The sequence below is a fragment of the Juglans microcarpa x Juglans regia genome, chromosome 2S (assembly GCF_004785595.1).
Source record: "Juglans microcarpa x Juglans regia isolate MS1-56 chromosome 2S, Jm3101_v1.0, whole genome shotgun sequence".
Lineage (NCBI taxonomy): Eukaryota > Viridiplantae > Streptophyta > Magnoliopsida > Fagales > Juglandaceae > Juglans > Juglans microcarpa x Juglans regia.
In genome coordinates, this window is record NC_054597.1 from 31,855,644 (window position 1) to 31,989,991 (window position 134,348).

The 134,348-nt window shown below is 35.6% G+C and overlaps 13 protein-coding genes and 1 pseudogene across 14 annotated transcripts; 4 read left to right on the top strand and 10 right to left on the bottom strand.

Annotated features, from left to right (window-relative positions):
* Window positions 1–1,467: 1,467 nt before the first annotated feature.
* Window positions 1,468–5,148, top strand: LOC121253573 (protein FAR1-RELATED SEQUENCE 5-like). Its single transcript, XM_041153572.1, has 9 exons — window positions 1,468–1,530; window positions 1,624–1,743; window positions 1,842–1,940; window positions 2,046–2,198; window positions 2,297–2,473; window positions 2,563–2,628; window positions 2,677–4,779; window positions 4,868–5,017; window positions 5,104–5,148. Exons 1-9 carry the CDS (start codon window positions 1,468–1,470, stop codon window positions 5,146–5,148), a joined length of 2,976 nt encoding a protein of 991 aa, XP_041009506.1.
* A 3,974-nt stretch (window positions 5,149–9,122) lies between these two features.
* LOC121252508 (E3 ubiquitin-protein ligase CHFR) lies at window positions 9,123–32,524 on the top strand. Its single transcript, XM_041152200.1, has 15 exons — window positions 9,123–9,399; window positions 14,685–14,835; window positions 15,465–15,562; window positions 15,925–15,986; window positions 16,093–16,184; window positions 16,365–16,488; window positions 20,629–20,715; window positions 23,081–23,174; window positions 23,565–23,672; window positions 24,044–24,144; window positions 24,906–24,971; window positions 25,063–25,150; window positions 25,731–25,791; window positions 31,653–31,716; window positions 32,254–32,524. The coding sequence occupies exons 1-15, from the start codon at window positions 9,339–9,341 to the stop codon at window positions 32,383–32,385; spliced, it is 1,389 nt and encodes a 462-aa protein (XP_041008134.1). The 5' UTR covers window positions 9,123–9,338; the 3' UTR covers window positions 32,386–32,524.
* LOC121252509 lies at window positions 12,618–28,026 on the bottom strand. Its single transcript, XM_041152201.1, has 2 exons — window positions 28,017–28,026; window positions 12,618–13,871 (listed from the first exon to the last, which is right to left on the bottom strand). Exon 2 carries the CDS (start codon window positions 13,209–13,211, stop codon window positions 12,630–12,632), a length of 582 nt encoding a protein of 193 aa, XP_041008135.1. The 5' UTR covers window positions 13,212–13,871; window positions 28,017–28,026; the 3' UTR covers window positions 12,618–12,629.
* A 6,515-nt stretch (window positions 32,525–39,039) lies between the features above and the next one.
* On the bottom strand, window positions 39,040–40,776 carry LOC121251390 (myb-related protein 308-like). The gene is made up of 3 exons (XM_041150645.1): window positions 40,453–40,776; window positions 40,224–40,353; window positions 39,040–39,905 (listed from the first exon to the last, which is right to left on the bottom strand). The coding sequence occupies exons 1-3, from the start codon at window positions 40,583–40,585 to the stop codon at window positions 39,293–39,295; spliced, it is 876 nt and encodes a 291-aa protein (XP_041006579.1). The 5' UTR covers window positions 40,586–40,776; the 3' UTR covers window positions 39,040–39,292.
* Window positions 40,777–48,915: 8,139 nt separating this feature from the next.
* On the bottom strand, window positions 48,916–49,654 carry LOC121251428 (defensin-like protein 1). Its single transcript, XM_041150687.1, has 2 exons — window positions 49,491–49,654; window positions 48,916–49,319 (listed from the first exon to the last, which is right to left on the bottom strand). Exons 1-2 carry the CDS (start codon window positions 49,543–49,545, stop codon window positions 49,150–49,152), a joined length of 225 nt encoding a protein of 74 aa, XP_041006621.1. The 5' UTR covers window positions 49,546–49,654; the 3' UTR covers window positions 48,916–49,149.
* A 3,114-nt stretch (window positions 49,655–52,768) lies between these two features.
* LOC121252470 (defensin-like protein 1) lies at window positions 52,769–61,231 on the bottom strand. 2 transcript variants are annotated; one of them, XM_041152137.1, is made up of 3 exons: window positions 61,175–61,231; window positions 53,344–53,422; window positions 52,769–53,226 (listed from the first exon to the last, which is right to left on the bottom strand). In XM_041152137.1, exons 2-3 carry the CDS (start codon window positions 53,405–53,407, stop codon window positions 53,057–53,059), a joined length of 234 nt encoding a protein of 77 aa, XP_041008071.1. In that variant the 5' UTR covers window positions 53,408–53,422; window positions 61,175–61,231; the 3' UTR covers window positions 52,769–53,056. The 2 variants fall into 2 exon arrangements, with proteins under 2 accessions (XP_041008071.1, XP_041008070.1); XM_041152136.1 differs by lacking the exon at window positions 61,175–61,231 and having other exon boundaries at window positions 53,344–53,503.
* A 1,746-nt stretch (window positions 61,232–62,977) lies between these two features.
* Window positions 62,978–63,773, bottom strand: LOC121252469 (defensin-like protein). The gene is made up of 2 exons (XM_041152134.1): window positions 63,595–63,773; window positions 62,978–63,477 (listed from the first exon to the last, which is right to left on the bottom strand). Exons 1-2 carry the CDS (start codon window positions 63,746–63,748, stop codon window positions 63,308–63,310), a joined length of 324 nt encoding a protein of 107 aa, XP_041008068.1. The 5' UTR covers window positions 63,749–63,773; the 3' UTR covers window positions 62,978–63,307.
* A 6,658-nt stretch (window positions 63,774–70,431) lies between these two features.
* On the bottom strand, window positions 70,432–73,585 carry LOC121252464 (patellin-3-like). The gene is made up of 4 exons (XM_041152128.1): window positions 72,029–73,585; window positions 71,813–71,937; window positions 71,573–71,708; window positions 70,432–70,909 (listed from the first exon to the last, which is right to left on the bottom strand). Exons 1-4 carry the CDS (start codon window positions 73,355–73,357, stop codon window positions 70,655–70,657), a joined length of 1,845 nt encoding a protein of 614 aa, XP_041008062.1. The 5' UTR covers window positions 73,358–73,585; the 3' UTR covers window positions 70,432–70,654.
* A 5,993-nt stretch (window positions 73,586–79,578) lies between these two features.
* LOC121252589 (serine/threonine-protein kinase SAPK7-like) lies at window positions 79,579–85,466 on the top strand. The gene is made up of 9 exons (XM_041152303.1): window positions 79,579–80,062; window positions 80,516–80,590; window positions 80,680–80,781; window positions 80,871–80,924; window positions 81,047–81,139; window positions 81,226–81,318; window positions 82,907–83,011; window positions 83,113–83,211; window positions 84,877–85,466. Exons 1-9 carry the CDS (start codon window positions 79,943–79,945, stop codon window positions 85,207–85,209), a joined length of 1,074 nt encoding a protein of 357 aa, XP_041008237.1. The 5' UTR covers window positions 79,579–79,942; the 3' UTR covers window positions 85,210–85,466.
* A 3,974-nt stretch (window positions 85,467–89,440) lies between these two features.
* On the top strand, window positions 89,441–90,271 carry LOC121253574 (uncharacterized mitochondrial protein AtMg00810-like). Its single transcript, XM_041153573.1, has 4 exons — window positions 89,441–89,533; window positions 89,639–89,710; window positions 89,825–89,926; window positions 89,990–90,271. Exons 1-4 carry the CDS (start codon window positions 89,441–89,443, stop codon window positions 90,269–90,271), a joined length of 549 nt encoding a protein of 182 aa, XP_041009507.1.
* Window positions 90,272–91,487: 1,216 nt separating this feature from the next.
* Window positions 91,488–94,847, bottom strand: LOC121251961 (probable glycosyltransferase At5g03795). The gene is made up of 4 exons (XM_041151386.1): window positions 94,354–94,847; window positions 94,037–94,266; window positions 92,331–92,679; window positions 91,488–92,195 (listed from the first exon to the last, which is right to left on the bottom strand). The coding sequence occupies exons 1-4, from the start codon at window positions 94,687–94,689 to the stop codon at window positions 91,530–91,532; spliced, it is 1,581 nt and encodes a 526-aa protein (XP_041007320.1). The 5' UTR covers window positions 94,690–94,847; the 3' UTR covers window positions 91,488–91,529.
* A 6,393-nt stretch (window positions 94,848–101,240) lies between these two features.
* On the bottom strand, window positions 101,241–111,122 carry LOC121251960 (ferrochelatase-2, chloroplastic-like). The gene is given in 12 exon segments (XM_041151385.1): window positions 101,241–101,855; window positions 103,200–103,312; window positions 103,315–103,400; window positions 103,612–103,712; window positions 105,092–105,244; window positions 105,504–105,630; window positions 105,725–105,828; window positions 106,713–106,814; window positions 107,652–107,795; window positions 108,709–109,036; window positions 110,651–110,835; window positions 110,917–111,122. Coding segments are annotated over 11 exon segments (1,593 nt in total). The 5' UTR covers window positions 110,761–110,835; window positions 110,917–111,122; the 3' UTR covers window positions 101,241–101,630.
* A 7,886-nt stretch (window positions 111,123–119,008) lies between these two features.
* LOC121253340 lies at window positions 119,009–120,787 on the bottom strand (annotated as a pseudogene).
* A 1,398-nt stretch (window positions 120,788–122,185) lies between these two features.
* On the bottom strand, window positions 122,186–131,355 carry LOC121252920 (DDT domain-containing protein DDB_G0282237-like). Its single transcript, XM_041152769.1, is given in 14 exon segments — window positions 122,186–122,632; window positions 125,229–125,317; window positions 125,435–125,493; window positions 125,496–125,595; window positions 125,709–125,874; window positions 125,962–126,196; window positions 126,199–126,330; window positions 126,333–126,420; window positions 126,589–126,935; window positions 127,153–127,222; window positions 127,330–127,772; window positions 129,543–129,715; window positions 129,879–130,043; window positions 131,187–131,355. Coding segments are annotated over 13 exon segments (2,166 nt in total). The 5' UTR covers window positions 129,992–130,043; window positions 131,187–131,355; the 3' UTR covers window positions 122,186–122,481.
* Window positions 131,356–134,348: the final 2,993 nt, after the last annotated feature.

Consider the following 134,348-nt stretch of genomic DNA (forward strand, 5'->3'; position numbering starts at 1 on the left):
TTACCACGTCAGCAATTAAATATTAAAAAAAAAAAAACAAAAGCAGGACAGAACAAGCGGGAGAAGTAAAACGAAGAAGATACAGAAGCCATTTTCGAAGAGGACAAGTGGGAGAACTGAAACGAAGATAGAGAAGCTGATTTACGAAGAGAACAAGCGGGAGAAACTGAGAAAAAAAGTAGAGAAGCCGAGATTTCACCGTCAAAGTAAGAATCCCTTCTTCTGATTTTTTTTCATCTTGCTGTGAAATCTCTTTTATTGGAGACGTTGAGCTCCAGACGACCCGTGTGGGTGAATCCAAACTCGTCGAAGGGAATAATACTGGGAAATTTTAGTGTGCTTTGTTTTTCAAAAACTGGAAAATTTCCATTCATGAAATTTTTAGTACATTGTTTTTAGTGAATCCAAACCCGTGTGTAGTTAGTGAATTTTTTTTGATAAAGTTAGTATGCTTTGTGTAGTATCTTACATCTAGATATTTCCATTCATGAAATTTTTAGTACATCCATTGTTTTTAGTGAATCCAAACCCGTGTGTATTGTTTTTCAAAAGCTGGAATTTTTTTTTGATAAAGTTAGTGTGCTTTGTATAGTATCTTACATCTAGATATTTCTATTCATGAAATTTTTAGTACATCCATTGTTTTTAGTGAATCCAAACCCGCGTGCATTGTTTTTCAAAAACTGAATTTTTTTTTTTTTAACTTCATACTTGAGCTTGAACTGGCATAGGCTTGATCTTGAAGCTTGTCCTTTCTTTTAATGAAGTTTTTCTACAGTCTATTATAAAAGGAAATGGGAGCAGAACTTATGCCTCAGGTTTACTAGCTAGTTCAATTACCACCCCTACTTAACACCAAGAACTAGCAATTTGCTTCAATTTAGCATGCATAGTTGCTAATAAGAAATAAAGGCCGGGAGTAAAAACAACTGCAACAATACATGCAATGAAATAAATGTTAAATATTTTAATATGAACATTAATAATTGAATTTTTTTTTTGATAAAGTTAGTGTGCTTTGTATAGTATCTTGCATCTAGATATTTCTATTCGTGAAATTTTTAGTACATCCATTGTTTCTAGTGAATCCAAACACGTGTGCATTGTTTTTCAAAAACTGGAAAAATTTTTTTTGATAAAGTTAGTGTGCTTTGTGTAGTATCCTTTGTGTAGTATCTTACATCTAGACATTTCTATTCATGAAATTTTTAGTACATTTGAAGTATTTGACATTTGACACTATCATTGTCTGTTCTTTAAACATAATGGGATGATTATTATTTAAACATAATGGGATGATCAATAATATCCGTTGACCAATGGTATCATTTGTCATAAAAAAAATCCGTAGTATCTATACATGTAAGCTTGGCTGGTTTTTTAAAAATTCCCAACTTGATTGTGTATATATGTTGCTGCAGTATTTACGTAAAAAGTAAGATCCACTTGGTTTCATTGTTGAGGTAAATGGAGAAAGAAAAAGAAGATGCATCCCGCATAATCGCTCCTATCACAAATCCATCAACGCAGGTATTGTAAACCTCTTTCAACAGTTGGCGTGTGTTTAATTTATGTGTAGTCATTGGTAATACGGTTGATTAACATTATGTTGCTATATGTTAGGACATATCAAGACCACTGCATCCAAATTACATGCCAAGTTACTACGGTCCAGTGCCTCATGCGTGGTTACCACCTTTTGTGCCTCCTCCAAGTGTTAGCCCATATCCATGGAGCAACCAGGTAATTGTTGGATGGTAAAGTAGTTCATGGACTTTATGTTATGAACTTGAATATTTGGTCTAATTATTTATTTTTAATTATTTTTGGGAGAACTGCAGCAAGACCCATGGAGCTCTACTGTCGCTGCCACGTCAAGTGCCGCCATACCAATGATGGGACCTCCTCCAACTGCGTACCCATATCAATGGAGCAACCAGGTGATAATGTCTTTGAATATTTCGTCTACTTATTCGTCTTTAATTTTCGGAACTTGAATATTTCGTCTAATTATTTATCTTTAATTTTTTTATGAAAAACTGCAGCAACACCCATGGAACACTACCTCAGCTGCCACGTCAAGTACTGCTACCTTGAGTAGTTCCGCTCCCGCGTCAAGTACTGCTGCCTTGTATAGTTCCGTCATACTAATGATGGGACCTCCTCCAATTGCATACCCATATCAATGGAGCAATGAGGTGATCATTTTTTCGTATATGTATTTATTGTAGTTAATGTTAGACTTGAATATTGGGCTAACTATTTATGTTTACATTTTTTTTTTGGAAAACTATAGCAATACCCATGGATCTCTACTTCCGCTCCCATGTCTAGCTCCGCAAGTAGTGTTAGCTCTAGTGTAGCTGTCAGTTCTAGTGTACAAACCAGCGCTAGTGTCGCTGCTAGCTCTTGTTCGGCTTTACCAACATTTATTCCTCCAACTTCTACCAACCCATTTCCATGTGGTAGTGAGGTGATGTCTTGGATTCTCCACATTCACTGTATTTTGACCTTATCCATAACATATTTTAACATATAATACTTTTTTCTCCTATTTTACAGGAAAATAAAGTGCAGCAAAGTGACTCTGTTGAAGAAATTAGTGAGGCTACATTAGACTCGATAGAAGTTTAGGCGCAATCTACTGCCTCTTTGGGTAATACGGTTGATACCAAGGAGGCTGGCACTGATGGGGGTGATATCACTGAGGAGCCAAAGCCAGGAATGCGCTTTGAGTCGGAGGATGAGTTAATGAATTACTATAAACATTACGGAAATCAATGTGATTTTCCGGTAATGACACAAAGGAGTAAAAGAGAGAAGGATGAGACTGTGAAATATGTCACTGTGGGATGTGCTCGAGGTGGCAAGGCACGAAATAGGGCATCAAACGTCTCCAAGCCTCGGCCAACAAGCAAAACAGACTGTAAGGCAAAGATGAATGTCATGTTAAAGGATGGGAAGTTGTGTGTCACATCCGTATTGAACACACACAATCATGTGCTCAGTCCAAAAAAATCCAGGTTCTTCAGATGCAACAGAGAAGTTAATGAGTCTGTTAGGAGAGTGTTGGATACAAATGATGAGGCTGGCATACGGATTAATAAGAGTTTTCATGCTCTTGTCACTGAGGCGGGTGGGTTTGAGAACGTACCATTTGGAGAAAAAGATTGTCGTAACTACATTGACAAGGCACGACACCTGCCCCTTGGTAAAGGTGGTGCTCAAGCATTGTTTGAGTATTTTATAAGGATGCAATACAAGAATAATGGCTTTTTCAGCCTCATGGAATTGGACGATGATGACAGACTGAAAAATGTGTTTTGGGCGGATGCCCGTAGTAGAGGGGCCTACAACTACTTTGGAGATGTGGTAACATTCGATACCACATACCTGAAAAATAGGTATGGAATGCCATTTGCACCTTTTGTGGGTGTAAATCATCATGGACAGTCAATCCTGTTGGGTACAGACCTTATTTCAAGTGAGGATACAGAATCGTTTGTTTGGTTATTTAAAGCTTGGCTTGATTGCATGGATGGAAAAACACCTAATACTATTATTACAGATCAAGATCGTGTAATGAAAAATGCCATCGCCATTGTTTTTCCCAACACGCGGCATAGATATTGCTTGTGGCACATATTGCGAAAGGTTCCTGAGAAACTTGGTTCCCATGGTCAATACAAATGTGGCCTGAAAAGTAAGTTGCTATATTGTGTATATGACTCTCTTACAATTGAGGAGTTTGAGAATTCTTGGAAAAGCCTCATTGATACTTTCAACTTGCATGAAAATGCATGGTTGCAAAGCTTATATGCGGAAAGAGAGTTTTGGGTGCCGATATATTTAAAGAACTCGTTTTGGGCTGGAATGAGTACAACTCAACGTAGTGAGAGCATGAATGCTTTCTTCGATGGCTACATGCATGCCAGAACAAATCTTAAAGAATTTGTTGATCAGTTCGACAATGCTCTCAAGAAAAAAGTTGAGAATGAAAACCAAGCTGACTTCAATTCATTTAACTTCATCATTCATTGCATATCACACTTGGCTCTTGAGAAGAAGTTTCAAGATGTATACACAAATACAAAATTTAAGGAGGTTCAACAAAAGATAATGGGAATGATATATTGTCATTGTCGTTTCGAGAAAATGGAGGGAGTAATCGCAATTTACTCGGTCGATGATCAAGTAAAGGCTAAAGATTTCATCAAGGAGGTTACGTATACTCTTTACTTTAATGAGGCCAAGTGTGAGGCGAAGTGTGTTTGTGGGTTGTTTGAGATGCGAGGGATAATATGTAGACATATTCTTGCCATCTTTTCAGCTAAGAAAGTCCGTGAGTTACCAGAGAAGTACATATTAGACCGGTGGCGGAAAGACATAAAACGGGCTTATACTATTATTTCGACCAGTTATGACGCTGTTGATCAGAGACCCGAAACTGTTAGGTATAAACGTATTTTGAGAACTTTCAATGAGGTAATAACTAATGCAGTTTCGTGCGATGGGCATACTGAGGAAATGATTTCAAAATTTTTTGTAATGAATGAGGTTTGGCGCATATCGAAGCCCTCCAACACATATTCCAATGTTGGAGGAAGTACCGTGAATGCATTCACAGAAGGAAGTTTGAAGAAGGTGCTAAGTCTCCATGTTGTCAGAGGCAAGGGAAGACCCCCGTGTAAGAGGAGGATGTCCATGATGGAGGAAAGAGTGAAGAAAATTAAAACTAAGACTACGAATAAGAGAAAAGATCAGGGAAAAAGCAGATTGGTGAGATGCTTACTTTTTTTATGTTGTCAGACTGTTTGATAATATACTATTACTTCTACTTACTCAAGAACTTTAATTATTTTTACAGCCTCAGAGGCGTAGATTGGACATCAAACCATTGGAAAACAATGAAAACCAACTCGGTCTATCGGAAATGAGGATGCAAGAAAATGTAGAAACTCCCATAATGGTCAATGAAGAAAGTGGACAACATCCAGTGATGGGGACACAAGAAAGTGTACAATTACCACTTGAGGTCATTTTATTGTATAGTTCATGGTTTTTATTATGTGGGTCTTAATTTGTTTGCTATTATGTTCACAGATACAACTAGGAATGGATGGAACGCAGCCAGATACGGCAGATTGAATGCAGCCCAACAGTTTCTTGTAGCAAGATTTTAGAGATCCATTATGTTTACAACTGTTGTGTGTTGATGGAATTTGGGTTGTTTGTGGGTTTGTTGGCATGTGTGTTAGGGGTGATTTTGTAGGAATTTGGGTGTTGGTGTTGATATGCTGGAGTATGTTATGTATTAGTGGTAAAAGTGTACCTTTTGTATATGTGGCTTAGTATTTGAGGCCACGCAGTGAGTATTTTGTATCAAAGTACGCTATATATGTAAATTTGAGTTTCAATCCAAGTACTCAATTTATGTGGTTTTGATTGAATGTAAATGTTTGTTTGGTTATGAGTTGAGATTATACTATGTTTCATATTGCCTCTTATATCCACGTGGAAAAAAGTAACTCAATAAACCTGTAGTTTAGTCCTGTCAAATATTCTGACAAAATGATCAGATTGGTAAGTTATTTTCACGCATATATATACTTTTTTAATAAGCAGTGACACGTTCAGACAAAATGAAGTCTTAGGAATGAAGATTTTATACAAATCATAATAACGTCTCAAATCCATAATTTTAAAGTCTCGACTTACAAACGCTAAGTTTCTATAAAATACAAATACAAACTCATCAACGCAGTGAGAGTATCAAATATAAGTAAATAACTATGGCTATTAGCCAAAGTACAATAAATAGTTTGCGTACATGCAGCATGTCAACTTCTTGAGATCGAAACTGGGCGTGATCGTTATGGAGTGTCAACTCCCTCTTCCCGAACTCTACTTCTCTCTTTTTAAGTTCTTCATCTTTCCTTAATACTTCTGCTTCTCTCTTTTTAAGTTCTTCCTCTTTCCTTAATACTTCTGCTTCTCTCTTTACAAGGGCTTGCTCGTTGTATTCACTACTATCTGACCACTTGAAAAAGTTGCAGTGTGGTAACCCCTGATTATAAATAAATAATTGTTTGACGTCAAAATTTTTGAATAAAACAGTAATATGAAAAAATAAACTTGCAGCTACTATTAATTGCGTCTACCTCTTTGTTGTAGAGTGGACACCCAAAGAATGCTCGCCCCAGATTTCTTCTAGTATTTGCTATTCTAAGTACAACTTGATTCCCACAGCTGCACATTGGGACGTTACTCAATGCATGATTAAGCAACGATGTTAAAGCAACTGATGACGACATTCTAAATCTGTATCAAATATAGAGACATAACGTCAGTGACTGTGTGCTTGGTGTGATTGCTTCAGTTATCAGCATATTCACTCTGCACTCATATGGGCTATACTTTCAAATTTTTCCTTCATAAGTAAATCTAACATATGGAGTAATAAACTGAAATAAGGGGTAAAGAATGAACTCGGAGGTTGAACTCAAGGCCACTGTTTTTGTAAAACTGTGGAGATATTTTTCAGTTTTTGCTTCTTTGGGTAATATTTATGGAACCAATAGTGATATTGTTGTGCAAGGCACTAAAGGCCAATCTTAATAGCCTCAAGTTTCAGTGGCAGTGGCAGCGACACAACATTGCTGGAGGTCGACCACTAGTCAGCTGTCAAGGCAAACACAACAGACCATTTCATAAAAATGGACTCAAAGAAACATGAATCTCATAAAAATGATGAGTTCTTAAGGTTTTGAGGAATTATTAGGTGCATGTGCTTCTTCTAATAACATGTCAAAGTTCCAAACTTTCTAAATGGGTAAACATTTTATTTGATAATGGGTGCCATGATCTAATTGAGTCCCAAAAAGCAACATGCATGCAAGCAAGCAAGCAAGATGGTTGAATTATAATGAGAATCAAGGAGACAAAAATGCAATCCAGTTTGAAACCCATATTATATATGCATGTGATGCATCTTTTGCCTCTATTACCAACCCTAAACCAGTGCAGGCTGGTTTTATGTCCCAAGAGAATTGGTTCATGTGCATTAATGACAATTCTTTAAAGAAAATATATGTAGAAGAGGTAACATTAGAACTCTGCACTCAGGCCATGTTTTATGGACTTGTGGTGCAACTAAGGATGTGGCATAGCAAAAAAAATCAAGAACTTGAAAAAAGCAACAAAGCCAAACGTGGAGCTTACCATGAATGTAGCATGTCTTGAATGTAGCATATTCAGCTATGAAAAGTTCCAAACCATTTTATAGTCAACAGTTTTCACACCCATTAATAATTTCATCATTAATTTTTCAGTATGGTTCCCAACTTATATCTAATGGATTTAGAAAAATCTCATCATCCTCAATAAATGTTTTCCCACACCCCTACTCTAAAGGACCCATTGACCCACACCTTTTCTCCATCATTAATTACCACCAACAGCACAAAGCCTCTCTCTATTCCTACTCTGAAGGAATGTTGATATATGAATGTGGATCATATATCAACATTCCCCACTTAAAAGTAATAAGGATCCATAACTTCGTGCATAAATTATATTTCAGTTCAAAGTTGAGTAATACAGATCCAAACTATGAAAAAAAATGTGCAGGGAAAGATGCCAAAATCTCATGATATATGAAGTACCCAAACGATATTAAAATGATAAGAACATTATTTTAATATCACTCATCATAAACAAAGATGTAGAAAATAACAAAAAAGACATAGAAAGCATAGTAGGTGGACTTTTTTCAAGATCAAACAGAAGGGCACCAAAGAAGTTGTCATGCTTAAGAACTTGTCAGAATAACTATTAACTAGGTAGAGAATAGTAGGAAAAGTTGAATTTATGATTCTATCCATATATACTATTCATTTCAAACATGTCTACTATTCATTTATAGATTAGAACTACTTGTTCAATTAATCATCATCATGAAAATAAAAAATGTATTGAAAATCAAACTAGGATGCTTCTTCTACTCATCACAAAGTCCAAAAGTTTCGAACTAAATTTTCAATACATCATCCAATGTCAAGATGAAGCTACATCATAAAATATCTTCACATGTACAGCAGTTTTTTTTGGTAAGTACTAAATAATTTATTGATGAGAATAATAGGCATAGACAATGTGTATCATGTACACAGGACATAAACAAGATAGAAGTCAATTAATCCTAGAATAACCAATACTAGCGTTGGGGCAAGCAACATGACAATAAGCTTTCTATCACACATTCTAATAATGAACACAAGAGGAAGGGGGAAAAGGCCTGGAAAAGGAAAACCAGGCTCTCCAGGGACAGGAACCTTTTCCAGACCCAAGTTGATGATGGCCTTGGTTCCTTCAGCCAAAGTTCTGCAGCCTTCAAGCCTCTTCAAAGCCACATTAATGTACAATGTCAAATAGATGATGAATTTTCTTCCTCGGCGTCACACGACTCTCTTAAGGTTAGGTTTAGGTTTAGGTTTGGGAGAGAATTCGGGCAGGGGAGAGATTCTTGGAAGGAGAAATATAGAGAAACAAAGAACAAATAGAGAAACCAAGAGAAAGGAAGAGAAACGAACCTGCAAATCGAGTGAATCCGCTGCAGATCGAATGAAGCTGGGGAGAAACGAAGGAGTAGAGAGCTCTTGGGAGGGAGAACAAAATTTGATCAAAAGTGTAAAATGGTGCATTTTTTGGATCGAAGGCTGGCATATCAGTGGACTCAAAACGCACCGTTTAATTTATTACAAAACGGTGCGTTTTGAGTCCATGTAGGCAGTCGTCCGCGGGGAGGCTTGGTTCATGCCTCCCTTTAGCATTTTTCTTCAGATAATAGCTTTCAAAGATAGGAAACATAGCTTTCAAAATGGAATCTTCTAACTGTTTTTATTCTATTTTAGTTAAAGGACAAAACAGGTGTGTAACGGATCAATAACACAGCAACGCCCCATTCTTTGTAAAACGACAGCGTATCACCACTTCCTTTAAACGTAGCACTTCATTAGTCATCAAAACGCAGCACTCGAATTCTTATGGAAATGACGCCGTAGCTCCCTGGTTCAACGACACCGTATCCAGTTTCAGCCCATCTACTTCATTTGCAAGACACGAACTCAAGTACTCAACACACTACATGTTTGTTCCTCCTCAATGTTTGTTCTCGATGAACCCTTCCCTTCACGATCTGCCCAGACCACCTTCCACCATTTCCTTCCGATCTGAGCCCATAACAGTCCCACCATTCGTCTTCGCTTTGACTCGGACAAACGCCTGAGACAGCAAGAAATCTTTTCACGACTGATTGATCAAAAGATCGACGGATAATAATGGAAGTGGGAGAGAGCTCAGGCGCAAGGCTCTCTGAAGAGGAAATCTGGGCCAAGCTTGGTATTTTCATTTGTCTATTTTTACTCTTTTGGTTCCTTTTTCCCCTACGACGTTTCTTTGTTGTGCAGTACATGCATGAATCGAAAAATCACCATTGATTACATTCAAGAAAAAAGAGTACATTCTTCTACTGGGGGTTTTCCACACATTTTAGCCGTATAGGCCTTTATATTCTTTCGTACCACCGCTCCATTTTATTGCTTGGTTGGAATATATTCAGGTTCAAACGTTATGCATTAATGGGTTGAAGTTGGGTCGCAGTTGGTTTGAGTCTTTCTTGGGTTTGGTTTAATAAGGATCATTAGTAAATCAGGATAGTCCAAAGAGTCATTTGTTGAAACCATCCAATGTGCTGTTCAGTCATCAAAGATGTTATCAATTAGCCAGTCAATGAGTGCATTAAGGGCAGTTTGGATACTTAAAATATCTCATTATATCTATTAATAACAGCGAAATTGTTTGAGTTAATATATTTAACCAGGTTTCGAAAAAGGTGAGAGAAAAAATTGAATTAAAGTATTATAAAATTAAAAAAATTGTTTGAATATAATTTTTTTTTTAGATTTAAAAAAATAGCATTCTTTTTTTGTATTTTGTTTTGGAGTGTGGGCAAATTATAATGATTAGATAAAAAAGTTGAATATTTGAAATTGAAAAATATTTTGTGTTTCAGTGATGTTTGGGAAATAAATATTTGAGAATACTTGAGAAGAGTGGTGTTGCCAAACGGACCCGTCAGACTTGTTTGAGGAATGAGATAAGATAAGATAAGAAATCTGTGAATAAAAGTGAAATGGTTTGTGAATAGTAATGAAATTGTTTGAGTTAAGATGTTTTATTGGGTTTTGGAAAATAGAGGAAAAAAGTTGAATAAAAATATTATATAAAATTAAAATATTGTCAGAATATAATTTTTTAATATTATTTTTATTTTGAAATTTTTTGATATTGTTTTTTGTGCTTTGTTTGGAAGTTTGGAAAAAATGTAATGATTATATGAAAAAGTTGAAAGTTTAAAATTGAAAAGTATTTGTGCTTGAGTGATGTTTGGAAAAGAAATTATGAGATGACATGAGATGAGATGGTTTGTGTTCCCAAACGAGACTTAAGAGTCCTATGAATACTAAAAAGATTTTGTTCCATCTGTCATAAGTCTACTGATGCAGTCTGCATATTTTAGTAATAGTCCTGGACGATTGAAGCCTCTTTAAAGGATTTGTTTGATTGTATTTTGGATTAAAGAGTGGAATTATTTGTTTTCTTCAAGAAATTTTTTAATGCGACTGTAAAAACTCAACTTTAAATCTTTCAACAATCAGACAACTCTAACCCTTTCTAATCTGTTTTCAGCCATTTACAATGCTAATCACATGGTTGATACTATAAAAGAATCACTCTCTACAAATTCAAATTTTCAACTAGTGATTTCTCTTTCTCTTGTATTTATTTTTTAATGAATGGTAATAAAGGTTCAAGGTGCACTGAGGCATTGCTGATGTTTCTTAACATCTAGGAGAAAAAGTTGAAAAAAGTCATAAATCTGGAAGAATTAAAGTGCATGTTCTGTAGGTGTGAAAATAAATTTAGTTCAAATAAAAAATTGGGATACAATAAAGTATCTAGCATGCAATATTGATTTCTTATTTTTTATTTTTTTTTATAAGTAATAGATAAATTTTATAAATAAGAATGGAATAGGCATAGCCTGTGTACACAGGAGGTATACTGAAATCAAATAGCTTCTGAACATAAATACCATTTCTTTGGTTTTGACTACATGATGTTGTATTGAGCCACTCAAATATGGGTCTGGTATTCATAATCAGAGAGGCATTCATATGCATTTAGCAATTGAAGAATACATGTTACTGAAAGGTGAAGAACACATTGGGTTTTTCTTTTAAGGGTTAATAAAAAGGCTCAAGCGTATGGTAGACCACCTTGAAATCATAAGAACTAGCCAATTCAGTTTGAGAACATTATACACAAATGAAATACTGAAAATATGGTTACTTTTTGGCACTGCAAGATCAACAACAAGTGTGTTTTTGCTCTTAAGTTCAGCAATGAAGGCTCTTTGTCTGGGCCGTTAAAGCGCAACATGTGTGTTTTGTTGGTTTGCTCTGGAAAGTGTTCCTTAGGCATCTTTTGATATTGGGTCAGTGGTGACATGTTTTCCGGTTGTCTGATTGGATTGCTGTGACATTATTTATTTGTTTAGAAGCTTCTATTTTGCATTCTGTAATATACTTTGCGTGTGGTATGAAAAATGGACCCAAAACTTGATCTCAATGGTTTTCATTTGTTTTCATTATGTACAAAACGTGAATGCATGATACAATAGGTGTTTATACATGTGAAAGGATATCAATATATTACAGCAGGTACGTATAGGCATAGTACAACAAGAGGGGTATTTGTAAACGATAGATAATGACAATTATTTGTACATGCCAAACACTCATTATATCAGAACAGTTTATTCTTCCGGTTCCTAATAAAAAGTTCTCAGTTTTAACGCTTCCTAAGTGCATGTGTGAACAGTGCGTTTTTAAACTCAAGATATGTGTTGACTATTTGTCTTATAAAAAAATGTATCAACCATTTGTCATTGTCAATCGGAAGCTATGCTGTGATGAGTTTTTTGCAATAGCATGAAGTTAGTTATAACATGAGGAAGGGTTTCATCATTTTTTTTTATAAGTAAAAATATATTAATATCAATGGGTATAACCAAGTACACTGAGTGTATACAAGAGAGAACACCTAGTCTATAATAGAGAGCCCCTAAATGAACATCGTCCAGAGATGGAGAAATTAGAAACCTATCCAATATACACCAAGCCCTATTGGGACAAAACATGCCTTCCCAAAACAAAACAAGTCATTGTAACTACCCCAACCCTTTGTCTCCTACACAATTAATGCTCCACCCAAATTATCCTACGAGGACTGAGGAAGGCTTTATGCCTTCCCTCTAGTCCTCTCTCGACTTGTACTATCTCCTTTTGCGTCGTATTTGATTGCCCAAGTAAGACGCTTTAACTCTCTAATCTTCTTAAATCTTGATTTTGTTTCAAGCGAGTGACCTGCCTCAATTGTAGTGAGTAGTGCTATGAATTGGTCGTCAAATCCTCCACAAGTGATCCCCACGCACTCTGTATCTCATTAACCTTTTGCAAAACCCAATTCGATGATGATCTAGCTATGTTTAATGGAGGAAGAGATAACTAGGGGACAACATCTTCCCCAGACACAGTTCCCAACTGAACACCAGGTCCTAAACATTTATCCTCGCAAGGCACCAACGACAAACCTATAGTCAAATCCCGTACCTCCTCAACAACTCCATTGGTACTCTCCAATGGTAAGGTTATAGTCACCATTGGAGATTCCGAGTTGGCAGCAAGTCCCTTCACCTCTGGCGACCCTTTATGTGCAACTTCAATGGACCCTACATCTCCTTCAGACCTCGGCGTTACGCCATTTTCCTTCAACTTCGACGTGGGAGCCATAGTTTTTTCGGGGAGAACATTGACCAAGGGTGTAACACCGACTATCGGTCTTTCCTGTGTCACCTGTGGCGAAGGGCATTCCATCACGAATGTCTCTATGCCGATACCCCACGTAGAACCCACTTCAAATAACCCAGTTTTCCTTTTGACCCGCCACACTCTTCTGGATCTGGTTATAGGGATGGGGACGAATCTGATTTTCCGTTTTCCGTTATATGAGATTAAAGGATTAAGGCCTATCTTAGGCTTGTTTCTTACGACCTTGTTGCTTCCAGCTGAAAGCAAGTCTATTTTCATAGACGAAAGCGATTGCTGCCTTCAACTCGACAAGCTGGGTTTCCATCTCCTTTAATATATTGTGCATCACGATAAGCTGGTTCTGAGCTTGTGTGATTTGAAGCCCACTTTCACAGTTCCCCTCACTTTGAGTCACCGAAGCATGACCCGTCTTCAGAGCTGCAGCATATGATCGCCTCGCCACTGTGGTTGTGCCTGGGTCTTTTTGTTTCAACTCCAGGTTGATGTTCTCATGATTGGATGTCCTTTTCTGGCTTTTCTTCCTTGACCCATCAGCATGAAAGGAAAAAAACATATTCGCGGCTCTGCGTAATTCAACAGCAAACTTCTCCTAACCAAGACCTTCATACCCTTCAAGAATGACTACAACACTCTGCCGGCCTCCTCCACCAGATTCGGTGATAGTTAGATACCTATCATGCACGTTGGAACATCGTTGAGCCACGAATGCTTCGTTTCCTTCGTGCAAATTGTTTGTGAAATCCGAATTTCTCCCCGCCTTAATACTGCTTCTATCATAGCCACCAACCATCCTATACCACCCCGACCCATAGCTATAGACCTCCAAACCCTTCTGCTCCTCTCCACAATTTTTAATGAGGACCTCCATTCTTCTGTTAAAAACTCAAAAGCCTTTGATTCCACCCAAAAGCGCACCAACTGACCTATATTAAGTTCAAACCTTTGATTTCAGATGTAGGGGCTTCCCAAGCTGAAGGGCTTTCCAAGCTTCATTCTTGTCGAATGTTTAGGCAAAAATACGAGCACAAGCTTCGGTGTAGATACGAGCACAAGCTGCGAGAAGGACACGGCTGAAGAGCTACGGAGCCCAGCTATGGATAGGGCTCACGGGACCAAATCTTGACGCCGGAGTACTCCGAGGTTGCCAAAGGGAGGACAGATGCCGGACTGCCCTCAGCGAAGTCGTCGCGGCCAATTGTCTTTGTCTATGATGGTAGTGAGGTGTCACGCCTGCTAGGGCGGCCTTAGGGTGGCGGCAAGTTTGGGTGCCCTAGGGTTTTCTCTCTTTGTGCGTAGTCTCTCGGGAAATTTTTTCATCGTTTTTAAACTATAGAATGATGGATTGTGAACTCGTATGTGAGGATAGTTTGTTAAACAGGGAATGACTAGTAACATATAATTTTATGGAGAGGCCTTGGTTTGGCTATTTAAATAATTTTCCTTTCACAATTCTATATTCATATGACAATGTAAATTAAGCTTTAAAGACTAACACAACAATTCAAAGCCAATGGAAGTTGTAGAGAAGTTGCGTTCAAGTTGTCACTCAGTTCAGCCTGTTTTGTATTGGTGGTCTATATAATTTTTTTCCACCTTGGTATTATGACTTTCAGCTTGTTAGTAATGTGGCTATTGCTAGATATGAAGCTAACGAGGGGAGTGAACTAATTGTAGAATTTGAGATTGTGCTTATGATTTAGGATATTGGTAAACTTTTTTTTCATGTTGCAGTTCCACCGGATTCACGATATTCAGAAGTTAATATAAGGTCGGATGAGATTCTTGTATGCTCAGAGATCAGATCCTCCTCTGCTGATAAACAAGAGTGGTGCAAAATATCACGGAATTCCGATCTATGTACTGCCACAATGCAAAACGTGAGGTATTTTCTGTTGAATAATATTCAGCTGTTCAATTTTTGTGTATCTGTCAAATATAAAATTTATGCTTTGTTGCAAATATTAAAATTGGTAATTCATTTTCAGTTTTTTTCTTCGTTTAAAGATTAAATGATTTTTTTTTCCTGTAAGATAATGACGGATGCATGATGAGCACATTAAATTTCTTTCAGTGGATATACCTTGAAGGGTGTCAATATTCAGTAAAAGCCATGTATACCAGTTGTATTATGGTTATATCATTGGCCATAACAAGTAATAAAAAAATCATCTGCCATAACAGCTGTTAATTTTAGAGTTAGCAATGGGTTGGATTCATGAACTTTCCATGATTAACTAATTTGGGTAATTGTAGGACAGGATGCTGATAACCTGTGGTTCAACAGCCAAAATATTATCTAAAAGCATAAAAGGCATTATATCATATGAATTTGCCTGAACATATTAGTTCTTGTTTATCGTTTGGTTGCTTCTGTGCTCAAGTTGTTTGAAAAACCAAGGGGCTGGTTTTGAAGTTGCCTTATTGATGATATTATTGGATGAACATTTGTATTCATTTATTTGGCAACAGAAGACTGACATTTATGTTATTATCATTTTTTGGGTGATATAGTTCCCATACGATACTTGTTAACGAGACTGTTGTCCATGATGAAGACACTATTGTCATCAAGTGTGGAACTGAAATTATTCCAGGCCCTGATAGAGAAGGTCAGTATCTATTCAATTTGGTATTCTGTAGTTCTTAACGGCTGATCTTGTCGACGAGAAAGTGTTATTTAAACTCTCTGCTGCTTATTACTTGTTTAAAGTGTTTTTCCTTTGGTTGATACTCATAATGGTTGTGTTATAATGCATGTGAATGAAAAATCAATTAGTTTAAAGAAAGGGTATGAGCCTATTTTATACATCTGAAAAGTGGATAGAATTGGGAGTGTATTGTTGCAGGAGTGGTCATCTGTCTTTGTTGGAAACATATTTTGTACTGTAATTTTTAGGCTGTGGTTCAAATTATCTAATGTGCTGTGCCCGGATATGCGAGCAAATTATTTTATGTTTTCTTGATGCTCTAGGGTATCTTAGCTACAGATTCAAGGTAATGCCTAGCCCGGAAATCTGCAAAAAGAAATTAAACGTGAGTAAATTATTTAGTGTATTTCTCACCTTTAAATTTTCCCTCGAGGGTTGTTCTCATATGTAGTGATGCTGATGACTTAGATCTCTCGGTTTGGTTTTACCAGATTTCTGTTGATGTTGAGCATGCAAAATGCAGCATTTGCTTAAATATCTGGCATGATGTTGTTACTGTTGCTCCTTGCCTTCATAACTTCTGGTCTGTAACTTACTTTACTTTAATTATGGCATTTTTGCTTATAATTTTGTTTAATGGCTTGGTGTGAGAGGGATTTGATCCCAAGGCTCTTGTTCACTAGCTAGCTTAGCTGCCATCCTTATGGCTTTTTTTATTTTCTATCTGAAGATTCCTGTTGAAGTTGTTATTTTTTATTTTCAGCAATGGGTGCTTCTCAGAGTGGTTAAGGAGATCTCAAGAGAAACATTCAAGTGTACTCTGTCCCCAGTGTAGAGCAGTTGTACAATTTGTTGGAAGAAACCACTTTCTGCATAATATTGCGGAGGTAGGCAGATGAGGTTTTGGTTATATGGATAAGATGTTTATTAAAGCAAATATGCATTGGAGTTGTTACCGGCTTTTGGTTATATGGATAAGATGCTTATTAAATCAATGCATTGGAGTTATTATAAATGTGATCGGTGGAATAGCATCCTTTTTGTTGTTTATTCTCTTCATGCATTTGTTGGTGGAATAGCATCCATTTTCTAGTATTCTATAATATCATCAACTAAATGTAGAATGCTGTTAATTACTTAGAGCTTGTAGACTGTATCTGCTTCCTATATTGCGACTACCGAAAGTGTTGGGAAGATCATGCTGTTATTCCTCTGCTTTTTTTCGATTCTGGTGTTTTTGTTATCTGAAAAAAACACATTATTGATGTATGATAATTATGTTTGGAGCAGTAGATGTATAAGAAAAAAATGCTAAATGTACATAAGAAAAACTTATAAACAACTTATTTCTCCACGTGTTAGCTATTGATATGCTGAAAATTATGATTTTTTTTATAAGAAGATATTTTATTGATATAAAGATGGCATAGCTCAAGTATAAATGAGGTATACATGTGATTACACCAATTTAGGAACTAGAAACTGTTACAAGGAAATCATGGAAGTGAAGACCATTTAAATCTATAGCAATGGCCCTCATAAATAAAGTCTTCCAGAAAAAGCTCTTAAACTCTTCCAAGGAGTGTTTCTGATCCTCAAAATGTCTATCATTTATTTCACTCCAGATGCACCAAAATATACAAATGGGAGCCATCTTCCACACAATTGCTATCTATGGTGTCCCTTTGATCCCTTTCCAACTTGTTAGTAGTTCAACCACCCTCCCGGCATTACCCATGCTAATCCCACTTTGTTGAAAAAGTAATTCCATATGGCTTGAGCAAACTCACAATGTAGGAGCAAATGATCCACTATTTCACCACTATTTCTGCATATACAGCACCAGTCAATGATTATAAGCTCACGTTTTCTTAGATTACCATGGTCATAATCTTCCCTAAGGCTGCTGTCCAAACAAAGAATGCAGCCTTAGTAGGTGATTTACTCCTCCATATGTTCTTCCAAGGAAAATTATGCCTAACTTGAGCTGTAAGTATCATAGAAAGAGCATACTGAAAATGTTCCTTTGCTAGAAGCTCTCCATTCCATCCTATCCACCACTGTAACAGCAGGAGTAATGTTATATAGCAGGTTAAAGAATTCCACCAGAACACCTACTTCCCAATCATTTACCTTCCTAGTGAAGCTAACATTCCATTCTTGAGAACCTTGAGTAATTGCCCGCAAGTTGGCCACCAAAGCATCTTGTTCCCGTGCAATTATGAAAATAGTGGGATAAGCATCCTTAAGAGCCATATCTCCCACCCAAACATCATGCCAAAAATTGATTCTTCTGCCATCTCCCCCATACACAACCCAGTGTTGCACCAAAAAGACCACCAACCTTTGCGGATATACTTCCATAGCCCCACTCTGTATGCCCCCTAACTTCATTAGAACACCAACCCCCCTTGTACTTCCATACTTCGTATCAATCACCACCTTCCATAAGGCTTCCCTCTCATAATTATATTGCCACAACCATTTCCCAAGAAGAGCCTTATTAAAAGCTCTCACATTGCGAACCCCCAATCCACCATCCCTCAAAGGAGTACACACCTTATCCCACCCAATTAAATGAAATTTAAACTCATCACCTAGTCCACTCCACAGAAAATCACATTGAAGTTTCTCAATCCGAGATGCAACACTAGTTGGAAGAGGAAATAAAGACAAAATATGTGGGAAGGTTTGATAGAGTACTCTTAATTAGGGTAATCCGACCCCCTTTAGATAGATACAACCTTTTCCACCCGGCCAACCTACGCGCTATTTTCTCTAACACCTCCTCCCAAATAGTCTTAGCTTTGAATGAATGCTCCCAACAGAAGACCAAGGTACTTCATTGGCAGCGAAGAGACCACACAGCCCAGTATGTTAGCCAGCCCCTTAATATTGCATACATCACCCACTGCAACCATCTCCGTCTTAGAGAGATTTATTTTGAACCTAGATGCCGCTTCAAAGCAAAGTTAGATAGCCTTCAAAGATTGAATATGACCTAGGTTTTCCTCACAAAATAGTAGTATCATCTGCAAACAAAAGATGTGAAATAATGGTGGAGCCATGATGATTATCTCCTGCTGAAAAACCTGAAAAAAATCCGCCCTGTACTGAAGCCGACCCCATTCTGCTTAGGGCCTCCATGACAAGAACGAATAACAGTGGTGATAGTGGATCCGTGTCGCAACCCTCGTAAACTATTAAAACCCACGGATCACCATTTACCAAGACTGAGAAGCAAACCGTTGACACACAATGTCTCATCCACCCCTTCCATCTTTTCCCAAATCCACATCTACTCAACAAATAAAACAGAAATTCCCAATTAACATGATCATAGGCCTTCTCCATGTCTAATTTGCATAAAATTCCCGGGACTCCCTACTTAATCCTGTTGTCCAAACATTCGTTAGCGATAAGAACCGAGTCCAATATTTCTCTACCTCTCACAAATGCATTTTGAGACTTAGAGATAATTTTATCCATAACTGTGCTCATCCTATTAGCTAGGACTTTTGAGAGTATCTTGTACACACTGCCCACAAGACTAATAGGCTTGAAATCTTGCACCGCTATTGCATTAACCTTTTTAGGGACAAGTGCAATAAAAGTTGCATTTTAACTCTTCTCAAATTTGTCAAAAGTGAAAAATTCTTGAAAAACCTACATGACATCCTCTCTCACCGCCTCCCAAGTCTGAAAAAATGCCATAGTAAAACCATCAGGGCCTGGAGCTTTATCTTTATTCATTTTTTTTTTATTACTTGCTGTACCTCATCCTCTTTGAATGGTCTCTCCAGCCAAACCATACTATTTTGATCAATGGCCTCAAAAGCTAGAGTCCAAGACCTTCTACTCTAGGCCTCCATGCATAAGGTTCCGACAACAGTTCTTCAAAATGTCCAGCAATGTGGTCTTTTATCGCTGATTGGTCTGAAGATACACAACCATCTATGGTCATGGTCTCAGTGGCATTATTCCTCCTATTTGAGTTTGCAACTCGATGAAAAAACTTTGTACATTTGTCTCCCTCCCTAAGCCACAATCAGTGATTGGTTTGAAGATACACAACCATCTATCACCATAATCAGTGATTTCCAGATATCGCCCAAAAGCATTGGCCTGTCAATGAGCAACCAATGTCGCCTCCCCATTGCGATATGTCTAGAAAAAACCTTTACTGCCTCTGATATTGCACACTCTTCAATTGTGTTTGCTAACCAATGTGCACTGGTTGGACTGAAGACCATCTCCTTGTTGACCTTCCCGCTTGTCTTGATAATACGCAAGATACTTCCCCCCTCCATAGCTAAAACAAATACCTTTGTTTCAATTAATAAGTATTTAGAATACCCCATCCTAATGGAACAACTTAGATAATGCTTCCGATTTAGATCACTGGAATATTACCTCCATCTTACATTTGTACGGAGAGAAACTAGAAAAGGATAATGAATGAGAGAATCTTCTAGTAGCAATTGAAGCCAGTAAAATTATGAAATTTGAAATTCAAAATTTGAATTTCAAAATAAAACTGACAAAATGAGTCTTATACGTAAAATTGTAAGTAAAATTATAAGTACATGTAGCACTGCTCGATGTATAATGTTCGTATTATTAATAAATTTCGACGATGATTGTGTGCTTGATAGAGTAACATTGATCTAGTGCCAAAATTTATATGTTTTCTTCTATTATAGTGTTAATTTGAAAGCTTACTTATCAAAAAATTTGAAAGCTTAACCATTTATAGCATGTATGTTACAGCTACAACTTTGTTTTTGTACAATTTTTCGAGCGTCATAGGCATTTGAGTCGGTGAGGTATTCGCATGGCATCATATTAGGTAATCTTGAAGGTCTTGTTACCTTACGTTTATTCACGAGGTTTCAGTCTCCACTTTGCCTTCTCATGCACCTCTCATTCATATGTTTGAAATTTTTATGGTTTAGAGCATGTCATTATTTCTGGCATTATGGATTTCATTGATCTCTTTTGACTATTTTCTGCTTGCTTTTGTCTAGGATATACTGGAAACAGACTCTTCATTAAAGCGTTCTGATGAAGAAGTTGCACTTTTAGATTGCTATGCAATGATACGATCGAATCTCGTAAGTAGTCTTATTATCATCTAGCAATGCTATGTTAGTGCTTTATAATGTGTAGTACAATATCTTGCATAAAAAAACATGAAGGTAGAGATACGACTTGTGTGGTTAGACTACTGCATTGGTGTGTCAACAAGGAGAAGAGGAACTATTTCCAGTTCACTTGGGGAGGGATACTTTCTTATTTATTGACTTTCTATAACTTTTGCTTGGTTGTTTCTGCACAGACAATGCAATGCTCAACTGCAGTTCTAGTGTGCCCCTGAAATATCTGATTTTATTGCTTTTAGTATTCAGCCCAGTCATTCAAATAATAGATTTGTCGGTTGTAATGTAAGGATGTGATCTGCCAATATGATGTCTCCAATTGCGACCCCATGGCATGTGACTTGGAACATTTAGCAGGTCCTATGGAAAACCTTATGGAGGATGATGCATTGGGTGAGACCTGGCTCCACCTACACACACCATTCTTTTAAATACCATCTATCATAAATGTGTTGGTAGGTCATATCACAGATTCAGAGTTATTTGCGAATACAATGAAATGGGACAAAGGGGAAGGGGTAACCACTTGAACAGAAAAAAGGCCTTGTTACTCACTTACTTCATGATGACACACTGACCTAAAGGGAAAAACAGTTGTGCATTTTCATTTACTGTGCATTTTCATTTACTGCCAATTTGATTAGGGACTGATGCAAGAGAAAAAGGCAGGTATCAAAGGAAAGAACAGAAAAGGATTAGAAAAAGGGTACCAATTCTGATATTTTGGTTGCATATTCTGCCAAGTGCTCAGATTGAAAATTATTATCTCATGAAGTCCTCAACTTCTGAATGATCACCCAAATAGTCTTTGATTGTCCACTATCTGGTGTGTGTTTTAGGCCTGGTTCCCCTAACAAATCCAGTCCGCTTATGTATTGCCTCAAGAGAGGCCCAACCACATCTGGGCCCATACTCCAAAAGGGTTAGTCGATGGTGTAATTGGGGCCCCATGAAATAATTTACAAAGGGCAAGAACTTCTCATTCCTAAGTAATGTGGGAACAAACCCATTCACCACACGTACTCAATATGGGTATCATGATCTCCTCTCTTAAATTTCCGACGTCCTAGTTGGTTCATTCCATCATAAGTGGCACAGTTTAAGTCTTACATTTCTAGTTGATAGTGGCTCTGATATCATTTGTAATGCCGCAAGGGAGGTCCAAACCACATTTGGGCTCATACTCCAAAAGAACTAGTCAATAACACAATTGGAGCCCCTTGAAGTTGATTATAAAGGGCAAGAATTTTTCATTCTCAAGTAATGTGGAATCTCATTCACCACATATTGCTCAATATGAGTATCATAGCCTACTTCGGACAGCGACAAGCCAAGCTTCCACACCATCTAAGGGAGTCCTGTCTACTATGAGTTTTTTTTTTTTTGCATGAAACTACATGCAGAGTCCACTGTTGGCAAATTTAGAAGTAAACCGTCTCCTAATAAACAAATTGTGTCATATAACTTGAAATGTCATATAAACAGTAATCCAATAGAAGGTAGGATGGTAGTCCAGTGATTCTAACTTGCTGTGCTAAGTGGTTGTTGGTACCTGCAACCTTGTAGGCCAAGAGAGGATAAACAAATGAGGAAGATAGCTTTGCTTTTAGTTGGTATTGGGATTGTTGAGATAAGGAAGCCCTTGGTCTATGCCTGAAAATCTTTGGTAAATGCATTGTATATATACAAGAATCAAATTGTACCCTTGGAAATCCTCAGTTTTGTATATGAAAGTTGAAGTAGAACTTGCATCCCATAATTAATCCAAGGAAATAGGTTATAGATAAAATAAAGCTCAAACCAATTTACGATGTCTCCGTTGTTGACGTTCGTCAAGCAATTCCACGATTATTTACTATAAAATTTTTATTGTTATTATTATTATTATTATATTTTAAATAGAGTTGTTTAAGCCCTTCTTTGACTGGGCATTTCTGTGGGCAGGAAACCATTATTGCCATGTCTAGTGATTTAAATTCCAACATCGCGATTATTATTGTTTGAGTTGCATACAAATTCCTTGACATTTTGAATAATGAGCATGGTTGCTTTAATGGTATTTGCACCTCGTACTAGAGAATAGTCAATAATATATGAAACCTGAGCTGGTATGCAGATGAGCAGTGTGTTAATGTAGTTTTTTTCCCTTTCCTTCTTCAGCCGGAAAGGGTATAATTTGGTTCTGATCTTTTTGACTTGTGAAAAATAAGAGATTATGATCTTTTTGTTTTTTGTGTTCACGTCATTGGTTGGGTTTTATGCTGTTCCTATATTATGATTCTTTCCCTTTTTTGTTGATTGTAATTGCATATTAAATTAGGTGATTAGGTCTGGAAAAAGTCTTCCTCGGAAGAGGGCTCACTTACCGGTGGATGAAGAAAGTGATGACATAGACCTTCCATGCCCTCAATGTGGTAAATACGATTTGTTTATCTCGTGTTTGGAATTATTCCTCTATCTATTAAACATTGTGGGTTGACAATTTGGTTATCCACCCATCTATCAACTTTATCTTACTCTTTCATTCCTTTACTAATTATAGATTTTGCAGTTTGCCAATGTTATTCATCAATATATATATTTTTCACTGACCTTCTTTAGTTATTTTTATAAAGAAGTTTTCATGTTAATGATATGGCGGAAATTTTTGAAAGTAGTTAATTCATTCCTATTGAATATTTGGTCTTCAGGCATATGTCCTATCTACTTTAGCTACACACTCCGTGCATTTTACTAAAATGCTCAAGTACTTGTAAGAAGTGCATTTACTTGTAAAAAAATTATAAAAAGTGCATTTATTCCAGGTACTGAATTGGAGGGGTTTCACTGCAACCAGAACACTGTCCATCTTCAATGTCAAGCATGTGGAGGAATGATGCCTTCCAGAACTGATATTAGTGTACCTCAGCACTGTAAGTTGAATTTTGGAGCAGAAATCTTTGTCTTCTAGCATGTAATTCTTGTTACAAGTTATATCAGCCTGCTAGTTTAAATGCTTGGACTTCGCTTTTTCTGTACCCACCCTAGAAGTTTAGTAAACCCTTTGAATTTTACATCTAGAACCATACTACTTGTGTCTGTAAACTTGGAATTCGAGTTATTTCAGAGCATTAATTTTTTGATCCGTAAACAAAGTTTTATTGATCATAAACTTGGAGCATTTGTTAAGATAAGGAAGATGAACTTTTCCACGGGATGTTCACTTTCATACCCTTTTAGGTTTAGGTCTAATGAGGCATCTATTCTAAATAGCTAGAATTGCCATTTTCTTCCTCTCTTGCAGGTTTAGGATGTGATAGAGCTTTTTGTGGTGCTTATTGGAATGCTCAAAGGCTTACGAGAAGCAACTTCCACCCTGTTTGCAGTAGTGAGACTTTTAAACCAGTATGTAGCCTTTTTGCTTTTTTTTTTTCCTTCCGTTTTTTGTTTTCTAATTTTGATATTTTCTGTCTTCCTTTCTTGACATAAATGGATTGTGCCTGAAGTTCACCATTTGGGAACAGTTGCATTTGTTGCTTATGTTACTCTGAATTTCCTATTACAAGGCAACTGATGTTGCTGATCATCACCAATCCATCTAATAGGGCATTTTTGTGGCTCTTTTGGAAAACACTCATTCCATTACTGTCCTCTTTTATGCACCCTCTTTTCTCAACTTTATAAATATTTTTTTTATTGGCGCCGGGTGTCCGGGAACAGTCCCGACTAATCTCGGCAACTTTATAAATCTTTGTTTAGGTTTGTCGATTCTAGTTGTCTAACTACTTGTGAAACTTTGTCAATGAAATCTCTCGAAGTTATATTCCTTGTTTGGAATAGTTATAGGTTTTAATCTCATTTTTGTTGCTTATCTTACATGTCTTTCCATTTTTTAAAAAGATCCCATGGCTTCATATCTTCACATTCCCAGGAGTTCCTGGTTTAGCCATCAGAGCTGAGAGCGATAGCATATGGACGAGTTGAAAGATACATCCATATGCTACATAAACTGCCTAGTTGAAAGATAGATTGGTATTTGATACTTTAAGTACTGTACCTATGTTTTATCAAGGACTTCTCTTATGTTACCAAAAGTTATAATAAATGATGATGTAATGGTCACTATATAAACGTTTAATGATAAACTTCTTTGATACCCTTTGCAGATCTCAGATTGCTCTATTTCTAGGATTCCTGAGGCTGTGCATGAAAAGAATCAGCACGAACAAGATGTAAAGATTTCTCTGTACCAAAATACCAAACTCTTGTAATTGTTTTGGTTAATAAATGGTTTACATTACTCATGTCTTAGTGATTTCTTAGATCACAAAGAGGTGTATTATTCGGATGGGCAGAACATTGCAGGATGTTGTCTCAGATTGGATTGCAAAGTTCAACAACAGAGAAATCGGCAAGTTGATGATTCTTAACTTTTAGCTTGATGTTTGAAAAAGTTAACTTGTTGGGCTTGAAAGTCCTGATTTGTAACCACAATGCTCAGTATATCATATTGGTTTGACTGCTAGTTAGCAGTTGATCAACCTTCCTGTTGTATTGTTATCTTTTCTTCACATTGTTAAAGGAAGACTACTGTTCTAAATTGTTTACTGGGTATACTTATCCATCGCTTTAATAAGATTGTCACCCCTTTATATGTAGCCCTTATATAGGCTTATATAAGTGTAGATATATATGTAGCTCTATATATATATAAGCCATGGATAAGTATACCCAGTAAACAGATTGTTACCCATTCATATGTAGCTCTCGCTATATATATACACACATATGTTTTGATAAGTAAAACATATATTTTGTATTAGGCATAGCCCAAGTACACAAGACGAATTCAAGAGAAAGGATTATAGGAAAATATAATTAAGTTTTCATTCATCCTTCGGCCATCATAGAGGTCTGATATAAACTTCTGAATATTCTCACCCTGAATGGTCCCTTCTTTTAATTTTGAGTTAATTTTGGTCTCTTGGCAGATCGAACAAGGATGCCTCTGAACCATGCTGAGATGATTACTGCCGCAACATACATTTGCAAGTAAGTTCATTTTGCCTCAATGGTGTTATGGGTAAATGAATTAAATTTCTGCCTGCACTCAGGCATAAAATCTTAGATGATTTTATTTTATTTGGTTGTGCACATGGATCCAAAAGGGTGATGTCGTTTGATTACTGGTGTGCAGAGTGTAAGAAAGCTATGCTAATTATAGTTTTTGGTTTGTTTACTTCTCAAGTGTACACTGCATTTTAGTATATTCTTTGTCGTTGTTAACCCTCAGCCAGCTGTCACATTTAGGGCATTTGGTACACGGAATGGCTATTCCGTTGGGAAAAAGAACAATTATTACTGTCAATATAATAGTTTTTCATATTAGTTTTGTTGTAACACGAGAATAGAATCTTGTACACGTGCTCTGATGGTGGTATGGTGCAATAACCTAGTGATTGGAATCATATTATAATCAAATTTTCTAAAACACCCTTAGAATTTTACATTTTTGTGAATTTTTTTTCTTTATTTTCTCAAAACATAAATAGTCATTTGATAACCTTTTCTTTTTTCAATTCATGCCACGCCAGTATACCAATATAATCAAATTTAATCATGGATTTTTGTGCTCTTAATTCAAGTTTTACAATGTTTTATTCTTGTGCTTGTAAAAGTAAAAAGCTTGTAAAAGTAAAAACTATAAAAGTATAAAAACCAAAAATTTCAAAAACTATTGTTTCTTTCAAATAAACATAAAGTCAAGTTAAAAATAGAAAAAGAAAAAAGAAAAGCTATTGTGGAAAAAGCCCCTATACTTGGTGTTCCCTATTTTATACTTGTGTACTTGGATTGCGTGCCTCGGCGTTTGACTAAAATTACAAGGAGAAAAAGTTGAAAAAGGAAAGAAGATAGATGAGCAATGTGGAGGGGACCTTCCTCTTTTCCGTGTGGCAGAAGAGGCATGCCACCCTTAACGAGGTGGGCATGCTGGCACTGGGGCCTCCACCCCTTTGTGGGGTGGTTGGGATCCACCCTGCAAGTACTGAAGTAGAGGTGAGGGAGGGCCTTAGTGTGATCCATCTTATGGGGGTGACTACACCCCTTTGCCCTCTCAGCTGGTGCGGCCATCCCTAGGGAGGTAGCAGAGGGGGAACCTCCTTTGCCCACCCTATTTTCAAAAGCAGAAGTGATTGCTGATTGATGTTGTTGGGTAAACTAAGTATTGCATGGTTGATATTTTCAGTGGGGGCTCAACCTTGAGTGTAGGTTCTTGAAATTCTCTCGGTTGGAAATGGAGTCTTCTTGTTCATTGCTGCTCAAAAGCTATGGTCAATTAATGGACCTTGTGGAGTATGGAGAAGGTGGTTGTAGAGGCTTGTTAGGCATTGCAAACGGAAGAGATGGAAATGGTTGGAAAGCTTTTTGCGATGAGCTTCAAAAGGTGGCTCCTTATTTCTAGTTGCTCTTTAATATCCAGTCAAAATATGAGCTTCCTTAAATTCTTTTAAATCAAGGTCTCTTGGGGAAGTGGCTATGGCATTAGACCTATGAAAGAGAGCCTTTGGAGTTTGGAGGGTGCTACTGGACGTAAAGTATGTGATCTTGGGAGGAGGTTGGTGTTCTCATGAGGTTAATGGATCCCTTAGGCTGGTGTTAGGAAGAGCATTAGAAGGGGCTAGGGTGGTTTTTCCTGCTTTATTAGAATTGAGGTGGGTGATGGATATAAGCTCCATTTTTTGCATGATGTGTGGTGTGGAGATCAGATCTTGAAAAGTGTTTTCCTGAAGTTATTTGACAATGCACGTTTTAAGGATGCTTCTATGGCCAGATCATTGCCAGTACTCTGCACTCACATGATTCTATCACTTATATGTTAATTTTGTCGGAGTGGCTATTGACTGGAGGTGGATCTCTTTAACTTGTTCTTCAACTGATTGGAATCCATCAGGGTGGGATGGGATAGTGAAGAAAATCTGTTTGGTGCCCCACTAATAAATGAGTGTTCAAGTAAAAGTTATTTTCAGCATGTTATGTGCTCATGACTAGGGCTGCAACCCGACCAACCCGGTCCATGTTTGGGCCCGACCCGACACGACTTTAAAAAGGGGCAAGCTATGGGCCGACCCTACCCGACCCGACACTGGAAGAAGGAAATGGGAGCCCGAATCGTATACAAATAGATAAAAAAAACCTTACAAATCCCTTTCCTGAATTTTCAAATTAAACCAACGCCCACTATTACAGACAACTTGAAAGTATCCTCACCCCATCACTTCAAATTTTCTAGGGAAAATAAAGGAAAATTGGAGTTGGGAAAGCAAGCTAAAATTCCCAAGACAAGCAACGTTCAAGATCTGCACCTTCATACCAGAAAACCAAACCCATTAGCACCATAAATCAAAGAACTTACAAAGCAGTCGTCGTCAATTGTGAAAATATACTTCTTCTTAGACGCTAGTAGCCAAAGCAGCGGCAAGCAGAGTCCTTGAAGGAAATGTAGGAGGCTTTGGGATCCAGAATCCTATTGATGTTGTTGCGGTTATAGAGCTCGTAATCGAAGCCATCAGGGACGTTGATGGTCTTCGAAGGATCACCATCTTGGACGATGATGAGGTGGTAAGGCTCAAAGCTCATCTTTCAGCAACGGTGTTGGGGCATGTGAAGAAGCTTCAACGGTAGCCATGGCAGAGAAATAGAGAGCGTGATGGAAGCCGTGTCTGGATTTGGAAGGTTTTGGGACTCTTTCAAAGGCTGCCGGTGTCTGAACTAAGTTGGGTTGTGATTTTACGGTGATGGAAGCCGCAGAGGTTGGAGATGGCAACGTCGTTCTTGATGGAGGCTAGGTTTCTGAGCTTTTATTTGAAGAGAGTGAACTTCAAGTTTCAACCTGCCCCCCTTTTTTTTTTCTTTATAGCGGTTTCAGAGGGTTCAACCCGCTATTTTGGTCGGGTCGGGTCACACGGACGGGCCGGGTCCTAATGTTTTATGCACAGCCCTACTCATGACAGCTCTCCTTTACCTTGGAAGATTACTTGGCGACATAAGACTCCTCTGAGAGAGAACATTTTTGCATGGACATAAGATTTAGGAAAAATTCTTACCTTGAATATGTGAGAATAATGGGGTAACCGTGGATCACTTTTTACTTCATTGTGATGTAACCAACTTTTTTTTTTTTTTTTGGTTGGGGAACCTCTCCAAGGCATAGCCCTTCGGACCCACTCCTGCAAAGTAAACTCCAGTCTCGTGCACCACACCCTCAGAAGTTTCCCTACACGAAACTGGTTAAATCGCTGGCTTTTCACCAGGGGTGTGGTCCCAAAGAATTGTTTGCACCCATGAGGTGTTGAACCTTGGACCTTGAAGGGAGTGATACCTCAAGACCAGAGCCTTCACCACTTGGGCCAACCCCTTGGGGTTATGTAACTAATACTTTATGGAACATGATTTTAGCCTATTTGAGATGGACCAGGTCATGCATTCTTGGGTTGTAGATCTTTAGCATGTTGGAACGGACAATTCGGTAGTCATCAATTAGCATTATTGGAAAAAATGAATCTCTCTTGTTAATTGTAGTATATATGGAGAGAAAACTAAGTTTAGTTTCAAAGATTTTGAGAAGTTGGTGATGGATCTTTCTCAACACCTTAATAAGTGGATAGTGGTCCACATTAATGTGGCCTTTCCTACTTCTTTTCAGGGTTTTATAGATCTATTTCCTTTCTACTCAGTTGTATCTCGTGTACTGCCTGTATGTTGGGGTAACATACTTCTTGATGTAGTAAAACTCGGTTTACATATGAAAAAATGTTTTTTTTTAATGTTTAGTTTTGTTATAAAAGATTTCTAGTTTTAACACCTAGGGGTTGGCTCAAGTGGTAAAGGCCTTGGGCTTGGGGTATGCTCCCCCCAGGTCTAAGGTTCAAATCCCTTTGGGTGCAAACAATCTCTAGGGGCCATCAGATTGGGGGATTTTTCGAGGTGCACTTGCGGGAAACTCCTTGCTGAGGACTTGTGCACCCCCGGGATTAGTCGGGACGTTGTTCTTGGACATCCAGTGCCAATAAAAAATAAATAAATAAATAAAATATTTTTAGTTTTGTTTTTTAATCTTTATTTTCTAATAAATTAATTTGTATGCTTTTCTCAATAGGAAGATTTGTTTTTTTTTTTAATAAGTAAGATAGAATTTTATTCAGCAAATGTAATAGGCGAACCCATGTATATATGAAGTATACAAAAGAAATACTTAATTACATTCTATAAAGAAGAAAATGAAAACAGAAAATCATGAGCTGAAACTCCATCTAGCCCTATTGCGTAAAACCACTGCAATAAAGAAAATACAAAGAATTTTCTGATTTCCTCCATAGTGCGCTCCTTATTGTTAAAACATCGCTCATTCCTTCCCCCACCAAATACACCACATGAGACACAACAGAATCATCTTCCACACAGCAGCCACTTGAGTAGAACTTCGAAGCCCCATCCAGCACACAAGCAAATCCATTACTTTCATAGGCATCACCCAAACCGACCCAACTCTACTGAAAACACCATCCCACAATGCCTTTTCCACCTCGCAGTGCAGAAGTAAATGATCCGCATATTCTCCATTTTTGTTACACATGAAGCATCACTCTATAATAACAAATCCACGCTTTCTCAAATTATCGATCGATTCGATTGTCAAAATGTTTCCAAGTGATGCTGTCGATATGAAAAAAGCAACTTTGGAAGGCACATGAGACCTCCAAATACGCTTCCAAGGAAAAGGAGAACAATGCTGAATAGTCAGCACCTTGTAGAAAGACTGTACTGAGAACTTCTTACTACCCGTATGCTCTACCATATCATTTTATCCCTTTCATTACCCCCAACCCGCAGGGAATATAAGAAGCTGAAAAAATAAAAAACCTCATCAAGTTCCCAGTTCTTTACAGCTCTAATATAAATTATAGCAGCTCATCGGAATGCTTCCATTTCTGATTTGTTAGTCCATTCTAATGGAACCTCATCAAGTTCCCATATTTCTGATCTATAACCTCCCTACACAACGATTTCCCTTCCAATTGATACCTCCACAACCATTTCCCCAACAAGCCCTTGTTAAAGCTACTCAAATTAGGAACCCCCAAACCACCATTTGAAATAGGAGAACAAACTCTATTCCAACTAACTAATTTTAGTCTCCTCACCCATTCCACCCCCACAAAAATGTACGAAATAATTTTTCAATCAGGTTCCCATCCCTGAAGGCAAAGGAAATAAAGAAAGGTAATAAGTTGGGAGGTTGGAAAGAGTACTTTTAATAAGAGTAATTCTTCCCCCTTTTGATAAGTATAACCCCTTTTCTCAACAGGAAGATAATAGGTGTTTCTCTCATTTAGGGAGGAATAGCTATTCAAATGAGTTATTCTCATAAATAATTTGTTAATAGCTGAGGTCTCATAAATAATCAAGTACCCAATCCATTCTACACTCTAATCCCGGTACGAATCATGCTTCAATCTTTGACCTGATCAAATGTTAGAAGGCCCCCTTGTTCATGATTGTTTGACTGAGTTTTGACAGCCAACATTAAAAAAGCTGTCTTTTACATGAGCTTTGTAAGATAAAGTTAGCTCTGCCAGGTTGTGTTTTTGTTAATGATATTTAGCTTTGCAGTAAGCTTCCTGCTATTCAGCTCCAAATAGTTCTCACTTAGGAAGGACATAATAGAACTTTAATCTGATAACACCAGCCAGCTTTTATTTTTGGCAATTGCCCGTTAATTCAAATTGTATCCATGGATTATAGAATGAAGATCTGGCAGTGGCAAAACTACTGGCTACAGTAGGACATTGAATTCAAAGATCTTGCCTCATCAAATGCTAGATTTTTATTATGGATGTTCGTTTTTGATGCAGCGATTGTTATGACAAACTGGTCTCATTCCTTCTATACTGGTTTCGGATTTCCATGCCCAAGGATGTAAGTATGATCAACTTGAATCATTATAAAATCAAGTTCAGTTCTAGCTATGATTTCTATTGAGCGCATGCACAATAGGAACTTGCACGAATAAATTCAATTCAAAGAATATTTTGCCAAATTTGATTTATTGTCATTCAACAGAATTGTATTTATTTTCTTAAAGAAATGCCTCATCTTGACAACTTTCTGAAAGTGGCTTTCCAATTGGTTTGCCCAATGGTCTGTCTTTTTTTGGTCAATCCGTTCTCCTATTGTGGAAACATTCAATAAATTTTTCCTCCCTGGAATCGAGTGTGATTCCTCTGACCAATTGGCATCCTGTAACGATCATTAGTCAGCTCTAGAAATGTGCTCTTGAAGAGTAATTTAATTTCAAATATCCGTAATGATTTCATAAAGGTCTAATCAGATATAAATGGAGTCATTTAAACTAACCAGCTTTTATTTAAACCAACCAACTTGTTAGTTTTGAAAAATGCCTTCTAGTTTTCGTTATTATTTATTTTAATGTGGTTAGTTGCACCATTTTCGTAGCTTTTACCGCCAGATGCATCAAAGAGGGAAGATTGCTGGTATGGATATGCATGTCGAACACAGCATCATAATGAAGACCATGCTCGTAAGAGAAATCATGTTTGCCGTCCAACTAGAGGTATTAATATGTAACGTACGTGCCTTCAGTGATATCTATTTATGGATGTAGCCTCATTTCTTTTGCTTGTATTTTTCTTCCTTTATGCTACTATGGTGGTGTAACTCTACTGCGAAGAGAGTTAATGATTTAATACCACCAAAAATTCGCCTCTTTTGCATCACTATGGTCCTTATGTGCTAGAATGACCAGCTCTATTACAATTTCATCTTGAAATGGTTTGGGTTCTGGTAAATTCTTTTTTGCAAATGCTAGCACATCATGCCTTGGCGTTGCTCTTATATATTTTCTGTGTACTTGGGCTCTTTCCTATCCATTGATTCTGTTTTCCAGTGGATTTGAAGTCCGTTGATGGCAAATAATTAAGAAAAGAGTAAGAAAAAATTGTTCATGCCATTAGTTTATGATCATGTAGAATTAATAAAGTACCAAGAGTTGATAGATCATTCACGGCAAGACTTGACAATATTGGTGACTTGGTTTGTAGTCATTTACACTATCGAGTCCTCTAACTCGCATCAGTCTGATTATTTCTTCTTACCTTGATCTAATGATACTGTAACATATATTGCACGACAGAGAGGAAGTTTCCTCTTTAAACAGTGAATCACATTTTGATAGGCAATCAAGAAGTTTTAGTAGTAGAAGTAGGCAAAATTCAAGTACACAGCTAGTATACATGAGAATAACCTAGTTAGAGTTTACAATCAAAAGGTGAAAATTATGGACATTCAGTCCATTACAATGGTCTCCACCCAAAAGAATAATGATTTGAAAAAGAAAACTTTGAACTCATCCATTCTCTCGCAACCTTCGAAGTTTCTATAATTTCTCTCCTGCCAAATACACCAACACATATAGGAATCATTATTCAGATTGTTGCCACTTGTGACTTACTTTGGAGGCCTCTCCAACTTGCAAGAAAATCCACCAATTTAAGAGGCATGACCAATGAAAATTCAATTCTTGCTAAAAAATTATTCTGCATGGTCTTGGGCACCTCGCAATGTAAAAGCAAACGATCTACTGATTCACTATTATTCTTACACATAATACCAGTTTAAATACCATTACTTAGCATTTTCTTAAATTATCTATGGTGAGCTTCTTGTCCAATGATATTGTCCATACGAAAAAAAACTGTTTTTGAATGAGCTTCCGACTACCATATATTCTTTCAGGGGAACATGATCATTCCAAGACTCATTAGAACTTGGTAAAACAATATGTGGTAACTTTACCTTTCTTGGAAGGGTTCCAATTCATCTCATCTACGGTACACTTCGTCATGCTTACGAAATACAATGCCACATGGAACTTTGTGATAGCCTCCGACTCTCAATCTTGGACTGTTCTAATGAAATCTACATTCCATTGAGGGGAGCCACTAGAAAATATCAAGAGATTGGCTATTGCTATATCCTTATCTTTGGCGAGCTCAAAAATGGCAGGGAAGGTGTCTTGGAGGGTTCTTTTACTACACCATTTGTCATACCAAAATTTGACACGAGAGTCGTCACCCACCACAATTATGTTCATGTTTTTTCAATGTCTACTAATGTATTTCCACAAACCCATCCTCATATAGGCCACACATCTCATTCAAGCACTATCCTCCCCAAGCCTCCCCAAACTATGAATTTTTAATGAACTTCCATAAGGGCCCCATTTCGTGTTGGTACCTTTACAACCATTTACCCAACAGAACTTGGTTGAATTTTATCAAGTTACGAATTCTCAAACCACCCTCCGGAATTGGAGTACAAATAATTGACTAATGAATCAAGTGAAATTTGAACTCTTCTTCTAATCCACTCCACAAGAAGTCCCGTTGTAACTTCTCAATTCGGTTAGCAACATTTGTGGAGAGCGGGAGCAAAGATAGAAAATAGGTGGGTAGGTTAGAAAGTGTATTTTTAATCGAAGCGAGCCTACTATAACCTCTTCCAAGAAGTCAATATGTGCTCCACCTTTTCAACCATGCCATTCCAAATCCTCTTTGATTTAAAGGGAGCACCCAATGGTAAGTCAAGATACTTCAGAGGTAGAGATTATACCTTACATCCCAAGAGAGGCTAAATTCTCCGCTTTAGGGACAGCCCCGACCAGCACCAATTCAGACTTTGAGAGATTATAACTCTTAAACTCGAGACAACTTCAAAATAAAGAAGTAGAGCCCTCAAAGATTGGATATACCTGAGATTTGCTTCGCAGAAGATGAGAATCATCAGCAAAAAGCAAGTGAGATATATCAATGGAGCCATAATCACCATTCCCCACCGGGAAACCATAGAGAAACCACATTTCACAAGGCCTACAATCATCTTACTAAGAGCTTTGATGACGAATAAAAGTAAAGGAGAGAGCGGGTCTCCTTGTCTCAAACCACGGGAGAAGTCGAAGAAACCCACTGGTGAACCATTCACCAAGATAAAGAACTAAACTGTAGAGATGCGAAATTCTACCCATTTCAGTCATTTCTCCCTAAAGCCACAACTTGCAAGTAAATAAAGTAGGAACTTCTAGTTGACGTGATCATAGGTTTTCTCCATGTCTAATTTGCAAAGTAACCCAGGTTCTCTAGATTTGAGTCGTTCATCCAAAACTTCATTTGCAATCAAGACCGGATCTAGGATTTGTCTACCTTTGACAAATGTGTTGTACGGTTTTAAAATTAACTTTTCCATCACTGTACTCAATTGATTGGGTAACACTTTAGATAGAATTTTATAAACCTCATTCACAAGGCTAACAGGGCGATAGTCTCTAACATCCACAAACTCCATCTTTTTGGGAATGAATGTTAAGAAAGTAGCATTAATACTGTTTTTTCAAATATGGCATTAGTATGAAAATCTTGAAAGACCCGCATAAGGTCACCCTTGATCACTTCCTAACAAGTTTGGAAGAAACCCATGGTAAAACTATCAGGGCATAGAGTCTTGTCACTAGCTATGCCACAGGTTACTTTGCAAGGCGTCACTAGCCACCTTGTGCACTGCTGATCTAATGCTGAAAAAAGTTATACCATCCACTTTCAATCGCCATGTGTGCTGTTCAGATAGATGTTGGTAATACTGCACGATGTGGTTCTTGATGACTAGTTGATTCGAGGACACTGCACCATCTACCATCAACATATCAATAGCATTGTTCCTCTTATGAGAATTAGTTACCCTATGGAAGAAGTTTGTGCACTTATCTTTTTCCTTGAGCACCCTTGATTTTTGTCGCCAAGATAACTCTTCCATACTTGACTCTTGCAAGTTCTCTTAGATTTAAAGAGAGTGTTTGCCTCCTCCTCACCCTCCAAACCTTGTAACTCCTCCGAGAGAGAGAGCGCTTCCGTTAGATCACATTGCCACAAACTTGTTAATTCCATTGATTTAGATTATGTTTCAGCGCTTTTAACTTTCTTACCACTATGAAACTTGGAAAGCCTAGGAAATTGTAAGAAGACCACTATCGCCTGATCTTGTCAACAAAACCGTCTGATTTAAGCCACATATTCTCAAATTTAAAATACCTTCTACCACATTGGATTCCTCTACAATTTAAGATGAGGGGAAGTGATCAAGCATAACCTGGATGATCTTCTTTGAGTTAAGTGCATCACATTACATCTAAACTTTTGGTCTAGAACAAAGTGTCCATGGTAGATACTTGATTGTTTGAATGTAATCGAAGGAGGCCGATATGGCATTACCAATAAAATAGTATCTGTCTCATTGAAAATTATTAGGTATTCCTGGATTTTGAATGAAGTAGTAATTTTATCCTATCACGACATGTCATATAATTAAAATTGCTTACATGAGAAATAATTTTAATTCACATGGCGTCTTATAATAGGACTAGAGTACTATGTTCCTGCATTTTGGTACCTATCAAATAATTGCTTGATCTGCTTGACACGAGGTTTAGCACACGCTCATTTGCCATTGACTATATCGTGATATTACTTTCCAATGATTGCCATCTATACCGCCAAAATGTAAAATCAAAGACTAATGCTAAGAGTAGGTTCTAAGACTGTCATTGGTAAAGAGTTCCGAGCAAAAAACTACTGTGGAAATGCCTGAAATATCACTTTCGTAGGGTATGTAATTCTGCTGATCTTGTTTAAAATGGTAGAACATGGCGCTCTTAACCAAATTTCATGAATAGAAAAGAGACTTTTAAGGAAGTTGTTTTTAATGGGGTTCATAATCATTATTCTCGTGTCCTCAACTTTCTATCATGCATGCATTATTATGGTTTGTGAAAACGCACTTCGTACCCCAACATTATTACCCATTAATGTACAATGTCGCATCTTTAAAAAGCGTGCATTGTTGTATCTAAAATTATATATTAAAGTGGAGACATTAATTGAACACCCATTTAAGAACTTATTTTTTATTATCTCAACATTTGGAAATGGAGGGAGGGTAGTTAGAGCATATATAATATCTCAACTTTGATATATAGTTTAGTATCAATATTAAATAGGTATATTTTTTTTTCTTTTATATATTTGAGAGGATTAAATATATAAAATTGAAAGAGATTAAATCTTGTTATCTTGCGCATTTATTTTTAATGGAAAATGTTTAGTGAAAAACTCCAGTACTGTGTAAGCCAAATTCATAACAAGAAAAGTATTATAACTGCAAATAGGTGTTATAAAAGTAAAGTCACAAATTGATATAATTTTATATAATATATTAGATCTATTTTACAATAAAAATATCTTTATAATCTAATATAATATATCAAATTACGTTAATTTATAAATTTATTTTTATAAAATTTTCGTATAAATAAACATTTCTTAGAAGTTAAAAAAAATAACTTCAGTTTCCCTTTATTTTATTTTAAAAATTCATTTTGATCCCATGGAAGTGAGGGTGTAGGTAACGATGCATTATTGGGGCACTCGTTAACGAGACAAAATATAAAAAGAGCCTAAAAAGGCGACGAACGGAAAACACCAAAGAGTTAGGTGGGACGTGCGAGAGAGTGAGTAAACTCTCTGCTAAAATATATGTATGTATATATGTTATGCACTTCCGGCCCCTACCTTCTAGATGATGACAGCCAAACTCATGCCTCGTAAACAGTGCAGCCTTTGCATCATAAATTGGTGGACTTTAAAGTCGTAAAAGTCTGATCATAGAAAATTCAAAGGAAAACTGTGTGGGCATGAAAAATCAAATCATTCATTGAATAATAAAAAAATAGATGTTAAGATAAAAGTTAAAAGGACAGTGAACAGAACACAAGTTATATAGCTAGCCTACAAGAAATTTATGAGCCAGAGCAGATACAGAAGGGGTAGGTTTCTTGGCTGACATCACCTCCTATCTACCAACCCAAACTTGCTACAAAGGACATGAAAATTAACTATATATTAAGCTGGAGACCCCACAAAACATGACACCGCCCTTCCTTTAGGTCTATTCTATCTTAATTCTCACGTCCTTTAGGTTTCGTTTTTTGTTTTTAATATTTAGGTTAGGTTCAGATCATCAGAGTTGGTTCACTTTGTCCAACGGAAACATCAGGCCGCATGACCAAGGACTTCTTTATTCATAGATCTTTACGGGAAGCTTTTGATCAGTGCAATCCTGAATTCGGTTTGAGAACGCCATAGCTAGCCAGGTTTCTAGCCCTTTAGTTTTTCGTCTTCAGCTAATATTTATATATGTAATTCGCAACAGATCGACTACGAGACATGATAAATCGAAGTACTATATATGAACATCAATCTCATGTGAAGATAATAATAATACGCGCTATAAAAAAATTATTTATTTGCGATTAGTTAATTTCAGTGAAACGATTATTTATAATTAAAATTAATTTTAAATAGTCTTTTAATTATAATAAATTGGTAACAAAAATTTATTTTTCTTGTAGTATACCACTAGAAAGCACTAATTAGAACACGATTATGCTTGTAAATAATGATTGGAATTGGCTAATGCAGATACTTTAATTAGTTTATTGATAATTAAGTTGATCTCTATTATATATCATGTGTGTGTGAATAATTAAAAATGAAGTAGGATTCATGCTGTATATATACACAAGCACATAGCACGTACATGACCGGATCATCATGTTTAATTAATGGTCAATTATATTATAAACAGCTGAAAAATCTCATGACTTATGATCATTTAAACGTCGGAGTACGTTACACCTAACCAATGAATTACCACTTATAACATGCAGTAGTACTACTGAATTAATTGGATGCATGAACTTCGATCTTATTCTGCTGATAATTGGCATGTTTCTTATTCTTTCAAATGAATGAATTTTTTGGATAACGCCCCAATCTTATATATACTAGCCGAGACTCGCAATGACTTTCATCCCACGGCTTTTCGTCGATCGATCGCTGAGTCACCCACCCACACACACACACACACACACACACACACACACATATATATATATATATACAAAAGATCATTGGGTGGTTCCACCGTACCATATTAAATAATGGCTAGTATTTTGATCACAAGAATTAGCGCACATGATACATGATGATGTACGTACGTACATTGACGTTTCTACGAGAGGAGAGGAATTCCTATTTCTCACTCAATGGCAAGAATATTAAATCATGGTCAAGCAAATAAAATGAGAATTGAATCAAGACCCAACGACAAGAAACATTTTTAGAGGAGAAAGGATCATATTGTTTTTTTCTTTTACCCTTTTTTCTCAGATCAGGTTCATGATATCTTACAGCTAGCTAGCTTTCCAGCCCTTCTTGTCAAAGAGGGAGAAAGAAAATCTTACAACTATTTCAGAAGCCTTTTTAGCACCACAAGATCATTACATGATGTGAGCAAATTAAGGTTGTGAGTGAGAGTCTGAGACTACTTCTATATATATAAAGCATCAAGAGTACTAGAAAAAAGGCCTCTAGTGTCTATAGAGATTGTCAGCTGTTAATGTTCTTCCCATGGCTTCGCAGCTACAAGCTTGAGTACTATTCTGAAACCCTAAATGGCAGCACAGACGTCCTACACTTTCACTAACATTCCCATACCACTGGCACTGGATCGAAACCTGTTGTTGTTGTTTTTGTTGCTGCTTCAGCTCGTTTATGTTGGGAGACGGAATTTGAGGCTGATAGGGCAGCCCTATGGAGAGTTCAAGGTTGAGTTCTGGAAACACTTCCTCCGTGGTCACTCCACTGCTACTATTCGATTCTTCAGCAGATTGATTTCGGACTTTCACGTTGGCATTATTAATAGTGTCATTCATTGGATTCTTGAATTCAGGCACTTGGATGAATGAAGCCATATAATTCTGCACTTCAAAGAGATCAGAGCTCTTACTGTTGTTGTTGTTGTTGCTATTGCTTGTACTTATTTTGTCATTGATAACGTTTGTGGTGGTGGCTGCGTTGACTGGACGATGAGTTTGAGGATCGATTCCACGGCTGCAAAGCTTTCTTTTGATGTGTGTGTTCCAATAATTCTTGATCTCATTATCAGTTCTTCCTGGTAGGCGCGCAGCAATAAGAGACCATCTGAAAGATGCAAATGGTAAAAATATTTAGAAAAATACTTAATTATCGAAACCCAGATGGATTCTGCTAGTTCTTTTTTCTTGGCAGATTCTCATCCTCATGTCGAAAGGAGGGTTTAAAGTCCAATATAGAGGCTTAATTTAACTAAGCGCGCACAAGGTAGACAACATTGTTTGGGATTAAATTAATAGTATTCTAACTTTTAAAAGTGAAAAAATCAAAAGCTGGATTAATGTTTTCTGAAATTTATATATTGGGAAGTATATATAATGAACCAAAACGACACAAAAAAGTTTGAAGGGAATACTCATTGCGTACTTGTTTCCAAGTAAGTTGTGAAGGTGGATGATGAGTTCATCTTCCTCATCAGTGAAGTTTCCTCTCTTAAGATCAGGCCTGAGGTAGTTTATCCACCTCAGTCTGCAACTCTTGCCACATCTAGGCAAACCTACATGGTTGAAACCAGCAATCCTTAGAACAACCCAAAATCTATGGTGTGTGTGAGAGAGAAAGATCAGAGAGGGAGAAAGGTGGGAATTGAAGTTACCTGCAGCTTTTGGAAGAGATCTCCAACAGCCTTCCCCATGAACTTTGATGTAGTTAATGAGGAGTTCATCTTCCTCTTTGGTCCATGCTCCTTTGTTGGTGTGTTCTTTCTGACAACAAGGAGATCTGCCCATGGTTTTGTTGGTTCTTAGAAAGGGAGAGAAAAGAGAGAAACCTGCGGTGAATGGAGGTGGAAAAGGAGTTTGGGGGAAAAGGAGGAAGAAGGAATATAAACGGGAGGTGGTGGAGAGAGCAGGATGGAGAAGGTGCAATTGACTCGGGACCCCTTTTTTTCTTACAAGATGTAAAGCGGAGGGAGTGTATTTGACCGAGTTGGTGAGGATCGACGAGTGGTTGCAATTAAGTTAGTGCTCGATTTGGTAGGTAGCGCTATGTTTTATGTTGTTTGTTTTGGAAATTCTCTTGCACTCACAAATATTATTTTGTACTTTTCCCTTATTTTTTTTTTCAAATTTATCTCCAAACTTTTAGAACTCTCAATTTACCTCCCAAACGATGAAATTTACTGGATTTACACCCCCAATTTATTACCAAGCTAAAATATGTTAACACCCAAGCTAGACACGTGAGCATTACATGATTTTTTATTTTTTTTAAAAATAATATTTACAATCATAAAATACGTAACTAACGTATAAATTCTTTTAGAAAAAAATGAGTAATTAGAGGATTTAAATAAAAAAATTAATTTTTTAATAGTAAATTTCACTCTTTTTCAAAACGATTATGATGCACTTGCGCACTTTACGATTATATGTAACATTACTCTTTTTTTTTCAAGCTATATATTAAATTAAAAATATGATAATAAATAAATAAATAATTCTTGAGTGACCACCACCAATATCTCTAGACATGATCGACAAAGCGAGATTTCTCTTTAGTTATGCCTATTCAGTCGATTTCAATGTGCTCTTCGATCCCCATTTTTTAATAATTTTGGTTGCCCCAAAAGGAAAATAATAAATTATCTTCATTTTATTTTTCTAATGTAGTCATGATCTTTGTAAGGGGTTTTTCCCCCTTTGTCTTAATAGGTCTGAGAATGGCAACTAAGAAAATAAGAAGCGAAGGCTCAACCTAGAACAAGTAGTCTCTTCGGCCCGGCCTATGGGTAGACTCCCTTGGACGCAACCTCCATAAGGGAGCGTACTACATGGAATGGAACTCGCCGACCTGGAGATTCCAAGAACAGTGTCCAGCCCTTGAGTACCTGTCCGCTTAAATAGGAGGGAAATAAGGGGGACTCTCGATTCTTTGACATGGACACATCGACGGACCACCAAGGACATCAGCGGGTTGAGAAAAATTAGGAAACTACGCCGCATTAATAGCACCACTACCCGATCTATACGCCACATTAATGACATCGTCGCAGAGCCACACCGTATTAAATGACTCTAACAAAAGGAATAGTACAAACGACACGAACTCCAGACTCCTGGTATAAATATCAACTCCTTTTTTTTTTAAAGAGTTGGAGTCATATGTCCAGTAGTGACCTCTCTCCAATTTTATTAATAAACTCTCACTTATGGCGGAGAAACAACCTTAATTACATCAAAGAATTACTAACAATACCCCAACATAATTTAACGTCTAGCATACGGAATACCCAACCTATCTATTCTAATAAGACCCCTAGCCTCCCCAACCCGTATTCATCACCCATGAAATCTTAATTCCCATCATTAGTACCAAATTTTGCCAAAAAATCTACCGTCATATTTGCTTTTCTAAATACATGAACAATCTGAATATTAAGAGTAGAAATAATAGACTGAGCTTCCTCCCAAAAATTTCACAAATACCAATAATTACAAGATCCTGAGATGAACCAACCAATAACAACACTAGAATCCGACTCCATCACCAAATCCCTCAACCCCAATTGTTGGCAGAGACGTAACCCATCTAGGAAAGCACGACACTCAGCAATGGTGTTAGTAGCATGCCCATAACAATGTGCAAATCCCCCAAGTACCCGACCATTTGCATTCTGAACAATACCTCCACCACTAGATACACTCAGGATCCCAATTGAACTCCCATCTACATTAAACTTGATCATACCCACTTTCGGCGAGGACCAAGCAATCAACATTGGCCTACGCTCAACAACAGCACCATTAATGGAAAATTAAGATCACACAAAACCCGTCTATTAAGTGAGCCAAAACTCTTGAAACTAATTCTGAAGATCTGAGTTACTAGAACCTGACTTAAAGATGTACGAAACACGATGTTAACAATTTTAATTTTTGATTATTCCTAATCGTTGAGAGTATATATATATATATATATATATATATATATATATATATTTAGAATGTGAGAAAGACGACGACAAGAAAATAAATCTACCATTGAATAATTGTGTTCATGAAAAATATTGGACCTTAGCTATAGGTTGCGACCTTTGTGTTGATTCTCGTAGTTCTTTCTTTGTTGGCCAATCGAGAGAGTTTTAATTTATAGCTAATTGCTATATATATACTAGGATAGTGATAGGGTTACACTCTATTACAACCCATTTACTACCTATAGTCATTTCAAGTTTTTTATTTTTTTATCATTTATTTTTTAATTATTTTTTTAACATCTTTAATTATTATGAAAAAATTAAAAATATATATATAATTAGATTAATAGTCACTTCCTTAACTATTAAGTAAAATAAAAAATTAAAAGAAAAATCAAATATTAAAAGAGTGTTAAATGAATAGTATAAAAGTAGTAACTCTATCATTTTTCATACCAGATAGGTGCATGAACTTTAACAATATTTACACCCAAAAAGAAAAAAAAAAAAAAAAGATATTAATTTGTCTTTATCAAATCCCAAAATCATGATCTCCCTATTCTAAAAAATTAATTATATTTTTCTTTATAGAAACCTTTAAAAAGTGACCCTAATTATTTCTATGAAAAGTATTGATCAGCAGGCAGAAATTAAGCATAGGGGCGACGGGAAAAAAGGACCAAAAAAATGTAATGCAAGATGAACAGTTATTTGGTAGGTACGTACGTAGATCCTTTGGAAAGATGAAAGTACTGATCAATGACAAAATCAGCAAATTAAGATCCGGTTTGATATTTTAAGTACTTTTTTTTTCCTAATCCTATTTTAAGTATTTGTTAAATATTTTCAGATATTTCTTTCTTAAATGTTGCTTAGCCAAAAAATATTTTTTTTAATTTTAAACTTTTAATTTTTTTTCATGATTTAATCATTACATAATCATTACAACTTCTTCAAACTTTCTAACAAAATATAAAAAACAATAATACTATTTTTTTCAAATTTTAAAATAAAATTATATTTAAATAATTTTTTAATTTTTTAATATTTTTATTATATTCTTAAAAAATACTAATAAAAAATTTTAATTCAAAATATTTAACTATTCAGATATTCTAAATATAAAACAGGATAGACTCCAATATAGTCGCATTCATGAGTTGAGACTTGAGACAACCGAGGCCGTCCTACCAAACTTTTTTGTTAGACTTTCCCAACCTAAACATATCCCATCTTCCAAGCTTGTTCTTTTTTCCAACTTTTTTCTTATGGTTTTCCTCCTTTCCGCACTCTTTTCTTCCTACAATAATTTCTAATTAAATTATCAAAAACTTTATATACAATTACTTTTAAATATTATTTGTGTATTCAATTAATATGATTAGTTACGTTATTTTTTTTAAATATAAAATAATTAATTTGACCAATCATATCAATAGAATGCATAAAAAATACACAAAAATAACTATATATAGCATAACTCATAAATTATATATACATAGCCAATATTCGTAATAAAAGGATTCTAGAAGACCAACATATATATATATATATATATATATATATTTAAGCACCTCCCACTTACTCTCCACTTACTCCTGTCAATTCAGGATGATGAATGTAACACACTAATTGCCTACTTGCCATGATCATTCATGAGATTAACTGTTCCCAACTTCATGAATATCTATCATTTTTCCACATCATGCATATAATTTCTTTATCCCAATAATGATAAAACCCCAAAATAAGGATCTAATTAAGTACTTTTTTTTTAATCTCCTATTGATTAATATCGAAAAAATACTATTTTCTGTATCAATTAAGTACTAATATCATATATATCTAGTAATTAAGCTGGCCTTTGCTAATGAAGGTCATCTTCCTTCACGCGTGGAATATATATCCTACCCACCACTAATATTATTGAATATTAAATGGACCGGAATTTGAAAATATTTCTAGAACATGTGACGCGTAATTACTACTTTTCATTTTAGTTGAATTTTGAAAGTTTTTTTTTTTTTTTTGGGTCATTTTCATTGTTCAACCAACCCTGCCAACATAGTATTATTCCAGCATTCCACAGCAAAAGAAATTCATTTTAGACCGGTCATATTGCATGTGAAATTCTTTTTTTGGGAAGCTGGTTGGTAAGGGCCATCTTCCTTATAACTTAAGCTTTTGTTGCTTCTAGAAGCTAGGGTTTGAAGAAAATAAATGATTAAAAATAGAACATGGAAAAGGGGAGAAAATGGAAGAATCTTTCAGGTTGGTAACCCACCTCCATACCTATATATATATATATATATATATATATATATATATATATGTGTGTGTGTGTATGTATGTATATATATAGTTTTTATGTTTTTGCCAAGTACTTTATATATCTGATATATATTGGAGCAAGTGGACCTTTGTGCTTTGTGCTCCTCTCATGTTATCTATTCCCATTTGCAAATATGTATGGTTTTTGTTTTTAGTGATTTAGCTTATCCTTATATATTGCTGATCATCTTATACATGAGGATCATGATCTTTTGACTACAAATTATATAATTCTAATATTTGTCACAGATCATGAAATTTTTATTTCAGAATTGGGTCCACATTAATTAGGCAGACCAGAAAAGGGGATTTATAATGACCATATATTATATCAAATTCTTTTCTTCGATCGATCGGGGTCTTAGGCACATATGCGTTCTAATATTTAAATGTTTGAGGGCGCATTATTGGCACCTTTTAAATATGCCAAACAGGTACTAGATCAATACCTTTTAATTTTCTTGCCTGAATAATGAAGAGCGAGCTACATACAGATGCGATACCCTATATGATAAGGATAAGAATAGGTAGTAAATTAGATCTCACATGATTGCTTGGGAAGGAAAAATTTTTGCTCTTTATAAAGTTCTAATGTGGCTCCAATTATATATTAACTAGTCCTTTTAGAATATATGTCATGTGGTTTAAACCTTCCATTGAAACGTTACAACACAAATTACCAAAATTTTGGCAGCATTTTGCCCGGCTCGGCCCCCTCATATTCATGTAAATAGTTTAGCCAACTTTTGACTAAAGAGAATATTATACGTGTATATATAAATATATACATATATATATATCAAGCATTCGTGACAGATTATTTGCGACAATAGTGACTATTTGCAACAAAAACAGACTCATTCTAGTAGAAAATAATCATTTTCGTTAGAAATAACTGGTCACAAATAAGCAATTTTCTATTCCTTGATCTTATTTTTGAAATGATCATGTTGACTAATTCAATAAGAATGTTTTGGCCAAGTACTGGACTTGTTTGGACACTATAGAGAATTTTGTAAGTTCATGAGCTTTAATTATTGCAATTAAGTTAAGAATCTGAACAAATTATATATGTTGATAGTTGATACACTTGAAAAAACGAAAGTTGCAGATAGGAGAACTTTACTTCCCCCCAAAATTCTTTGCTTTTAATATTGTTATTATGATCAAAGCTTATAACAATCACAAAAAAAAAAAAAAAAAAAAAAAAAAACAAGCATGATCGGTTTATGATTATTACTCGATCGTTGCATGCATGTGGAAGAAAGGACACGAACACTGGCTGTCAGTAATTACCATGAAACTACCTTGGAATAAATATCTCCTTAAAGAATAAATTAGGAGATTATCATCATGACTTGAGAGTTGTAATATGGTACAGTACTACTAACCTTATTGTTAATTTGATAAATGCAAAAATAAGACCAAGAAAGTAGAGTTTTGATATTAGGCTGGCAATCATGCTATGCATGCAGTTAAGTCGTTTTCTCGATCGGCAGCACATCGTGACACCACATTGGGTTTTTGTGTGGAGTAGTTAAGAGTACTGTCTTATCATATGAGAAATGGAAAATATTTATTGTAGCCTACTGCATGCTGCAGCCGCAGCATACCTGTGCTACGTTTAAAAAAAAGAAAAAAATTTTCATTGAAGTGTTCAGCCGCACTCTCCGAGAAATCCTTAGGATCGGTCCGGCTGATGTTACTCAAATAATAGCCTACCAATAGTTAAGTGACACCTAGGCTTTCCACCACAGTTATCTTAAGTAGCGCTATAGAAAATTAATCCTTAGCTCCCTTCTCCCCCACCTCGCGATTTCAAACCCACCCAGCCCCTTCGCACTCCTTTCCACACCCCTAACCTTCCTCTTTCCTTTCCAGTTCAACCATCAACCACTTTACTATCTAATCGTTCTTCATTGTATGGCAAACACTATTACAAGTGAGAGGGAAAACAACAGTCAGCAAGGACTAGTAGTTGAAAATCAAGAAAAAAGGAACACTTGCAGGCAGCACTAACAGCATGGAAAAGCAAAAAAAAAAAAAAAATGTAATCTAAGAAAACCGACGAAAGATTTGCCAAAAACTACATGAAGTGTCTGGAAATATGAGAAAAGCCAAAGAGTGAATACAAAAAGACAAAGCCATACAGATAAGGGAGTAAATATGATATTCAAAGCCCAAGAAAAACCCATGGTACAACATTGTTGTCATTGCCGTGAATTCCTCTAGAATACCAAGGCTGTAACAGAAAGAACTCGTCAAAGCGCATGCCTTTTCTTTTTTAGGCTCTGGTAATTGGTAATAAAAGATCCAAATACAAAAAGTCACCGGCAGGCAACGGACGGTCGAGTGGCTTCGTACTGAGATGGTGGAACTGAGTTTGCTCTTGGGCGGCGGTGCAAAGAGATGAAAGAGAGGGGCAGCGAGGAAGACGAAAGAGATGACAGGCTCGTGCAAAATCAAATATGTCCCTTGCAAAGATGATATTCTGTGTAGTGGAACATATTGAAATTATTGTGTATTTTCTTACGTAGCAAGAGGTTAGAGGAGGGCTGCTCTTGGGCGATTAGTCAACTTCTCTCAATTCATCATTATAACTTTTTTAAATTTTAATATAAAATATAATAAACAATTCAACTTTTTCAAATCTCAAAATAATAATAATATTAAAAAATAATATTCTAATAATATTTTATCATCTCAACTTAACTCACTTCAACATCCAAACACAACCTAATAGCCCAACCGTTTAGAAGCGCCTCTCCTTATATATATCTAGCAACAAAAGGCCAATATTACCAGGTCAGCTTTGGGCCTAATATTGCAAATATCCGATCCATTTGGGGCCGAAGTGAATGCAGATCTACTGATCTTATCAATTAGCATATAAAAAGTAAAGAAATGTTAGATTTTATAAAAATAAATTTATAAATTAATATGATTTTAAAAAATAAATTGATATGATTTTATATGATATGTCATATTTAATTTATAATAAAAGTAATTTTGTAATCTAACGTATTATATTAAGTCATATCAGTTTGTGAATTTATTTTTGTGAGATCTGACTAAATCATTCTCAAAATTAAAACCATCGTAGCTCAAGTATTCACGCATTCTTTTTAAAAAATAGCAAGGTCTACTAATAAAATATATATTTTTTTTATGTAAATCTTATATTGATCTTCTTTTTCAAAAAGTATGCGGGGGATTTGTGTTCCCTAAGTTAGGTTCCGAATATCATTTATCTATATTTATGTTGTCAAATGCAATGAAAATTTTGAGTGACTAATTAATTTTAAGTGTATTTCGGGTCCAACAAGATGTACTAATTAATTAACAAAGAATAACAATAATCCTGCCCATTATTTAGGCCGATCCGAATTAAGGATCGATGATGGTAGGTTTATGATCATCATATGATAAGTACTGATCAAGTAGTTCCCGTCGCAGTTCTTTGCGGGAGAAGCCAATTTTGTTGCGTGCATGGCCGGTAACTGAGAGATGATGCAACTCGAGAATGTCATAATGTAAAGGAGATTCTGATCAGATCATCCACGTACCTGGCGGCCAAAACCCACCCATTCCTGATGATCAAGTACTACTGCGATTGACGTACGGATTCTCCCTAGCTACCTCTCATTTTATCAGACCCGACCGATTACTTCTTTTTCTGTCTATTTCTTCTCTCTAGCTAGCTATGTGAATAAGACTCCAGCAGATCATGAAGATAGAAAAAATCAATTGTTTGGAGAATGGTAATTAAGTACTTAAAAGAAAGCTCATTACGTACGCTAAGAAAACACATGACATGAACAGTGGGATCTTGCTCCTGAAAGATATTGCAAAAGATACATTACTCTGATCTTAAAGCCAAGCATAGAGGTCTAAATTAAACAAGAACGATATTGCCAAAAACAGTTCATGCTTGTCTCGTTTTTCTATGACCCTAAATTCAAAGAAAGACATAAGCTAGCTAGCTAGCACGACAACTCTCCTAAAAATAGTAGAGATGATCGTTATTCATATTATCGAGTAGGATCAACAAAGCTTAGTGCAAAAGCAGCGGTGACGGAATCCTCTGCAATTGCCACCCGAGAAACCTTCATTCCTGCATACCAGAGCACAGTTGTGGTCTCTCGCGCACATACCCCGAAACCCATGGCTCTTGGATTCGCAAACCCTTGCCTCTGCACGCAGCACCATCTCTCCTGCATTGAAAAACAAAAGGGTTTAGCCTTCTTGAAGAAAAACCCAACAAAAATCTTTTGCATATTTAATGATAGGTTAGCTAGATTTCTCATTATATAATATATATGGAAGCAAAGAAATGTGCTAGCTCGTCCGCTATAGCTATAGAGTAGAGATAGAGAGTCGCATACGAGAAGCAAAGAAAATGAGCAGTAAAAACAAAAGCCCGAAGGTTTTCCTCTCCATGTCTTGTCTATCTTTTACCCTTGCTCTGATCTTCTTTCATTCACTGTTGAAACCTCCTCCTGCAAACCAAATAGTTTCCTTCATCAATACATATAGAGGAAGATCAGAGATAAATAACGAGGTGATCTCATTAAAGAATGATCAATGCATTGTTGGTGACTGTGAGATTCCATCTCTTCACGTGCAAAAAGTGGACGACATGCAGCATGCTTGTCTGAACACGAATCTTTATAATGAAAACAACTGTTCATTTGTGAAAAAGTTCGAGACTTTCCTCCACATCCGAGGTACCCTCGAGGATATCCGACGGAATTTAATATAATATATATTGGTAAGAGCAAAACACACGTCGTCGATGCTAAGATGAAAGGTGCCAAAAGCTCGAAAAGTGGTGTACATGGAGACTGCACGCAGAGTGAGAGTGGGAAGATGGCCGGGGGAGGTGAAACCTGATCATGTGGTCCAATGTACATCTGTCATGTTAAAAAAAATAGGACGTAGAAGAAACCGATTTAGACCAAGTCAGATCAGTTACTAGACCTTAGAACTAGCCAAAACTGGTAGAGAACCGGTCGATGTGCGGCAGCAAATAAAAAAAAATTGATATCAGCCTGTTCGACTCTGGTGTGAACTTGGTTCGAACTGCTGAACTAGCCGATTAAAGAAACTATATTTTTTGTTATATATTTTGTACTCAAAACGATGTCGTTCCACTTAAGTTTAAGTGAAACGACATAGTTTTAAGCCTGTAATTGTGTTTTAAACACAACTAAAATAACAGCGTAGTTTTATTCATAACATATTAAAAAAAATTTAAGTAGATTAATACCGTTTGCTTTAAACGGCGTCGTTTCTAAGTGGAACGACATCGTTTTGAGCCTATAATTGTGTTTTAAACACAACTAAAATAACAGCGTAGTTTTATTCATAACATATTAAAAAAAATTTAAGTAGATCAATACCGTTTGGTTTAAACGGCGTCGTTTCAAAATAAGAGCATCTTCTTCCTCACTTCTTCTTTCCCGATTCACTTCTCAATTCTCATCCTCTCTCTCTCTCTACTCTCTAAGACGATGCTCGTTGATGAACCAATTGTGAACCACCAGAGAATCGCCGGCATCAAGACGGCCGGTGTTTCTACTCCCATCAGCCGGTTTCGGCCGGTTTCCTTCCCCAAAAATGAAGTATTAGTCGGCGTCGATTTGCCCAAAAACCGTCCCGAATGGGTTGATTTTCACCCTAAAAAAAAACCTCACAATTTATTGGGCTTATGACCCGCCTCATATTGGACTTACAATTAATTCGTCGGACTTATGGCTCGTATGATGTTTAAACGATTAAACTTATATATGTCTATCCAAAAGTAGTAGTATTAGATTTACAAAATATTTTAGAAATGAAATTTATAAATTGATATAATTATACGTTAAATCTAGTTTATAACAAAAAATTATTTTAATATATTTTATCAAGTGACATCAATTTATAAACTTTTTTTAGAACAAACTTTTTTCATAAGATTAATAAAGCACGCAAAAACAAATGCCCGTGGACCGTGGTCTCAAAACAGTAAGCGCCTTTGATTCCTTTCAACTACGGAACAAAATTTATGAGTTGTTCAAAATCGGATTGATCGAGCATGGTGTGGTTTAATTGGCACAGTTAACAGGACTTGGGAACTCTGAATGGCAAGAAGAACATGTGTGACTACCTCGAAGAACCAAAACCATCACCCATTGAAGGAACTAGCTAGGGACAACATATAATAAGAAACAGCCAAATTAGTTTACCAAAAACCATCGATCACCCATGCATGGCGCAGCTTGCTCACTATATAAATGGCACATCGCCTCCTAGATCGCTCTATGAGAAGAAGTGAATCTTCGTGCCAAGCTATATAAGGAAGCCCAGGCCCCAACTACCCAAGCCCTATGAGATAGATGGAGAGAAACAGAAGTTCCCTCAGTACCCTACCCTTCATAAATTCACCACCCAAGACTAGGTGAGAGTCTAGCTAGACATGACTTCGAAACGTCTATTTCCCAATGGTCTTAATTAGTTAATGATCTTGGTGTGGTTTTGTCTAGCCATAACTTTGAATCTCACAAATCACCTTTTTTTTTTTCAGTTTTATGAGAAGTTATTGCATAAAATGATTATTTGTGACAAATTATTTGTAGCAAGTCTATACCCGTGTTATGCGTGAGCTTAGTTTATTATATGATCTTGTGAATTTTAGTTTTCAAGCTTTTTTTTTTTTCAATGAATGTCATTTAGTCTTGAATTACCCAAACCATAAGAATAAAACGTTGGATGAGGTTTAACATAAGCAATTCATGTATTTAGATACCAAGAAAAAAATAAAAAACCCCAAGAGTCCAATATCATAAATTTACCTTCATTTTCCAAGCAACCAAACAACAAAAACATACTAACTTTTGATTTCATGCATTTGATTTTGAGATGATAAGATCCCAAAAACTAAAGTACTTTAGTTTCTTTCCTTATAGTTTCCACTGACCAAACAGAGTACCACCCCTCATACACCAAAAACTCTTTCACTTCAAATTCCCTCTGACCTTTCTAAGATTTTGTACTGCAACAGTCATAGATTTCTTTTCTCTTGCCATGTTACAACAAGTTTGAACCATCCAAACATACCTAACAAGGCTCACATTGACTCAGAACCCCGTGCCCAACAACTTGACAGGGGAAAAATAGAAAAAAAAATAGGAGGGAGAACAAAAATTTGAAGTAGAAACTGAAAATAAGATGTGAAGTGAGAGAGAGAACCCTTCATAGCTGGTAGCTAGTGTCCCAAATTGATGCCTTGATGATCTTGTTGCTAATGCGCGCAGACGTGATATATAGATCACAACAACATTTTAATTGGTTTCCAAGGAATTCATCGACTGTTGCATGTGTTCTTTGATGCATGCATGCATGCCATAGTGAGGCCAACACTTGAATAAAATCCCTTAGTGTTGGACACAGTTTCTGCTACCTATAGTCCAAAGCCATTTTGAGAGTAGTCATGCGCAACCACTGCTTTTGTTATCCACATTAAAGCCACTTTGGTCATTCCAAATTAAAGTTTATAAATTGTCGGTGATTTTAATTGGGATTTCGTTGCTACTCGACCTATCTAGTCATCATGCATATGTTGTAACTTTAATTTTGTCGTATTTGAAAATTAAGTCACGACTAGATGACAGACAGACACTTGACTCAGGCTCAGTACTTTTATTCAAACAAATTACAAACACTATGGATCGAGCAAGAAAGTCATGGCTAGATGACAGTACTAATAGATCACTACAAGATCCAGCATTAACAACACATATCCATGCATGATAATTTATATTATAACTCACAAAGCCAAAGTACTTTAACCCCTAGAGGCTAGAGCTACAAATATGCATGGCAATTATTCATTAATTACTTCGATCTACTAATTAAAAACCATATGCTGCATGCGTGCAATGATCCTCATCTCTGCGGGTAGCACCAGTTAACAAATTTTGGTGCAGAAACAACGGCGACGGAATCCTCGGCATTTGCCACCAGAGAAACCTTCGTTCTTGCACACCAGACCACAGTTGCTGTCGCGCACGCATGTTCCCTGGAACTTGTGGCTCTGTGACTCGCAAACTCTTGCCTCACTTGGCATAATCATCTCTTCTGAAATGAAAGAAAGAAAAAAGAAACCAACCCCAAACAGACATCATTCATATTCAGAATAAACTTAAATGTCCCAACAAATCAAAATAGTGGAGATAGGAAGCTAGAAAGTCTTACGAGAAGCCAAGAAAATGAGCAGCAACAAGAAAAACCCAAGTGATTTCCTCTCCATGATCATCATCTTCTTCTTCTTCTTCTTCGGATCCAACTCTTTATCCCCTCCTGCAAATGCTAATAATTACTCTTCCGAGTGTATACTCGCCCACATATATAGTGGAGTTGAGACCGACACGTACGTCCTACTCTCGTGTCAGCGATCCAGCAAAAGAGTGATCGGACGGCCGGTGCATATATAAATACAAATGCTGATCTGTAAAAGAGTGAGCATCGATACGCGAGCCAAAATGCATGCTTTTAATTCGATGGCATAGTGCTGTCAAGATCGAGGACAGTGCATTTGTACTGTTATTGTCCAACGAGGTATAACATAAGCAATTCATGTATTTTGATACGGAGAAAAAAAAAAAACCCGAAAGAGTCCAATATCATAAATTTACCTTCATTTTCCAAGCACAAACAACAAAATAATACTAACATTTGATTTCATGCATTTGATTTGAAATTATAAGATCCCAAAAAGTACTTTAGTTTTTTTTCCTTATAGTTTCTACTTATTGTTGATGTCGTGTTTCGCAATCCGAACAGTACCACGATAACAAGCTCCACGCCACCTACAACTAAGAGGGAGAAGAGGCTACAGTGACGTCCGGAGTCATTCCGATGCCAAAGTCAATGAATAATTCTCTAGTGATGAGAGAAGCTCAGAAGATTAGAAAGAATAATAAAGGATTTTAAGAGAGTCTTCCCGTAGAAGGGATGATTGCTATTTATATCTGATCCGAGCTCCACTGCTGAGGGAGATCGTGGTGTGTCAAGTCATACCTAAGTCAGACCTGCTACCACTCATTCCCTGCTGCAACAGTGTGTCAATCTACTGCTTAGGCGACCGATGGAGATCGTAGCGTGTCAGCCGTGCTAGTTCAGACCTACTGCCACCTTTCTCATGCCAAGATTGGGTATCAGATCGCGGTTGAGCCGTCCTATTTACTCGAGGGCTATGTTGTTGCGTGTCCGGTCTTTTGACACATGCATTAAATGTGAAGTGCCTTGAATTTGACAAGACCACAATTGGGTATGTACAGTCGTTTACGTATAGTAAGGCGTCCTGCTTGGTGCCATACGGTAGGGCTTGATAGATTGTCGAGTCTTGAGACACTCTCATTGGCGTATCCGAGCTTGGTGCCTAAAGGCCTTCCCGGGTTGGTTTGCGATTACGGGCTTGGCACGTGGTCCTTTGGCTCGGGCTCTCAACATACTGCTGGGTTTCGTCTTTGGGTCTAGGGTTCCGTAACTTGACCTCCTTGGGCCTAAACCCTTCTGGGATGGGCCCCTCCCTCACACGAACCAAACAGAGTACCACCTCATACACCGAAACTCATTCACTTCAAATTCCCTCTAACCTTTCTAAGATTTTGTACTACAACAATCATAGATTTCTTTTTCTCTTGCCATGTTACAACAAGTTTGAACCATCCAAATTCCAAACATACCTCACAAGGCTCACATTGACTCAAAACCCCGTGCCCAACAACTTTACAGGGGAAAAACAGAAGAAAAAAATAGAGGGAGATCAACAAAAATTTGAAATAGATCGAAACTGAAAATAAGATGTGAAGTGAGAGAGAGAACCCTTCATAGCTGGTAGCTACTAGTGTCCCAAATTGATGCCTTGATGATCTTGTTGCTAATGCGCGCCGACGTGATATATAGATCACAACAACATTTTAATTGGTTTCCAAGGAATTCATCGACTGTTGTGTTGTCTGATGCATGCCATAGTGAGGCCAACACTTGAATAAAATGCAAGTTCTAATCATGTGTTGTAGGTTATTCAAAGATTCAAAACTTTGGCTTTTTATATCAATGAAGCGGAAACGATGGAATGAGGAAGCAATATTGCAATGCTTGATCGATGAGTTTTTGATAAATGCATTGTCTACTTCCCACACAACATTGTCAATCTCGTTTGTTTTCACATAAGAGATAAGATGAGTTGAGATTAAAATTAAAAATTGAATAAAATATTATTTGAATATAATTTTTAAATATTACTTTTGTTTTAGAGTTTGAAAAAATTGAATTGTTTATTTTATTTTATGTTAAATTTTAAAAAAATTATAATGATTAAATGATATAAATTTAAGAAAAATTGTGAAAACAAAAGATTTTATGTTTAATTAAGCGTGATTCGAACTTTAACATATATAGGTGTTTTATGTTTTTTCGTTTTGTTCCTATTTTGACTTCTTTTTAACACGTATATGCCTGATTTTAGATGGATATTAGCGTTTGAATAGCATTGCTGATTTATATCGTTAATTTATTTTGATCTTTTTTTTTTTTAATTTTTTTAATATAATTAAGTATTTTAAAAAATAAAAAATATATATATCAATACATTTAAAATTTATTTCTTAATTATTAAATAAAAAAATTTAAAAAAATTAAAATGAAAAATGGTACACTTGAGCGATAGATTTCAGACTGTAAAGTAGTATTTTCGAAACGAGCAAAAGGACCATGCTATAATTACCGCTCTCAGCTACCGCTAAAAACTACAGTTAGTTATAGGATTTTATTTTATTTTTTCATATGTATATATTTTAATACTTTTAAATATTTTAAAAAAGTAAGAAAATTATAATATTATTAAAAAATATTTTTTTAATCACTAAATTAAAAAAATTAAAAAAAATTAAAACGATACAGTAGAGCGGTAAAAACAAAAATGGGAGTCAGAGGGTACGGTAACTTGATTATGGGGCTCCAATGTCCCAGACGACGCCTCGCGCCTTCTCGATGTATCACCTGCGGGCCGGAAATGGTGCAGCTAGTACAACACAGGCACGGGAGGCGGCACGGGGGTGGTTTATTGCAGATCAAATGGAGGGGTAAAAGGCTGGGTTCGAAAATGGCCTTCGGTGTGGATTAAAAATGAGAAGGGAAAAAAAAAAAAAAAAAAACAAAAGATTGCCAGAGGATGGCGACGAGCTCAGTGAAGACGGCTTTTCACTGTTTATACTTTATTTTCACTGTTTTATGTCAGGTATTCTATTCTTTATTGAAAACGTCAGAGATGAAACATAGATCCCCAACATCAGTGTTTGGTTACGCAAAACTTACTTACGTAAAGTTTCAGATGAGATGAACATCTCATTCCGGTATCCAAACCGAGCCTTGAGTCTCTTGCAAACGGTATATTAATAATGGAAAATACTTTAGTAATAATTATATAAAAATAAATTTATAAACCGATATATTTTGATGTGATATATCATATTATAAAATTATTTTTATTATAAAATAGATCTAATAAATTTATAAATTTATATTAATTTATAAATTTATTTTATATAACCTCTTTATAACTGTAATATTCTTGTTAAATCAAAAGGACAGGTTATATATGTATATATATATAAAAGATCAAATCGATTAATTTGCACGTACGGGATGAATGCCAAGTCGTCTGAAATTGGCTTTTATAATATTTTTATAATAAATAAGGTATCACATAAAATAATACTTTTTTAATTACTTGTAGTGAACAGAATTTCTGCTACCGACGGTCCAAAGCCATTTGAGAGTAGTCATGCGCTGCCACTGCTTTTGTTGTCCAAATTAAAGCCACTTTGGTCATTCCAAATTAAAGTTAATAAATTGTCGGTGATTTTAATTGGGATTTCGATGCTACTCGAGCTATGTCGGCATCATGCATGTAACTTTAATTTTGTCGTATTTGAAACTTTATTTGCCTTCTTTTTCATTAATTTCACACTGCCACTCGGGCCACCAACCTCGTTGTTATCGCAGAAACAATTATACATTAGTTATATACTGTTTAGGACTTCTAATAATTTATAATTCGAAAATATATACTTACAGAATATTCTTTGATGCTAATTAGCAAATTAATCATATGCTAGCTATATATATATATATATATATGCTTGATATAAAATTCTCAATTAATTATGCACTCTACAAATCTTGCTATATAATTATGCACTCTATATTAATCATTCATGTGAATAAAGTGTACAGTACTTGTCAAAGGTAATAAGTAAAAAAAATTAAATACATAAACGATCAAAATGAGAAGTGTGCAAAATAAAGCGATATAGTAGCAGGTCTACTTTGGACTGGTCGGGCTGTATTTTTGGTCTTAACAGCCTTCAGTTAAAACTAATACACATAAGCAAGTCTACCAAACCAACATGAAACTTATTACACTAGATTGATTGGAGCCCTATTCACACCCGAAATACTTCAACGGCTTCTATCGTTCAAGCCGCCGCAGGAGTGCACTTTAGCAGCCTTATCATCTCAGCCACTTTCATGGTAATTTTTAATTTGGATTTTTTCCTATGATTCTCGAGTAGGAGATGTGTTCATAGATGCAAAAATCTCCTTATCCATCTCTTTCGCATCAGCTGCAATCTATTATTTTCATAGTATGAAACCAAACTCAAGACCATTAGAATATTAGAGGTCAATGGAATCTGTTCAAAGCCAGGTTCTTACAGTTTGTTGCCGATATTTTAGTTTTCAATTTACTTTCAGTTTTCAGTTTTCAATCCTTTCTTTTTTCCTGCCTATATTTCTGTTTTCAATTTAATTTCATTTTTCAGTTTTCTCCCGATTTTCTTCAAGCCGATATCATGGTGCCGCTTTTGAGACTTTTCGAGTCTTATGCACAAAAAACATTTGTTGAAAGTTTGTCTAGTAGTCAAATGAATTTGGGAATAAAAGGGTAGGCACAAAAAGCATTTGTTGAAAGCAGTAGTACGTAGAGTCTGAAAATAAAAGAATAGGTACTGATAATAATTTACTTGTTTGCATGATAAATTCCTTATCTTTTAGATTAAATTATTATTATCTAGTTTCTTTTTACAACTTTTCATTTCATAACGTAAATATCATGTATATCATTACAAATGTATGGAGCTTGTCATGAAGTTGAGAATGCAGGACTTGAGGCTGAAAGTGTAGAAGAACAATGTAATGTGAAGGGGGAAGATGGAGTGAATTTGGAAGAGAGAGTGAAACTAGTTGCAGTCAACTATGTTTGTTCAAGGGAAGGATACCGACAGGAAAGTCGGAAACAAAAAGAACGAACAATTCCTGAACCTGCTAAGACAAAAATTGGATGTAAAGTTTTGATAAGAAAAAAAAAAGATGGTGAAAAATAGATAGTTAACAAGTTTATACTTGAACATAACCATATTCTCCTTATGCCGAGAAGTACGAGCTTGCTCCGTGGACATATGAGAGTTACTAAAGTCCAAAAAAAACTTATTATGACTTTAAATGTGTCTCATGTGCCGACAAGAAAGATAATGTCGGTGTTAAGTAAATATTCAGGTGAAGATTTTAATATTGGTTGTATTGGCAATGATGTTGAAAATTACTTGAGAAACAAAAGGAGAAAATTATTTGAGGAGGGAGATGCACAAAGGTTATATGCCTACTTTCTTGATCGACAATACAAAAAATCCGATTTTGTGTACTCCATGCAAGTTTAATAGGATGAGTGTATGAAAAGTTATTTTTGGGCAGATACCCGATCTAGAGCTGCATACCAATATTTTTGGAATGTTGTCATATTTGATACCACCTACCTGACCAATATTTATAAGATGTCATTTGTGCCATTTTCTAGAGTTAACCATCATCACCAAACCATAATTTTTTTTTGTGCTTTGTTAATTAATAAAACAGCCGAATCATATATATGATTATTGATAACATGGTAAAAGGCAATGCTTGGGCGTGCTCCTTCAACCATAATTACTGATAATGACAAATTCATGGCTAAGGTCATTGCAGAGGTACTTCCAAATACAACTCACAAGTTGTGCTTGTGACATATTTTACAGAAATTTCTAGAACACTTGTCTTATGTGTATAACAAGTTTTCAGACTTTCAAAAAGATTTTTGTCATTGTATACATGAGACAATTACAACTGATGAGTTTGAGGAGAAATGAAATTCGATATTAGTGAAGTATGGGCTAGGAGAAAATAATTGGCTGCAAAATCTTTACAGTCGACGTGATAAGTGGGTTCTAGCTTACTTGCGTTCAACATTCTGTGCAGGTACGTCAACAACTCAAATGAGTGAAATCATGAACAAGTTTTTCAAGGATTATGTTCGGTCAAGCATTATGGTTAGTGACTTTTGCATCAATATGAGAAAGCTATATATGCACGTTATTTTAAAGAGAAATAGAAGGATGTGCGGATAAAATCTACACGGACGATATTGAAAACATGTCATAAAATTGAAGAGGAGACGACTATGGTTTATACTAGAAAGTCTTTCATGATCTTCTAAGATGAGTTTTTTAATAATCAACGGTACAAATCAACAAAAATTTTCAAAGAGGGTGGAAGGAAAACATATGGAGTCATGGCAAAGAAATACATCTTTATTATGTGGCATTCGAGAGTGGTGAAGAACTGCATGCAACATGTACATGCCACATGTTTGAGTTTATGGGGATTCTCTGTAGGCATATCTTATGTGTCCTTGCCACGAAATTGAAATTAAATAGACTGATGCAGTAGTATGTTCTAGAAAGATGAACTGTTAATGTTAAGAGTCGACCTATTCCAGACATACCACATTTTGAATGGCAAGTCCTAACACAAGATTATCAGCTTTTGAGAAAAAGTAAGTTGATGATGCAATTTTATGACATTGCAGAACTTGAGTCGCAGTCAATAAAAAAAACTGAACAACCTCTCTCTTGCATTAGAGAAGGTTCACAAAGAGTTACTTCTTATGGAAGATCATGTAGATATCGAGGAAACAAATTTACCATGTTGAGAGGTGCCAACCAACGATTCACAGATGTTAAGAAGTTAAGTTATATCGAATTTTTCACAGACGGTCCAGGATCTTCCACGAGTGCCAACAAAAGGACGACTAAAATCTTTGAGAGCAAAAAACCTAAAAAAACTCAAACAACAAAGAAAAGACGTTGTAGCATTTGCAAGAATGAGGGACATGTGAGGAACAATTGTCTTTCAGTGAGATATAATACCTTATTAATATTTGTGTTTTATTTTTTGGTCTTTCATCGAAGAAGTTAATATTTTTTGTGTTTTTTTGTGTTTTATGTAGGGATCTTGGGGTGCGGTCTGACAACATTGAGCTAAATTTGGATTCTTAGTAAAGTTGTTTAAGTGGAGTATAAAATTTTTGTCTTTGTCTCCTTTGTTATGGATAGTTAATTTAAACAAATTCTATTGCAAAGTTAATTTAATCCCTCTTTATTTTGATATGACATGGAAGAACACAGTAAATTGTGAGCTTTGAAGAGTAGAGTGAATTGAAGGTTTGAAGAGTGGATTGAAGCTTTGTTGCTTTCTTTTCATAGTCTTTAACTGAGAGTGGATGTAACTGAGAGTGAATTTATTATTCTATGTAATTCCGAATGTTTTGAAACTATATTTTTATGTGATTATGTCATGTCTTGATCTGGTATTTTTTATGTTTGAAGGTGTCTTTTTATGGTTTGAAGCTTTGCTGTCCAGATTGGTAATCTTTGTATGAAACATCTATTACATAAAAATAAAAAGAACAACATTCACCATTTACATAAAAAGAATAACATTTAACATTTTCATTACATTCTCACATTAGTCACCACATGTCCATTACATTCCCACATCAATCACCACATGTCCATTACATTCACCACCACATGTTCATTACAATAAAAATAAACCATGACAACAACAATATTTTTAAGGTTCTACTATAATTCTTCTCCATTGCTTTAAATTTGACTTGCTCAATCACAACACGTTCATGAAATACCTTCTCGTTCCAAAATAACTTTTTCTTCCCCTTTTACAATCTAAGAACTTAAACCAGGATGAGAACTTGGAAAATATGAAAGAAAGTAAGCACTAAATTTGAGAGCTAGTAGTGCATGTAGCAATAAGAAAATGGGTTTAGAAACAAGACTTCTTACTTAGAGATACCTCATGAAACTAAGGTAATCTTGTTTACATGATGCAGATTTGCATGCAGTTTGCTCCGACAGGTATGCAGGTGTGGGCATTAGTGGGGTCGAAGGTATGCAGGTTGGTAGAGGCATTCTTGTTTTCTATATTTGGTCTAGGTTACCGAAAGAGGGGTAGGGGCATTCAAGATGAGCTATATTTGGTCTCATATTTGACTTGACTGTAGTAGACAGAGACAGGAACATTGAGCATAAACAAATAATATGAAAGGGAATGGGGGCACTAGGTCTAAGAGATAGCAAATGTAGCATTAAAACAATGAAATAAAGTTACTTATCAGGGAAAAAAACATACAATGAAACAAGGTCTGAAGCACTAAATAATTAAGTAGCAGCTACAAGAAGCTAGACTTTTATGAGCCAAAAATGGAAAAAATTGGTTTTCCCTTCAACCTAAGGGAAAAAATTGTAAAGTCATGGACTTTGGGTAAAAAAAACACACAAGCAGAAATGGAATATATGTGCTATTCCAGAAAGCTCCATTCTTAAACTTTTAGTTCCATTCCATGCCTAAATTACCTAAGTTTGTGAGGCTTGTGTCTTGCTTATTATTTTTCAATATCACCACTTTTATTGTCTATCTCATGCCAATATTGCTAGTTGACTGTTAATGATGATTTCTACCTAGAAAATGGGGACCATTTATGTTATTTATGTGACAACACCGCCAATTCAGTTTGTGGCTCATTTGAGCTTTTCTTCAAACATATGTCGTGCCTTTCTTTTAATTCAACAACTAATACAGTTTGTGACTCATTTGTGCTTTCCTAAATACAAACATTCAACCCAAAATAGTTCTAACAGAATCCAACCGTTAATACAAGAGAGTTCTAACAAATCTAACCATTAATACATGCAAGAGAGTTATAATTCGCAGCCACAAATTCGAGATTACCCAACGAAATTGCATAGCTTAAGGAGTGGTCTTCAATGGTGTGATTCTGAGACTGTGCCATCGATATGCACTGGCTTACGATTCCGAGAGTTTTGCATCTAGTTTTGTCGAGAGCTGGTGGCTGAGAGGGGTAGCTCGGGTGAACGACGAGATTTCTTTTTTCTTTTCTTTTTTTTTTTATTCCGATAGGTGGCTAAAGGTGGGAGAGGTTGCGAGTGGGCGAGAGGCTACTGCAATTTTGTCCGGTGCTTGCCGAGAGGTGACCAATGATAGGTGAAGGGGTTGCGGATGGGCAAGGGTACTATGACTGATGCAAGGGGAAGCAAAGGAGAGAGGGGGAACGAAGGGGGACTGAGCTGAGGGTGGGCGAGGCTATTTTGTTCTGTGTTTGCCAAGAGGTGGCCGGTGGTGGGCGAGGGGGCTGTGGGGGCGAAGATACTGTAGCTGAATGTCGAAGGGGGAGTGAAGGAGAGTGATGGGGATTCATGAGATTGGAATTTTGCTGGAGTGCGGTCACAACATAGTTGCCATACGTACGTGACATGTTTCTATTGAAAGGCTATTATTTTGGGGTGAACAGTCAGACCCTTTATAAGATTGTATCATATGGTAGCGTTATTGTTACGTAATTAGGTTGAAAAACCATAAAATGAAAGGCAAATACGTACACACTTCTCTCGTTTAGTTAACATATATATAAAATTGCAAACACCATTAATTAACAGGAAATTAAGTCACGAATAGATGACAGACACCTTGACTCAGATTCAGTACTTTTATTCAAACAAATTACAAACACTATGGATGGAGCAAGAAAGTCATGACTAGATGACAGTAGTACTAATTGATCACTTCAAGATCCATGCAGCATTAACAACATGTGCAGGCATCATGATTTATACATAACTCACAAAGCCAAAGTACTTTAACCCTAGAGCTATAAAATATGCATGGCAATTATTCATTACTTCAATCTACTAAAACCCATATGCTGCATGCGTGCAATGATCCTCATCTCTGGTGGCACCAATTAACAAATTTTGGTGCAGAAACAACGGCGACGGAATCCTCGGCATTTGCCACCAGAGAAACCTTCGTTCTTGCACACCAGACCACAGTTGTTGTCGCGAACGCATGGTCCCTGGAACTTGTGGCTCTGTGACTCGCAAACTCTTGCCTCACTTGGCATAATCATCTCTTCTGTAATGAAAAAAATAATAAATAAAACAAAAACCCAAACAGACATCATTCGTATTCAGAATAAACTTAAATGTCAACAAATCAAAATAGTGGAGATAGGAAGCTAGAAAGTCTTACGAGAATCCAAGAAAATGAGCAGTAACATGAAAAACCCAAGTGATTTCCTCTCCATCATCATCTTCTTCTTCTTTCTTCTTATTATTAGTCTCCAACTCTTTATACCTCCTCCAAATGCTAATAATAACTCTGCCAAGTGTATACTCGCCCACATATATATTGGAGTCGAGACCGACACGTACGTACTACTCTCGTGTCATCTATGTGGGTTTAGTATTTCCCAAATACAAATGCTGATCTGTGAAAGAGTGAGCGATATCGATACACGAGCCAAAAAGCATGCTTGTAATTCGATGGCATAGTGCTGTCAAGATCGAGGACAGTGCATTTGTAAAGTTATTGTACGTCGGCAGATCTTGAATTACATTAATTCAGATGAGAAATGATAGAGTTTTTATTTATTTATTTATTTTTAAGTAAGTAAATTTCTATTTTATCCATTTTATTTATTCCTTTATTTTGATATATTATATATTTTATTTTATTTTACTTAATAGTTAAAGAATTAATTATTAGTATATTGAATTTTTTTATATTTTTTGAAAATATTTTAAAATGATAAAAAAATATGAATAAAAAAATTAAAAAAAATAAAAACAGAATTTTGAACTAACAATCAAAATGAACGGTGCTACTCAGGCGGCATAATAGGACCGTTCTAATTATAATTTAAAGTAATGAAAAAAAATAGATTTTAAGACCAATTTTTTTTATCACCATCCATTCCATACAAAAAGGGTGTCGTTGTGAAAGGCGGTAGTTAGCAGTTCATAAAATCATACGAACTATGGAACCACGCCTTCGCTGGAAGCGGCGAAAGTTTTGGGTGCACTACAGTTTGTTGTCTTGATATGTTTTTTAGAGAAATTCGTAGTCTCCTTTTCAAGATCATCGGTTAGAAAAAGCGATTACATAGTCGAAAGCACGATATCAGATGGACTGATCTCTGGCTAGTCATCTATCTTCTCACGCATATGTGGTGGAAGATCTCGGTGTGGAGAATCTGCTGGTACGATACGTGTAATCGGTGGAGGCGTCATGGCACGGCGGTGCGTGAAGACCACGCACAGAAACAAGCTACGTGTGAGGGCCATGCGCAGAGCTTTTTGGCTCGATTCAACTCCGTTCCAATAAATTGACAGTTGTAGAATGGCGTGGTGGTACGCATGTCGACTGATGGCAACTGAAGTGCAATAGATCTTATCAAAACCAAATCGGTGAAAGGAGAAAAAAACACAATCATAAAAATATATACACAATACAGAAAAGGCAGTCAAAGAGCTTGAATTTTCTAAAGAGAATGAGACAGTTTCTCTCCTTAAAAAGGAGAAGTGATAGAAATAATTGAGTTATTATGTAATAACTTGTCTATGGTTATGTAATAAAATAATATTATTTGAAATTTTATTTTGATTTTAATTTTTAATTTGATGGATTTAAATTTAATAAAAAATATTATTATATTTAAAATTATTTATAAATTATGAATAAGTTATAATCCTCACTACTTAATTCAGAATCTGTTTCGCATTCCTGCCTGCCTACCTATATTATGCCAGAGCAGTGATAGGTTCATTTTGTTTCAAATACGTGTTTAATTTCTATACGTTATCACTTTTTGATCTAACTAAAGATTCTGAACGATCTCTCCATCGATCAATACTCCAAAACAGCAAATCATCACAGCTTGTAAAAGAACAAATCATTTAATTACGTGGCCCCTTCTGTTATGTTTGTTGAAAAGCTACGTCCCTCTTTATGAGCGTTGATGAGTTGCTTTCATATATTATAATTATTTTAACGGATTATATACAAATAAATTTATAAATTGAGATTTTATCATATTATAAAATTATTTTTAATATAAAATAAATTTAACACATTACGCGTGAAATCACCTCATTTTATAAATTTCTTTTTATGTCTCTACTTAAAAAAGAAAAAGAAAAAAAACATATAGACGAAGAGGTTGGAGTTTTAAGCATTTGAAAATTTAATAAAGATGAAATACATATATATATATATGTATAAGCTGCGATCTGATCCGGTAATTAGTAAAAAAAAACTACTTCTTATTATTTATTTATTATTATTTTTAATTTAATTTTTTTTATTTTATTTAACGGTTAGTGACTATTAATAAAATTATATATATTTTTAATTTTTTTAATGATTAAATATGTTAAAAAAATAGTTTAAAAAAATGATAAAACAAAATAAAAAATTTTAAATATAATATAAATAGTAATGGAGTACTGAACCGGTTGCAAGGTATCACTACCTATAGTCTAACATGATATCAAGTATGAGAGGTGGTGTGAACTGGAGAGGCTAAAGTAGCCATCATTGCAATTGAAAAGTGGAAAGAAACAGAGAAAAATGAAAGGAAAGTGACAAATCGAAGGAAAAAAAAAAAAAAACAACTCACACAGATACCTATGCATCTTATCTTCAAGCAGGCCCACTCCACTTTTTTTTTTTTTTCTCAGCTGCAGGCCCACTCCATTTATTCATTCACACTGAAATCCCACCTTTGTCGGTTTGGTTAAATTAGAAAGTCATTGTCATCATTCACCATTTATACTCATAACTCAGACACAATAAAAAGTAATTACAAAATGACTAAGCTATGCCTGAAATTATTAGTAGGTCTCCATTTATCTCCTGATAAAATTGTAATTCTTTTTAAGAAAATACTTTAGTCATAAAAAAATTACACAAAATAAACTCATAAACTGATGTAATTTGATATGATATGTTAGATTGTAAAGTTATTTTTATTATAAAGTAGATTTAAAAGACTCCGTAAAACTACATCAATTTGTGAGTTTACTTTGTATAATTTCTTTATGTCTGTAACACTTCTCTTATTTTTAATACTAAAAAACTCTGGGCTTTAGTAGTATATAAAGCAGTATTTTAGTATTCAAGACAAGTTCTAATTGTTATTTATATCCTAGATCATCTTCACCACTTTTAATTTAATAGAGAAACATGATGGTTCGTGGCCATTTTGGAACATGCAACGTGACATTCGAATACACAGTATCCCTTATGAACACATGATCATTTTCGGGATTCCGTTTAGATGTTAAGAAGATCTCAAATCGTCTACGAACAGTAATAAAATAGTTTATAAATAGTAATAAATATTTTATAAATAATAGTAAATAGTCAGAAAATATCTGAGAATATTTATATTTCTGAACAAGGCCTTGCTCTACTCTTAGTAGTCAAATTCTACTGACCTCTGTTTTCCACAAATTAAAATGATCATAACCCAAGGGCCCAACTCTCTTGCTCTGGTCCCTACTTGAATGGGCAGTAGGCCTTACTCATGCACTCTCATCGGATGACACAGCTCCATTGGGCTCGATCCATTGCCACTCATTGGACATGTTTTTTGGTACGTCAACGATCAAATTCCATCCTATGTGCAAAAATAAATGCATACGCTTACCACATTTACACTATACTTGCTATAAAGTCTAGAGGTTGATCTTCTGACTAGAGTCATGAAAGTCATTTTTAGAGCCTAATTTCACTTGGTAAACATTTGTAAGTGAGTCTTAGCACCCATACAATCCCGGCACAACTCGTTCAAAATATGAAAATAATGTGAGACTTAACACGTTTTATAAGTCAGAAGAGCAATTATATATGCAGCCACAACATTTGTACAACTCTTTTATAGTTTTGAGGAAAATTATGTAAAATTAAATTATCCAAATCAAGAAAACTTTAGCATTTTTTTAGGATGTGGCACTATCACATTGGTTACTAAAATAATTATAAGTATATTATCATTATTCAATTCCAAATATAACAGTTGTTTAAGTTTCATATTAGAGAACTGTTATAATCATAAAGAGATTACACAAAATAAACTTATAAATTGACGTGATCTGATGAAATTTAGGCTTTATAAGAGTGCAGTTATGGCTATCATTTCCTCGGATTTTGACAAATTTTTAAATCCGATATGGGATAGATGAAGGGTGAAGGGATTCCTTTCGGAGTATGATTGGGTCCAAAGCAACTGACAGGAAAGGGGGGCCTGTGTTCAGGCATGCATGTACAGCCCACTTTCTCAAAGATTTGAAGAATCTTGCCAACTTTACATGGCTATCGAGGAGAGGAATGAAAGGTGGCCGGGCCCCATGTTTGAATGCTTGTTTGAAGTTTTATGGAGAGAAACTCCACTATATTGATGCAGTAATGGCATAGAAAAAAGTTTTGAGCAGTAGCCAAAATTCTCAGGCCGGCACCAAATGGGGGCAAGACAGAACTATGAAGTTGTACTTTGCCCTTTGGACCACCGCACAAAATAATGATGATGCCAACTGAAGGCACACACCTGCTTGCTTGCTGCCCGCCGCAGCCCCTGCATTGCACCTCTTTCCACTCCCGACCACATTATAAGCCCGGGTGCATGCTTTTGCTGCTCACTTTCACTTTGCCAGATCGGAGAATGATCTTTTGTCATCTCATTTGACATAAACAAATCAAGAAACGGGAAAAAAAGAAGATGTTGGACAAGGCAGGACCATTCAGGGTACTAGTTTAAACTATATACACGTTTCACTTTGGATACCTCTTTCCCATTTGCTAATAGTTATCGTACTACCCTGTGTTGGCTTTGGAGGAAATGCTTTTTATAATATGTCGGCAATCTTGATAGAGGATGAGATGAAAACCTATAGAATATTCACATTCTTTAACAAAGTAAAGAAGGGAAACAACCATGCACTTTTGACTTTCATAAAGTAAAGTGATAGTCTAAATGATGACCATCCACTGCTTTTGCAAGATAAAGAAATCGCCTCTGTTCATGCCTAAAAAGGATCAAAACACGGGGGAGAAAGGAAAATAATTTGTTTGGAGCATAATTAAATGATTATAGAATTCAAAGTAAAGTGGGTTTAAGGATGAAAATCAGTGCTGAAAAGAGAAAAAAATAGTAGTTCCAGATGTCGCCAAATACCTTGTTTTGGCATGTGCACCCATGACTTGCACAGTTCAGGAAGCCGGAAGAAGCAGCCCCGGAGATACTTGAGACGCATGCTAAAGTTTTAAGTTGGTCTTAGAAACTAAAGGTGATGATCCAAAAAATGACCGTTTCTTAAAGAATATCTAAATGTTAAAGCAGCCACTGAAACTTTCAAAAGCACTCTTCATAGAGATGTAAACATGATTGTTTAGTGATTATAAGTTTACAGTAATCTTGAAAGAGGTGTATCGGTATAGTCCCAAAACTGGCCTCGAAGGAAGTAAGTGGCTTTATCCAAATGGAAGAAAGCATAGATTACACTATAAGAAGAAGACGACATTATAAGAAAGGTACCTCGTAAATCTTAAATAGGCTTTCAGAAAGAGTAAGATTGCATTTGAACAGAATCTACGGCTTTTCTACATTACATCAGTTCAACTTTCTGTAGTTAAAAGTAGTCAAGATAGTTACAATTTACAGCTGTATACCATAGAAATGAATAAGAACACAGCCCCCCCGCCCCCAAAAAAAGAAAGACCACTGAAGGCCAGCTTAAGGATTGACTCGGTTTAGACCTAAACTGGGATTGGTCAAACTCAATGTAGAGGGGAGCAGTTTTGGTAATCCTGGTTCTTATGGGAGTGGAGGAACATTCTAGAGATTTTGATGGGAGGTTTTTGGCTGCATTTAACTCCCATTATGGGTTTGGCCCTAACAACATGGCAGAAATGGGTGCTATCTCGAATGGTCTGAAATCATGCCGTAAGCTTCGTTTCCATGAAGTTGAACTTGAATCAGATTCCAAGCTGGTAGTCAATTAGTTGTCTGGAAAGGGTCATTTTCATTGGTCTTGGTTTGATTTTTTAACTGATTTTTTAATTGCTTTTAAGTCATGCATGCACAGTTGAAACATATGTTAGAGAAACCAAGAAAATTGCTGATGGTTAGCAAAGTTAGGTGCAAGGAGCAAGTCTCAGGAATTTATGTTCTTTGGAGATCCTCCAAGAGAGAATAAGGGTTGTGGATAGGTCTGGCTTACCTACACTGAGATGTTAATTATTGGTCTTTTGTGTTGTATGGTGATTTGTTTTGTGTTTGAAAGAAGTTTTTCTGTGGTCTTACTCCCACCCAAATGTAAGTGTTTTACTAAAAAAATTGGATGACCAAAAAAAGGCCAGCCTAAGAAAAGAAGAACATATATATATATATTAATTACTCCTTATACATTGTATTTGCAAGAAAAATATCGGTTAGGTTTAAACAGTGAGTTGAGATGAGTTGAAATGAAAGTTAAAAGTTGAATAAAATAATATTGGAATATTATTTTTTAATATTATTATTGTTTTAGAATTTGAAAAAGTTGAATTGTTTATTATATTTTATGTGAAGATTTTGAAAAGTTGTAATGATGAGATGAGATGGGTTGAGAATGTTTCTCAATCCAAACTAAGCGTTAATCGCAAGAGAAATATTTTAGCCACAAATGAATTACACAAAGTAAAGCCACAAACTGACATGGCTTGATGCAGTGCATCAGATTGTAAAGTTACTTTATTATAAAATAGATCTAATGGATCACGTAAAGCCACGTCAATTTGTGAGTTTACTTTTATGTAGTCTATTTATTTATATAGTAATTCTCTAATCGCAGTGAGGAAAAACAAAGGTAAGGGAATCACATAATTTACATTGAAAAAAACAGGGAGCAGTTCTTATGGCAGTTGTAACAGAGCTTCATTGCTGTCCCTACACATTCTGTATATAGCCCCAAAGAAACATCAATGCTTGCATTGAATTTTGTTCTCCAAATCAATTAAGATTTCTCAGACCAACAACACTTCAAAAAATTTAATTAATCAAATACTCATAATAAAGAAACACAAACTGTATAATTCCACATTAAGGTAAACAAAAACAAAAGAAAAGAAACACGAACCACTTTCAACAAATATATTTGCTTTCCCTATCTATAATCAACGAACCCCATTCTTCAAGCTCTGATGACGATGATAAAATTGGATGAAGGATTTTAAGCAGAACAATCGAGTTATTTTCTAACAATCAGTTCATTCAATCAGAAGAAGGCTTGGTCTTCAAGCGGTAAAGGAGCTTTTTCTTCTTAGAGGTAGGATTGTCAATGGTCAGTACCACCTTGCCAGGCTCACCAATCTTGAAGCTATTGCAAACGACTGGTTCTTCAGATGAGGAAACCTTTCTAGTCTTCTGTATGATCACAGTGTAACTTTCTTCAGCGCTTGGCACAAATTCTGCACCGTACCTCACCTCCCATCCCACTACTCTGACCTCCCAAGAGAGAAGGCAGGACTGCATATCAATAATTCCCCATATTAGGCCTTTGTTCAATACTCTTCAAAAGAAAGACCCAAAATTTATATTGGCTTAGAGGGATAAGGAAGGGGAAAACAAATGGTATCATTTAACATGAGCACTTTGATCACAGCTTAAACTTCATTGAAGCTTCTACATATTATTAGCTAAATAATATATATGCTCTGATCAACTGAAGAAAGTGCAGCAGCTGCATAATCTATGTGCTCTTCAGCATTCTGTTACTTTCTGTGAAAAACCATCCGTGCAGAACAACTTTTCTAAACATTATTGTTTCTTCAAACCCCATAAAGTAGTTGGCATCACCATAAGCAAACATCTAGAGAGGGTTTAACTCGTTATATGCTACTGACTTTGTTATGCAGTAAAAATTGTACTATTTCAATTGGTGGTTACATGCTAATCTATAAATGTATTTTAAGGAGAATTATCAATGCGTAGTCAGCTTGTCCCTAGTTAAATGGTACCGGTACAGAAAAAAGCAATCATGCAACAGTATATAATGTCACTAGAGTCAGAGAATCCAAGGATGGATTCCCTGTTTTCAACAGCACAAGATACTACAAAAGTTTACCCAACAAAATTCATTCTAGCTACTATAAAAAGAAAAAGACCCTGACCAAGAACAGAATAATTCACCTCAGTAACCGGAAATTCCACTGTGTGCTTTGCTGCTGGTCTAATGGTAATCTCATTAACGGCATCAGTTGTGCCAAATTCACCATCTTTGCTTAATCCTCCGTATTTGATTGGTACCTGTTCTGGAGCTATGTACCTGCATTTTACAAGCCAGTTTAGACTCAAAGACAACCTAAATAATTTAGACATACATCCCAAGCCACGAGCGTGGAGGGGTTAGATGAAAATTTTGGCACTCACCTCGAAAGGGTCCTCACAGACTTGGAAGGGCCAGCAAAAACAAACTTGCTTTTGGTCCTCTGTGTCAGGAATGGGCTTATCATTCTGTTGACTGCCAGGTACCACCAAGGGACATTGATAAACACCTAACACAACATCCAAAACGAAAATTATAACACTCCAAATAACATTGAAGAACCTGCATGTAATTGAAGAGGGCAATAGAGCATAACATACCTGTTTGGCAACAAATTCAGGATAATTATCTTGGAGAAGTTGGAGGGCCTGTTTGGTTGCATGTCTAAGCTCCCACTTCCCAGGCCCAGGAGAATTCTTCAAATCATTGACCTGAACAATAGTGCAAATACCGCCTGGGGTGAAATCCAACTTCCGGATGCTCCTTTCCAGGAATTGAATTCTCCACCTCAAGAATTTCTGCCTCTTCTCTTCATCGGAAAATGTTTTCTGGTAGAGCTCCTTGCTTTGGAATTCCCCATAGACATTGTAGCACACGGGGTGTCCTTCCTTATCAAAGCCGTGCATGAACACCACCTTTTCTAAATCACTGCCCAGGTCTTCTTCAAGCAACTTATCGATCCCAAAGTCTTTCCTCCAGCGTACGGTGTTCTTGATCATAGAGAACGCATCTTTCACCTTGAAATCTCTCGCTCGGAGAAATTTCAAGAGAATGACATCGCTCCTCTCATCGGCCAGTAGTGGTACACCCCAGATGGAGACCTCCTCCTGAGACAGAGGGGCTTTGGTATCTTTTTCTTCCGGTTCCGGAGGTGGAGCAGCGTTCTGACCTTCCACATCTTTTGTTGGAGGTGTAGGAGGCTGCTCCTGTGGTACTGAAGAAGAGACCGCCACAATGGTTTCTTCTATGGCTTCCACAGTCTTTGCACCATCATCATCTACAGAATCCGCAGCCACCTTCTCTTTAATAACTTTTGTAACCACCACTGTTTCTGTTAGTTGTTCCGCGACTGTTGCTTCATTTTCTGGTTCTGCCTTCTTTTCTGCTCCATCCTTGGTTTCTTCTAAAGTTTCTGATTCTGGCTTTGTGGGTTCTTCCGGTGCCATTGGAGGAACATCAGCAGTCACTTCGGATGGCTTTTCTTCAGCGGGTTTCTCGTCCTCTCTTTCCTCTACAGCGGCTGGCTTTTCTTCTTCTTTGGGTGGTGATGGCGAAGTTAGAGATGAAGCCAGAGTAGTGAATTCATGCTTGTTGAGCGCGTCTTGGATGAGCTGCTTAAGCTCTTCGAGTGCCTTTTTCTCGGTCTCAGGAAGATCAGCAACTCTGGTGCTCTCTTCCTCGAAAGAAACCGATTGTGGGATCTTCTCAACATTGTCAGCCGGCTTTGTGGACATGTCATTCTCTACGGCAGGCTCTTCTTCGACAGTCCTAGGCTTCACGGACTCCTCAGTCTCTCGTACATGCGTTGACTGAGGCTCCTTCTCCACCTTTGTGCTGGCTTTCTCAGCCTGTGGAACATCAGTGACCACCACCTCTTCTTCTCGTGTCAATGTCTCTTGGCCTTGATTTTGAACAGATTCCTCAGCCATGCCAAATGATTCTTTAGTTCCAACTCGAAAAACACAAAACTGCTTTAGAACTTGACAGGGATGAGAAAGAGCTAGCACGTTCTCAAACTGTAAATATGATCATATACAGAATAAGAGAAGTTGATCAGAGAGAGAGAGAGAGAGAGAGAGAGAGAGGGGTTGTGGGAAAGGGTTGTGGGAAGGAAGAGAGTTTTTAAAGAGTGATTAGGCGTCGTGGGCGTTGGGCTTTGTGGGGTAGTGGCGGTCTGTGGGGGTGGGGATAGTACCAGACTGTCAAAAGGGTTCAAATATATTAAGCCAGCTATGAGTATTCCACTTCGTGGGACCCCATGACTAAAACCAGTTTTCCAATCTGTCAACACATTCCTTTCATCAGATAGACAGATCACAACCTTTGCTAATTTGCTCGACTCTTTTTGACATTGTAACGGCGTAAAATGGGAATCAATCACAGGCGTATTTGCCGGGCATTGTCTTTAATTTGTGAGTTGCAAAATGAATTGAAAGGTTTTTCGTGTGTTGGGGGGGTTGTGATTTGTGAACTGTGAAGGGCCTACATGTGTGCCTTGATGGCGTGAGTCTCGAGGAAAACGCCAAAGTGACTAAAGAAAAAAGAAAGAACACCTAGGATCCATTGCATTCACTGCTCGTTGTCTAGCTGTTTCTTTCTACCTGCATATATATCTGCAACGTTAAACATCATGTGGAACCCTCCATCAAGCAGGATGCCCCAGATCATATATATATCATCATGACTTTGGGGACTACCCGTTTGCATTTGCTCGTTCTCAACTTCTAGGCTGTCATGATCAAATGCTAGTACTACTGCATGTTCGAATATATTCTATGCTTACATTACATGCAACCTCTTTAATATTGTACTGTTGTTTGCTCTGATAATTTATTTTCGATAAAATGAAGAGAACGAGGTTACGAGAGTGTTAGCATATATTAACATTTATTTTTTATACCATATTTACTACATACCTTAATTAAATTAGTATCTTGTCTATGCTGAATAATTAATATAAAAATATTATGTAAATATTCTACCTCAGAATATAATTTTGTATTTAGGTATTGATTATATTTCCCTTATTACACATGTCTTATTATACTATAAATAAGACACCTTGTACAATATTGTCAATGCATGTTAAATATTAATCAGGAATTTTTTTTTTAAGAAAAATTGTCATCATTTATTCATCAAGAAATTTACATTCATGAGCAAATACATTCTGTGATGTCTTCATATCAAACATGACATCATAAACCAAAATAATACATTTGGAGCTTTACCAATACATTATTTTCTTTTGTAACTAGTCTGATTTTCATTACTGCTAATATTTTTTATAGATAAACGTCCAAAAGATAGCCCAATCTCAACCTTTATACAGTGTTCTCACATAATACAGTACGTTTTCTACTATCTATTTTTCGAAAATCTTGTAGAGATTTTGATAATAGAGGTATAGAACCACAAATTAATCAAAGATCCGTTGAATATCATGAATGTTTCAGTACTTTTATTTTATGCAGTGATCTTATCTTGCATCTCTTATTTAGTTAGAATGCGTCTATGAGAAAATAAAAATTATGAGTTTTTCAAGGGCCTGATCATAAAAACATGGAAGTTCAAAAAAGTTGGAATTACAAAATTAAATGGTACTCATAGAGACCTGTGCATATATACATGCAGGTGGTTATTGATTTATCCGGCGTTAGAAATATCAGCTTGCATGCCACTCTTCACCGATCGACCGCGTTTTCACGGTTATCATTATGGTATGTCACAAGTGCTTTGCTCTAGCTAGTTTGCTTTCAACATTATTTTCATATATACCTTTTTTTTTTAAAAAAAATAAATAAATAATAAACACGTCACTTTTTATAACACTTTATAAAATGAGAAGTATTTTTATAAAATATTTTAAAAAATAACCTTATTTTATAAAAATATTTTTTATTTTATAACATGTATTATGAAATATACTGTAAAATGTTACTTTTCAGAAAGAAAAAGTTATCTTAAATGACGATTTTGTATAGTTTTCTAGGCTGGTTGCAATACATCGATGAAGTTATTATTATTATTATTATTATTATTACGTAGGTTGCAGTTTATTGCTCTGAATTAGTGTTTGTTATTAGAGTGACCAACTTCCCCTCCACAAGATCCTTAATTAGAGAAAATTGTACGTAACATAGCAAGATAGGAAATCGGCTGATCCAATTAATCGCCGCAGGCCGTAAATCTACATATTCATATTGGTGACACATGGGGACCACATAGAAGAGGATATAATACATAAGGATGTTGACTCTTATGGTTAGGCACGTGTGTTGGGCTTTTTATGTAGAGTTGGTGGCCCAATTTGATCACCCACTCAACAAGAATTTATTATAATTTTTTGTAAATTTTTAATAAAGTTTGGGTAACTTGATCTTATTTTACCTCTTGAGCTGATCCGACCCTACCTTTAATCCCTTAGTAACACTAATTAGGATTTCGCTATATATATATATATATAGATATATATATATTGTATTATGTTATACGGCCGCATAATATATTCGATTGTCATATGAGAAATAACAACCCTTTACAATTTTATATACAAAATCATATTGTCGAACTGCGTAAATCTTATATTTATATGTGATTGATTTTTCTTTTTCTTTTTTCCTCACTTATCATTCATAACAATATCAATATGTAATTGCTAGAGGCTGAGTCACAACAACATGTGAAGTCATATGTAGGATAGGCCGTGCGTGTGCTTCACATGCCAATCGTTTTGCAGTAGTTCCACCTTGTAGTATAGATCAACGGTTCGGGGGTGGCATGGTGGGGGTGTTTGCAGATATTTGGTCACCAGAATCACCTATATCCAAGGTGGTCGAGAGAGGTGGGACAAGCCCTCGTGAGCGAAAAACATAAAAGGGATGGGTTTTATGTAAAGCCGGTTTGTTTGTTGGGTAATATACAATGCTCGTAATTACTACTTTATTTTTATTCTGTTTTTCAATTCTTGAATTTTATTAAATAAAGTAAAATAATATACAACCAAATTTTCTTCTAAAATCGATATTTTAAATAAATAAAAAAATGAAATAAAAATAAAAGTGGGTAAATTCATTCAAAAGGGTTGCCAAATTTTACACAGTAAATTTATTAAATAGCATAACTCTAAATTAGAAGTACACTTGCATTCCTTGTTTACAGGTATTTTTTTTTAATTTTTAATTATTTTAGGTAAGTGGGAAAATATGATCCTAGAAAGAATGGATCTCAAATGCCTTAGATACGTTTTATAATTCCAAACTGGGCTGAGGATAAAATCTTGGGGCAGGCCCATATTAATGCTATTACCTTTCCAATTAGTCCATAGGGAGATTTGATCTCCTGTTGATCTACTCAATTTCAATTAATAAGGTTTTTTTTTTTGGTCAACTATAATTTCCTAATAAAATTTGCGGGATGCATTGGTAAGAATTTTATTTTGATTCTTATTAATTAGCTTAAAATATCAATTAATTAGATTAATTATGAGCTCTACTAAGGCCACAGATTTTGTATACCGAAACCCACTACAGAATTATGTGCCAAAAGTCACCTGATAGCTTTAAAAAAAGAGTGGTGCTACTTTGCCGCCTGAATATCACCGCTCGTTTATATCACTTATTACTTTTTAGTTTTTTTTTTTAATTTTTTTCACATTTTTAATATATTTAAATATTTTTTTAAAAAAATAAGAAAAATACACTTATATACTTAAAATTACTTCCTTAATCACTAAGTAAAAAAAATATGAAAAAAAAAATTTCTATAGCGGTATACTAGAGCGGTACATTTTGGGAGGCATACAAGCTTTTCTCTTAAAAAAAAAGAAAAACAATCCATGCCTGTCTAACCCATCACTCCGTCTAACACGTTTCTTAGCTTAGAAATGCTTAACTTTCTAAGTTTACATACCGCCACTTTTGTATATTTTTTATACATTCTATTGATGTGATTAGTTAAAACTATTATTTTATATTAAAAAAAATAATATAGCAAATTATATTAATAGAGTACGTAAAGAATACATAAAAATAACTACACATAAAATTTTTGTTAATCATATACATCAGGTTTTACTGTTGTGGCACATTTTCACGTGGGTTGGTGAGGAGCAATGGTCAAGGCAGCACTGACCAAGGTGAAAATAATGCTATTTAATTCAGCTTAATCTAACCTTCCTTGTTTACAATCGAAGTAACTTACACAGGTTTTATTTAATTTAAGAATTATAGTAGATATAAGTCCCTAAGTGTACAAGCTTAGTGTAAGCCCTTTGTAAAAATATGGGCTCCACTAGAATAAATTGATATTTTCTTTATATTTCTCGTGGTGGGAATAACTTGTTTACAAAGAATTTACGCGAGTTTTAAGTGAATAAATTTTATAATTCAGTAGGATTGCATGTAGCACCAATTGAGAAATAAATTCTTTTTAAAAAAAAAAAATACAGGATAATTAAAGAAAATCATGCATGTGGTCTCTATGATTAAATATACATTAAATAAAATATACCAACATATGTTCAGCAATGGAGAGAAGAGATTTTATAATTTATTGGATGATTTCTTGTGCAAGATTTGCCTTACACCTGCTTGATTGTTTCCCTCAAATCTGGAATATAAAGTAATTAATGGAGGCAAATATCTTATATAAATCTCATAATTTTTAATACTAAAATTATACGAATCAATCAATATTAAATAGTTATAGAAGCTTTTTTTTTTTTTTTTTTTTTTGTGTTTTTGTATTTTTTAATGTGTTTTTTGTTTGTAGTTTTTTGTTTTTTACTTTTTAATAAAAAAAAATAGGCTATTTTAGACTTGTGTCCATAGTAGTAGAGTCCCGTCTTCCTCCTGTTTGGGAGGACGGAGGGGTCTAGTGCTTCTCTTATTTGAAAGATGGGTTGTTTAGTTCTATTTTTACAGAGCATTCTATTTGTTAGGAGAGAGTTTTATAAAAGTTAAAATAATATTTGTCATAAATGAATTTATGTGCAGGGATGCTTCAGAGTAGATGTATAGTTTGACATATAGTTTAAATTTTTTCTATATTAATAAGTCACAACTATAACTTCGGCTTATAAAATGAAATGAAATTATTTCTAAAAAAAAAAAGTTATAGAAGCTATTAAATATGCTTTATTCATCTTTAAATAATATGGAAAATCTAAACCACGTGCTTAAGCCACCGCCGTTTGTAATTCCTACGAAGAAGTACTCCATGATTAAAATAATGCGCCATTAATGATTACAGATGGCAGCGAACGCTTGGCACATGTGCTCCACGTGATCTCCATACATCTTAGTACATGTTTCTCTTTATTATAACAATATTCTATTTGAATGGTGGGATACATGTACTTACATAATTCCACACATCATTTTTTAACTTAAAATGAAAGAAATGGAAATAAATAATTAGTATTATAGCATCATTTCAGCATTCATATGCAAACTCGAGAGTATATATATTAATACTTTTTAAGAATTGATTTGAGGAAGCACTTGCTACTTCTCCGCAATAGAATTTTAGTATGGGGTGCTAATCTATCGTCCAGTTTTGGCTGTTGGGCGTGTTCACTAGTATAAATTTTATTTTTTATTTTTTTATATTTTTTATATTTTTTAATATATTTAAATATTTTTAAAAAATAAAAAATTATAACAATATATTAATAATTACTTCTTTAATTAATAAATAAAAGAAAAAAATTAAAAAATAATATGAACTATTGAAATGAAAGGATAAAATAAAGAGACATAGTAGTATTATTATTTTACTATAATCACGTCCACATGGAAATATCCACTTTCAATTGTTGTCTCTGCCATTATTTTATTATTAAAAATAAAAAATAAATAAATAATAACCGATGGAGTACCTTGGCAAACTCAAAAGCAATGAAATGGTGAAAGTGTAAAATTTTGTTTGATGAGTATAACAGTGTTTATTATTAAAAAATTAATTTTTTTATATAAATTTCGTATTTATTTTTTTTTAAAATAATTATATAACGCTCGTACTATTGTAATTATCATTTCACTTATTTGATGTCAATGATTTCAATGGCATCCAAAAGTCAAATCGACTCCGCGTTGTCTCCTAGCACAACGGCGTTTTTAGAGATCCGAATCCGATAGCAAACAATTCGTATATAATTTATATATATTATTTATATAGATACACAAAGAAAATAGAGAAGTAAGATGCATGGTATGGACGGAGCAAGGAGGTTGCAGTACTGATACTCGCAGTGATTGGATTCAAGCTGGTCATGGATTCCCATGCTCATCCACCCACGTGCATACTTCAACTCCCTCCGTAATTCACTTCCACCCTCATTAAATATATATATAGCACACAGATTTGCGGACACTTCCCTGCAGGTTTCAGTTTTCGTGCCTATCTTCATGCAAGAACTGGGGCTGTAAAACCAGTCGCATGCATAGCGATTCGTTGTAAGATCATCTTTGACATATAGTTGTAGCAGCAGGAGAAAGAGATACTCCAAGAAGATGGAAAAGTACGAGTTGATGAAGGATTTGGGATTTGGAAATTTCGGGGTGGCAAGACTCTTGAGGCACAAGGAGACCAAGGAACTCGTCGCCATGAAATACATCGAGCGTGGCCACAAGGTTTGTCATGCTTTTCTGTTTGGTTGCCGAGAAAACTTGGGAAAATATATTTTTTTTTTTTTTTGCAAGTACGCTTTACGTTTGGTGTTGTTGGTTCCGAAGAGCGGATATTAATTACTAGGGATTTATACATTTAGGAGGGTGTGTTTTTCTGAAATCAATGGAGGACTGGCTTATGTGAATTCCCAAAAATGGGAAGATTTCTAAGGCTCAGTACCAGGGAAGCAAAAGAAATTTCCAGTTTTGGAATCTTAGATTTTTCATACTTTAGAGGACCCAGAAAAGAGATATTCAAGTAAAATGAACCCAACTGTAATATTTCGTACTTGACTTTGGATTAAGTCATTTTTTTTTGTTTTCTCGTTCTCCTTCCGTTCCCCAGAAACCAAACAGTATTAAAAGGCTCCTTTCTAACATGATCACTGGATCTATATCCTCTCTCTTGAATTTCAGATTGATGAGAATGTGGCGAGAGAAATTATCAACCACAGATCGCTCCGGCACCCCAACATAATCCGTTTCAAGGAGGCTAGTTTTGTTCCCCTATCCCAAGAACTTTGTTAAAGAAGTTCTGAATACTATTGCTTAACTCTTCTTCTGTCGTTTGGGTAAATCAGGTGGTTTTGACACCCACTCATTTGGCGATTGTAATGGAATATGCGGCCGGCGGAGAGCTCTTTGAACGCATCTGCAATGCCGGTAGATTTAGTGAAGATGAGGTAAAAGTTACTGTCTCTCTTTTCTCTTGTTTGATTGATTGATATTATTCTCGTAGCTAATATGTTTTTCTCTTCATTTAATTTCCCAGGCTAGATATTTCTTTCAGCAGCTGATCTCTGGTGTCAATTATTGTCATTCCATGGTAGCATCCCTTTTCACTCTTAGAAGCTTTCTCTTCCGCTCACTTTTCTCCTTTTCTCTTTTTCTGTCATTGAAATTACAAATAGCGAATACAAATGTTTATGTTTGACTCTTATCTTGCAGCAAATATGCCATAGAGATTTGAAGCTGGAAAACACACTTTTAGATGGAAGCCCTGCGCCACGGCTAAAAGTTTGTGATTTTGGTTATTCTAAGGTGTGGAATTAGTTTCATTTTTTCTGATATTTAATATGGTATTTTGCCAATTTTCTTTTGGGTTATACTGTTTGTTCATGCTGTAGTCATCCCTCCTGCATTCAAGACCCAAATCTACGGTTGGAACTCCAGCATACATTGCACCAGAAGTTCTTTCTCGGAGAGAGTATGATGGCAAGGTGAAATTTTTAATTACTCATTTTCAGTAGAAAATAAACTTTTGATCTGTTCTCTAGCCTATTCTTGCAATCAGGGATGACATAGGGTGGGTTAGAACTGTGACCCATTGCATCACATATATATTTGTGTCTTATCCTTAAAACTAGTGCTCTCTTTGTCCCTATTATGGTCTCCATTGATAAAGCACATGCATTGATTGTTTCAACAACCTGCTTTTGTATATTTCTTTATGTTTTTGTTGTTTTATTAAATGCTCGAATATTATAAAAAGTTGGAAATCACAATTCCCATTCCCTTTTTTGTTTTTTTTTTTTTGTTCTGTATCTCCCTTGCTCAATGCAGTGTCAACTATTTCCCCCCTCCCTATCTTATTATGTTCTAGAAATTACTTTGCTTTTTTAACGTTTGGGTATTGAAAACTCTCTATGGGATGGAGATTGATATGTTCGCCTGTTCCAGATATTAGGTGGGCAGGGATGGGGATGGAGAAGCCCACCCCACCTCACCCTACTTGGATTAATTTTGGGATAATTTCGTAATGTTTCTTGTGTGCCAACTCTGAGTTGGTGATTAATTTGCGTGTATGTATGCAATCACCAAGCAATAATAGATAGAGTGTGAGTTCTCTTTTTCTAAGTATTGGGTACCTCTGATAATGGACATTTTGTAACTTTCCTGATTAATAGGATACTGTTTATAATTATTGTGAATGGATTGTCTTGGATGTACATGCTAGTGGCGCTTAGCTTGTCCTTTTGTTACTCCAATTAGGTTACCTTTCTTTAATGACCATATAATATAGTCAATTACTTCATAGACACTCCATGTGGCTGTACAGTTTGAATTTTGGCCAATTTTGAACGCCATGCCTACGCTTTGGACTTCGTAAAATAATAACCACAAGTGTACTTGTTAACCCCACTAGTATTTAACTGGCTGTTGAATCTTGAGTTTTGTAGCATCAGCTACCACCACATAAAACTTCTATGATGTCTGTGACTTCTTTTTCCCCCGCCTTCTCTTATGGGGTGGAAGAGGAAAGGGGAGGAATCTTTGTTTTAATGAAATATGATAAGGATGGGTAGATAAATAGACGAACCATTCCTGTAGATTGATCTTAGATGGACCATTCCTTTGAGCATTATCTGTCTTCCATTATTCTATGGCCATTTGTATTTTTGTGTTGGCCCAAGTGCTTTTGATGCATTCGGAATGTTTAACTGAACTTGCTCTGTATCAACCTTTTCTGTCCGGTATATGGCACTAGCCACCATCCTAGCATTTGGTTTACTGCATGTAGATCGCCAATGCAAGTTTCAGGGGGCCTTGAAATTCTCTCTTTCTGCATAATTAGTTTCTTAAATTAATTACTCGTGTTTCTGGTCATGCTATCCAACAATAAGGGGCTTGAGTTCTAAATAAGTCCAAAAGCTTTTAAGTTTATAAACCTTTGTTATGGGTATAACATATTTGAAATAGTAACCGAGTCATTTTGTTATGTGCTTGCTAAAATTACAACATTTAAATGGGAGTAACTTGAACTTTATCATTTTGAGGAAGATTATATCTTTTCTTCCATTTATTTAGTTGGCAGACGTATGGTCTTGTGGAGTAACTCTGTATGTCATGCTGGTGGGAGCATATCCTTTTGAAGACCAAGATGACCCCAGGAATTTTAGAAAAACAATTCAAGTAATTATCTCTCTCCATCTATATGATTTTTTTTTAAAAATAATGTGTTCATTATTTTCGTATTTGATTCTTCTTTCTCTTTATCATTCGATCTTCTGCAGAAAATAATGGCTGTTCAGTACAAAATCCCCGACTATGTTCACATATCTCAAGATTGCAGGCACCTACTCTCTCGGATATTTGTTGCAAGTCCATCCAGGGTATGTACCATTCTGAAGTTACTAAACTTTATTCCAATCATTAAAGTTTGGATTTATTCAGATAGCTTAAGGATGTCATGAAATGTTCAGGAAAATAACTTTTTAGCCCTTTTCATCTCATTGGAACTTACCTTCTCAATTTTATTCTTCCTCTTCCTGGACAATTTCCTCGTACTATGTCAATGAGAGGTATAGTAGAATTAATGGCAAGTTTGATTGGCTTGGCCGCAGTAAGGCAGCTGCATAGAACAATATGGTTGAAATGATAGAAAGAAACAATAAACTCTCGTCTGTCTGAATCCACATGTAGTATGGTTAGATAAATGAACCCGTGTCTTGACTGACATTGCCAATGGCCAACTGTTCCCCTCTGTATACACGATGCCTTTGCTGGTAGTGTATATTTCTTTCATTCGCTTCTCTATGAAATGATCTAGCGGTTAGCTAACTCTCCTCTCAGGTGCAAGCCTATACCAAATCAACCTAATCCCTTTCACCGTGAGTCCTTCACAATTCCATACTGTCATTTTGCATACAAAAATTGCACCAAATGCTACAGCCACTAACCACGACTCGCTCCATGAATAGCTAGCACTGTTAATGGAGCCACATACCAAACGTTTCTAGAAGAGAGATGCCTATAGAGTCCACCAAGAACATTTTGATACATGTAAGACAACTTCAATCCCCAATTTTAGAAATCTAAAAGAAGATCCAGTTTTGCATATCAACTACTCAATATCTTTGTTTTTCCCTCAGCACTCACATAGTCAAATCTGCATGCACAACAGATCTCACTTGGTATAGTATGGCACAATCTGCTGCAAAGGCAGAATACTCAGATTTCATTTACTGGTCACTGATAGAAGGCTCGATATGAAAGGAAGACTTTGGGCCTGACTTTTTAATTATGCATGCATAATGAATGGTATTCTCTGATTGAAAAATTATTGTCATCAACTACTATTCACTACTCCACGTCCCACACCCTATGAAAAATACCCTCATATCCTATGAAAAACATCCACACGTCCTATGAAAAAATTATAGGTGTGGGGTGTGAGAGTGAATAGTAACTTATGCATAGTAAATCCCTCTCTGATTTGTAATATAAATATGGCATGTAGCACAACAATGCAACATGTATTTGAAATATAACTAAGAACTTGTGTGTTTGTTTCTTTTAGTGGGTGCTAGAGCATATTGGGACGATAATGTCATAGTTACTCTTTGGGTTCTCAGTCTATTACGTGGATTACTAGATTAAAAGGTGCTTTCTAAGATACTGAATCTATTGTGATAAAGTACCTTGATTGAGTGGTGAGGGCTAGAATTTGTACCACCATGTTACTGTGAAATCACCATTTGCCCAAAAGTTTAAGCTGATGAGAAGAGGTAGATTTTATTATTTATTTTTATATCTTAAAACTCTCCCTCACGTGTGGGTCAGACTCCACCTCAATCGGTGGCCTAACTCGTGTAATAATTAATTAAATGGGGTAGAGTGTAGAATTAGGATTCGAACTTATAACCTATACTCTGATATCATGTGAAATCACCATTTGTCCCAAAAGTTTAAGTTGATGGGAAGAAATAGATTTTATTATTTATTTTTATATAATAGTTACAATATAGGTAATTCCCCTTGTATTGTTGGTTTTGTAGAGAATTACAATTAAAGAAATCAAGAACCATCCATGGTTTTTAAAGAATTTGCCAAGGGAGCTAACAGAGTCTGCTCAAGCTATCTATTACCAGAGAGACAATCCAAGCTTCTCTCTTCAAAGTGTGGATGAGATCATGAAAATTGTAGGAGAGGCAAGAAACCCACCTCCTTCATCTAAGCCTATCAGGGGCTTTAGCTGGGGAGCAGAAGATGAAGAAGAAGAAGGTAACGAAGACATAGATGCGGAGGTGGAGGAAGGAGAGGGCGAAGAAGACGAGTATGACAAGAGGGTCAAAGAGGTTCATGCAAGTGGAGAGTTTCAAATCAGCTAAGCAATTTCATCCTTCTGTGGTCATAAGATAATTGAAGTGTTTAAAGTTGTGGCCGTAGCATATTTATCAATTTGTATGTATGATTTAATAATTGATGCTACAATCTTAAAAAAAAAAAAAAAAAAAAAAAAAGGGAATGGTGGATTCTAGAGTATAGAACTTTGCATGTAATCTACTTTCTGTTTTTCCATGGAGGCCAAAAGTATCAGAAAAGGATAGTTTTCTTGTTATATGTGAACTTGAATGTGTTTGATCGATGTCCTCTTGTCATCCTCGTTTCTGTATGAAATGGCCATTTCGATTTTACAATATAACGTATTATATCAAGTTACATCAATTTTTTAGTTTAATTTTTTTGGATTTATTTGTGCCTAAAACATTTCACCTTTTAATTGTGTAAAAGAAGAAATTTAAACAGTCAATTATCCTTGCTTGCTATGTGTGTGTTTGGGATTGCAGTTGGTAATATAGCTTCTAGCTTAAGGCTTATAATTGTAGAGCTTAAAGTAATAAGTGTTATGTATATAATTTAGGTCTTTCTATATTTAGATTGTATAGCAGAGAATTATGTTAACTATAAATAGCCTTAACGTGTGATAAAGAAATCGGTAGAAGAAATATCTAGCAAGTTGTAACTCTTTTCTATAAATAATGAAAGAAACCTAATGGAAGAGGTATTCAGACCAATCTTGACATGGTATCAGAGCCCCTACTCTGATATTCATCTCTATGATCTTAATCCTTGAGTGTTGCCGTGTTGCGACAAGAGGAATTTTTTTTCTCTAGCTGTTTCCGCAAGTTTCTCTTGTTTTTTTTGGTATTCTTGGTTGGGAGTCGGAGCTGTCTGTGGTGTTTTCACTTGTGGGCTCGAGTATTTGGTGGCTGTCGGAGTTATTTTGGGTGTTGCGAACTTTGTTTTGCCTTGCGGGCTCCTTCTTTTGGTGCCTTCTCGTGGTGGTTAGGCAGCTGTAGGGCAGACGGTAGTTTCTGTGGCGGTCGACTCCTTCTGTGGGTGGCTGTGTGGTGGTCGACTAAGTCTGTGGTGGTTTGTTGGTGCTTGTCGGTAGTTTCTGGGTAGTTTCTGGTGGCTGAAGACGAGTGGGTGTCACCTTCGGTGAGTATCGGTAATTTCTGTGGAGGTTTTTTGTGGCGGTCCGAAAGTTTCTGGGTGGCTGTGTTGCAGTGGGGTCTCTCTGCTGGTTTCTGTAATTTTCTAGGTAGGTATCGAACTCCTTTGTCCGTAAGGTATTTCTCTCCAAAAAATAAAAAAATAAAAAAATTGATTTTGGGCCCTTGTTTCATGAAGTACCTTTTATTCTTGTGACTTTGGGCCCTTTATTTTCAGTTTGGGCATTTTATTTTGGACGTGGACTTATTTAGGACCTTGGGCCCCCCTTGTTACCGTGACTTTGAGTTTGGCTTGCTGCTTATTTGATTGACTACTTGAGCATATTTCTCTAAATGCTTTTCATCATGTCTATTGAAAATACTATTATTCATTTTACTGGAAAGAATTTTCCTACAAGGGAATTTTAGTTTAAGATGTTTTTGAAAGGAAAAGAATTATCAAATCATGTTGATAATGCTACTAAAGTTCCCACTGATGAAAAAAAATTTGCTCAATGGGAGGTCAAGGATGTCAAGGTAATCTCTTGACTATTGGGGACGATTGAGTCTCACCTTGTGACCAATTTTTGCTGTTTTACTACGGCTCAGGCTATGTGGGATTATCTTCATCGTATTTACCACCAAGATCATAGTGCTCGGAAGTTCCAATTAGAATTGGAAATTAGTACTTATAATCAAGTCAATTTACCTATTGCACAATTTTATTCTGGTTTCATTAACCTTTGGTGCGAGTATTCTGCTATTGTTCAAGCTAAGGTTCCCACTACGGCACTCGCGGCTATTCAAGCAGTTCATGCTAAGAGTCAACACGATCAGTTTTTAATGAAGCTTCATCCCGAATTTGAGCCCGTTCGAGCTAGTTTGTTGAACCGTAATCCGGTTCTTTGGATATTTGTTTGGGAGATTTGTTGCATGAAGAACAGCAGTTATCCATTCAAATAGGTATGACTTCTGAGAAGGTCTTTTCTGAGACTGTGAATGTAGCCTATGCAGCACAAGGTAGGAACAAGTTGCAACGTTTCAGTTGCAAGGAATTTGATCATATCGCTCGCAACTGTTCTAAGAAAGTTTGCAACTACTGCAAGAAAGAGGGCCATCTCATCAAAGATTGTCGAGTATGGCCTCAAAATCGTCAATCCCAAGCTTTTTAGGCTGCTGTACAGTCTTCTTCTTCATCTTCTGCGCCGCCTACTATAAGCTTTGATTCATCTATTCTCACACCAGCAATGGTCCAACAGATGATTGTGTCTGCTTTTACGGCCTTAGGCCTGCAAGGTGTGGGTACTAACTCAACTTCTTGGATTGTTAATTCGGGCGCTTCTAATCATATGACTGGTAATACGACGGGTCTCCATTGTGTTCATAAGTATAGAGGAACGCAAAATATTCAGATCGCTGATGGCAGTACTCTTCCTATTACTGCTGTTGGTAATTTGGGCTCTTCATTTCGCGATGTTTTTGTCTCTCCTAGATTGTCTACCAATTTAATTTTTGTTGGACAATTGGTAGATAATAATTGTGATATTCACTTTTCTCGTGGTGGTTCTCTTGTGCAGGATCAGGTATCGGGGATGGTGATTGCGAAGGGGCCTAAAATAGGACGTTTATTTCCCTTACAATTTTCTATTCCTAATGTTATTTCTCTTGCTTGTACGACTACTGCCAATACTAATAAAGTCTGGCATAAGAAATTAGGTCATCCTAATTCTGTTGTCTTGACTCATCTTATGAAACATGGTTTTTTGGGCAATAAAGATTCCTTTTCTTCTTCTCCTGTATCTTTTAATTGTGCTACTTGTTGTCTTGGTAAAAGAAAAACTTTACATTTTCCTGCGCATTATAGTCGTGCTTCTAACTGTTTTGAGATCGTGCATACTGACGTTTGGGGTGTGAGTTTTGTTATTTCTCATGGTCAGTATCGTTATTTTGTAACGTTTATCGATGATTATAGTCCATTCACCTGGATATATTTTCTCGGTTTTAAAGCTGATGTGTTTTTTGTCTTTCAAAAATTTGTTGCGCTTGTTGAGACACAGTTCAGTACTTGTATCAAAACTTTACGCTCCAACTTAAGGGGGAAGTACATGTCTCATTCTTTTCAAACTTTTCTTCAGCAAAAGGGGATCATTTCCCAGCGTTCATGTCCTTATACTCCTCAACAAAATGGAGTCATTGAGCGTAAGAATCGTCATCTCTTAGATGTCATCCATACTTTGTTGATTGACTCTTCTGTACCTTCTAAGTTCTGGGTAGAAGCTTTATCTACTGATATCTATTTAATCAATCGTTTACTTACTGTTACTCTAGATTATGATTCTCCATATTTTTTACTATTTGGCATATCTCCTGAGTATCAATCATTTCATACTTTTGGGTGTGTTTATTTTGTTCATCTACCACCTGTTGAGCGTCACAAGCTTGCTGCACAGTCTGTCACATGTGCCTTTATGGGATATAGTCATACTCAGAAAGGATTTGTTTGTTAAGATGCTCATGCAAATAAATCCCGAATCTCACGGAATGTGATTTTCTTTGAAAATCAATATTTATTTCAGTCTCAGGTTATTTCTGATCCTCCTATTACTCTTCTTCCCGCTTTTTGATGATGTATCTTCTTCTATAAAGAGTTTTCAACCAGGTATGGTGTATCATCGACATCTTCCCCCTTCTTCAACGCCCCTTCCAGACATTGATCCATCATCTGATTCTGCGGTTCCTATATCTCGGCACTCCACCCGAGTTACACATCCACCGGATAGGTATGGTTTTCCTCACATCTCGCTTACTGCCACTCTCGACACTATTTCTGTTCCTCACTCTTATACTCAGGCATCCACCCAAGCATGTTGGCAACAGGCTATGCAAGAGGAAATCCAAGCTCTTCAAGACCATCACACTTGGGACCTTGTAATTTGTCCCTCTGATGTCAAACCTATTGGTTGTAAAGGAGTGTACTCAGTCAAGTTTCGAGCTGATGGCTCACTAGACAGATATAAGGCCCGCCTCGTGATTCTTGGGAACTGACAGGAGTATGGTATTGATTAGGAAGAGACATTTGCACCTGTTGCCGAAATGACTATTGTGCGGACTATCTTGGCACTTGATGGATGTGAAGAATGCTTTTCTACATGGAGATTTGAAGGAAGAAATCTATATGTCCCCACCTCCCGGCATGTTTGCTACACCTTCCTCAAAGGTTTGTCAGCTACGCCGATCCTTGTATGGATTGAAACAGGCTCCGCGTGCATGGTTTGACAAATTTCGCTCTAACTTGCTTGCTTTTCATTTTACTCAAAATCAGTTTGATTCCTCTCTTTTTCTTCGCAAGACTTCTGCAGGAATCGTATTGCTTCTTGTATATGTCGATGACATTGTGATTACTGACTCAGATACTGAGTTAATTAAGCAATTACAACAGCATCTCAAGGCCTCCTTTCACATGAAAGATCTTGGTCCCCTACAGTACTTTCTTGGCCTTGAGGTGCAGCTTACTCCAACTGGTACGTTGTTACACCAGCACAAATACACGCAGGACATTATTTCATTGGGTGGTCTCCAATCGGGTAACTTTGTTTTTACTCCCTTGGAGGTAAATCTTAAGCTTCGTCAGGAAGAAGGAGAGCTTCTATAAGATCCATCCTTGTATCGGCAGCTTGTTGGGAGTTTAAACTACTTGACGATTACTCGTCCTGACATTTCTTTTGCTGTGCAACAAGTCAGTCAATTTATGCGGGCTCCCCGACATCTTCATTTAGCCGCTGCCCGCTGCATTCTCCGATATCTAAAGGGCACCGCTACACGCGGGTTGTTCTTTCATAAAGAATCTTCCTTACAGTTGATGGGGTATAGTGATGCTGATTGGGCCGGATGTGCGGATACTCGTCGCTCCGTTACCGACTGGTTCATATTCTTAGGCAATGCACTCATTTCTTAGAAGAGTAAGAAGCAAGATAGAGTTTCCAAATCCTCTACTGAGTCTGAGTATCATGCTATATCTTCCGCATGGTCTGAGATCACATGGCTTTTCGTGGGTTATTAGGTGAACTTGATTTTCCTCAACTGCATCCCACTCCTCTTCATGCTGATAATACCAGTGCTATTCAGATCGCCGCTAATCCTGTCTTCCATGAGCGTACGAAACATATTGAAGTTGATTGTCATTCCATACATGAATCCTTTGAAAAACATGTGATTATTCTCCCTCACATTTCCACTGAACGTCAAACTGCAGACATATTCACTAAAGCTCTTTCTCGACACCGGCATTAGTTCTTGGTTGACAAATTGATACTTTTCGATCCACCAACATCAATTTGAGGGGGGATGTTATGTATATAATTTAGGTCTTTCTATATTTAAGTCTTTCTATATTTAGATTGTATAGCAGAGAATTAGGTTAACTATAAGTAGCCTTAACGTGTGAAAGAGAAAACGGTAGAAGAAATATCTAGCAAGTTGTAACTCTTTTCTATAAGTAATGAAAGAAACCTAATGGAAGAGGTATTCAAACCAATCTTGAGTCTTTCTATATTTAGGTCTTTCTATATTTAGATTGTATAACATAGAATTAGGTTAACTATAAATAGCCTTAACGTGTGACAGAGAAATCAGTAGAAGAAATATCTAGCAAGTTGTAACTCTTTTTTATAAATAATGAAATAAACCTAATAGAAGAGGTATTCGGACCAATCTTAACAATAAGCACTATTATTAAAAAGTTATTTATTGTTTAGTAACTATATATCTAAAGTACTTTTAAATATATTATTAGAAATAAATTTTAAAAAATACTTTTTGAAGTGGAAATGACATAAAAGGACAATTTTACATATATAACCATAGGTCCATACATATTGATGTGCCAATTACTGAAAATGATAAAAATTTGAAATTTGAAATTCAAAATAAAATAGAAAATACTGATAAAATAAGACTGTCACTCAATTAAATAAGACAAAGGCAAAGTTATAATTATTTGAAAGTTATATAGGTATTTTCGTCTGTTGACAGTTTTTTAAAAAGTTTAACTACATTCCGCAAAATTAAAAAAAAAAAAAAAAACGTTTGAAGAGAAGCATCAATTTGATTTTTTTACTGAAATGTACTTTTTAACTTTTTTCAAACAGGCCATTCCCTTGTTTGGAGACTAATACAATGGAAATCCCAAGCTTTTCCTATCCATTCATCAATGGTTATTGATCTTGAATTTGGACGTTCAATCTCCTAAGCCAAATAGAGTGAAGTGTCATGTGGAAAACGTCGAATCTCTTAGGAGTTGCATTCACCATAAAATGTCTCTGTACTTGTTTTACTCTCATGTACAGCCTCAAGTACTGTCTTTGAGATATGCCCATCAAAATCGTTTTGATATTTGGTATGTCCTTCACTTCGACTTGCACAGAAAACGACTTCCAGTTTAGAACATCGCTAAAAGGTGGTATATAGCTATCAGAAATCAACACTGGCACACACTCAGCATAGATTGCCTCCACAACTCTTGGACTGGCTACTTCATACCCACTTGGGCACAAGCAGAACCTGCTCTTCTTCAACATAGAGTCATAAGATACTTTATGTGGAAGTTCCTCATAAACCTGCACGTCTTGGTCTTTGTTTTTCCATTGCTGTAGAAGTAGGTACCTAATGTGGCCATGCAAACGACCTGCAAAGAAAGCAAGAACCGACCGGCGGGACGGGTGGAGACCGCCAGTTAGCCCTGTGATTTTGTCTGTCCGAATATGGATTTCCGGAAAGGATGCATCCTTTGATGGTTTGAATCCTTCAGATGTATTAGCATTGCATAGAACTCTTATGGACCTGTGGAATAGATGTGGAACAAAGGAAGACACCCTCGGCCCCTGTAACAGAACTATATGTGAGGAATGAGAAATATGTACAAAAATATAATCTGACGTATTCTATCAAGTTAGATCAGTTTATATATATATATATATGTGTGTATTTTGGAATCTTTTATGGGTTTGATTGTTTACCCAATCATGGCAAGAGAGCATGAAATGATCAGCACCAAGGCTTCGATTCCAAAACGGATATCTGTTGGAAATGATGTCAATGTAATCGACCATAACGTGTTGAAAGTAATGATCTTTATGAGAATTGGGAACGTAGAGGTACTGAACCATCATGACCACACTGAAAGGAAGGAAGTAGACAAGAGCCTCATCAGGATTTCTAGTACGGAAAAGTTGTCCCCTCTCCATTTCATGGATGAACCTTCCCTCTGTGGAATATATACTCCTGCATGGACCATTGTGAAACAGTGGCACTTCTCCTTCTTCGTATACGTAGATCTTGAATAGCCTCTCCATCTCTAGATAACTCCTATATATATCCAATCAATCATTTTTTAATTAATTAATAAGGAATTAACTACAGTACTCAATATAAAACTCAATGATATATATTCAGTTTATTTGAAAAGCAATATTAGATACAAGTATAGAGCATGCAAGTTGATCCGTACAATTCCTAATTTGAAATAAGCAAGAACCATCACAAAAAAAAAATTATGCGAGAGTCGTTTCATCGTGACACCCATTTTTTTAAAAGGACTCCAAGAGGCTTGCACACCTTAAACTTGTGCAAACTTATGATACTAATTTTATATATCGAATTCTGTTATATAGTCACATTTGTGTATTTCTTGCACAGTTCACTGATGTGATTGACAAAAATAATTATTTTATATTAAAAAAAAGTGACGCAATCAATCATATTAGTAGAGTGGACAATAAGTACGCAAAAGTGACTGCACATAAAATTTTTGTTTTATATCACTAACTCCAAGGAGCCTTCAACTTATAGGTAAAGAATAATTCCATTCGATTAATGCATTTAAACCACACATCATTTACGTTGTATAATTTAATTTGAAAGTTAAATTTTGAATTTTGAATTTTATAAATTAAATTATTGTATAGAAATATTCACTATATTTTTATTTATTTATTTCTTTTAATTTCACCTAGAAGTACGATTTGGTTTAAATATTTTCAACCCACTAGCACTAGTACTACTACAACAGAACTAATCACATTAGAGAAGGAAAAATTGTTTAAAATAATTTTCTTTCTTGTCCTCTATGGTGTGAATTTTGGTTCTTATTAAATTTTATGCCATCATTACCCTATCATATAGTTACCTAAATAGTCTTTAAAAAAAAACAAAAAAATTGATCAATGCAACTCACTAGTGAGTCTACTCGGCCTGGTTTCTTACTCGATGGATTAGAAAACACTTGATCCTTAAAAGACAGAATTAGACATAGATTTAAAAAGAAGAGAAATGATAATTGTAGTGGTGAATGTGTAAGCGTCGTGCAATCACTTTAAAAAAGTAAATAAATATGAGATCCATATGAAAAAAAATTAATTTTTTAATAGTGAACTCAACTCTTTTTCAAAACGACTGTACGTCGTTTGCACATTCCATAACTGTATGTAGTATTATTCTAAAAACATATGAAAATGCTTGGTTTATACAGAAATTTTATACAAAAAAATTTATTATGTAAAATTTATAAATTGACATGACTTAAGGTCATCTGATAAATTATAAAATTATTTTTATTTTAAAATAGATTTGATTTATTGGATTAAACCGCAACAATTTATAAACTCTTTTATATAAATTAATTTTTGTATAGACTAATAACTTTTGGCAATAAATATGGTAGTACCTGTGGAAAGCATTTGCATTCCTATACACTGGGCCATGAGGAACATAATCTGGGTCCTGATGAGTTGATGTCCAATTCCGGATTTGAGAAGCTTCTCTTATAGAAAACCGGGCTCTAGCCAAACCTGCTTCGACTTTCTTTAAAGGTCTGCTCTTTCTCTTAGAAGTGCCAACAAAATGATCTTGATCGTGCCCAGCTTCATGCTTCAGTGTTGTCTCTTTCTCTTCTCCCTGTTAACCCACCACCCAGAAAGAAGAAATATCAGTAACAGAACGTTCGTGCAACATCGTTGAATGAAAAAAAGAAGTAATTCCTACATGAGTAGTAGAAGCTGATGGCGCTGGTGTGGGCTCTGAAGAACTGAATATTGGAGTATGAGTTTCATCAGCTTGATCTGATGGTGTTTCTTTGTTTGGTTTTGCAGAACCATGTGGAGTTGGTGCTTGATCTGATGCTTCACCATGTTGTGAATTAGAACTAATTAATGGAGGAGTGGTAGTACGGGGGACTGCTGGTGGTGGTGGTTCAAGCAATTTAGACGAACTTTCTATGGCGAGAGGTGGAGAAAACAAACTCAAGAAACCAATAATAACAAGTATCGGTAGAGTTACAAGTAAGAGAGCCAAAAACGAAGTAGAAGAAGACCTAGACATTAATGAAGAACAAAATGGCTTGTTTGGTTCAAGCAATTTCCTCAGGCAGCTTCTACCATAGCCACACTTGCACTATCCAGAATCTTGGCAAACGAGAGAGAGAGAGAGAGAGAGAGAGAGAGTAATTGGGTGTGGGGATTCATTACGTGGTGGATGGTTTATTCTTTGCTTCACATGACATATGTTCTTGTTGATAGTAACAAAACAGCAGACGCATGTCTCCAAAAAGGTGTTGGCTTGTGCGGCTGAGATACTTTGAAGTTTGACATGTTAGTGGCTATATATGCGATGCTAATTTCTTAATTTCTCCTTGTAATTATCAACAAGATCTAAGTTTTCTTTTATTATATATGTACTATTTGTCCTCCTCAACACTTTCTATCGTTTCTCTTTTCTATCGTTTCTCTTTTCTATTGATCTTTCATATAGATGTGTCAAAGATGTCTCTGTTACAAGCGGAATGGAATGGTGGAGGACATCCTCGTATAAGTTAACACCAACTTGTAACTCATGATAGAAGAAGGCAAGAATAATCTTATAATTTCGACAATGGGTTGAACCAAAGACTACAGTTCTACTCCAGTTGTTCTGGATATGGATGTTCTCATTTTATTTTTATTTCTATCCCAATACTTTCTATAATTCACAGATTGTATGTTTTTTTCCGATTTATAAAAATGTTTGAATTAGAAAATTGTCAAGAATCTTAATCTTTTTATTTTATAATATAAATTACAAATACAAAATTAATCTAAAGTACATTCGGGACATAATAAGGTTCCGTTTGGATTGAGAGATGAGTTAAATTGAGATGATTTATGAATAATAATAATCATATTTGTAAGTTGAGACGAGTTGAGATGATTTTTAAAAATTCTGTATTTGAATTTAAAGTGAGATGAGATGATTTTAATTATTGTAGAGAAGGTAGATGTGGGTCTCACAAATAATTATATAGTATTTATAATAATTTTGTTTTATTTATAAATATATTTATAAATAAGTAATAATAATTTATAAATTACATACCCAATTTTTTTATAAAATATTTTATAATAATATTATAAGATGATAATATTTTTATAAAATTAAATTATATGAAAAAATATCAAATAAAAATATATGTTATTTATAATATTCTTAAATAATTATGAAATATTTATAAAATCAGATGTACGGAAAAGTTATGCCTTCAATTGAGCTGCACGTTGTACGGAAAAGTTATGAAATATTCAAATAAGCTGCACGTTTCTATTCTTTTCCGCTGGCCGTCTGAAAAGTTACTGTTTACAATTTTGTCATCTTGCAAAATATGAGAAAGCATTTTCAAAACAACAGTTTCGATAAGAAATAGGTTATCCGTACAGAGTGATGAGATGTATCCAAACGTTAAATGTTTCACATTTAAAAAATAAAAAATTCTATTTATAAATCTCACACAACCGGTACTATTTTTTTATTATTATTTTACTTTTTTTCTCTTATTAAATGTTTGATATATGAATAATAAATAGAATAATTCAATTATTTAAAAAAAATAAAATAAAATAAAATTTAAAAAATAAAAAAATATATATAGTATATAATATGTGAGACTTATAAATAAATAAAAACTCCTAACAAACTAGTTTGGTAAAATGGAAAAAGTGGACAGCAATGCGAGATAATCAAATGAGCTAGTTCCCTCTCAAAAAAAAAAATTCCAAGATTTCTTTGATGGGAACTCTTCACATTTTGTGAGGACCAGCAGCCAGTGATATGGTGACTTGACGCTCCTACAAAAATATTCGTGCAGGATCACTTAATTTGTAATCATGAGATAACATAGTCTTGTATCGGGAAAAAAATCACAATTCCAATTAACAAAGTATTTTTAAATAATATTGTGATTTTTTTTTTAAATATTTAAGAATATTACAAAATTATAAAAAAAAAATCGAATGACTTTATCAGGAGAATGTCTCGGGCTACCACCCCGGTGGGTATAACAGTCACGGTGGGTATCACATGACTGTTTTCATGAAGAGGGACACTACTTTATCTCTTATTTTGATCACTTAAAATGACCGTTTGATTATTATTATTTTTTTATTTAATGATTAAAAAAATAATTTTAAGTGTATTAGTATATTTTTTTATTTTTTAAATATATTTAAATATATTAAAAAATGTGAATAGAAAAAAAAAATTAGAAAAATACTGGGTCAAAATGAGCAGACTACTCGGAGCGGCAGAGTAGCCCGACTCTTTCATGAATCGAGTCATCTAATTAACTGTATCGATTTTTCAAAGTTGCCATTTTTTAAAAAATAATAGCGGGTACAAGTTTTAAATAGATAAATTTTATATATAAATTTTTATAAAAATATGAGTCTAAAGGAAAAAAGGTTTTTATATTAGTCTCTTTTTTTTTTTTTTTTTTTAAAAGGTCTTATAAAAGGTCTATGTTAAATTTATACGTTTCAACTTTATATATATCATTTTTCTTTTTTAAAAGAGAAAAGATATTTATAATAATAAATTGTGTAATTACTGCGTAATCATTTTAAAAAAAGTGAATAAAATATAAGATTCACATGAAAAAATTAATTTTTTAATAGTGAATCTCACTTTTTTTTAAAACGATTATACGGTAATTATACACTTCACGGTTGTATGTAGAATTACTCTGCTTCACACTTTTGTAAGGACAATGTATCAGCACAAGTGATTTAGGCAAGAAAAACTCAATATAATATACACTATATAGGGTCTTGAATGATTATACTATATTTGCCAGTTTAATATTGTAAATGTAGTCCATATTCTATAGACGAGTTCACAGTCTATGTTTATCTTTCTCTAAATTAAAGAAAATATTTAGATCAACAAACTGGGAGGTTTAAATACAAAAAGCCTCTTAACTATTTTATTTCATTATTATAATATTTTTAAATTTTTAAAAAAATATAATAAATAATTTAATTTTTTAAAAATTTTAAAATAAAAATTATTTTAAAAAATTATATTTTAATAATATTTTATTTATTTTTAAAATTCATCTCATTTTAACTGATTGTTGCCTATCAATTTTTATGATAAATTGAATCTAAATCCTCTGGAGGAAATCCTAGGATGTTTCACACTAGGAAGGATCTTTGAAATCCTTGGGTCCCCTTGTCGGCAAGATTTTTATTGTACTCTCTCTCTCACAAGGGGTTATAACTTACGTATGTTTTACTACATTAATGATAAAGATTATTGTCGTTGTCGAGTTTAGCATTGGTGGTGAACTCGTGCAACTGTGTCCCTACAAATATTCAAGATCACGACGAATGGTACTGATTAACTTTGTTGTCTCTGCATCCCCTGGCAGGTTTGGGATAAAGAGATAACATAAAATTTTTATCTCATTTTATCATTATAATTTCTTTAAATTCTCATATATAATATAATAAATAATTCAATTTTTTCAAATCTCAAAACAATAATAATATTCAAAAATAATATTTTAAATTTTTATCTAAAACTAAAAATTCTCATCTTACTCTTCAAACGGTACCGCCTCTTTTGATTATGCAGTTCAGATGAGATGAGATGTTTTGTTAAAAATTAAATAAAATATTGTTATAATATAATTTTTAATATTATTATTATTTTAAAATTTAAAAAAATTAAATTATTTATTATATTTTGTATAGGAGTTTAGAAAAATTATAATGATGAAATAAGATAGATTTGTATTGAGATGAGATGAGGCCCATGTAAAAAGTTGTGTTGGGTTGTTGAATGAAACTCATCCCATCTTATCTCATCTCATCTCAACATCCTTTAATAACGTAGTCCAATGACTCCAATCTCAATTATAGCCAAGCAAAATGGGAACACTACCAACTGTACGTAGGAGTGCTACCCGCATGGTGCAGGGCGGGGGCACCCCTCCTCGCCCCCCCGCCCCGCACCATGCGGGTGTTGGGGGTTTTTCCCCAGGCCCTCCCCCGGGAGGCAGGGGCGGGGGAAATCCAATGACTTGAATATAATTTTAAATCTTTTATAAATTGTGTATATCTATATACAATATATTTATTTAATATATATAAATAAATTTTTTTTTTTAATGTGGGGCCGGGGCGGGGCCCCGCTGGGGTCATCCCGCCCCTCTCTATGCCCTCTCTATGAGGGGTGGGAGACCCCGACCCCGCCCCCGCATCTAACCCGCTCCGCCCATGCGGGGGCGGGGCGGAAGCCGGGCGGGGCAGCTGGGGCGGGGCCCCGCTGCCCACCCCTAACTGTACGGTCATTTCAATGCCCATTTGGAAATGACCCCCCGGCATATTTTCTTTGCCAAGATTATTATAGCTGGTTGCCAAGATTATTGCTAAATTTCAAATTTACATAAACAGATCGCCCGCAAACCAACTCGTTCAGTTATTTCTAAATTGTGAAAACCAGCAGAGAGGAACGAAAAAACACTGCAAAAAACTTTACAACAGACATTCAAGGAACATTGCGGATGTATATAAAACCAAAACCACTATAACATAAAGACTCCTATGGGAACTTAAGTATTCTCAGATATTCTGAAATATTTCTTTCTCAAATATTATTGAAGCATAAAAAAAAAAAATTAATTTCAATTTTCAAATCTTAAAATTTTTCATCTAATCAATTTTTAATCATTCAACTTTCCTAAAATCTTTAATAAAACACAAAAAATAATACAACTTTTTCAAATCATAAAATAAAAATTATATTCATACAATTTTTTTAACTTATAATATTTTTATTCAGATTTTTCTCTTTCATTTTTTAAAACTCAATAAAATATATTAATTCAAACTATTTCATAATTATTTACAAATATTTTAAGATATTCTAAATATTTAAACAAGTCGGGATCACAGATTGTATGTCTTTTTTCAAATTATAAAATTGTTTGAATTATAAAATTGTCAAGAATGTTAATCTTTTTATTTTATAATATAAATTACACATACAAAATTAAATTAAAGTACATTCCGGCCGTGGGCATAATAAATAAATATATATATATCGCGCGTGTTTCACATCTAAAAAATTGATCAAAAAGGACAGCAATGCGAGATAATCAAATGAGCTAGTTCCTTCTATTAAAAAAACAAAATCTTTTCCAAGATTTCTTTGATGGGAACTCTTCACATTTAAATAATGTTGTGAATTTTTTTTTAAATATGTAAGAGTATAAAAAAATATTAAAAAAATGCCAAATGGTTTTATCCAAAAAATGTCTCGGACTACACCCAGCTTGATGGTATAGCATGACTCTTTTCATGAGTCGAGTTATCGTATTGACTATATCGATCATTTAAAGTCATCAGTTTTTAAAAAATAACGACAAGTACAAGTTTTAAATAGATAAATTTTACGTATAAATTTTTAAATCTAAAAAAAATTCTCACATTTTCTTTTATAATAGTCTAATTTTTTTTTTTTTTTAAAGGTCTCGGTGAAATTTATACGTTTCAACCTTATATATATCATTTCTCTTTGTCAAATGGGCTCGTGTGCTTGTTTTCTCAAGGTAATTTTTTATGGTTTGCATGCTTCACTCTTTTGTAAGGACACTGTATCAGCACAAGTGATTTAGGCAAGAAAGGCTCAACACAATATACACTATATAGGGTCTTGAATGATTATACTATATTTGCCAGTTTAATATTGCAGTCCATATTGTCTAGAGAAAAGTCACAGTCTATGTTTATCTTTCTCTAAACTAAAGAAAATATTTAGATTAACAAACTGGGGAAGTTTAAATACAAAAAGCCTTTTAACTATTTTATCTTATCATTATAATATTTTTAAATTTTAATTATTTTAAATTCTAAAATAAAAATTATTTTAAAAAATTATATTCTAATAATATTTTATTTGACCTTTAATTTTCATCTCATCTCAACTAACTGTCCATATCAATTTTTATGATAAATTGCATCCAGAACCTCCAGAAGAAATCCTAGGTTGTTTCCCACTAGGAAGGATCTTTGAAATCCTTGGGTCCCCTTGTCGTCAAGATTTTTATTGCACTCTTTCTCTCATGATTTAACAAGGGGTTATAACTTGTGTGTTAATGACAAAGATTGTTGTCGTTTGTCGAGTTTAGCATTGGTGGTGAACTCTGTGTCCCTACAAATATTCAAGATCACGATGAATGGTACTGATTAACTTTGTTGTCTGTACATCTCACACTAAGCACTGTCAAGTCATTGAGTCTGCACGCTCAGTATGATGAGTAAAATCTCAATCCATGCTATATTAGCATGGAAAAGTTGTCTTGGATTGTTGAACAGAACGTCTCGTCTCGTCTCTTCTCAACTCATCTCGTCTCTTCTTAACTCATCTCATTTCAAATCCAAACACAGCATAAGTTTCCATGCATTATGAAGGATACAATTTCCATTGCTTTCATAATGTAGTCCATTGTCTCCAATCTCAATCACAGCCAAGCAAAATGGGAACACTACCAACTGTTCATTTCCATGCCCATTTGGAAATGACCCTCGGCATATTTTCTTTGCTTTCATAATGTCAGTCTAATATAACTCCATTATTATATCGGGTTGCAAAGAATATTGCTTAATTTCAAATTTACATAAACAGATCGCCAGCAAACAAACTCTTCAGTTGTTTCTAAATTGTGAAAACCAGCAGAGAGGAACGAAAAAACACAGCCAAAAACTTTACAACAGACATTCAAGGAACATTGCGGATGTATATAAAACCAAAACCACTATTATACATTTCTTTTTTCTCTTCTTTTCTTTTCACCCACAGCGGTGTTGTCACCAGACAATTACCCCAAATCTTATACTGTGTGACATGCATAAGAATCGTGCATGACCGAATGCGATACACGTGCGGAAGATGCTGATAGTATGCATAAACAAAATGCACGGGTGGCTTCATAAATCTTGGGGGAGAGAGATTCACTGAAGCGATGATAATACACCCCACTGGTGTAGAAAACCCTCCCCAGTGGTGACTTCTAGGGCCAATAGCACAAGCACTGCCAGCATAGCTGCCCTTCCATTCCAAGTTTCTGCACTTCTTGTCCAACCCCATTCCCACATTGTAACAGGTGGTGGTAGCTCCCTGCGTTGTGAATCATATGCTGCCAATAATTCTTCTACACTGCCAAGGGGAACCAAAGACTGCCAAAAACACAAACCTCAATTCGGACAGACCAGACAAAGTGACACAAAAGGCAAGCATTATAATAAAGCTGAACAAAATAGATAATACTGGTAGGATTGTCCCAGGATGGGTTGTCTGTAACTTATCAGCAAAATTTACTTGTATACCTAACTGGAACTTATGAAGGGAGACCTAGATTTGACTTTGTTCTTCAAAAGACAACATTGACATGTTTAGATGGATTGCCATGGAAATGAGGATGGCACAAGAGTTGACCCATTCACACTTAAGATCACCTTGACAAACGAGGGAGATGCATTAAATGAAATCCATTCAGAAAACAAGTCAAGGGGGAGCTGTCAAAGGCATGCTTGTTTCGATGAAGGGAAGTCAAGGCTATTCCAACGAGAATTTAAACAAACAGGTTCATGTCACAAATCACCAACCAAATAAGCATCCATACAAGGGGTAGAAGACCACAATTACCATCACTTATTTCAAATCAAGAATAGTCTCGCCAATATAAATACTCCACTAATTGTCTGTCATAAAGTCCGTCGTTTATTGCTTAAGGTTTCCAAAAATCCTTGATCACGTTACTAATCTCTAGACATGAGCAGTTATCCTGTCCCATACACTGTAGAAAATTAAAAGGATCGCTCCTTGGGCAGGTGGACTTAAAGATTTGACAGCCGTTAGATTCATACAGTCAATATGATGTACTATAAAATGGACAAAAGCAACTGATACTTTCTATTGTATTTCCTTCAGCGAAACCTTTTTTTTTTTTTTTTTTTTGATAAGTAAGAAGTAAGTTTCATTGATATGAATGAAAATAGCATAGCCCATGTACATAGGGAGTATACAAAAGAAAATGCCTAAATACATTTCCTTCAGCAATGCTTAGAAAAGCATTCCAACGCCTAAGACCTAGAAACTTCTGTCTAACATTTGAATGCTCATTTTTTCAATGGCATGCATCATCAAAAGAAAGGCCAACTTTTTCTAGACTTGGCAGTAGACTGACTTATGGTCTTCACTCTTTTGCTCTTTCAGATCCCCTGTGATATGTGCACTACACATGCACACAAGAAATAAAGAAGCGAAAAGAAACCATGCCTGGATAATCCATTCCATCTTTAGGATAATCCTGCTATTTACTAACTCTACATCATTTACTTTCTCCAAAACAGAAGGAAAGAAAAATAATCTGGATTTTTTTTTTTTTTTTTGATAGGTAATAATCTGGATTTTTTTTTACCATGAAAAGTGAAGTTTTAGACTCAAGACTGCACCAAAGTTTATTGTTCTAGTATCTACTCCAAACAGTAAATATCGATTCATCTCCAATATAAAGGTACCTGTCGAGCTTCGAGGTTTGAGACTGCCATAGCTCCAACATATGGGAGACTCTCAATCACAGCATCAGCCAAATCAGATATGAAGGTCGGTTCACAACCTAGGGCAGGAACACGCCCCATGTTTTTATACCAGACTTTAGAGCTAATTCTTTATACTCAACATCAATTTCTTCCAGAGTTTCAATGTGCTCACTGACAAAGCTGTTAATCAAGCATAAAAGTCTTAATGACAGAGCAACACACGTATTGAAAGAATTAATGGTAGAACAATATGCGGTGTTTGTGTGTGTTAGAGAGACAGACAGAGAGTTAATGACAGACCAACAAGAAGTAATTTATTTTATCAGTAACAACATGAAGTAAATGTACATGAAGCATAAAGTATTGAAAGAATGATGATGACAGACATTACCTAATAGGGACCGCCAACAAACTTTTCACTCCTTTTTGCCCAAGTTCAATTATTGTCTCATCCGTATAGGGTTTCAACCATTCTACAGGTCCAACTCTGCTCTGCAAAAAATTGACTATGAAATGAGTTCCACAATGGTATCATGGGTATATGCAAAAAGGCTCACTGGACAACCTATACGCTCACTGAACAACAATAAAGTTCCTAAATACTAGTATCAATTCAGATGACAAAGTATTTCATTGTGTGGATTGCTTTCAAAACTCATCAATTCTAATTTTCAGGGTTTTATAGCTCTTTTCCCCTTTGCTTGTTGAGTGAATTCATCTATGCTTCCTGTATACCAGGATAATATCCCTCTCCATTTTAACAAAATATATCTTTACTCGTAAAAACATTAAAAAAAAACCATCATATTTAACAAAAAATCAGAATCTACTTTCATATATAATTTTGAAAGCTGGGGGAGCTATGCTTTTGCTCACTCACATCATCCACTCCCATATTATGTTAGTAATGAAGCTTTAAAATATATATATATATATATATAATTAAGAAAAGCTTTTAAACGAAAAATAATGTATCTTATTAAGTTATTAATTTCTATTCAAAGTTAGTATAATCTTTTAGTTCACCTGATACCCTGTCATTTTTATTTTGTAGCCAATAGATCCATAAAGTCATGGAATTTTAGAGGAAGTTAATTTATGACTCATTATAGTCATAGTTACTTTGACATACATAAAGAGCTATTAATCCCTCTCTCCACTCAATCAAAGTTTGTGGGCTTTAAAATAAATAACAATAAAATAAAAGAAGGGGAAAGAAGATTAATATGTTCAACCAAATTTTAAAGATCAAAATGTGCAAAGTTTCCATTTATTATATAATGATTCAATGTATGTAACTAATTTAGATAAATAGAATTTTTAATTTAGTAAATTTAGTAATTCCCGCAGAATCATGTGGATTTACGATTAGTCTCTTATAATCTCCAAAGCCTTGTAATAGGAGGGTAAGAATCCCTTCAGTATAAACAAAAGATGTTAAAAACAAGATAAAACATAAGCCCGCTAAACCAGGTTTCTTGGATCATATAAGTTAATCAATATTCAATACCAATCTTTCAACCAACTTCTCATTGAAACTTCTTGACAGAGAACTTCAGCCATATATTATTTAAGAGACCTATTTATCAAACCAAGACTAGGTTATATGAATGAAAAATTCTACTCATCATCCTCACACCACACACGACACATTATTATTTTGTTTTTTTTCTCTTACCAAATGTGTGGTGTATGGATAATGCGTAGAAGAAATCAATTAGTTTATGAAGAATAAAACCAAAAACTATTAAAAATAAATAAAATAAATGTGGTGTGTGGTATGTGGTGTGCGGGGATGATGAGTAGTAAAGCTCTATATGAATTAGCAACAAGAGTACAAACTACTACGGTTGTTACCCTAACAAAAGTACCTGATAAGCAAGAGTGCAAGCATTAGTTATCTTCCTCTTTTTCAATTCTTCCATTATCAAATCCACACATTCCTCCATCTCGGCCTTATATGGATCACCAGCCTCTTCCACATATGCGAGTGGCACCCCATGTGCACTAAAGAATATCATAACCTAAAATGCATATTTTCAATTAGACTGGGTGTCATATGTACCAGAATAGTAAAACAAGCGATGGAGCATATGGTTTAGTTCAATGCAGAGTGAAGAAATGTTTGGACAGAAAAAAATGACCAAATTCAACAATAAAGTATTTTTTTGTAGGTAATCAAGAAGTTTTATTCATAAAAGTAAGCAAAGCCCAAGTACACAGGGAATATACATGATAATAAATTCAACAAGAAAGTATTAAAAGCATTTAAAGATGAGCAACCTGTTCAAGGCAGTCAAAATTTCTTAACTCCTTTTCAATCAAATCTGCCATGGCTTTTATGTACCCTTTGCGCTGGTACCATGAAGGTATTACTGTGTGCTGCATGTTGACTAAGTATTCATCCTCCCTGATGAACAAAATAATTATTTGTCAGCTCAATTGATATTATATTATCTTTTTGGGTTACTATAGTATAATAGCAGCAAGTGTTTGGTAATCACCGGAATATACTCTCCAAGAGTCGGAGGCTAGAACCACTGGTTGATATTGAAAATTGTGGATACAGCGGAAGGACAACAAGCTTTGTAATCCCATCTCTTTTTATCTACAGAATTATTTAAAAAAAAAAATCAATAGCCAGATCCATCTTTTCATTCCTACAGAAAATTTAGGAATACACAGATAGCATTATCCTTCATGGCTTACTAGGAGAGACTCTAACATTTGGTATCTTGAGGACTTTTGGGATGGCTTCAGACCTGCCTGGGAAGCATGGATTATAGAGTGAGCCATGTGTTTCGTGAAGGAAATATTGTGGCTGACTTTTTAGCCAAGCAGGGAGCAGAGGGTGTTAACATGGACTAGATTGAAGACAGAGATCCTTTGCCCAATAAGCTGAGAGGTCTTCTTCGCATGGACAGAATCGGAATTCCTTATTTGCGTATTTCGTAGTGTGGTACTTGTTAAATTGCACCTGTTTTTCTTATTCTTATTCTTTTTGGTGTGAGCTGACGTTTACCTGCAAGATTTTTTTCCTTCTTGTTCTCAAGGTTTTCTTTATTGTTAATTGACCTGTAAACAATGGAGATTTGACTTTTGTTGCCTTATTTTAGGTTTTCTTGGATGCTTGGATTTTGGTCCTTTATGATTATCAATAACCCCCAGGTGTCTACCTGTAACCACGGTTTTCCTCTGCCACAAGTGAGGGCTATTAATAAATTTGGGGTACCGTCCTCTTCTTAAAAAGAAAAAAAAGAAAAAAAGATAGAATTATCCTCTGAAAGCACAAAATTTCTTTGACCATTGACATCTTCAGAAAAGATAAATCATGCAGCGTTCTCCTCTAAAATAAGTAGTAGACATAGAATCTTATTACCAATAAAAAAGAAAAAGTAGTAAAAGAGTACCATGAAAATAGATGCAGGGACGGTGGCATTTAAGTGTATCAAGCAATAAGTTCGAAAACTGATGTTAGAGCCCACCAGATACCTGTTCAATAGCTTCTTCAGTAAATGGATGCCAATAACGCATACCAACATACACATCAGCTGGGACATTCTTTTCCCAAAGGAAGTTCCTCAACTCTTCAGCCTGAACATATAGAAGGACAGCCAGTGAAATAGACAAGGATGAGCTCAAATTTTCAGCAAAAGGAGAAATTCCTAAGAACCAAAGTATATAAATACAAGCCTGTAGCATGCAAAAACCTTCACAACCATCAGCCAACATTAAAGGTTAAGTTAAATTAGTATAAACTGGTAACTTTCTATGAGCTTTTACAAGCTCGATAGCTTCAATAAATTACTGTGCTTTTTTCAATGGAGTCCAGATCTGGGAAAACATACCAATTTTAGCAATAAAAAATTCGAAAGTCAAAGACAAAAGTCCTATGAGATACTCCATACCTATCTAGGATCTCACTACTGATGTAAAATGAACAAAAGAGATCATAATTTTACATTTGGAACATTTCTGCTGCATTCTGTTTTATGCTGACATCCCATAACCAGAGAGTTCATACTAGAAGCCTGAAACAGAGGATTTTTTATTGCTTGATTTTGTCTTCACATATGAACCCTTCTGACGCCCATTTGCATTACTATAAAATACCTCATACGTAAAAGCTCATGCTGTAATTGTTATTCGACTAATACTAGAGATCCACCAGAGATCAATGCGTCGCTGAGTTCATCTCTACTGGATGATGTTTTGAGGCATCCATCCGTTAGCAGTATGACAGTGAGAGGGGGGCAAACATTTTCTTCCATTTTTTCAATATTATTGATTAGCGAAATCACTATACATGTTATGTAAAATTAACAACTAAGCTCTTGTAAAAAAAGCTAAACAAATAAGCTCTAGAAAAAATATATAATAAAATATTAGCTACTAAAAAAGTTTGAATCAAGGTTAACAGAAAAATCATGCCTGGGCATCTGTTATCCGTCGAAGAGGGGAACCACCACCAATTGAGGCATAGCCTTCTTTGCTCTTGGGAGCCCGGAGAACAGATATGAATTGTGCCAAGGGCTTTTGAAGAAAACGAAACAGCCTTGGTAGTCGTATAATATCCTGTCCAATAGAATGAAGGCAAATGAATACAGCACCATTGATGGTAAAATGAACGTCCAACTCCAAGGTCCTTTTCACCCCAGGAAAAAATAAGAAAAAGTATCAATTAAAGTTGATAGTTTAATCCCAAACCCACGACTGCTGTAAAAATCCCACAACCTAATTGTGGTGCTAACATTAACACTATCACAAAATTGTTGCCACTGCTCTCTACATTGGATGTAGTGTCAAAATCCTTTATCCTACATTTAAAAAAAAAGTGCCCGTTGAGCATGTATATGCAGAAAAAAAAAGGAACAAAAAAAAAAAAAAAAAAAAAGAATTCAGAAGAAAAAAGAATGTTCCATATGGCAAGACATATGCCTGCAAAAATATCTGTCTATCAAAGCATAACTTTAAGATTTTATTTCCCACCATTAGATAGCTATCTTCACTCCTAAATAAAAAATATCTGGTACCTAAAGGAATTCATAAAATTATGTGACAGATGTTATTACTTGATTCCAAGATGATAACAAAAAATAAAATTTATTTCAAATTTTGCAAGATATATATATATATATAAACACGCACCCATGCACATTCATTATTCAGCAACAAAATAGACCATTCCATATATATCTTCCAATTTCATTTGTGAAAGACAAACAACAGATAACTAAATCTAGTAATTAACCCATCTAATAAAGAAAAATTGATGAATCAAATTAAATATAATGGTAAATTATAAAAAAAAAAAGGTATAATGGTCAATAATATACTTGACAAGGAGCATCCCCTTAGTGTTCGATCAAGGCAAAACATCAAAACAGAAATGAATAAAATAAATAGAGAATAAATGATGCAAACTTACAATAGCAAATAATAAAATACCATTTGAGATACATTAAACAGGAAAGTGAGAGCTCATTACCGGGTCAGCAAACAGGTTAAACAAGAAAGGCTGCACATCTTCCAGAGTCTCGGGACCTCCAAGGTTCAGCAACAAGACTCCAATCTTATCATCACCAACAATAGGTGCATTGGAGACATCTTGACTTTTTGATGTCATTTGTGCTCCCGGTGGCAACAAAGACTTCTTTAGAGATTGCTTAGGAAATAAAGATTGTGTTTCAGACCATCCGGAAGAAACTCTTGCAACCATGCAATGTTTTGAAAGATAAGAATTATGGCAAGCCTCCATATAGACCCCAGAGCATTGATATGTCCTTTGGGAGGTGCATATTGCCTGTGGCAACAGCCTATGAAAGCAAAGAACATAAAAAATATATAATAGTTGATTTACTGTATCAATCCTTGCATATGATTCTAAAACATTTGTTTATTAATTGAATATACAACGGAATTTATCTATAGAAATGCAGTAGCAGAACACCATTATTTTTAGGTGTTACAAGAGAATGCAGTGACATGTTTTAGCAATGGTAAATGAGCATGATTAATGAAAACCTTAAAAATAATATTAAAAAACTTTTACAATATGAGAGAGAGCATAAACGAAGGAAAGATATTGTTTTAATGAGAAGGAATCCTAGAGACCGTGCAAACGCAACAAGTCTTTAACCTGGTTAAATCCCGGACCTGTGTAACACGTCCCCGAAACATCGATCAGGTAAATCATCAGCTTTTTACGGATGGGACATGAACCTAGAAATCGTTTGCACCCAAGGGTTCAAACCTTAGACCTAGAGGGAGCATACCACCAAGACCAAGGCCCTTACCACTTGAGCCAACCCCTAGGGATTAAAAACGAAGGAAAGATATTAGAACCTTTGGTAATTTAATACTTCAACATAATAAGGATAAACAGTGCAAGCTATTGCACAAATTGTGACCATTCGGAATGCAAAATTTATGCATTGACAGTCTAATACAAAGACATTTGGCCTTTGGGGATAGTTTATTCATTTTTAGTTACTACCAACTCCCATACACAATCTAGAGTTATCAAAGCAGTAGGTCTTCCATGATCATCTCTCCATGTATTGGGGGGAGGGGGATGTGGTGGAGGGAAGCCAAGGGGGTTCCCAATAGAATCATTCATATTATAAGGAAATATATCCTCTCACAACCCATTTTCCCCCAGATGGACTACCTCTCCCTCTGTTTACTTTTCACACGCCTTTTCTCTCAAACCAGACAAAGCAAAGAGTTTATATGTCCTTGATTTTCCTTTATCACTTTTCTATCCTTCAATTTCTCCTTCAAATATAATGGCTGTAAGTACATGGTCCAAAATGGCACATAAAGATTGGAATCTTGCAGACAAATAGTTCCAGTTTGAAACTCACATTGCCTACTTCACAACAAGCATCGGAAATTCATAAAACAATTACAAGGCAAACGTTTTAGACCTCTGAGGCTCAGCCGTTCAGAGATATATTAGACTAGCAACCTCAGGCAGAAAGATATGGAAGACAAGTCATTCAGCTTTCAACTTCTGACAAATGCATTGCATTAAGATGGTGGAAACTGAAACCGCACTTTACAAAAAAAATAAGCTAGTAACATTCTCTAGATTTAATAGCCAGTTGCTAACTAAATGAAAGCGTCTGTTTTTCTACTTCGTTTCCCATATTTTCCTTCTCTCTTGGGCTTCACCTTCAATTACAGGAATAACAGGCCATTCCTCGCATTTGATATATCAATCACTGTGCAAAAATTCAAAATTACAATATATTTTTGTATAAATAAATAGAACCACAATAAAGAAAGAGCCAACACATAAAGTTGCGAAAACGAAGCAAATATTATGGTGCAATGTATATCTACATGCAACCATGCGTGAAACCATAGATGCTCAAATATATGTAGTCCTCAAAAACAAAAAAGAAAGAGAGTTTCTGAAACTTTACAGTGGGAATTTAGAATCGCGAGAAGCAGAGGTGAGGCAAGGAGGACGAAGAAACGCAGAGGGTGAAGACGAAGAAGAACACGGACTTTGAATGAGACCCTTCATATTCATCTAGATAAGAGTACCACCAGTTCTCTATCGAAGTCCTGAAATCAAAACCCACTAAACCCACCACGCAAAATGAGCCTAAACCACAAATCAAGCATCGGCATCAAAACCGAAAAAAAAAAGCAGAAAAAAGAAGGGAAAAAAAAACCCAAGACTCACCAATACGTCGTGCAGCGAATGGTAGCTGAGGAAGAGCATGTGAAGAAGTAATGGAGATGGATGAAGAAGCTTACGCGTCTACTTGTGGTTCATTGCAGAGACAGAGGCACTACTCCATGGTAATAGTAAGCCGATGGAGGGCCACAGCCACACGAAGACAAATGAATAGGAGCCCACGCCACCTTATCTGCCTCTTTTATCTTTTTCTTTTTTTTCCTTGTTTTTCCAAAGCCAAGAAAAGGGTCGGGGGTACATTTTAAGAAAAATTATTCACATCAATCTATTATTAACCATAGCCGCAGCATATCTAATGTGTTGAATAAAAAAAGAATCATATAAACTGTGTAGAGAATGCAATTGATGTATAGCTGGGCTTATATTTTAAACTTAGAAATGCAGTTTATAATTGTAGAGTACGTCAGTGTCGTGTAAATATTTTTAGAAAAAATAAATAAATATAAAATTTACATGAAAAGAAAATTAAGTTTATAATAGTGGACTTCATTTTTTTTCAAAATAATTTCATAAGACTTATGCACTTCACGACTTTATGTAACATTATTATTATTTTTTAATCCCAGCAACTATTACTTTCAACTATTATTTTATTTTTTAAGCTAAAATTATTCACTATTTAATTACCGGAGATATAGATTAGATGATGCTCTTTTTATATCATATTTTTAAAATAATTATAATTTTTTAATAATACAATATAGAATTTATACAATTATAAGATATACAAATCTTACTCATTTCTCTTTATTGTCTTTCAAAATAAGTATACAGAATTTATACACTTTCAAACTGTATTTGGTATTCCTCGTGAAACTCATAGAGCAGCTTAGGGATGGGCTCTGATTCTGACGGAGTCGGAAAGCCTACCTCCGACTCCAACAAAAGTCAGAAGTATTTTCGGACTCCGACTCCAATAGGAGTCGGATTTAGACTCCAATCGAAGTTCAAAGTTGGCGATTGGAGCTCTGATCGGAGTTAGGCCAGCCCAAGGCCCAATCCCTATTTGGGCTCCCCATTTCCAAAAAAAAAAATTGTTAAAAAAAATTGAAAAAAAAAAAAACTAAAAATCACCAACAGTCCAGTAGACTTCCCATTTCTAAAACTATTATTAAAAAATTAAAAAAACATAAATACAATGAGTAAATTACATACATTACAAAACCAAAGAGAAAAAAAATACACAATCACAACCAACTCTAACCAACTTCATCAAAGTTCTCAACCAATTTATAATGTAATAATGTATCAAAATAAAACAAAAAAAACTAGAATTTACAATAATTATCAGCACCATCTGCCTCCAATTCCAAGCATTCTACATTGTTTTGGAAATTAAAAAAAGTTAGACATTACACTACTTAGCCAAATTAAACATACTAACAGTAAAGTGCCTCACATGAAAGTTAATGATACACTGGAATGTTTGAACTCCATCCCATGGTGTGTCCATCTCATTCATTTGCATTTATTTTGGAGTTCACAACTAAGCCTACAATAACATAAAAATTATAACTTAAATCATTACAACATTAAAAATATGTAATTAATTATTTAAAAATGAAGGCTAAAAGCATAAAGTCACCCGATTCAAACCTATAGCTCTCGACATCATCAACAGTATCTAGTCTAATAGGTGTTGAACTTAGACAATTATGTGTGCAAATGAGGGCCTCCATGGTGGCCAGAGACAATGAACTCCGATAAACATCCAACACGCGATTTTTAGTGTTAAATGCCGACTCAGAGACAATCGTAGTAATATGAATGGCTAGCACATCCCGAGCTACTTGGGAAAGGACCGGAAACATGGTGGAATGAACCTTCCACCAAATTAAGATATGAAATGTATCACTAGGTGTGTCGACATCTTCCATAAAATAACGTTCAATCTCAGACTTACACTATATAGTATTTCTCAATGCTCAGATTTGATGCTACCTTCACATCAAAATAGTTGAGCCCCTTCCATGTGTGTGATCTAAGGAAGATGTTGAGCCGGTTGGTCGTGAGGAGCTACTACCTTGGCTTGAAAACTTATCACTGTTGTTGTAATAGCTATATAAGTGATCAATATTATTCTTCAGCAGTCTAATAAACTGATCAACCTTCCTATCACCAAGGACATTCCTAATCCAAAATTCTACAACAACCAACTTATATTATGATCAAGAATCGTAGCAAAAAATAATAATCTATTTATCTTTTCAACATCCTAATATTTATTGTAATTGGATTTCATCCGCATCATATTATTCATGAAAATGATAATGTCATCACAATTATGTTACAAGTGGTCATAAACTCGTTGTCACAAATTATATCCTATTTTATTGTCGTATTCTGCCTAAATCATTCTATTGTAGTGTTATTGACACTGGCATACAAAGTACTTTTGTAATCTTTCAATCTTTTATACAGTCATCCATCTTCTTTCCAATGGATGAACCCTTGTGATCTTCAATTTGTTTGAATCTAATAATCCGCTTATGCAATGTCCACTCACTGTCAATGAAGTGAGCTATGATACACATGTAGCTAAGATTTTGTATGGACATCCATGTATCAATCGTAATTGACACTCTCTGGACAGTGATAATAAACATCTCCTTCCTCTCGATCCTCTTCTTGGCGTGCTTCTTCAAACAATCTCCAATTACCGTATACCGTGAAGGCATGGAAAATTGAGGCTCACGACACTACACAAATCTACAGAAGCCTTTTCCCTCAACGGTGAGAAAATGCATCTCATCCGTAATGATCATTTTTGCAAGCAAATCCCTCAACATCTTCTCATTGTATTGAGGGATTGACAATTTCTTACTATGCGTACCATTAGTAGCGGTATAAGTTTCGTAATTGAGCTTCGTCTGATCATTGGCCACCAACCCTTTGTGTATCTTATACCACGGTAGTCATAAGATGTGCTATTAACATATAAGTGCTTTATTTCTTCAAATGACAACTACAAAGTTGCCCACAATAGTGGTATTTTACTTGCGAGTTCTCACGATTACCAGGAGTTTTGGTATTCATATTCAAGACCTTTTTTTATTAGGTCATGGTGGTCAACCGGCATCAATATCCAACTCCTCCTCATTAAGAATATCTGCATCTTCTATATCTATAAGTACTCGACTACTTGCACAAGAAGTAGCTGCTCCAGATGTGGGTTTAGGGGTGGAAGTACCTGTAGGTATAGAAATTGTAGCATCCCCTTGTGGACAATCGTCCTGAGTAGATGTAGCATCCATATCCATATCAACTGCGCTTAAAAAATAAATAAACAGCTAATAAAGACATGATACGAAAGTTTAAAAAAAAAAATTAAGAAGCAAACAAACAAGAAATTTAAAACCCCCAATTCGGAGAAAAACCTTTAAAAAGTTCAAATCCTAAAAATCAAAATTCCACAATAGGGCAACAAAATTAGGCAGCTCTCAAACAACAAAATGGATTGTATCATTAATTTAAATTTACAGTGAAGTCACAACAACAATAATCGAGAATTTCCAAAATTCTAGAACCCTAAAAAATCGAAATCAACACAAATCAAACAACAATTGCAAATCAAATTAAGAGGCCAAAATATACTTACGACGTTGTGACAATTGAATGGAAGTAGTCTATGGTGGGCCTGGGCTCGCAACGCCATCATGGCAACGACAAGAAGGTGTGGCACGGCTGATAGGCAGAGATAAATAGAAAGGAGAGAAGATTCACAGAAGAGTGAGGGGGAGAAGGGAGTCCTGCGTTTTGGACACATGATGTGCACAAACGACATCGTTCCACTTGAAAGATGTGAATGGAACAACATTATTTAGTTAACTTAGTTTCAAACAATCAAATGTAAAACGACGCCGTTTTACATTTGATTTTTTTTTTTTTTAAATCGGAGTTTGGAGCCCATATGGACTCGACTCTAACATAAAATTTCAGAGTCAATATGATTCCAACTATTCCGACTCCGTCAGAGTTGGAGCTAGAGCCGACAGAGGTTTTGCACAGCCATAGAGCGGGTGGGAGGAGGGGTTAAATACATTTTCAACTTAGTATTTTTGAAACCTATGTTTGCACAGGCCAAAAGATGTCACACGGTTAGCATAAATTTTCAACTATTATTTTATTTTTGTTAAGCTAAAATTATTCACGATTTAATATTGGAGATATAGATTAGATGATGCTCTTTTTGTATCATATTTTTAAAATAATTATTATTTTTTAGTAATGATTCGTATAGTTTTAGAATATGCAAACCTTACGCACTCCCGTTAAAAAAAAGTAGACAAATTTGAGATTCATATAAAAAAAATACCAGTGGGCTTCACTATTTTTTAAGAAGAGTATATAGAACTTGCACACCTTCAAATTGTATCTAAGAACTACTCATAGTAATATAACTATCAACTTAACTTCTTCCCCCAATTTTAATAATTTTGTAGTTGATAGTTTGGCACTTGTAGAGATAATGCCTACTTACTATAGTGATTAAACAAAGGGATAAAATGCATAGGAAAATGATAGGTACCCGACAAAGTGTACCTATCATTTGTACCGAATTGTTTATTTTTTTAGTATTTGTGTTTTTTGTTTTTTAGTATTCTTTTTTAAATACACAAAAAATTCTTTAAAAAAAGAGTTGTGTTAGGCTGCGGCCTAACTTTGATCGCTAGGCATGTTGCCTAAAACAAATGTGCGTTTTTTTTCTCATTTTTCTTTTTATATTTTTAAAAAAACAAAAAAATACTTAAATAAAATAAAAATTACTTTCTTAATCATTAAATAAAAATAAAAAATAAAAAAATATACAAACAGTTAAAGTGAAGGGACAAACTAGTATTTTCCTAAAAAAAAACACAATACACTTGTCGGTACCCAATTCGGTACCGACTCTCTCGGCAGGAGTAGCACTCCCCAAATGCATAACATACAGGAGACTCAATGGCCTAAGAATCGCACAATTCACGTGCTTGATTCTTCATGCAAGAAATGTGTTAAATTTAATTGAGTAAACAAATGCTAAAAAAACCATAATATGTATGTCTATAAAACAATAACTCATGCCAAAGTGAAAACCAAAGTCTAATAGGAGACAATTGAATAATAAAAATAGTCTAACAACAAGTGCAAGCAAGGAAAATAGTTCGAGAGCATGCACCACATAGATGTTTAGTCCAACCTTTTGATGGTCTAAAATGACCCACTAAAACCAGAACTCAAAATACTGCAAATTGTACTACTCGATCTTGTACCTGGCAACTCACACATAGATATTTAGGACCCATTTGGTTGTTGAGCTCAGTCTAATTTTAAACTGAATCTAACATTCAAACATTCAATTTTTAAATTACTAACTCATCTCAACTTAAAATATTCTTACACGTGGGACTCACGACCTTTTTCAACTTAATACATCTTTATACGTGAGACCCAAAACATTTTTTAATTTTCTATAAAAAGTATTAAATTCATTTTAATATCTAAACACACTTTAAACTCAATTTAGATGGGCTCCACATAACTCCCTCTACTACTCAACTCACTACTATTCATAAAAAAACTCAACTCAACTCAATTCAGCTCAACATCCAAATGCAACTTAAAAGGGAAGTAGGATGCTCAACAGGGAAGCAAAGTGCTCAGGACTTCATCGAGTAGCAAAGGTGGGAAGTGCTTGCAACTCGGTGAGGACAAATGAAGATTAGGGCATGCTTGGACACTATGATGATTCTCAAAACCTCTTATAGTTTTATTCACAAACATCATTCAAACACAAAATACTTTTTAATTTTAAAATTTTCACATTTTCATATAATCATTACATAATCATTATTCAAACACAAAATCAATACAAATTTTACAAACTTTAAGGTTCCGTTTCTATTCAAAATTCATCTCAACTCATCTCAACATTACAACTTTCTCAAATTCCCACGTAAAATATAATAAATAATTCAATTTTTTTAAATCTCAAAATAATAATAATATTAAAAATAACATTCTAATAATATATTATTCAACTCATCTAAAATCATCTCAACTCATCTCAATTTATCTCTAAATCCAAACGGGACCTAAAATAAAACACAAAATCAATACAACTTTTACGAACTTCAAAATGAAAATCATATTCAAATAATTTTTTAATTTTATAATATTTTATTCAACTCTTTCTCTCTCATTTCTCAAAACTCAATAAAATATTTTCACTTAAATTATTTTACTACTATTTACAAAATAGTAAGATACTCCAAGTGTCCAAACATTCCCCAAGTGCTCGCCAGACAAGCTACTCGCTCGGAAGTGCTGGAGCTATGGGAGAACCCACAAGAAGCAAAGTGCTTTTGATCAAGGCAAGCAACATGAAAAGGGAAAGTTCCCGCACCTGAGTGAGTACAAAGGCAAGCAACCTCAACAGTAACCAAAGTGGTCACCACCTCGGGGAGAACCATGAGCTCGGCAGTACTCAAGCTAAGGTGACCGGGGCATGCAATGTGAGAAGGGGGAGTGCTTGCCCTAGGGCGAGCATAAAGAAGCAAAGTGCTCGCATTGGGGCGGGACGAGCACCACAGAATAGCATGCTTGCAAGCAATGTGCTCATGCAATGTGCTCACCTCGACTGATTACAAAGAAAGGCAATGTGCTCGCCCCCAAGTAAGTACAAATCCATTAGGAGCTGTGGTTGCTCACCCTGTGTTTAAGCTCTCTTTGTTTGTCACAGGTTTCGAGTGTTTCCCCTGTGTCCGAGCATTCTTTGCTCATCCAAGATGTGGACACTCTTTGTTTGTTTCTCCTGAAAATTGATAATTGTTGCTCGCATTCCGAGTTGTTGTTGGCCCCTTGGGCTTCGGGTAGTTTTTGCTTGTCTCCCCCAAGATCATAGCGCTTCACCAATTTGTCCCTCTACTGTTTCAATATTGGACTAAAATACTCCTGTTATTGACCAAACCAGAGTGCCCTTGTGGACCAAGTTATTTTCGTCCGATAGATTAGGGTACGCTTTACATGCTTGAGAGCTCCCACGTGATCCAACCAATTTGATTGTGAGTTGGATTCTTATGGAAATCAAATATGCTTTACATGCTCGAGAGCCAACCTCCCACACGATCTGAACAATTTGCGCTATCCAAGTGCTCAAGACCTCTGCGGGCGACAAGTGGAGTTCATGTGCTCGCCACCTCGGTGGGAGAGCAAAAGGGCATCGTCGGTGTTCTCCACTTGAACATGGAACGTACGGCACTATCGCAAGTTGAAATGGTAGTTGCGAGCTAAAGTGCTCGCCCCAACCATGATAACAAAGGTAAGCAAAGTGCTCAAAACAGACTTAGCGACAAGACAAAAGGCTATAAGTAAGAAAGGGGCCTACTCAGATCACAGCCAAAAGGATAAACAATAAAGAAGGGGTCTGAAATGAGGGGTACTAGCGCTGCACAATAGAATGTCACTTATTTACCGCAAATGACACTTTTATAATCATCATGAATGATATTTTAGCCTGTATAACTACAAGAAAACATGAAACCTGAAAGTAAAATGACACTTTTATCACAAGTATGGAAACTGGAATACTTCCAAGTCCATGTTAAATTGGACAAGGCTTAATTTACAAGTGAAAAGACATGTTCATAGGTAAGTATAAATTAAAATCGAGCTCAAATGTGAATATGCTAAGATTCCTCTGAAGCTCATAGAGATGAGTCAAGTTTTCTTAAAGAGTAATGTTACATATAGTTGTAGAGTATGTAAGTGCCGCATAATTATTTTAAAAAATCATATAGTAAACGACAAAATCATACAATCATGTGCCTTTCAAAGAGTCATGAGGAATTGTGCGTGACATGCAACTTCATCAGTTAGAATGTTGATTAATGGAGGAGCCAAAGTTTTAGATTAATTCTTAAATTGGATTTGAGTTATAATTTAGATTGCATTTTTATCAGAGAATTCAATCAACTTTTAGGCAGCTAGGATTAATTCATATTTAGATCCAAATCCAAGACTTAGTACAGATATAATATAAATAATAAAACTTATTTCTTTTCATTAGTTTAAAATTTTGTAACAAATCGTAATTTTATGTAGGATTTTATATAAAATTAATATAGAGATCTTGAGCTCAAACATGACTATCTCATTCTATTAATTAAATAATTCTCAAATACATATAATAAATTAAATTTTTAAGAATAAATGATGATTTGAACTGCAATTAAGCTACCACCAGCAACTGCAACTACAACATCAACCTTACTTCCAGGAAGCCACCAGCTCGGAAAAGGCTGTGAAGGACGACCCACCTTTGGTCCGAGCCGCCGTAGCCATCACTCTCATATCTAGACTTCGCTCTCTTTGAACTTTCCCTTCCTCCAATTCCATCACTTGTCTCACCTTCTTTTCCACCTCCTCTGCACTCACCATTAACACTTCTTTATCTCCTTCCTTGGAATTATATGTCGCCATATTAATGGGTATTGCCAACTTCATTTCCGCCACCAAAACCACAGCATTCAAATGCTGCTCGGCGCACAATGGCCACGCCACCATTGGCACGCCATAGCTCACCGCTTCTAGCACCGAGTTCCACCCACAGTGCGTCACGAACCCGCCTACCGATTCGTGTCTCAAAATCGCATTCTGTGGAGCCCAAGACTTCACTACAAGAGCCCTTTCTTTCGTCCTTTCCAGAAACCCTTTTGGCAATAGGACCTCCAAGTCTGGTTCAGTAATTGAACCCTGATCAGGACTCTTGACTACACACAAGAATCTCTGAATGCTCATCTCCAACCCAAAAGCCATCCTTTTAAGTTGTGCTTCAGAAAATTTCCCTCTACTACCAAAGCACAGGAACACAACGCTTCTTATCGGCTGTCCATCTAACCATGCCAAGCATTCGGATGATGCATCGTAGGAGGTCCCAGTTCGATCTTTGGCATCCGTGATCAATGGCCCAATACAGTATAGCGGCAGCGGAACTACGCCCTTTGGAAAACAAGCACCATCGGCGATGGCTTTGATTGCGTGCGGCTCAAGTGAATCAAAGATGTTTACTATGATCCCTTTCAACTTGGGTAGGCGAGAGCCAAGATCAAGGAAGTATTGGTAGCCGGGGTCCCCCTGTGGAGCATAGGTTGAGGCATCTGTGAGGCTTTGATGGGTGGTAATCCAGGAATGTCCAGGAGGGTTTCATTGAGTTCCTTGAAGCTTTTGGAGGTTTGGTTGTGGATGGTGGGCAAGTGGAGAAAGAAACTAAGAGCAGAGGCACAAGAGGTGAAGTAGAAGTAAATTGGGATGTGAATTAGGTTGTAATCAGAGAAGGGGTTCAAAGAGGTTATGAAAGCAAGGACGGAAGAGGAGAGAGATATGGCGCGGAGGGCATCGAGGACGTGAGGAACGTTGAGGCGGATGGACTGGAATGCCGAGGCTGCTCTTTGTTGGGTTTCATGGAGGTCTTGGTTGGGTGGTGGTGGGGGAGGGTGGATTGAGGGGAGGGAGAAGAAGGAGATGGGAAGATTTGTGTTGGAGATGAGGTTGATGTAGGAGGAAGCGGTGGATGTTTCTGAAGGTGTGGATGCAACTAGGATTGTTATGGAGAAGTCTGGGTGATGTTGTATGATTAGCTTCCCCAGTTCTACCATGGAGACCATGTGGTGGAAGCCAGGAGCAGGATACAACACTATGGTTTCCTTAATTTTTCTGTCTCAGAGAGAGAGAGAGACCAAGAGAGAGGTATCGATTTCTAAAGAAGAGATATCAAAGGGCATTTGTTAACATAGTAGGTGTGTTAACATTATCACACCTATTTATTAATTTAGAATTGTCAAATTTAGAGGAAGTGTTTCGTCTCATCGTTACAATTTTATGAAATTTTTACATAAAATATAATAAATAATTTAACTTTTTCAAATCTCAAAATAATAATAATATTAAAAAATATTATTCTAATAATATTTTATTCAACTATCATCTATAAGTTACTATCCTAACGGCAAACGGCACCTTAGTTAGTGTAGTTAATTAGTAATTTATTCACACATAGAAGACACGCATCAAAATGGCAAGGGGCGAGATTGATGATTGAAGAAAAGGCATCGTCGTCACATATGAAAAATTGACGTGTTTTGATTATGGGACAAATAAAACCATTTTTATGTATTGTTTTTCTTACATGGTTCATAAAATCACCCGAATCCATAATTGCGTCTACTTACTTGCATTTGGGATAACAAAAATTGGCTATAATATCACAATTTTTTTCAATCTTCCTCTGCCTCTCTCTCTCTGTTGTTTTTGAGGACCTTTGACCCAATCAAAAGCACGCAATCCCAGCCAGAAACCGAGATTGAACATGCAGTATCTTGCTCTTAGCTGATTGTGGATAGATGGCTAATAACTGGCTCTGGCTACATCGTCGTGGTTTCTTTAGTTGGAAGCCAATAGCCATGCTATGCGTGTTGATTTGTGATCAATTTTATATGATAGCAATTATTGTTTCATTTAGTTTGTGATATTAGTAGGGCTCACAATTCCGAATGCGGAATCCCATGCAATCCTCAGCCCCCAGATGGTTTGCAGGAAATTCGGACAGGGAATGTAGGAGAAGGGGTGGCTGTAGGCTCCATCTTCTTAGGCGGGTGCCCAGAGTCACTTATTTGAGAAGTGGGGGTTGTAACCTCCTCTTATGCAACCCTGTCCGAATTACTTACCATTCAGACAGGGGAATGCAGAGGATTCAAAATTCTGCTTTGGTGAAAAGAAGACCAAAAGCTGTCTATTTAGTGTAAAAAATAAACATGGCCATAAGAAGTCATAATGCAAGTCTTTAACTTCTTTTAAAATGCAATAAAATTTACAAATCTATTGATTATAAATTAAAAATGCACAAGTTAAAGCTTGATACATTATTCTTCATTTCACAAGTCTTAACTCGATTGATATTGCTCATCATCATTTAGCTATTGCATTTATTTTTCTCGTTGCTGGTCATATGTATAGAACTAACTTCGGTATTGGGCACAGTATAAAAGATCTTAAAAGAGTAGATGATGTGACTTCATAAGAACAAAACTCTGTACTCTGGTTATATAGTATGTTATCAAAGTTAGTTTTAGTTATTCTTTGAATGATCATGTCATGTGCTATCGTTTCCTTGCTTTTCTAGGTTTCAGCTCCAATCTCTCCCTCTCTCTCTACCAATTCATCATTTCTTGCAATCCAAAAAAAGCAGGCAAAAGGATGAAAAATAAGTACACAAAAGTGAGTAACCATGATCTTGTAACATTCGCCACTTCAAAATTTGTGGGTCAAGCATAATCACGGGCTTGTCTACAAAAAGGAATGAGTCAAGAAAAACTTCTCCATCCATTTTCATTCCCATGACCCTACGCCACCACTCACTGGACCCTCTACTAACAAATTCTCGCTGAAGAAATTTATGAGCATGTGGTCTGATTCATCCAAAATAAATCCTATCCTACGATGAGCTATAATTTTAAGTATAAGACCTACACTAAATGAATGGAACATAATCCCCAATATAGAACACTAGCCCAATTAGTCTTCCTTCCACTTGTTGACATACCTGAGGAAAGACTTAGCAGGATTTTGCCTAGGCGGAGCTCGTACACGAGTAGATCTTCGAAGCACAGCCTCCTCCAATGCAATCTTGTGAGCCATGTCCTTTGATCTCTTTTGGAGCTCCGCACTATAAAAAATAGTGGCATCATTTCAACAATCAGAGCATCAAGGGATAAGTCTTGGAAGTATAACAGTGTAACATCTAGACCCAAATTTCATAGGCTTTATAAGTTTTGACCATGTGTACAATTTTGTTAAGGCTGGAAGGAAGATTATTTTATTGGGTCCATTAGCCAATGCGTATTATTTGAGGATCTAATATTGAGGAGATATGATTGGATATAATTTCAGACCTAGATTCAAAATGGAGTATGTTCAGCCCATTAGTCCATATATGGATGGATAAGCCCAAGTATTTTCTAGCCAAAGCCCATTTGATTTTTGGCTCTTAAATTCAAAACAATCGGAAATCAGCCCCATTTATGACTCCTAAAGAATAGCAACATATTTACCCGAGAACTCCTGGGCACTAGGATTCTTAGAAACCATTTTCAAAACAAAGTAAGTTAATTCGTACAGCCCTATTATTAGGTTGTCAGGTCTCATTAAAATGACTGTATGGCTTGAAAACTAGGAAAAACAGAGGCTGCTGTGAGTCTAGAAAGTTTTTATAGCAATCCCATGTGACGTTCTTCAAGAAGACCAATCCCTAACCCTAGATAACTGCTGCAATTTCAGGAGATTAAAAAAAACAACAGCCTCACCCTATCAAGTCCAACCCTTTTCCAGGGTGATTATTGACGTGTTTACTATCAATAAAAGAAAAGAGGTAAGTAACATGATCGTACCCTTGCATGTACGGTAAACAATAATTTTTTTAAAAGTACCATATATGTATGATCTTTTATTGACAGCTCATTTTTACGTACCTAGGTATGATATGATGAAAGTGGGTTTCAATGTCATTTATTATATGTTTTACATGCATCTTGATATGTTTACATTTATGATTACGATAAGCTATGTCATTATGTGTTCTACATGCATCATGATAAGAAAGATAAAAGACAAGCTATGAAAGAAGCTTTAGACCCCGTTTGGTTTCACAGATGGTCTCACCCCATCTCATCCCATCCCATCGCATCTCATCTCATCTCACATCCAAACATCATTCAAACGCAAACACACACTTTTTCATTTAATCATTACCTAATCATTACAAATTTTCTAAACTTTCAAACAAAACATAAAAAATAATTCAACTTTTTCAAATCCCAAAACAAAAATTATATTAAAAAATTATATTCTAACATTATTAACTTTATAATATTTTTATTCAACTTTTTCTCTTTCCTTCCCCAAAACCCCATAAAACATCTTAACTCAAACCATTTCACTACTATTCACAAACTATCTCACTACTATTCACATATTTCTTATCTCATTTCATCTTATCTGTGTAACCAAATGAGGCCTTAGGAATGACGATAAGAGATGTATGATACCAATGCAATTATGGGTGGATGTGCAAACCATGAACCTAAGCAAGGTTCACCATAGTATGTTATGATAAGTCAAACAGTTCCTCTTGTGGCCACAGGCAGTGGAATTGGTGCACAACCCTGCACACGGGGGTTAAGGTGTGCTGGCTATTAAAGAAAGGGAAAGATAAGTTTGCATAGTACATGTTATGTGTTTATGTTAGTATAAGTATTAAGTATGCACACTTTGAAGAAAACCCTATTTTTTATGATGTTTACTATATGACGTACTACTTATTAAGTATTGAACTCATTTTGGTTGGTTTTTTTTTTAATTATTATTATTATATATATATGTTTGTAAAATGTCCAAAGAATATAGTGTTTACAAGCTAATAGCCAAGCATAGTTAATAAGTGTCTTCTTGTATTTCATTAAAAGATCAGTTTAAAATTTTCTTGCTGTGAGACTATATTTTTGTTATTTTTCTGGGAATTTATTTTCGATAAATTAGGTCTTTTTATTATGTTGGGTCTCTTTACTGGGCACAGTTACGAAAGCACATAACACTCCTAACCTACAGGAATGGGGTGTTACAAACTAACTTTTCCAACCATGCAAACCTCCCCGTGAAAACATGTAACCAAAATTGTAGCTTTAGATTAATAACTACTGCAAAAAGTTCACCCACCCTCCGTGGAAACAAAGTTTTGAATTCAGCAGAAGGTTCTTTTTATTTTCGTTGAGATTAAGTGCAGCTGGCTAGTGTTACTTCAGCCATAATAAAAAGGTAGGGGAGCTGCCCTTGAATGTCTTAAGATATGATGAGCCCAAAAATTGAGGATCCTTACATGTATGTGGCAAAAAAGAGTTCAGATTTGATACTCTCTCACCTCCTTTTCACTGCCCTTGATCACAGATCATTGTGTAACTTAGGTTTAGTTCCCCAGACAAAGTTTTCCTTAACACCTCCCCCCCCCCCCCCCCCCCCAACCCCTTTCTCCAACAAAAAAACCTGCCTAGTCTAACATGCTACATGCGCAGACATGCATATAGATGTACAGGCCAACGTGGACACATCACGTGTGTAGGTGTATGCACACCACAATTGGCCATATAACTACAGCTTATGCAAAAGAGAGAAACAACAAAGAACAAAAACGATCTTTAATAAGGCAGAAAAAATAAATGATGATTCCAAAAAAGTATAGAAGATAGGAAAACAGTGAAGGATTAACTCACCATATTCTGCTAAAGAATTTTTCCAGATGTTTCTTCAGTTCCCTCTCCCTCTCACCCTTGATATTCAGTGAACCCATCAAGGCATCCAGCTGAGAATGTCAAGTTGAATAAAAACAATTGTGATTCTAATAAAATTTTTATTTCTTGTTCTTTTTTTTTCTTCAGCCCCTTGAGATACATATAAACTAGCCAAGCAGAATTATTACCTCTTCCTTGCTACTGTAGTATCCCCACTCCTTGGAGTCAGAACTCTCAAAAAATATCCTCCATCACGTCGAAACCACCAATACCTGTTATAAAATCTGTCTCTGCCCAAGGGGTTGGTGCGTATCACTCGTTTCTCCATCTCCCGTTCATAATACTCTTTCTGGGTTAGGATCAATGACAAGAAAACATGAATAAAGAAAACACAATAAATGAACACAGACAAGCACAAAGAAAAACATGACATGAGAGGAGAGTACGGAGATTGATTTTAACCCTTTGTTCTTTACTCCTTTTCTTAGTTGCTTCCCTTTTATCATCCTTCAAAATTTCCAACCCTTCCTTCCTAGATGAATCTTTGCCCTTATCTGATGGGAGGTCCACATCTGAATTCTGCCTTTTGGCCTTCTTCTTTGATGTGGTGATCATAAGCTTGCTCTCACTGGAAAGATCAGAAAAATAATAATGAGCCACACATAAAGAAATCATTATGAAATGTACTTTAATTAGTAAAAGAAAGAATCAAGACCAATTCCTTGATGCCTTGCCCTGGTGAGAAGATAGGACCTCCCCATTTCTTCTCTTTTCCGTGTGACCATTCTGTTTACTGTGACCATTCTGTTTACTGTGCTTATCATTTGCTGCTACACCTTTGCTCTCCACACACTGTTGATCAGTTGCCCGATTGGCATCAAACTCAGCCTTCAACTGTTCCTTCTCCTCTCTTTTCTTTCTGGCTTCTTCTAATGCTTCCCCCTTCTTGTGGCGCCAAGTTCCTGCCGCTGTTCGATAACCTCATCCAACTTCTCCTTAAAAATATCTGCTTGAAGCACTTGATCAACCAATTCTCGTAAGATTCCCAACTTAGCATGAGCATCCAAAAGACCATAATGACCCTCTTAATAGTTGCCATGCAAGTGCATAACTCAGGAAGTTTTGTCATTTCCAAAAAATCGCATAAATACTCTGTCCAATTGATCATTGTAATCTGAAATGGAAAGGATAAATCAGGACATGCCAAGCACCAAAATGCAGCAAAAGCAACAGCAGTTACGTACATGATGCGGATGGAACAAAAACTCTACCTTGGTTAAACACACCATGCCACATAAAAAGAAACAAGAGATAGAAAATAAAGTACAAACTGGATGAAAACCTTTAATTTTCGATTTCTTTTCTGTACAGCCAATAGATATTCGCCACTGTCTTTTATGAGCAATCGAAGAAGAGCTGAATGAGATTCCACAAGGAGAACTGGACTGCCATCCTTGTGGCAGATAGCATTTTCAAAATCTTCAAGGGAGAATGGCCACAAGTGCAACAGCCCACTAAATGATGAACAAAAATCCCAAACCATTAGAAGATTCCCAACACAATCCATTGGAACATTGAAGTCCCTTGACGGGGAAGGATGGTCAGTGAAAACTGGATCATCTGGACCAGGCTGCACTAACAGGTCATCAATTGGATATTTGATAGGCTCTTCCACTGGTTGATCATCTTCTATAAATTCAAGAAAGCAATAAAAATAAGATGAAATGAAATTATTAGACTTGTGACCACACAAGTGTTACATGGTATAAAAAATCTCATGCACTAGAATAGAATTTTCCTGGACGGTACGATTGGGGTACACTGACACTGTATTCTGCCACAAGCAACAATGTAACCTTAAAAAGAGAAAAATAGACCCACGATAAGGCAACTTCAATGCTTATACCTTTCTTAGTCTTCATGACTGCTCCATCAAATCGCCTCCTTTTATTTTCTCCAGATTCTTTTTTCATTTCCTGAATATGGTAAATATGAGATAAACAATGACATCATGACTATTACAAGAGAGAGAGAAAGAGAGAGATAGAGAGACAGATTAACAGAGAGAGCTAGAAATAACTACCATGCCACTCTTTCTATCTTCCTCATTTTTCCTTCGTTTCTTATAGCAGACTACCTGTCCATCCTTAAAGAAAACTTGGCTCCTTAACTCCTCCGGAAGATCAGTTGAAATTCCATGATGTCGGGCCAGTTTATCATGAAGGACCCAAGGAGCACTTCGGCATGTAGATTCCCGAATAAAAGACTTCAAAACAGCTCTACTAAAGGGCAACTTCCTCTGTAATAAATCTTCTCCATTTACGGAAGAACTTTCCATAACTTTCTTATTTTTGTCAAGCCATGCCACCTCATATAGGATTCTTTCAGGAGCTTCCTCCAGAACTTTTAATATTTTGCAAGGAAATAAACCATTTTCCTTCCTTCCATACAATTCAGCACCAACAAACAAGCGTTTCTGCAACTTTTCGGCTATTGTATCGGCAAGATCTTTCAGTGAAAGAATACCTGCAAAAAGAAAAGATCTAGAGACTTTCAACTGCCTTAGAATGGACACCCTGGGGCAAATAACAACTTGAAAGGAACAACTATTTTTATTTTAAAGTACTCATAGCGGTTATTATCAAAGAATGCAAAAGGCATAGCCCAAATACACAGAAGGTATAACGAGGAACACCTAACTAGAAATAGGGAAAAAATGTCATGAAAACTAGAGCACATTAAATTGTTCTTTCAAGTGTTCCCTGTACCTTTCAAGTTTTTTGCCAAAATTGAAAGAACTGTTGATCAGCGAAAAAGACACTTAAAATGTAAAGCCGCACTTCCATAATGCCTAGAAAAATCAATTCGTGATGAGCATGTCTCTAGATTCTCTCTTTCTTAATGTACTGTTTTTCCAATAACAATCTAGTATTTTCCTTTTCCAAAAATATTCAGTGCATAGTTACAGCTTGACAATTTTGATTTATGTAGTCATCATATTCACGTCTTAAGCTTGTCACTGCACGCCCAGTCACCATAAACCCCCATTAGTGTCACATGGATTACATCAAAAGTTGTGTAATAACTCTTTTTTTTTTTTTTTTTTTTCCTTTTCTTTAAGTGAAAAAAAATAATAGAACAAGGAAACCTTCACCTTCAATAGGGTTGAGCACCGACAATGTCGGAGTCGGAGTGCCCTACCTCCGACTCCCAACTCCAATTCACATAGCCTCCAATCTGACACCGACTCCGACTTGTCGAAGCAGAGTCAGATTTGGGCTTTTTTTCTTAGCCCATTTAAAATTTCAATTTTACAATCTTAGGCTCTCACTAATCAAATTTGGGCTTCCAGATTTCAATTTTTTAAAAAATTATTTTTTCAATTTCAATTTTATTAAAACATAACCAAACTTGAAAAAATAAATCATTGCACAAATTATTGTTATTATACATGTTATTATATGTTAATTTTTATACATTAGTATTACATGTTATTATAAATTTATATATTTGTGTTTACACACAATACATTAGTTATGATATAATTAGTATTACATGTTATTATACATTAGTATTACATGGTAGTAATAGTTAATAGTATGGTGTTTACATATACTAAACTATTATTATTGAATTTAGTCTATTTATATTAAAGTATAAGCATATTATTTTATAATAATTTGCTCATACTAGTATATTATTGAATTTAATTAACTATATAAGTTATAGTTATATAAAATATATATGATTCATATATAACAAATACATGTATTTTTATAAAATATGTACAATATCGGAGTCGGAGTTAGAGTTGAAGTTGGAGTCAGAGTCAAAGCGGAGTCGATACATCGCCACCTCGGACTCCAACTTTTTTGGTTAAAAAAACTCCGACTCCGATAAGTCAGAGTCAGAGCAGAGTAGAAGGCAAAGTCAGATTGTCGAATTTTTGCTCAACTCTAACCTTTAGTGCAAAGGAAGCACACAATGGTTCCCTTAAATTCTTACAACCTAAAAATTTTGACCATTATAAAATCCAAAGAAGATGCGTCTATCTGTCAGTGTGGGGGTACACAAACTATCACTTCATGGCGTTCCTGAACGTTAGATGCCACATATATAGAGACACATGTCTAATCTTAAAATGTGAAGGGTCATGAATCACTCTATTAGAGAAAAATTGGAAGTCATTAAATGCTACATTGATTGTAAAAAGTGGCGCAACTAGCAACTAATGCTAAAGTAAAAGGAAAGCTGGATAGCAAGTCAACTTTTTCGTAATAGGGGTTAGCAACTTACTGTACTGAATGACATGCAATGCAGGAGCCATAAGCTCTTTGGGGAACTGTTGGACCTTTTCTACTGCCTTCTTTTCTGACACCAAAGCCTCCTCATAAGTCAAGCTAGTTTTCCCAGTGACTTTACAAACCCAAACTCTTCGGCGATACAGGTTTATATGGTTCAAATAGTCCCTGATCTAGGTTAAGAAAAGACAAACAAAAGAATCTAATAGAACCATAAGACTCTATGTAATCAATGCCGAAAACAAAGAACTTAACAAGATCTTAACGACCTTGATAGGGTAGGAAATCACCCAAAAACAAAGAACTAAACAAGATCTACAAAAAAGGATACTGATAATCCCTAAATATCTCTTTCGTAAAACGAACTTGATAAACAAGCTCATTAGGCTCCAAATCCTTAGGTGGTTCTGCCAAGGAAAAAGGCTTTCTTTTCAGTAAAGGCATTGTGATAACTCAGTCCACCACCAGTAAGAACCCGCACGAGGACCTGCACTTCCTGCATCAAATGCAACGAAATGGACAGTTTTAGAACAAGCTCTTAAGAAACACAATTCTCACACTTCTTACATGACACTCAGAATTACTAGAAATGCAGAAATACAGAAATTAGGCATTGTATTTGGTAACAGCATACAAAATGTACGGTAGTTTCCAATGCACTGACTCAAATGGTACTTATACCCACTTAAGAATAGGCTTGAAGATAAGGGCATAAGTTCGATACGGACAGGATGCATGTGTAACTTGCCAACATAAAGAGTTTGGCGAGCTTTTCTCTCCCTACTTCAAGATTACAAAAACAGCATTAACTGATATGATTCGAATTTCCTATTCCATTTTCGTTCTCAAAATTTTTCATCAATCACAAAGCATAAGAACAAGAGAGAAAGCAAACAACCAGACACCAAGATATGATATATTCATCTCTTACATGACACAACAAATATAATTCCAATTTGAATCATTAAGCAATCCTCTGTGATGTAAATTGGATTTAAAAACAATATGTATAATACAAAAACCCTAAATCCAAAAATGAATGACCAAATTACTTCCAGAAACACAAACTAAGAAAGAGTATCACGACAAAACTCCAAAAATCATGATTGTACTCAATTTCTACGATTAGAAATGTACATAGCTACAAGGATGTCATAGAAAAAAAAACAGAAACCCTTCAAAAAAATGTTAACGTCAGCACAACAACATGATAAGAATATGCTCAATCGCATAAATTTTTTAAATGGAAACAAAAAGCAATAAGTATCTGCGTTGGCCAATTTTCAATCTACCCAACGAAGAAAAAAGAGGCCCATATCTAAGAGAACAGTCAGAAACCCTAGAACGTTCTGTGTTGTGGGATCCAACCGGAAAAGGCCGCACATCAACCCAAGAGCAAAACCAATACAACAGTCAGCACCAATACCCAACAATAAGCAAAATGCCCGCTAAACTGGACAAGTAATCGAACCCATTGACAAGAAAAGCAAGCAAAAGATGAGGAGAAAACGAAAGCAACCGATAACCGTGCAAAACCTCCATTCCCGCCAGAACCAAAAAGAACGTATAGAAGTTAAAAGCAGATTAACAATATAATAAGAGCGAAAAAAACCAGCGAGAGAGTGCGTGGTGTTCTTACAGTGAAAGAGCTTGAGTGCTGAACGTGGGGAAGCAAAAATGCGTATAGTTTTGGGGAGAGACGAGGGAGAGCTGTTCTTTCGGTTGTGTATAAAATGTATTCGAGTTTTAGAGAGAGGGGAATGAAGTCTCTAACGCTTTCTTTCTCTCACATGCTACCTCTCTCTCTATCCGCATCGTTGTGTGACGCCCGGTATTTATAGGTACGCTGGACGCGATAATCAGTTTATTACAATTGTGACCTTTGAGAAATAGCTAATTACTAAAATTAGCATAATCGTTTAAGGTGATTTAAGGCTGGTTTGGTTACATAAAATTAAATTATTTTATCTTATTTTATATCATATTTAACTTATATAATTATTATAATTTTTTTAAATTTTTACATAAAATATAATAAACAATTCAACTTTTTCAAATTTTAAGATAATATTATAACAATATTTTATTCAACTTTTAATAAAACATATCATCTGAACTGTATAATCAAATAAGACCTAAAGAATAGCATCTACGAGTTCTTTTACTTATCATTCTTACACCACACATTTGTTAAGAAAAATAAAATAAAAGTAGGTATATTGCGTAGGGATGATTAGTAAAAATTTTCCACATCTATTTACAAATTTTATAAATTGACATTAAAATATGTTAGATCTATTATATAATAATAAATATAATCCGACAACATTAAGTCACGAAAATTTATAAATGTTCTTCTATAAATTCTCTTTAAAAATAAAACATTTATCTTTTCGATTATAAGGAAAATAAGAGAAGAAAAAAAAGGATACTTTAATTACTTTTTGAGCAATTATAGGTCATTACTCATACACAACTTTAGATAGTAGCTACTTAAGATAGTCTATGTAACATGTATGATTAAGGATGATAAAATTTACGATAAAGAGCAACATTTCTTTATTTTTTTTCTTATACAAAACCAATAAAAATGAAAACATATATAAAAATCAAAAGTTGCATATATAGAAACTAGACAACTAGCAAATTCCCAAATTACATATCCCTCTAATTCATATCTGGCATTGTCTTGCCAAAGATAATGGTTTTCATTTTTATTTATGCGAATAAATAAGTTTTCCTTCAAATTGAGTTGGGTCTTTTAATTTTGTTGAAAAATATTCCAAGAATATGCTTCCGGCTTCTTCATTTCTATGTTCGTTTTGATATTTCCATATCAAATAGGAATTTAACTTCAATCAAGAAGTGGTGTAAAACTGTGACACTCACAACGTCCGCTTGGAATTTAACGGAGATTGAAACGTCGAGAATGCAACATAAGATTACATTCCTCCATTTATGACAGATAATATATAATGTATGTAGTACCTAGCATGCACTTAGCAATATGCAATAATCGTAACGAAAAACCTCTTTTGACTTATAACATGTACCAGAATAACTAAAATCCCAAATCTTTTACATCACTTTAAAACACACATACTTGTTCATTATATATCAAGAAAGGCATAATCTGAATAATAAAGTCTTGCACTAGAGTAGCAACTCCTTACTTAAATCATACTTCACATTTTGTCTCCATAACACAAACTTAGCTTAATAAACCATAAGCAATTGATAACGTATATACAACAACACTCCTCCATCTAAGCGAGGATTCTTGTCAATCAACTCCATCCAATCATGTGGCCTCTTCTTGATTAAGACCTGACTCTTCCTAACCTGCCACAGATCCTACCATTCCTAGTGGTAATAGTAATTGAGATTACGACAATGGCATTTATATAAATCCCATTAAGTTAGGCTAAAAACATACAAATAGTTCATAATAGCATGATTAACAATAAACATGATATGTATGTATGAATGATGTAAACCTACTTTTACAAAAGCAGCATCATCAATAGAACTTCAAACTTTCATGACATGCTTGATTTTATAGAACATCATCATCATCAGAACATCATACTTTTATGACATGTTTGCTTTCATAAAACATTTCATTCATTCTTGTTTTTGTTCTTACAGAGGATGGACGCCTTACGGTTCCCCATAAAGCGTGTGCTCTTTCTGGTTACAGCACCACATCACAAGTCCCTTGACCAATTGTGAATACGTCATAGAAAGAAGGAATACTCAGGCAAATCGTAACCTTCACCATGAGTACCCTTTAGCTTTTGGTAGATCGAATCGTTTTCACCAAAAAGCATCTTATTTCACCAGCGTTAGGTGCTATGACTTCGCTCCGAAAACCTTTCAGTCCTAGAAGGGATATCCTCATCTCCCCTTTTGGGTTGGGCTTGACCAAGATACAAAAGCTCATGCAGGCCTAAGTTGCACCCCTCCAGTGCCCCCAGAAACCATCAACACAACCGACCCAAAAGCTATACAAGACCTACCAGCCCATGAGCCCCTGAACCAGCAAGCCCGTGTCGACGTGGACAGACAAGACCCACCAACTCTAACACTCTTCTGTAGGAACACCTCACATTAAAGGATCATATCTGACAAACGGACAGGGATCAAAGACAACACCCCTCCATCTGACGGAGTGCACGGGAAGTGATTGCTCCGCCCGTTGCCATCAAAGCACAACCTAGGATGCCATGTCGTATTAAAGACTATGGCCCAACATTTGTGCTCTAGACGTTGACCCTAACACAAGGTACGAGTTGTTTATAAAAGCCATACACCAAGTAACAATGGGCTTTCTATGATTCTAGAAGAAAATGGTCTAAGAAAAAAATACTAATTTTGGTATCGGAGGTTCCCAGGAACAACCCTGAGCCCATTTTTTTCTTTGTGTTGCAGGTGATTGGACCCAGTGACTTCATATGTGGGATCTTCATAGGCACAAAGTCTCATTCGTATGCTGGCTACAACGTGTTCACAAACAGCACATGAATAAGAATCTACATCGACAAACATGGAGGGACGATTTGCATAGATGCAAGAGAGCATTAGGAAAATGGCGGAAGAACTGGAAAATCTTTACTGGGAAAACAAACCCTTGAGTAGGAACAACACTGAGTTGCAAGATGATGCAGGGCCGAGTTCGAAACAAACAAGAAGAACCCTAGAGCGGGGGCGAGGTACAGGCTAGCAAGGAAAAAAGAAAGAAAGAAGATACATCATGAACTGTGTAGCCTCATGAAAAAATATGAGGAGATGGCAAAAAGAA

What these genes read in the sequence shown, in the direction of transcription:
- LOC121253573 (XM_041153572.1), top strand. Translation starts at nt 1,468, where the DNA reads ATGGAGAAAGAAAAAGAAGATGCATCCCGCATAATCGCTCCTATCACA. An exon ending in TCACAAATCCATCAACGCAG is followed by an intron (nt 1,531 to 1,623) that starts GTATTGTAAACC and finishes GCTATATGTTAG; the next exon opens with GACATATCAAGACCACTGCA. An exon ending in CATATCAATGGAGCAATGAG is followed by an intron (nt 2,199 to 2,296) that starts GTGATCATTTTT and finishes GGAAAACTATAG; the next exon opens with CAATACCCATGGATCTCTAC.
- LOC121252508 (XM_041152200.1), top strand. Translation starts at nt 9,339, where the DNA reads ATGGAAGTGGGAGAGAGCTCAGGCGCAAGGCTCTCTGAAGAGGAAATC. An exon ending in TTCTGCATAATATTGCGGAG is followed by an intron (nt 16,489 to 20,628) that starts GTAGGCAGATGA and finishes GCTTTTGTCTAG; the next exon opens with GATATACTGGAAACAGACTC. An exon ending in GTAGTGAGACTTTTAAACCA is followed by an intron (nt 24,145 to 24,905) that starts GTATGTAGCCTT and finishes TACCCTTTGCAG; the next exon opens with ATCTCAGATTGCTCTATTTC.
- LOC121252509 (XM_041152201.1), bottom strand. Translation starts at nt 13,211, where the DNA reads ATGAAAATAGACTTGCTTTCAGCTGGAAGCAACAAGGTCGTAAGAAAC.
- LOC121251390 (XM_041150645.1), bottom strand. Translation starts at nt 40,585, where the DNA reads ATGGGCAGATCTCCTTGTTGTCAGAAAGAACACACCAACAAAGGAGCA. An exon ending in ATCTCTTCCAAAAGCTGCAG is followed by an intron (nt 40,354 to 40,452) that starts GTAACTTCAATT and finishes TCAACCATGTAG; the next exon opens with GTTTGCCTAGATGTGGCAAG. An exon ending in CACAACTTACTTGGAAACAA is followed by an intron (nt 39,906 to 40,223) that starts GTACGCAATGAG and finishes TGCATCTTTCAG; the next exon opens with ATGGTCTCTTATTGCTGCGC.
- LOC121251428 (XM_041150687.1), bottom strand. Translation starts at nt 49,545, where the DNA reads ATGGAGAGGAAAACCTTCGGGCTTTTGTTTTTACTGCTCATTTTCTTT. An exon ending in GCTCATTTTCTTTGCTTCTC is followed by an intron (nt 49,320 to 49,490) that starts GTATGCGACTCT and finishes TTTTCAATGCAG; the next exon opens with GAGAGATGGTGCTGCGTGCA.
- LOC121252470 (XM_041152137.1), bottom strand. Translation starts at nt 53,407, where the DNA reads ATGATGATCATGGAGAGGAAATCACTTGGGTTTTTCTTGTTGCTGCTC. An exon ending in GCTCATTTTCTTGGCTTCTC is followed by an intron (nt 53,227 to 53,343) that starts GTAAGACTTTCT and finishes CTTTCATTTCAG; the next exon opens with AAGAGATGATTATGCCAAGT.
- LOC121252469 (XM_041152134.1), bottom strand. Translation starts at nt 63,748, where the DNA reads ATGTGGGCGAGTATACACTTGGCAGAGTTATTATTAGCATTTGGAGGA. An exon ending in GCTCATTTTCTTGGATTCTC is followed by an intron (nt 63,478 to 63,594) that starts GTAAGACTTTCT and finishes TTTTCATTACAG; the next exon opens with AAGAGATGATTATGCCAAGT.
- LOC121252464 (XM_041152128.1), bottom strand. Translation starts at nt 73,357, where the DNA reads ATGGCTGAGGAATCTGTTCAAAATCAAGGCCAAGAGACATTGACACGA. An exon ending in CTGAATTTGTTGCCAAACAG is followed by an intron (nt 71,938 to 72,028) that starts GTATGTTATGCT and finishes ATGTTGTGTTAG; the next exon opens with GTGTTTATCAATGTCCCTTG. An exon ending in TGGAATTTCCGGTTACTGAG is followed by an intron (nt 70,910 to 71,572) that starts GTGAATTATTCT and finishes ATTGATATGCAG; the next exon opens with TCCTGCCTTCTCTCTTGGGA.
- LOC121252589 (XM_041152303.1), top strand. Translation starts at nt 79,943, where the DNA reads ATGGAAAAGTACGAGTTGATGAAGGATTTGGGATTTGGAAATTTCGGG. An exon ending in ACATCGAGCGTGGCCACAAG is followed by an intron (nt 80,063 to 80,515) that starts GTTTGTCATGCT and finishes CTTGAATTTCAG; the next exon opens with ATTGATGAGAATGTGGCGAG. An exon ending in ACATAATCCGTTTCAAGGAG is followed by an intron (nt 80,591 to 80,679) that starts GCTAGTTTTGTT and finishes TGGGTAAATCAG; the next exon opens with GTGGTTTTGACACCCACTCA.
- LOC121253574 (XM_041153573.1), top strand. Translation starts at nt 89,441, where the DNA reads ATGGATGTGAAGAATGCTTTTCTACATGGAGATTTGAAGGAAGAAATC. An exon ending in TTGCTACACCTTCCTCAAAG is followed by an intron (nt 89,534 to 89,638) that starts GTTTGTCAGCTA and finishes ACTCAAAATCAG; the next exon opens with TTTGATTCCTCTCTTTTTCT. An exon ending in TTGTATATGTCGATGACATT is followed by an intron (nt 89,711 to 89,824) that starts GTGATTACTGAC and finishes CTTGAGGTGCAG; the next exon opens with CTTACTCCAACTGGTACGTT.
- LOC121251961 (XM_041151386.1), bottom strand. Translation starts at nt 94,689, where the DNA reads ATGTCTAGGTCTTCTTCTACTTCGTTTTTGGCTCTCTTACTTGTAACT. An exon ending in CATCAGCTTCTACTACTCAT is followed by an intron (nt 94,267 to 94,353) that starts GTAGGAATTACT and finishes GTGGGTTAACAG; the next exon opens with GGAGAAGAGAAAGAGACAAC. An exon ending in AATGCAAATGCTTTCCACAG is followed by an intron (nt 92,680 to 94,036) that starts GTACTACCATAT and finishes GGATATATATAG; the next exon opens with GAGTTATCTAGAGATGGAGA.